The following is a 130,263-nucleotide window of genomic DNA, read 5'->3' on the forward strand; positions in this document are numbered from 1 at the left end:
ACATTCCAGCAAATTTTTCAGCAGTCACATGCAATCTCCTTTGAGATGAGACAAGATGGATAAGACAGGTTTTATTTGTTACATGCACAGTTATACATAGGACAGTGCACAGTGAAATGTATTTTTGTACCTGCAGCCAAGAGCAAAATAGTAGGTTTTTACTGCAAGCCATATTTTGTTTAATGCTTAACTGTCAAAACTATTAATAACTGAAATAACAAGTAAAAAATAAATAAATAAATATATAAATAAATAAATAAATAAATAAATAAATATATATATATATATATATATATATATATATATATATATATATATATATATGTATATACACACACACACAGACACACACACACACATATATATATATATATATATATATATATATATATATATATATATATATATATATATATATATATATATATATATATATATATATATATATGCACCTAACCTTGAGCTGACCTCGACCCTTGGCCCAACCCAACCCATGTTGCTCTGATCATTTACATGGGCTCAAAGACATATTCAATCCTAAAGCCTACACACAAACATTATTTCATGTGAATTTCCGACACTGTATTGTGAGCTAAAAGACACCTGAGGGGTTGTCTGTTTAATTGGAAGGTTAATTTCACACAACCTTACACTATCATGCCACCATTTCGCCGTAGCGGCCAGCAGGTGGCGGTAGAGTTTTATCATAGAATCTGATCAAATAGAACGTGTATTCCCTTTTTCATTCATTTGTTTCGTCGTTGTTCTTTAATGTTGTTATGGAAACCACAGTCGACTGGATGTACGAGACTGTAATAACTGTCCGCTAAGCTAACCAACACCCGCCATGTTTGAACAGGTAATTTCCACCATATTTCCGGTCTATGTACCGCAGATCTGTGGGCTCCGGAGTCGGACTTAAGTGTAATCATCAGCCGAACATCGTCGGTCGTCGGGCAGGCAGCGGCTGCTCGTTTACGGAAGCGCCGTCGTACTGTCCCGGACGTCTTCTTCCATTTGAAGGGCACAGGGGAGGTACAGGACGCCGCTGCTGCCTGTGTCTTTAAACGCAGAGGGAGACTTTCCGTGTTTCTGAGATGTAGCCTGGCAAATCTGTCGGCAGCGTCGCTCCGAGCCCACCTGATCCGGGTCTGTCTGTCATCCACCCGCTGAGGAAGGAGCAGGGATGCCGATGGTCTTATCCGCGAGGCGCCTTCAACAGAAAGTTCTGCCTTTTATCAAAGTGAAAGGCTCTGTGCTGTAAATTTACATCCTCCACCGAGACTCAAAGCTGACCCACCATTCCATCTGTAGACACGGTTTGACTAAAGATTCCACAGCTGTTCAAACACCCACGGCAGAACAACCAACACAGGTAAGTGTGGTGGTTATTCAGCTACACGCATGCGTTGGGAAGAAGAGTAGAAGTTGTTATTTATAAGAGTCCTAAAACACCTAACGTCAAGATAGGACATTAATGTTGTTTACTCCTTTCATTCTGACAACTGGCCGCAGCAGTAAACACATCACTGCAAGCAGATCCTCATGTTGGGTGTGTGTGTGCTCGTGTGTGTGTGTGCCTATATATGCATGTATGTATGTATGTATGTATGTATGTATGTATGTGAATGGCTCCTGCTACAGTGGTCATAATATTATGTATTTGTTTGTAATGTAAAAAAAAAAAAAAAAAAAAGGTGTCACTCTATTGCTGGTGAATCACTCATAGAAAATGTCTATGCACAGGCTGTAGTTCAGATTATTTCTCCTCTCATCTCGGGCAGAAATCCAAGAACACTCAGGCACCCATGTGTCTGAAATAATACCTGACGGCAAAACACTGAATTTAAATGACCTTTATTCTTTTTTCATTCAGGCAAAACGTCCTTGGAGCAAAAGTGTAATTAGGCCATACACTATTTGCTGCTGCTGTCGTCTGTCATCCAAGACAGCAGTCATGTTTTTTTCCCACACAGTATATAAGTGATCATTTAACATGGCCCAAATACTACTACTGTGGATAAAGTACACAGACTATAAGAAAGACACAATTCTGTGGCTCCAGGATTCATTTAATACATTCTGATACAGTCATTGTCTGGAATTATTTGTACACTATTACAAGATCATCCAAATGACTGTACTGCTATGAATGTGTCATCATGCACTACTAACTACCTATGGTGTAACAAGTCATTGCAGTGCCACGAGTCTTCAGATTGTGGTTGTATTTTCTATTTTTATGGAGCAATGAAATGTAACGTGATATACAGCAACTATATATATATATATATATATATATATATATATATATATATATATATATATATATATATACATATGTCACAGTAGAGATTGAAATCCAGTAGGATTCGTAATCCTACTAGGACAGATTGTTATTCTATTTGCAAGTGGGATCTGAAGATTGGAATTTCAGTCTGTCCTAAGGCAAAAAATATAAGAATTCTAAGTTCATTGTCACTATTGAGTAGTATGTAGCACCTTGAAGTATTAGAAAAAAACAACTGACAAAACCTCTATAGTATTACTTGTTTGAAATTTTGAAGTTAGTACTATAGACTAAGGTTATTGTCACTTAACTAGCGAGTAGTATGCAGCACATTTAAGTCTTAGAAAAAGTCTTTGAAGCTTAGCTATAGAATATTAGATTCAAAGTCTGTGTAAATTCTGAATGAAATCATGGTTTGTAAGAATATTGTTGTTGCTTTTACTTTTAACCCTACCATCTAGACCAGGGGGCAGCAAAATGCCAATGCCAACTTTAACATCGTACATTTTCTGAATGGCTTGGCAACAATTAGATAATAATAAAATTGTATGTTGCCATGGCAACGGGTTGTTTACAGGTACGTTTTTCAAATTCTACTGATTTCTGAATACAAATGTGTCTCATTTACATACCAATGACAGTTACAAACGGCCATTGAATAAGGTTGGACCAGATAGGACGGCTGGCATCCTGGTTACAATGTGTATTGACCTAAGGGCCATATACTGTATCTAAGATATGAAAATAATTCAGCTGGAATAGTGATGGCGAAATCGTAGGACAGACTGAAATTCCAATCTTCAGATCCCACTTCCAAATAGAATTACAATCTGTCCTAGTAGGATTGTAAATTCTCCTAGGACAGATTGGAATTCCAATCTTCAGATCCTAATTTCTTGTAGGATTTCAGTTTGTCCTAGGACAAACTCAAATTCCTATCTGTCCTAGTAGGATTACAAATCCTACTGGATTTCAATCTCTACTGTGACATATATATATATATATATATATATATATATATATATATATATATGCAGCACATGTTTTCATATGCTGCAAAGCTTGTGTATAAGATCAATACTGCAGTAGATTCAGATTTCACTTGAGTCCAGATGCACTGAACGTAAGTCACCAAACTGGTTTTCTCAGTCATTGGCTGAAGAGCAACACGTACAGAAGCAGTTGTGCTGCTGTTGCAACTTTGGACAAGTTCATCTGAGGGATTTGTTCACCCTTGAATTGAAGCAACTAGGCAGGAAGGAACATGTGTGCAATTCTCTGATTTGTCATTAAGATTGCGTTTCAGTTCAGTTCAGTGCTCATGTGCAGCCATTAGTTCACATCCTGCATAAATTGCCAGTTTAATCACAATGAATTTATTTTTTTCCTTTATTACAGCCTTCTGTGTTTTTGTCATTCCCAGAATTAGCCTCTAGAGAAAGCATCCCTAATAGAGTGATTATTCTGTGAATAACTCACATGTCCATCATAATTATTTATTTTTCTGATATTTTTAATGCTAAAAGATTTCATCCACAGAAGCCATTTTAAGCACAATGAAGCCTGAGTAAATGTTTCCCTTTGACTGATTTTTTTTACAATTGTTAGCTGACATTTTAATTTTGCAGTGCAGACATTATACAGTGTGTTGTCAGCATCTGTACTCACTGTAAGACCATGAGCAAAATCATTTTGACAGCATGAGCCTAGACTGTGACCTGATCAGAGAGATGACGCCCTCAGATTAAAGGGAACAATACTCAGCGGCACTAGGACCTGGAAGAGGACCTTACAGCTGTGGCAGCAGCTGGCTGTGTCATTTTTGTCTGGGTCATCATTAGTATCCCTGTCACAGGGGCATATGGCCCTAGAGGCACCGAACACCACCGCTTTCTTTGGCTGTAATTTTAACACTAAGTGCTGAAGAGGTGGGCTAAACCTGGTCAACATTATAACAGGGTCAACAGAGTAAAACCAAGCCAACCCAAGGATTAAAAATAGAGTAACAGTATATGCATATAGTTGACCACCTTTACATACTCCTCAAAAAGTCAGACATGGAAGTATAGCTTTTGTCTGTTGGACTGACTCAGTGAAAATGATCTGTGTTGTCAAATAATTTCATCACAAGAGCCAAGAAGGCTGGCTAGAGCGTGCTGTTTGGGTTACACTACATCCTTCCTGGCTCACACAGCTCTCACCCCCTCAGGAGGGTGCATGTAAACACCATGACACATTTGTTATTATCAAATCATTCCTCTCTCGCCTCTGTGAACGTGAGTGGAAAGAAAAGTGGTTGTCTGCTATGACTGTTCACAGAAAAGCAAATATTTGAGTCTTGCTCTGCCATGCACAGAAATTTTTTTTACATTTTTAATACGTTTTCTCACATAGACTGGCCACACTGCATGTCATTCAAATGCAGAATATCAAGCACAATATAGGAAATATAAATGTGTAAACCGTAAATTCTGTAGAATACACCTATATTATAATATATTAGCATATTCTTTCAGTCCTCAGAGCGACACCTCATGATTGTTTGAACATACTCCCAGTTCCTTCTGATGCGTTTCTGCATGTTCCCCAGCAGAAGGATCTATAATACTACTGATTATGATCTATGTCCGGCTATTGTGACTGCAGCCATTGGGACTGTTGCATGTTGACATCATTCATAGTGACTGTGAGGTGGTTGGCTGATGGAAACAATATAGAACCCGTCGTTGGAGGAGCGCAAGTGTCACCACCGAGTACAGAGATGAAAATGAGGAATGAGAGGCAAAGAAGAAAGGGATGACACGATTTCAGGTCAGCAAACCTACAGGCAGGCTGGTCAGTGTGAAAGGAAAATTAGGACGGGGTGCAGAGAATTAGCTGTCTATGCTGGAAAGGAAGGTAGGTACATTGGGGCAACAGATTCTGGGGAAATGTGTAGAGGGAAAGGATTAGAGAAATGGGACGATAAGAGAAAGAGGGAGAGGGGGGGGATTAAGGCTCAGAAAAAGAGATGGTGCCAGAGGGAAGTGTGAAAGGATCAATTTAGAGACGTTCTGCAAAGAGACACACTGTTATCACTGAATTGGCTGCCTTGCGTGGCTCTCCCTCGTCGCTTCCCATGGCTCGTTTTGCACCCACCCACTCCCACGTGTGCCCATCCACCCCGTCACCCTCCTCCACACTCCCACGCCCCCAACCACCACCTACTGCCATACATGGACCATAGGAATGTATTATGCCCAGGCAGGCGTCAGGTTATTGGTGGACTGTAAGACCAGCATGTTTTGGGGCACATGTGGCGTTCAGAGGCAGCTCGTCTCTCTGCATCAAAGTCATGGCACCCATCTCGTCAAGGTCATGTGAATAATTATGAGAGGGCTGTGTTGTTTCTCTGTCCCTGAGCAGAAAAATGCTCTCTCCCTACTGACCAAATTATGTCCGTAATGGAAAGGACAAAATTCTAACCTTGTCAAGATGGAGAAAGTAATGGGCTTGTACCATGGTGTGGTTGTAAATCCCTTGACACAAAGTGAGATCTTGGTTTTTCCCACATTTCATCTCTGTCTATAATTGACTGATGGATCTGGGTGGGACTGTCCCTGTTATTGCCTAAATCAGTTTTCTGTCTTGTTTTGAGGATTTAATGTGTGAAATCATTTCCTTTTTAAATCATGTGGCCATAATTACTATATTGCCAAGTGCAGTATTCAATTCATGACAATACGAAAATATCCACAAATATTTTACAGGCACATAGTAAGATTAATTATTCTTAGGTATGTCTTTATTAAAATCATTTGTAAAATTGCAATTACAAATTCTGTTGAAAATAATCACATTGTAATTTTTTCATATCATTACTCTGGTTAAATCTTTGCACTTTAAAAGTGCTGTTATATTGAGCAACAGACAGAACAAAATCAGGTGTGTTCTTCACACAATAATTGAATTGTTACCTGGATGAATCAGCTCGAAATCCTGCTTTGTTTTCTGTCATTCACCTCTTTTGCCATCTGCGTTTGTCTGATCTTGTTGGAGCTCCAACTGTCTATGTTGTTTATTCATGTGGCTGACTTTTGCTGCTTTGGACTGTGCAGCGGTTTGTGTTAGTGTGTGGCAGGTGCTCTGAGCTGATATGAACTGACTGAGCATCTCCCTGGTTACTGGAGGACTGGCAGACAGTTGAGGCACAAGAACACAGAGCGTGATGAACTACACCCGGGCTTTTTTCCTTCCAAATCCCCAATCCAAAAAGCTCCAGGAGGTTACGGCATTAGAAGAACAAGTCACTCATTGCTTTCTAACTGTTGTTGAGAACAGTGCATTTTGTTCTTTAAAATGTCTTTTTCTGCCATTATGTGCAGCGGTAATAAGCTGCTTTCAGCACCATGAGAAGGTAGGTAATTGAACAGTCACAATGGAGGGAGCCTGAATGACTCACTCAGTTGCCCTGCTGGGTCAGTAGCATCTCATGACAGTCCCACACTTATCAGCTGAATTGATTTGTCATTTGTGAAGAGAGGGGGCTGCATGTTTGCTGTTCAGTGTTTCCAGATATAAACCCAAGCTCTGCCAACATGCCAACCTTTTTCAGTTATTTTCCTTGTACATTATATTAGTCACTTGCATTTTTTTATTATGTAATATTGTTTCCTAAAAGTCTGAAAGTCATTTTCACATCATTCAGTGTGCAGTGCTTCTTAGATGAGTTCTTCAAATGGAAATATCCAATCCACTTTATTTATATAGCACATTTAAACAACAAGGACATTTCCAAAGTGCTGCACATAGAAACGTAAATATGTTGTGTAAATGAAAAGTGAAAGCAATTCTTTTTTTCCCTTTATTACAGAAATTTCAAGAAATGGATCAAGATAATCAGAGCCAAATCCAGAAACAACTGGACGAATCAAGTGGAACAGGCGAAGGTTTAACAACTACAGCAGATGTAGCAGCTCCAACTACAGACCCCAGTGGTGACCAGACTGGCCCTGGTCCTGGCCCTGGCCCTGGCCCTGTTCCTGGTCCTGGTCCAGCACGACCTCGACGGCCCCAGAGGAGTGCTAGAGTGGAGGGCTCTGTCGATATCTCTGAGCCCAAACCTGAACCCACACCAGCATCCAGTGAGGTGGAGTGCACTCCTGACGGTAATGTTACAAGTCATGCTAAACCTCCACGCCCTGCACCAGTCAAACCCACCACAGAGCACACTGGGCCCAGTGTCAAGGCCGGTCCTAAAGGTCCAGGTCACCACCCTGTCCGGGCTGCCTCAGTCCCCCACCCACCTGCAAGCAGGCCCATACCATCACATATGAACCCCCATGCACAGAGGGCTCTCTCTGTCGCAGGTACCGCTGACACACAGGCTCAGATTATAGAAGACTTCAGGTAAGCTCTCGTATTTTCTTCTTTTTTAAAATTTTTTATTGTAGTTGTTGGTATTATTTCCTTGATTTGATACAGACAACAACAGGAAAATGTGTGAAGGAGAGTAGGGGAATGACATGCAGTAAATGGTCTGGCCATCTTGTTTTCTATGAAAATGTATCAAATCCACCTTAAAGTTCAGTTTGTAGTAAATCACTGTATGTTGAACCAGATTTCACATACACTCACACAAGTCAGCAATACCTCTGCAAAGTACTTTCAATTACAGATCACACTGGGGTTAATTTAGAATATGGAAGGTGTTTGAAACAATGTCTGAATTTGTGTTTGGAGGAAAGCTTTTTCTAAATAGGCCACGACAAAGAAAACATAGCTGGTGCTGATAAAACTAACTATCTGATTTAGGTCATTTAAAGAACAAGACCTAAAAATACATGCCTCATTCATTTTATTAGGAGCAGTTGGTTTTTTTTCTACATGCTGTATGCCTTCAGAAGAGTCTATAGGAAGTTTGTGCAATGGCCACTTTAAGAATGACACGGTTTATCTGTCAGCATAACGAGCTCATTGCTGATTATAACCCAATTTAAGGAGGAGCTCTCAGGAGTGGCAGGTTCATTCATACGTGTAATTTTGGAAGTTATTAAGCATTTCCTCTCGAGCTGTATATTCTGTTTTAAATTCAGGTTCTGCATAAATCATGAGAGTATCCATTTTTTATCCTGCTTAGAGATGTCACAGTCAACATTCTTTCGTGTATTTGGTGAAAGGCAGGATATGCCAAATTTTGTATTTAGACAGAAATTGCACATCTTTATGTCTATGGCTGAAAATAAGCCAGTATCTCAGTTGATTCGATAGACAAGATGTGAAAATACATCTCTCTACAGACTGTCTTTTAGTATATTTTTATGCGATAACTGCCCCGTGCTATGGTGTTATCATATATTCAAATATTTGTTGTCTATCTCACAGTGTTTTTTTTAGTGAATAGTAGTATTTCTTCAATAATTAACATGAAAAGCCATTCTGCAAATGCCTCACTACCAAATAAACTACAATACAGTGACTTCCCTTGATGAAATTCGTGATAATTCATAATAAATTTCTGGCTCTAAAAATGGATGAAAATGACAAGTTGAGTGCACAGATGTTAATAAATCTCAAAAATTATACTGAGGAAACATAAAGGAAAGTACATGTAGGCTAATACAAGTACACATGTACTTATTGTTCTGCCATGCTACTGTCAGAGTCTGTAGGGTATAACACTGTAGATGAGTATTTATGAGGGATATTACATAACACTTTATGCCAACAGGGTGCACATCATCACTTGGAATGTTGGTTCAGCCACGCCACCTGATGACATCACTGCCTTGCTGGGGCTGAATGTGGGTGATGGAAATACAGACATGTACATCATTGGGTGAGTGTTGTTTGGCGGCAGCAGTCATCAGCGAGTACAATGTCACTAATGAGCAGTTTTTAATCCCTCTCCCTATGGCTACAGTTGTTATCCATTTATTAATGCTCCATAACATGATCAAAGCTGCCCCTCATAAGCGTCTCTTATATCTCTGTTCACTATGCCACTCTTGACCTTTTTGTGCAACTGTGTGTCATTTTTCTTCAAGGCTCCAGGAAGTGAACTCTATGATTAACAAAAGGCTGAAAGATGTCCTCTTCACAGACCAGTGGAGCGAGGTCTGCATGGAAAGACTCAGCCCCTTTGGTTATGTGCTGGTCAGTAATTGCTTCTTTTAAATAAACACATATGCACACTCTCGTATTAACACCCTACGTAGCTCAGATTTATGCATATTACTCGAGTACTGATGAGATCTCTGCTTCCTGCTGCTGTTTTGGCTCATTTTGTTCCCAGAGCAACGGATGGAGTGATAATTTATAAAAGCCGTGTAATGTCAGCGTATCTGCTGTCTTCCGCTGTCTGCATAGCTCATAATGCAAAGTCAAGCTCTTGCTATCGGCCTCTATGTGCTTTTTCTGTCTGCCTTCCTACCCCTTTTATTTGCAGAATGCAGACTAAGTGTGGAAACGTAGTATTAACATATCCAAAACGTTAGATGCACTTCCTACGTACCAAAAGGAAAATTTTCTTATCAATTGCATGGCCAATTTTATGTGTATTTGTGTAATCAAGTATTTGGAGAAAGACATTCACAAGTAAGTCTTAATTAAAACGATTTTCCTTTTGCGTTATTAGGTGTTGCACATACTGACACATAATGTGGTTGGTGTTCCTCAGGCTGTATTGGAAACAGAGCTTGGCTATGTTGGCATGGTGAGCTGAAGAACGTGAATCAGCTGTTGAGCTGAAAGAGTTCGACAAATGTCTTCCAGGGTACTGTTTTATTTTTGGATCATGTTGTTGTCAGTGTTGATGGGCCTTTGACAGTGAGACTGATGTTGTCCTCAAGCTATGTTGTGGTCTGCTATGCTGGTTTGAACCCTGTTAAAATCAGCCCAGTGTGACTGTTTTGTGATCTTCATGTGGACATTAAAGCTGTGAGCAGGTTGGGGTTTTAGGTGGAGTTTATCTGGATTGTGAGTGGAATGAGATAATCATGGTGGTGGACAGAAACACAGTGGAACAACACCTCATTTGTTCAATGCGCGTGGAAATGGTCTGCTCACCCAGTTTCATTGTCAGGTTCAGACTGTAACTGCAAGTGCATGAAAGGTTGCTCAAATCAGCCTTCCACTACAGAAATTCAACAGCTAACATGGCATTTTGTCCTTCTTTTCCTTTTACTATTGCAGATTGTTTTGTTGGAAGTATTTTTAAACTAAAATTACAGTCCATGTTTTAAAACCCTAATATTTGAACTACTGAATATCACTTTCCATTATAACATGATTTATTGCACTGACCTTTTCCTAGTGTTTTGTTGATGAAGTATTTGAATCATTGCAGTATGAAGCAGCTGGGCTTGCATTTGTAATGTGTGATGAGGTCTAATCTTCCTGAAAAGACCAGCAGATGAAGGTGTGGTTTCCTGTGGGTGATCAGTATTTTGCACTGAATTATAGTTGTATTTCCTTCAAATTCCCTGGCTGCCTTGCTAACATCACACTTGTTACTTACACCTCATTTCTTCAGTCATGTGTATGCAGCACAAGGTCAAACATATTCTTCTGCACACATGCACTCTCTCACTGTCTTGCTCTCTTTCTCTCTCTCTCTCTCTCACTCATACACACACACACACACACACACACACACTCACGTGTCTTTGGGCTTAAATGTCTTTTCTGTAGTAAGCCAAAATGTAGCTTGGCAGCCTTCAGGAGCTCTTCCTATGCCCACTGATGTTAATGCGAAATGCTTTTCAACCATAGTACACACAAGGAAAGGTATATTCCTTCAGACTTTACCCAGGCACAAACACACACATACTCAGACTTGCACACTCATTGCTTGTCTGCATTCATACACACAACACAAATAAAGTCGGCCCACTTTATGGTTCAGTAGAATCCATTACGCAACAAAGTCGTTCAGAGTTAATATACAAGCAAGAGGGTGGGTCTTGTGTCGTGTGGAGATGTGTGTGTCCATTACTGCCCACAGGGCATTTCAGGCAGGGTGTGAGCATGCTTCATAGGCCTTGTTGGGGGTTGGGGCTTATGGACCACTGAAGGAAGGAAGACTGGGTATCACCATTAGTATTTGTTGACAGGCTTGACATATCTTGTGACATATCTTGTTTCACTGAACAAATTTCATATCCCTTTCTTTTTATGTTGACCAGTGAGACACAAACCCAAGACTCTATAATGTTGTAGCAAGTACATATGAAAGAAGAGAAAAGTCCAGGAAAGGAAAATCCAACAATCGCTCACAAATCATGTTTCCTCTGTATATTTTAATTTTTTAAAAGAAAGAGTAAACCACAAACTAAGCCCTCTTTAACATGCAGTTCTGATGGAAAGTGGCAGAGAGCTGGGTCACAGGCTCCTGCAGGGCGACATGTAAATGCTAGTGAGTAGAAAGAGGAGGAATGCAAGAGGAGGGGGAGAGGAAGTGAAGCAGAGCAAGATAAATGGACTTACAGTACAAAGTATGTACTCACTTCACTGAATTATCAAATTTAAATTTCAATGCAAATCGAAGATGTTTGTCCAGATAGTACTTCCTTTTTCAGAATCATGCAAAGTACCTTCTAATAACTCTCAAATGGGCCTGTATCTGCTGTCTTATCTCATGGTTCTTGGGTGTTTCTCTTCACCTGTTGGCTTTTCAGGTTACCTCTCAGAGGATGCAGGGGTTGTTGCTACTAGTCTTTGCCAAGTACTTCCATCTGCCTTTCCTCCGTGGAGTCCAGACTGAGACCACCCGCACTGGCCTAGGGGGATACTGGGTGAGACAGCTGTTGTCACCATTCTGTGATCACCACTATGTTAAGAGAAAGGCAATAGTGCACAGAGCTCCAGCTTATTTTATAGATTTGAGTCAGTTTGCTTTATACAAAACAAATGGGAATATTGAATATATTATATCTGCTCAACATAGCACAATAATCTAGTTCACATGACATAAAAGGGGCAACGGCACAGTAACCATAACGTCAGTTCTAATTTGTTAGTCAAATGTTGACCATTTATTTTCATCAGAGTAAAGAGATACATTTCGGTATCTCACATTGTGCAGTTTTTGATGTTTGCAAACGTAAGCATTACCAAATGGTCAAACCACATTCTGAGCTGATGATCACACTGAATCTTGACAATGAGAAACATCTAAACAGAAAATCAAAATTCAAATTAACCTTTAGATTTTAAAAACTAAAACACAGGCTAAAAATGTTGTTTGCTTCAGTGTATTACAAAACACATAAAGTGAAATCCTGCAGTCCTTATTTTGTGAACTGAGGGGCATCAGGTATTCTGTGGGTTTTACTCTACAACATCCTTTGTGGTTAGTGGGTCAGAAGAGTCGGAAGAACAGGGGAGAAGAAACCCACAGACTCATCCTGCCCCCCCACTGTGCACTTTACTGTTTACAGTATTAAATATTTACTGCGCTCTCCACAGTCTATAATGCCTTCGCTGTGGTTTAGACACTAGTACCACTCAATACATAGTAATCACATTAGACACATTTTTATGCATAGGAGTTTCAATAAAATTTCGTTTATTCATTAAAAACAAGACAGCCTTAAAAGAGAGGCTCTGCAAAAGCCCTCTACTTCTTTTCATGCATTCATTTATTCATTCATCATAAGTAATTCTTTTATTATGTTTTTCTCTTTTGTTCATCTTATAGGGGAATAAAGGTGGAGTGAGTGCCCGCATGTCAGTGTTTGGTCACACCATCTGCTTCCTCAACTGCCACCTGCCGGCTCATATGGAAAACTCTGATCAGCGCATGGAGGACTTTGAAAGCATCTTGCAGCAGCAGCAGTTTGAGGGCCAGGCTGCCACAGGGGTTCTTGATCATGAGTAAATTTGTATATTAATATGTATCTGGAAGAACTCATACTGTTTTATTTATATGTTGTATGAATAATAATAGCCCTGTGGCTAACCTTGTGGTTAATTTTATTAACCCCATGTCATGGCCACAGATATTCTAATTTCAGTTGAGTTTCATCTTGGTTTTCACAAGTAAATACCACAAACTGTGTATTGTTGTGCTTGGATTATGGTGAATGTGTGTAGGTACTGAGGGATTGTGTTAAAAAAGCATTGCAAAGCTTGATTATTTGTTTGTTTTTTCTAGATAAATTCTTCAAATTTATAATATTACTCTATTTTCACAGTGTGGTGTTTTGGTTTGGGGATCTCAACTTCCGCATTGATGACCTTGAAATGCAAGTGGTAAAATCTGCCATCGATAATAACAAGCTTTCCACGTTGTGGGAAAAAGATCAGGTAAAAATAAAGGATAAGCAATAAAACTGTTACTCTCCTCCTACCCCTTCAGAGTCTAGCATAGAGATTTTATGTGGGGACTTTGTAATATGTTGCAAAGACCACTAGAGGGCAATGTAGAAAGTCAATACCTTTTTGATTCAGTGGTGAGCAATAAAGGCAGTTGTTTGGTAAGTGATGGGCACTAATGTTTCCCATTCTTGTTTCTACAGCTTAATATGGCCAAAGACAGTGAAACAGTGTTGGAGGGATTTCAAGAGGGCCCGCTGAAATTCCCTCCTACCTACAAATTTGACGTTGGGACAGATACATATGACACAAGGTTAGTGATGCCAGGGGCAGTGGCATGATTTCTAGGTCAGTGACCGGATCACTTTGCCTATCTCAGTTATACTTTCACAGTCCTCTCTGAAATGTCCTTACTTGCCTGGGGACACATAAAAGTGTCTCTGCTATTTCCCCTTCATACAATAAATGTTAAATAAGGTGGTATTTACTGAAATTCTTTCTCATGCTCCAACTCTGTGTTTCCTTGTCCCCTGGCTAGTGGGAAGAAGCGTAAACCAGCTTGGACTGACCGAATCTTGTGGCGTTTGAGGGCCACTGCACCTGCCAGCACAGGGAAACGTGGCTCCATCTCTGGGCTCACCAGTGGGACCAAAGTTACACAGCATTTCTACCGAAGTCACATGGAATATACTGTCAGTGATCATAAACCAGTCTCCTCCATCTTTACTCTGCAGGTGAGTCAAATCAGCGACCGGTTTAACAGAAACATTGTTTAATTATGACTTCATTTCATTTATTATTCAAACAATTAAGTATTTACTGAAGAGGGCTGACTGCAGTAATTCAAGACAAAATTAGACACCTTATTTTGTTATTAAAAGATCTGGATTGCATATTAATGACAACAGTTAGCCTAAGCCTAAAAATTAATAACTATCATACAATATAGAATATACTAAAAATAATTTAGGTGAAAAAAACAAACAGAAGAAGCACTAAATTGCAATAAACCATTTGTCCAGTGTTGTAGTACAATGACAGATATGATGATGTGACAACGATTGATTGCAAGGCTTAACTTTTCTAGATAATCTAGATTAGGTGCTTCTCTAGGTATTATATTATTACATGATATTAGTTCTAAAACAATACTTGAAAAACTGTGCCACTAACTAACCTATACCCCTTAACTAATATTAGAAAACAAACATATTTCAGAAAACATTTACTGTTTATCTAGTGCCCATCTGGTCTGGTGTATAGCTTAAAACAAAGCTAAATTTATTAACAGTTTACCTGGGCCAGTGAAAAAAAAAACACAAAAGAAGCAGTCTAATAGATGCTTTGGCTCCACTGCTGAGGGGTCTGCAGAGAAAGGTTCCTGCATTTCCTCTCAGCCTCTTTCCTCATGATAAGCAATCCACCAAAGCAGTGGCCATTCAGCTGTCAATCAGGTAGAAATAAGCTGCCGCAATCAGTTGTCCAGTGGAAGATGAGAGGAGGAGAGCGAGAGAAAAATCACATTAGAGTTTGATGTTCTCTATACACAAAAGGATACTGGAACTTTGCTTGAAGAAAGCCCATTTTAAATTTAGAACATGAAATAGTGAATGAAAATGTTATAGTTACATTATTTGACCTGAGCCTAGAAATTTGACTGGCATTTGATGCAAACTTTCAGAATGTTTAACAAAATTATTCACCATAATAATCAATGACAAGCCATCTAAGCCATAGATGTATATCACAAAAGGAATTGTGATTTAATATCCAATTGTTATTATGCTCATTGTTATTTGGGAACTATTCAGCATGTTTGCCTTTGTTGTTATTGTTCTCTGTAGTTTCCTTATAAGGTGGATGTCCCCCTGGTCACCCTAATAGTGGAGGATGAGTGGAATAGCGTTGCTGATGCCATAGCAAAATTCAGGCTGGTACCCAACTATTCTCGCAGCTCTTGGGACTGGATTGGGCTGTACAAGGTAACAAGCCTCATCTGCAGTGGCCAAGCAACTGAAATTTAGCTCAAATCCATAATGAGAAGCATGGCAGTTAGTTAGATGACATTTTTAACTGATTGGTGTTCATGATTTTTGCTGCTTTTCTTGTAGGTTGGTTTCAAACACCACAAGGACTATGTGGGATATGTGTGGGCCAAGCAAGAGGAGGCTGATTATCACAGACAAGAACATCAGGTAATCTTAATGCATGCTGAATTCTCAGTAGAGGTAACTGTCATTTAATTCACATTAAATAAATGTCGTAATAACCGTTTTCCAGGTAACCTTTACTGAGGAGGAATTGCCCAAAGGCTCGGGGGACTTTATCTTGGGTTACTATAGCAACAACATGAGCACCATTGTGGGTGTGACAGAACCATTTCAGGTAATCATAACCACATTTCACTATTTTAACATTAAAATAATCTGAGGCAGGTTGCCAGATTAACTGGTATACTGGTTTCTTTTCCTGTAAGGTGGGAATTTTTCATACACTAAGAACTAATATAACAGCTTTGAGTATGTGTTAATAGAAAAGCACTATATAAATCTAATCCATTATTATTATTAATTATGCTTAAATAGGGGTTAAATTACGTATTATTGTTAGCTGTTGGAAGCCCTATGGAGCACTGTGCAGAGTGTGTGGAGAGGACACCCCCTTCATCTCATACCTTTCTTAATAACTTTAAGACTTGTTAATTACAAAAATTACTCAAGCACTTTATGTATTGTATTACTTTGTTTGGACTAATCAATCTTTTCGTTATGTAGGCCTACCTGAGAAAATAATCATGTATATGAAATATATAAAATGTGTTTTATAAATTCTTTGTACTTCTGACAGTAAAATAAGCCACCAACCTACTTAAAGGCCAAACATGAAAAAAAAAGAAAGAAACAAGTACAAAAGGGATAAATCATGAAACCTTAACAAATATCATGATCTATGGTCATACTGGCCAGCAATGTGTTACGGCTGATGGGAACTTTGCTAGTGTTCCTATTTAACTATTACATTTTACACATTTCCCTTTATCTTCTATCCTCAGATCCAGCTTCCCACAACAGATCTTGGAATGAGTTCCTCAGACAGCTCTGACTTCAGTTCTGAAGATGATAGCACTGTTGTCCACATGAAGATGAGGTCCCGCTCTCCCAGTCCACATAAGGGCAAGCACCGCAGCCACCGCAGCCGCAGCCACAGCCGCAGTCACAGCCGCTCCAGCAGCCCCAAGCAGACCAAAACAAAGGAGCAAGATGTCACCGATGGGTCTCAGTCCAGCACGGTGACAACAGAGGGAGAGTCCACAGGACACCCAGCAGATGGCAGCAGCAGCCAGGCATTTCATTCAGAGGAAGACGACAAAGACACAGCAGGTTCAGGGGTGTGATGGACAACCAGGTCCTGCTGTAGTCACTGGTGACATACCCAACTGTTGTGTCTTTTATTTGATACATTCACTGTACTGTATGTTTTCTTTAATGAAAATGTACAGTTTCTATTGCCATCCTTTTCAGGAGCAGCCATCTGGTTTATCCAGAGGGCTTACTTTGCCTTGAGTTATTTTTATTAAGCTGTGCACATTTTATGTTATTTATTTGTACACCTTTCACTCTGTCCTGCGTTTCCTTTATCTTTCTCCGTTCTCAGGTGTGGACAGTACAGGTAGCTATCACTTTGCATTTGGAAATACTCAAGGATTTATAATCATTTCGAGATCCCTGTTAAACAGTGGTTACTTAATACTTCAGAGTCCATCTTCCCCATATCCACCCCTGTGAAGCTCTGCATTGACTAATAAGCAGTTTGTGTCTGCAGACTGCATACAAAACACAAAATGTTTTTTAAATGAGGTGTATTCTGACACAATCAGTTCTGACAAATAGAATCAAATCATTGTTTGTTTAAAATTTGTGGAATGTGAAACAAACAGTTGCATTTTATTAGAAAACATGCTATGAAAACATCAACTTTATCAAAAATTTACACCTCAGACTCAGCAACATGATACTTAACATGCAGGGAGCATTTCAGATGACACACCAATGGGCCTAAAGTCCCTTTACGGTTTATAAAACAGAGCAGAACCAAAGTAGGTGGGATTTATGGGTCTCGGCCATTAGCCCTGGCAGCAGCAAAGCACATGTCAGCATAGAGTGAATATGAGCGTAAAGGCCTTTAAATAGACCGCCAAATCAGTGCAGTAGGACGTGGGGTGTGTGGGAGGCTAACTGTCAGCTGACACAGCATGGCTGTCTTGCCAGAACTGCTTGATTAATTATTGGTTTCATGGGTCCTAAAGGTGCTGAGCCTGTGACAGTAGTAACCACTACAGTAATGGGACCCAGGAGAAACACTTTTGATTTGATGCTCAGACCCTTATGTGGATCATAACTAAGTTTACCCAGAACAGAAAAAATAGATTTTAGTTGTTGTAATTCTGTTTTCAAATTTTAGAAGTACCAAGTAGATTTATTGCATGTTTTCAACACAAAGGCTGATTATCTGTCTGGATGTAGAGCAACTGCAAAGCTTTGGATTAATCCTTTCATATGATCCAAAGCTGACATACTCCACTCCTGTAAAATATCACAATGCAGATATTTTACTTGATGAATGATTTCATCAATTGATGAGTAATTTCAAACCAATTTTACTTTTTCTTTTTGCAGTTTTTTTTTTTTTTTATTGCATTGTCTCTCACTCAGATCCTCCCTAAGTGATCCTGGTGATTAGCTGACAGTGTGCTTCACTGTAGTTGTGTTGCACTTTGTACATTTGGGCTGTTAGCTTAGGACAGTGTAAACTGTTGTAGCTGTAACCACAGTGTGTGTGTCTGTGAACTGTTTTTGTGTGTATGTGTTTTTATGAACATGTGCGTGTGTTTGGGATGACAGAGCTAGCCCAGGGATGAATGGGGTGTGTCTGTTTGCATGGTTTGAGGCTGGACATACTGTACATTCCGGTACTGTGACTTTTGTGCCGTAAAGTGCTGTTTTTGACTCCTCTTTGTTAAATCTGTGGCTGTGAAAATTGTTAGAAAACATGGTAAGGACAACATAAAAGTCTAACTTTGATGTAAATGTTAGGTGAAGAAAATGCAGGATAGTTATGCTTGCATAAACAGTATCTGAAATTATTTGAATCATTTCATCGTGCATTTATGTATTTTCTTGATTTGAAAAGGAAACTCTACTGGACCTGTTTAGAGTAATAACTTTGTGCTACTGTACTTTAGATAATTTAGGTAAGTGTAATCAGTACTGCAGTCATGATCAGAGACTATCTATTATGAGATGTTAAAAAAATGCTCTGTCTACAGAATATTATTGTTTTGTAATTATGTGGCTAAAGTAGAATATGTATGTAAAGGGCATATATGAAGTATGGTATAAAACACAAAATAAGAGACAATCTATGCCACAAAGATTATTTTACTTAAATTATGTATTTATTTTCTTATTTCATTGTTAAATGAACCTGAATTCTGCTGGCCAGTGAGGGAGATTTATTTCAATAGAAATGTCAAAATGATGATATTGAACATTATTTTTTCTTTTTTGTTTGAGACTATGGAAACAGGCTCTGATTTATCCTGTATGAATTTTAAGTAAAGTCATACCAAATGTTTATTTTATTGTTAAAAGTGCAGATTGTTTAGTCTACAAAACGTGTGTACGGTTGTAACTGAAATTGACTCAAAGGGAAAAAATACAGCAAATCTGTGGGGTGTTTGACTTTATTTCTGCATACGTGTATGATTTATCTATGTGACAGTATCTGAGCAGTATGTTATTGAAGTTTCAGGTATTCCTTATTTTGTTCTACAATCCAAAGCTAGTGCAGCTCCATCCAGAGAAACAATCTACTCCCCTTCAGATCAAACTGTCTATAAAGGTAAATATTTTTTTTTGTTTAGGTGTGCATGTGTGGGAGAGAGCTAATAGAAAATATTTGTGTTGGGTTATGTGAGTTTTGAATGTCATTTTATAATAAGTAAATAAAGGCAGATGGCTTGAAAATTAATGTAATTTCCTGATAGATTATAGTCTTGGCTCCATAAACATTTATACAAATGTAGGAAAAATAATCCATTAGTCACTGTAAAGGTCATTAATGCAACAAACAGTAAAGTTAATTGAATATTTTAATTATGTAAGAGAACTGTTGTTGGCATCAGTAATATTAGAGTGGGCCTATAAATCTGTGGACAGTAGTTATGTCTTTAAAGGAAGAAGCTTTATTTGAGACATCCTGAATAAATGTTAGAATGTAAAAGCATCACATCCTGCAGAAGGCAACAGCAGGTGCATCTTGCATCATGCTTCTGCCCTCTGAAAAGAAAGTGTCCACCCTGCAAATTCATGGTGACAAATGACTGTACTGCTCTGATGCAACACCGGTCAGGGATTGGGCTACTTGTTTTAGTGACACCAAGCTCCCGAAGCTCAAGCAAACAATTAATACTGAAGCAAATTGTACAGGCTGACAGTATAAAGGAGACTATGATGCCAATGATTTGAACATTTTTAGCTGCATTTTTCAGCCATGTTGATGTTTTGACTTTTTGGTATTCCAGGCATTGTGTCTCTGTGCTGAAGGAAACCTTTGCTCTTCAACCTCTGGTCTGATCTCTACGTGCAAAGATAGATTTATTAGCACATGTAATATCACTGCTACTTATTCTTTATCTGAAATGAAGATAGTAAAATTACCTAACAGGAACTGATAGAATAATCTGACCTTGTGGATTGTAATGGTTTTAGTGAATAGTGCACAGTCAACTTGCTCTATATCCACAGTGATGGTCAGATAAATCTATAAATGTTGGCAAAGATCCCAAACATACGAACCCAAACAATGTACTCATCTTCACTTCAGAGCTCTGTAAACACTTTATTTATATGCTGCTTATACAATGGAAATAAAGGTAAATTGGGTGTTGTCCCCACAAATGCATCTGCAGCATATAAAGGTACATGTTCCCAATCATAGGTTTTGACTATATAACACAGCAGGCCCTGAGGAGTTGGGAGCTGCCTCTATAGCTCCACAGGAGGTTTTGCAGTGACATATAACCAAGTTATACTGACAGATACAATCCACAGCCTCTGTTCTTTTCCTCACTGCTCAGTTTTTACTGTTGTTGTAAATATATTTTTAGGTTTATCTGGTTGCTACTCCATGAAGCAAATGTTCTGGTGTGCTTTTTATGGCTAAGATTAATGCAACTGATCAGATTAATTATACTGATATTGGTTTTTGCGCAACCTTAATAATGGTTTCTGGGAAACATTTATTTGCTTTTTGGTGTCTGGTACTCTTTGATACAGTACATCTCATGGCAGGCAGGCTTCAATGATGTGCATGTAGTCACATTTAATTTGAGCGATGAATAAGCAAAATGTTCTGAGCCTAAAGTAAACTTTTACTGTGGATCTTGGTGGGGCTTGGTTGAGAATGAGCATTAAAACTGATCAGAATATCCTCAGAGCATAACTCTTACTGTGTCTCTTGGTAAAATGGTCAACATGTTTGTTTTTGTATGTGCAACAGCCTATTCAACTGACCAGCTGAACATTCCACAGAACATGAGAGGAGATTCATGACTCTATGGACTGTCAGTGAGTCTCAAGCTTTAGGGCCACATCACCCTCATAAGTCACTGGAATCTGCCAGATCCATATCCTTCATTTCACTGATTTACATTTTTTTTTTTTTTTTTGTAGAAATGATCTGCCTCAGAGATTAAATTTGCTAAATTGTACACAGTTTAAGAAGATAAATTATAAAAACAAATGACGAAAGTGCTGATGTTTTCAATGTAGCCTATATGATAGTGTTATTACACACATATATACTGGTTTATGTACATTTAGAAAATAGATTTATAAATCTTCCACTAAATAAAACCTGTGAAGTGAATGTATTGTAATATGCAGACAGTGTTCTGAAGTAGATCTGGTATGAGACAAACATTTTTTTTTAGAGTAAAACTCATTCTTTCATTGTTTCTCATAATTTCACATTTTGAAACTACTGCCAATCAGCATGTTTGATTTAATTTTTCTGTATTAGTGACTCATCTGATAAAGTTTAATTTATTTTATTCTGGAATCATTTTACTCCAGACCAGTGTTATATATAACTCACACATTCCTCACAGTCTTACATCTACTCATGCTTTTTTATTGATTGTTATACTTTTTGACCACCCTGGTCTCATCTTAGAGAAATGAGTTGAGAAGGTTTTGTGCACCTTTAGGTAAGGTATACTCCGAGCCTGCACAATGAAGAAAAACATGAACGGCAGCCTGTAGGATCAGCGTCAGTGTGGCGGACAAGAGAAGTTTGGAACTGTTTATGTAACATAAGTAGCCTTGCAGTCAGATCTAAGTTTACTGTTAAAGACCGGAAAGATTTCTGGGACAAAGGTCCGTCTGATGCAAGATGACAACACAAAACACGAGTGGCGCCTTACACCCGACGTCATTGAACACATCATCTTACCGCACTTTTACACTGAGTCGCTTAGTTTTTTGGTGCAATGAGGTTTAATGCTGAGTTGTGCTGACGGAGCAGAGCTTTCATGTCACTATAACATTTTGACAGGCGGCACATGCACGCAGCCTCTTTGCCATCCTACTCCGCATACCTTCCCGCGTGCTGCGACCCCTCGATAGGCTCGATGGTACGTTCCGCCTCCTCGTGACGTCCGCCTTCATGGAATAAATAGTGAAGCTCTGCGCCATGAGGCTCAGGCTGAGGATCAATACCCGGACAGAGCAGGACCACACTCTCCTCTGGGGCGACCGGAAAAACACCGCGGAACTGCGAAATACAAAGTTAGCTCCTCATTAACATCTTTTACGCTGTAAAGTCAGTGTACGCAGACGACGTTAACGATGATGAACGGACAAATGAATGGTTTTCATAACTCCCTCATTGACGAGGACTGCTTCTTGTTCACCTCAGAGTCGGTTGGAGAAGGACATCCCGGTAAGACCAACACACCAGCTCTATACCAGTTTATATTTCATATGTTACGTTAAAATGGCATTATGGCCCTTCTGGGTAACGGCACATCGTTCCATGTAGTCACAGTATGTACTCTACATCGTTCAGGGGTTAATGCTCCGGCCTGTTCCGTTCCTGAATGTGGCCCGCCGGTATGAGCACGCTGCGGCTAACGTTAGCTAGCTAATCTGTGTGGCACAAGGATCCAGTCGCACGCCTTTTTCAATGACATTTGTTGCCCCGGTTAGATGTACCGACTATACACATTTCGATATAATAGTATAGTGTAATGTTCACGTTAATCCATCACAAAGTGGCGGGACGCCGCATCGACTGTGACCGGTTACGTTATCGGTTAGCTTGATCGACAAACTACAATAGGCAGCGGCGTGGCATAATATCACTGTAATACTTAAGTGTGTTTAAGGTCCGTTTGCCTTTGGACCCGGTGTTACTTAAGCGCCGCACCTTCAACCACATGCGCACATGGTGAAATGGCGACTGTTCAATGGCTGTGAGCCACTCCCACTAAACAGAAGACGGGCCCACGGCAGTAGCGTGTCACCGTTTACTCACACCAGAGGGCTAGTGTTGTTGCTCCTCTTGTTGGCCTCACTAACTTCAGTGCACTGTCATTGTCCTGTATTTCAGACAAGATCTGCGACCAGATCAGTGATGCGGTATTGGACGCTCATCTCAAGCAGGACCCTGATGCCAAAGTTGCATGCGGTAAGTCCACATAGTCATTCTAGTTTTTAGCTAATTTTGTTATGAGGTAAAATCGCTTTACTTCCCTTTTATAATATTGTGTACATGTTATTTCTTGCAGAGACTGTTGCCAAGACTGGGATGATCCTGTTGGCAGGTGAGGTGACCTCACATGCCACGGTGGACTACCAGAAGGTTGTTCGTGACTGCATTCGCCAAATTGGTTATGATGACTCCTCTAAAGGTGGGATAATTTTTTAATTTTTTTAATATTAGTTGTAGTGGCCATCTGACTTAAGCTGTGGCTCTTGAACAGCATCTTGATTAGTCTGTTTCCTTTCATACAGGATTTGATTATAAAACCTGCAATGTTTTGGTGGCCTTGGAGCAGCAGTCTCCTGATATTGCCCAGGGTGTTCACATTGACCGCAATGAGGAGGACATTGGCGCAGGAGACCAGGTCAGAACTGCTACTGATGCAGAGTGATCATTGTCCTTGATTTACACTTTGAAAAAAAAAAAAAAACTTTTTGAACCTGTTCTGATCTGTTGTGATGTTTTTTTTTTTTTGTTTTTTTTTTCTCCACAGGGCTTGATGTTTGGATATGCCACTGATGAGACTGAGGAGTGCATGCCTCTCACAATTGTCCTTGCCCATAAGCTCAATGCCAAGATGGCTGAGTTGCGACGCAATGGCACTCTTCCATGGCTCCGTCCTGACTCAAAGACACAGGTAGAGCAACAATTTTTGATTGTGTGAATGTGTGGGGTTTTTTTGTTTTGTTTTTTTTCCTTTTCTCTCCAGGTCACCACAGTATTTTTGACCTTGATGGTACTACATCATTTATCATCTCTTGCACAGGTTACTGTGCAGTACCGCCAGGACCGCGGGGCCATGCTTCCAGTGCGTGTGCATACAATTGTCATCTCTGTTCAGCATGATGAGGATATCTGCCTGGAGGAGATGAGAGATGCCCTGAAGGAGAAGGTAATCAAGGCTGTCGTCCCCTGCATCTATTTGGATGATGACACAATCTACCATCTGCAGCCCAGTGGCCGGTTTGTAATTGGAGGCCCACAGGTAAATATCAGAGGTTTTATCTGTCAAACACTTGAGCCTGATTTTTTTTTTTTTTTTTTTTTTTTTTTTTTTTAGTTATTTTTATTATAATGATAATATTAAAATCTAACTTTGTTATAGGGAGATGCTGGCCTGACCGGGCGTAAAATCATTGTTGACACTTATGGAGGTTGGGGTGCTCATGGTGGTGGGGCCTTCTCTGGGAAGGATTACACGAAGGTGGACCGCTCGGCTGCTTATGCTGCTCGCTGGGTGGCTAAGTCTCTGGTGAAAGCTGAGCTCTGCAGGAGGGTATTGGTTCAAGTAAGTAGTGACACTAACTCTGAGCAGCACATTGTCTTTTTGAATGATGGGCTAGAGGAAGTTCCTTCCATGTGTTGTGTTTTCTTGATTTTTTTTTTTTTTATTTTTTTTAAACGTGTATGTGTGCTGTATTAGGTGTCCTATGCCATTGGAGTTGCCCACCCCCTCTCCATTTCTATCTTCCACTATGGGACTTCACACAAGAGTGAGAGGGAGCTGCTTGACATTGTGAAGAAGAACTTTGATCTCCGCCCCGGAGTCATTGTCAGGTAACGCATATGTTCTGAAGCCACCTGTAATGCTTCTGCAGCTCCTGGCTTCTTCCCGTTTCCTCCACTTTCAGTATTGCATTTATGTTTTGCTGCCCAGTGATCAAGGTTAATTTATTTGAAGTGATTGCTTATCTAGCAACTTTTTGCTTCAGCTGGCACTTATTTTTGACTGCTGGGATTAAATGCTATGAGATGGCTATATCTTTTTCTGCTTAATCAAATGGCATAGCCTACTGCTAAAGGCTACACACTGGGCGTACTGTTGGATTAATATCGCATGTATGCATTTTTGAAGGCACACATATTGGCATAATAAAGCCTTGTAGCTCATAGTTAGGTGTGTCCTTTTTGTAAAGTGGATGAGTGTGGTTTCCATCTGCAAGCTGCAGTTGCCACTCAACTCAACGAGTTGGTTGGCAGGGTAAGTGTCGAAGCTTCATGCGTTATTTTTGAAAAAAAATTTTCTACTCCTTAGTCGGTTTAACAAGCTTTTTTCCGTTATTTTGTGGTGGCTCTCGACACTCCCCACTGGCCAATGTCAGCGTTATGGCTGTGTGAGTATGGATGCTTGCATCTGAAGTTTATGGGTGTGATTGCTGCTAAATATATTGATTATGTATTCCAGGGAGCTGGATCTGAAGAAGCCCTTGTATCAGAGGACCGCAGCCTATGGCCACTTTGGCCGAGACTCCTTCCCATGGGAGGTGCCCAAAAAGCTCAAATACTAAACCTGTTAAGCTTTTCCCCCCAGGCCTGTTGGTGTATACTACAGAGAAGCCTCCAAGGTTCCGGGGGTGAAATGCCCTTATCTTTTCACATAATGGTATCTTTAAGACATCACTCCCTTCCTCACTCCACCTCCCTCCTTTTTGTCTTGTTACTGGTTGCAGTATCGTATTGGGTCCTAGGCGGCATGCCTCAGAAAGTTGATGTTGAAATAGCTGAATGGGTTCCATGAACTCATGCATCATTGTAGTTAATGTAGTCCCACGTCTTGAGATGCCCCTGCTTCTTGTTCTTGTAGACCCCGTATAGCTACACCTCGGTCGTTTTCTCTTGGCATTCCACACTCCGTCAGTATTGTCAGTTTTCTATTTACTGTCATGGCGGTAGCATATTAGGCTATTTGGGATACCCCTCTTAATGTAATGGTGCTACTGATGTAAGGAGTCTATGCGACAGCTAAAATGTGTCCATTTAGAAGCATAATTTGCCAGTTGGATGGTCCACTGATGCATCCCCTCAGACAGGTTTAGCTTCTCTCAAACATTCCTCCTTTGTCAGTCTCGTACAATATCTCCTGTGACCCACTGTTCCTTATCGTGTTTTGTTAGCTTTATTCCCTCGTTTCTGTGGAGGATGCTAGAATGGCACAATAAAATTTCATGGGTTGTTGCTGTTTTCACTAAAATGCTATGCATTGCAGGCTAAGGGGTGAGCCAAATCCTAATTATTCAAGCTCTCAAATGAGCTTAAAGCCTCTGATGCCCCTACAGACCTTTGCTGTTTTCTGACGTAATACAGAAAAGTCAGAAGCTGCTATGTCCCTGCTCTGGTCTGCAGAGGTATTGGTTATACTTGATAGGGATGGAAAATTTGGATTGTTACACAATGAAATTCAATTTTAAATGAGTCCTTTTTTTAAAAAAAAAAATGTAAATGTAGTTTGACTTGCTTTTTTATGGTTTGAAGTGACTAAAGGCCCTTTTACTCCTTAAGTATAATGATGGCAGGTGTAGCTACAGAGAAACCTGGTTCCTGTCATTATTCTTAAAGGAGGGATTCCTCGTCTCAGTATAACCTCAACACTATTTATTTGTTCTCTGAAACTCTGCGTGGATACAGAGAAGCTGAAGTTTCAGAAGGCAGCTTTAAACATTTGGTTATTCAATCTTGAATTCCTTTTGACTTGATAATTTTCTTAGTGTTTGGCTTGAGGCTCCAAAGTGTTGTACAGAAAAGCTTTGTTGTGCCTCAACAAGAAAGTGTCACTGGCTCATGTTATTGACTATGACAATTCTTTTTTTAAAAATTTAACTACAGGTCATATTTTTAAGGTTGGTTAGATTTTGAGACCCCCTCCCCCATTAAAATGTCCGGTGCAATTCTTTGGCTCTTACTTATCCTCATAAATGGGATGGCAACATTTGGTTGGTGTAGTACAGAGAAACCAGCTTTGTTTACATGGCCATTCCATTGTAGGATAGTTTTCAAGTTTTAGTTTTCTTCCCTTTTTGCCACTCGGAGGTCATCCCGTTGGCTACAGTAAGTGTAAGAGTGCCTTTTCTATTTCCTCTACTCCATTCGTTTTACTCCCCTCGTACAAACATGCGTTCAGCTCCAGAGGAACAAGTAGCTCATACTGTATTCTGCTTCATGTCTAAATTGGGTAGTTTCATTATGCTCTGTAATAAAAAACTACTCCTTTCAAATGTGTGTGTCTCAATGTTTTACTGTCTTGTCATAAGTATATGGAATAATGCATCACAATTATGAAATGAAGTTTTAATGAAAACCCCAGCTATTTAGCTGGTTCAGGGGTGTTCATAGATGCTGTTGTCTTACAAAAGTTGTAATCTCTCCATGTTACATAATCCAAATAGCGCTGTTAGGAATCTAATTGGCAGTTCAGTTAATCAGGGTAGAGATAAGCTCCCATTTTAATTAAATCTAGTGACTAGATTGTACAGTCAGTTATACCCATACTCATGCTGTGGTCATTGTTGAACATAACATTCATCAATCACCCAAATTCATCTTCTCTGCTAAAACTGCTGAATGGGCAGAGGCCGTACAACTTCCATTCTGTGGTATTTCAGGCATAAACAGTTGCATCAACTAATTCTGAAATAATGTAGTTTCACTTAATTTATATAGAGTGACTGTCAAAGTGCATACAGAATGCGTGGTGTAAATCTAGAGCATATGTGTCAAACATGACCCGTGGGCCAAAACCAGCTCATGAAAGGGTCCAATCCAGCCTGTGGGATGAATTTGAAATGCAAAATTACACTTAACAATCAATGATGTCAATCATTTTAGCTCAGGTTCTACATACAGACCAATGTGATCTAAAGTGGTTCATACTAGTAAAATACTATCATAACCTACAAATAATGACAGCACATTTTTCTCTTTGTTTTAGTATGAAAAAGTAAAATTACATGAAGATATTTGCATTTACAAACTATCCTTTCACAAAAAAGGTGGAGAAACTTAATACAAACAACCTGAAATGTCTTCATAAAAATAAGAGCAACTTATGTAATGTCTTTTACTAAGTGTTTTGTGTATTTGTAGATTCATTGTGGTCTGTAAGTTGTGTTAAAATTGCACTTAATTTTCTTCAGACATTTCAGGTTCATGTCAACTTTGTAGATGTAAACATTTTCATAATGTAATTTTACTTTTTCCACTTTTATTATTTTTCTGGTCTGGCTTGCTTGAGATCATGTTGGGCAGAATGTGGCCCCTGAACAAAAATGAGTTTGACACCCCTGGTCTAGAGAGATCTGATCATAGAAAAGAGATTTCTTTATTGTATCCAACGTGTACATTATAAATGGTACAGCTTAAGCAAACCTTCAAAGAATAGGCCTCAAAGTGGAAGTTCTGCTTGTTGAGCAACTGATCACATGTCTTGCTGAAGGGAAAATGGGTGACAGCAGGTAAGGGAAGCATTGTGGTCCTGGACATGTGCAGTCCTGAACTTAAGAATTGGCCCCAAGCCAGTTGTCTTCTGTTTTTGAGCTTTTACTGGCCTTTAACTGCAGAGGATTTTACATGAAAAGGTTAGACCTGTAATACCAGCTCCTTGGGGCTAGTTGCACAACTGGAGGTCTTGTTTTTTTAAACAGGTAAATCCACTTTTGGATCTATGATGAGGGTGTGCATTAATGTACATGTGTTTTTAAATTCCACTGTTTGACAAGGTGTCTTCAGAACTTTTTAATAGACTGATAATTTATGGATTTAAGTAACTGTAATTACATCACTATGTAAGGTATTTTTGGAGATTACCAAACTGACATGTGACACTAAACTATTTCATACCTCCGTTTAATTAACCCTTTCCAGTTTCAGTTATATATTTTTTAATGTAAGAAAAAACATCATGGCCACATAATACCTTTTGCTTAATGTGTTTTCTGGGGAGTTGAGCAGTAAAAAGATGCCTTTTTCACCACTTCATTTTACCATCTTATAGCTGGAAAAGTACACACTTAACCTTAAATAACTAAACAAATTACAGCTCATGGTTTATTGCAAGGCTCTGCATGCTGAAATCTGTCATTTATGCTTACTGAGTAATGTAAACAGTGTGAGTCATCATTAATTACTAACCCAGAAAATGTCTTGTTTGTGTGTCTGTCCTTCCACTGAGAGCAAAACGTGGTCAGAATATACTTAACATGGAATTGGGACAAAGTAGGGATGTGTTTTTCCATATGAGCACTGACCAAAAGCCATAGACCACCTTAGGCTGCAATTGTCCTTATAAGTGTTCCAAGAAAACCTAATTACGACCACCTTTTCATCTCACCACAGCCTTTTTCAATTCAACATTCACTTTGTTAAGATAGGAGAGATTTACCTGGGAGCAGTTTCTTTTCAGTGCTCACGAAAACACATTTTCTTGGTTGAGGCTCTTTTGCCAGAACAGACTGTGTTTGCATTCCTATTTACATTTATTTACTCATTATCAAATTGCTTACTGTGATTTTAATTAGCTGCTAGTGTGAGTATATGTTATTTAAGGCAAATAATTAATGGCTAATCAGCCCTGAAGGTAGAGGTTGTGTTTGGTACAACAGCAGCATTAGTATACAAGACTAAGAACAGAAAGATATTCCCCCAGATCACATTTTAAAACAGGCACTGATCTAATATTAAATATAACATTACATACGGCTCATTTCAGAATTGCGGGTACATTTCACATGGAGACTGAAAACAAAAATTTGGAGTGTATTTATGTCATGAAATTTTTATATTTCATAGAATACACTTTAAATTTAACTTTTCTAGTATTTGCTGAGCTTAAACCTGTAACATTTACAACTTTTAATATGAAAAACAATGTAGTTGCAGAAAAATCTGTCAACTCTGTTGCAGACAAATTGGGTAGAATACATAAAATTAACAAATGTCCAACAATTTAAAAGATGGTTTTTCCTTAGAGATATTGTGTCTCTAAATCCATTAAGTAAATTTTTGGTCTGATTAGGTAAAAAACTTTTTGTTTTGGAGTAAAAAATATCAACACATTTAATTGACATGTTGCTGCGAGGGTGTGCATTTTCTGTAAATATACCTGTAAAAATTAATTGAATACTTTGAAATTTCATTTAGGAAGAATGGTAGTTTGGACACAGCTTGTAATAAGTTTGTTAATAACACTGGTCAACAACAAATTTATTGTTTAAATTTTTTGAGCTGATTTAGGATAATTTTGGTGTGCTGAATCCAAAAATCACATTAATTTTGTTCAATCAGGTCAACTTTCTGAACTATGCTACATATTGGCTTTTTAGCATTTTTGCTTACATTTATGTGCATTTTCACATCATGTGATACAAAATTCTTTCATATTTCTTGCAATAAATGAGTTCTGAAGATTTTACTTTTGCCAATTTATGATTAATGTTTTTTTTAATATTACAGGTGAATAAAATGGCTTCGACTAGAAGATCTTGCAAAAATAAGCCTGACGTATTCTGCCAAATCTGCGGTGAATACACCATTGTACCTAACAGGAATCCTGTTAGAAAATGATTTTTTTTCTCTTAAAACCTATTTTGGGTGAGAACTATATAAAAAATCAACTGATAAAGTCACAAAAATGTAATCAATTTTGTGAGAAGATCAGATTTTTCAAAATCAAATTAGGGAAAAAACCTGACCTGATTGAGAAAAACAGATGTCATTTTTGGATTTAGCGGTGCAAAATGGTCCTAATTCAGTTGAAAAAAACCTAGACAACTTGCAAAAAAAAATTTTTTGTAACCTAGTGTAATAAAACATATTTGATAATCATTTTTTAAAACAAAACCTGAAACAAACAGAGTTGACATTGATGTTAACAGAGTTGACATGAATAACAGAGTTGACCACCCATGGTTAAAAACAACAACAATAACATTTCTGCCTGACTCTCAAACCTTTAAAAACATTTAAAAATGTAGAAATGATTTTTGTATCTTTCCTGACACAGTTCATGATATCATATGACGCATTCACTCTTCTTTAGTTTCTTGGTATTTTTGTAATATTCTCTATCAGCACATCATGAAAAAGAGAGATCTTTGAACCTCTGCAGGAAGTTTATGTCTTCCTATTTGTTTCTGTGTGTTTGATCAAGGGGAATTGGACACACGTGACAGTCTCTGGAGGCGTTTTTGGTATTTTCTGACAGCGGTTGTTTTCTTTGTCAGCAAAATCTTTAATTTTTGAATTTCTCTATTTAATTTGGAGTTCTCCCATTTTTGTTTTCTTTGTCCTGACCTCTTTTGTCTAAAACAAACAAAAAAAAACAAAAACAAATGACATTCTAATTCAATGTAAAGTAACCCATGACTATTTTTCACCTTATGAGAACATGGCCTAAATAGCTTAGTCACACTTCTTCATCAATGAGTAATGTTTTTCAAGAAATGAGTATTTATTATTAAAGGTGCACTATACAACTACTTTGAAATCATATCATCAAACAAAGAAGATAGAGGTTTTGATAGAAAGAATAGCAAAACAGGCTTGTCTTTAGAGTTATGGTGGGCATCACAATTATGGTGAGAACAAAAAGAGAACATTGCCCATCTAGAAGTCCAAAATTCTTACCAATATCTGTTGCTAAAAAGTGCACCTTTATTTAAAGCCATGCATAAATTACAGAATGTGCCTTTAAGACACAACACACTGGACAGTTCAGTTACATACTATCACACTGACAACCCTAATAAAAAACACTTGTCTCCATCTATCTGTGACTTACTGTACAGTTACTTTATAGAATATAATTATAAACTCATAGACCCAGGTGGCCATCTAATCATGTACTAATCTAACCTGGATAGCTGTGGATCTGGACTTGGTGGTGGTTCAGTGTCTGGTTCTGGACTTGGTGGAGGTGTCATCTCTGAAAGTCTCTCCCTTCTTGCTCTGCACCTCTGCTGAACCTCTCTCCAATACCTGTGTTTCTGTCTTTGCTCCCTTTGACTCAGATCAGCCACTCTGCTTGTCTGCCCTGCATTTCTTTTTTTGTTCCATCTATCTCTGTCTTTTTGTGCATTTTCTGCTCTCCTTACAGGGTCAGCATCTCACTTTCCCTGTGTTGCCATTGCCTTTCTGCCCCTGACAGCCTCATCATCATCTACCTACAACATAAGATTCAATTTCCTTAAACTGGAAAGTTATAGCACTGATGTTCCCTTTATAGTATATGAGTCAGCAACCATAATAGATGTGAATATATGTGTGTATATTAAAAAAGTAAAATACTTCAAAATAATCAAATAAGATTAGAAGCATTTGACTCTGTAAGTCACTGTCAAATGTCTGTTATCATTAAACCATTAACAGAGTTGACAGAACAGAGTTGATATTTTCGTCCATTTTTGACCTTAACTCCATGTGCTAGATGAAAATGAGATACCACGTGGCATATCTAAAAATAAATTTTTTATAGATTTTATCATATCATTGGTTTTTAAAGGTTTCATAATTAATTCACTATGATTTAACAATAACAGAGTTGACAAGTAATGAATCTACTATTGGTGTATCCTAAACATTTTGTACAAAATAATGGGAGAAGAAAAATGATATACCTTAGTGCCTTCAACGTGTTTTCTGCCAGAGGAAGTGACATCACACTATGCAGGTCACATGTTTTTATATGAATGCTTTGGAGATTTTTATGGAGTTTTATGACAGAGATAACAGAGTTGACTGGAACGTAGAGACAGACACAAAACATAGTTATTTAATATTAAAATTTCATATAATACAGAAAATAGATATTCTGTGCAATTGATTTTAGTGATGTTATTAGAGTGAGCACAAAAAAAAAAAGAAAATTATATTAAATTATTTCATTTTAATTCAAGTTCAATGTATGAATCCTGAGGCGAAGACAGTCCATTTCGGATGGGGTGGGACTTCTTGGGCTAATATTTTTTATATACATTTTGTCAAAAATATACAAAAATCATTATTATTTGTTAAAGTTCAGTTCAACTAGTAGTATTATTAAAAACTAATTCAATAAAGATTTGTCCGGGGAGAAAAAACAAAGGATGTATCTGGGAGACGTGAAATGTACCCCCAATTCTGAAATGACCCATACATACCTTCGAGCCAATTTCATGAAGGTGTTTTAGTTTATGGTTTTGTGATATTGTCGACCAAGAAAACATTTTGCAATAACTGCTGATGATGCTGTTTAAGGAGGCTCACTATCCTGAGCCTGACTGAATCATAAGTGTGAAGTGCCACAGTTTTTTCTAGATACTTCTTTTGAAAATGTACAGATTTTTGCCTGTAAATTTTTGTTGAGTGGTAAATTTACTCCTGGAAGTGGTATTATGATCTGCTGTGTTTTATAGCCGGAAAAAGTCACAATTTCCCCAGCGGTCAAAGCAAAATTGTTCTAATTTAAGAGAGCTGAGAACTTAATAGCTTTCTGAAATGGGTACATTTAGATACTGATCTAGACTGTTAGTTCATTTCATTCTTATTCAAGTCTGTGTTTGTGAAATCAGGCCAACGGCAATGATTGTTAGATACTTCTGAGGAGGTTTTACTTTTGCTTCCAGATGTTACTTGAGCAACTGTTTTTGATTTTTTTTTTTTTTTGAGTAAATGACTGGTTACAAATGAATGTGCTTTAATATTTACCCTATAGCAAAGTTTAGACATTACATTGCAATGCTGTTGGAACTGGAAGAGGTGCATTCTTTAGTGACCTTTATCCTGATTAAGAGGTTAAACTCCATAGTTGCAAAACAAACCTTGTCTTGATAGTACATTTCAGACACAACAGAACTGAAATCTCATGCTGTAGCATTTTGTGAGCAGGTTATGCCACACTTTTCACTCTTTTTGTCTCATAACCCACAGCAACATGGGGTCTTGGTGTACAGAAATTTAATAAACAGCACATTTTAATACAAAGATAAATAAAACGACAACTTCATGACAGAGAAGTGATGGTCATGACATTTCTAAATCTATACGCTACATCAAAATGAAGGAAGAAGTTGTGGGAAGTTTTGCCTCAACAACCTACTACATTATTTAATACCACTGTAACCATCAAATGACACACAAATCTAATAAGCCTACATATGTGTTTTCTGTATTTATTGCTATTCCTAAATTTAGGACACAGTAAAATGATATAAAGGATGTTGAACAGCCCAAACATTTCTGTCCTCAGATATATGTAAAAATCAATTTCCATGAAATATGCACATCACGTTATGTATCTATTTGTTTGTTTATTTGTACTCTCAGTACTTGTACTTTATATATAATTATTGAAAATGAATGGAACTAAATGATACATGAGCTAAAATTACATTTGCACTGCCTAAGTCAACTTTTTCATGGTGATAAAGTAACTGTCAATTTGTGGAGAAGTTGCTTCCAGTTTAATTGAACAGAAATCCTTACACAGGAACAGTTACACACTTTATCAGCTCTGTTATCATAAGAGATACAGGTCAAATCAATGGTCTGACGTAAACTCTGAGCAGCTAGTTTACTTTCTGTTCTGAAGTCTGGAATGTATTGATGAAGCAGATTCCAGTGGGACTGCTGGGATGCTTTTATACTGGGTTTTTCCTGTACAAACTAAATAACAAGCACCCAGTAAGACTAGATTGAGCAATTCTTGAGTGGTGAGTAAATCACTAAAATGACTGTTACATTATTGAATTTAATATAATTTAATTTGTAGAGCCCAATATCACTGCAAGGTTGTCTCACAGGACTTTACAGAATTTGTTGAATATAAAAATAACAGTCAACAGTATTATCAACACCATATTTTGGTTGATGAACCCAAGGGCCCACAGTGTGTACAAGTTACCCATAATTCGGCGTTCTTAAATGGAAAACACCCTAGCCAGTAACAACTATCCATAAAATACACTTTAGAACATGTTAAAAAATATGCATTTTATAGTAATGCCTGCAGTCTGCTTTGGAACTGCCAAACCTTTTGATTTTATTACTCTGCAATGTCTCTGTGTTCATTTTACACTGTTATGAAAAGGTGAGGCATTGTAGCTTTAAATGGTTCTGGTGAAGCTTTGCGCAAGCCTTTTCTGTATCAAACTCCTGCTTGAATGAGCTGTTTCATCATATTTAGTTTTGCGACAGCACCAGATAAATCCTACCAGTAATATAAGCAGGCTTTGGCTGAGCAGATTTGTTGGTTTGCATCGATATCTAATAATGACTTCCAGTGTGTTCTTTTTTCAATAACTAGCAGTGAGTTAAATTTCATCTGACAGGGCGGCTCTACTGAATGTGGCCCTTGATCACAAAGGTCAGGGGTCAATGAATGGCTCATTTTTAGGACTATATGAGTTTTACTCCATTCAAATGAGCTGAACATTTAGATATCTCTCTATCAGGGAGCAAATAGCTGGCATTTCATGACCCTAATGTCAGGAAGTACTTCTTGACAGTGACACTTACAGTTACACTACTCCTGGCTGTGTGTGGTGTTGATTCTCAAGTTTCAGTCGTCAAACGTCAAATACATACGTCAATGTTCAGACTAACTGCAGCAGCTGTGTAGTAGTACCATCACACAGGCTCTGTCAAAGGTCTATATTTAGCTTTGAATGGTAGGGGGTTAGTTGAGATCACTCTTCCACAGCCTTGAATGGGCAACACCACTTACCACTGCACCAGTGTTGCAGTATTCAGACCACTGCAACCAAAGTAAACTGAGCCTAAATATTCTTGTGGAGCACTGCACCACAAATACAAACTTTGCTGAATTTTTGAGTCAGATAGTGTGAGCAAATAAAGCACTGCCACTTGAACCACCTTTAGATCTTTAGGGCTGTTGTTATCAGATCAAGGTTAATGACTGTTTTACCACATATCAGAAAAGGACACTCAGATTTCTTCTCATAACAAAAAGCTCAGATGGCATCTGATTCCTGCATTCTGGCTCCAAATGAGACCAAACAAAGCACCATGGACACCAACGCAGAACATGACGATCACACATTGTTTTGGGGGAGATAACATGACCTTATGTGCTGGGTATCTTCTCACAGTCTCTGTGGGCAGGGCACTGCAGAGTTGTCACAGTGAGAAGGGCAGACCCAGGTCAGCTGTTTGGCTGACTTCACTGAGATTTTCGAGTAAGGATTGAGTGACAGCTGATGCAATATTAGCAGGATCTTGCTGATGCTCTACTGTACTTTAGAAAGGAAGTGAAATTAAAAGCCTCATGTTGCAGAGTCATCACAGGATAGTTTTCTTTTCCTAACAGCTCATCTCAGTTTGTACCATTTTTCTTTTAATAGGTAACTACTTTAAATAATTATTCCTGAAACTTTGCTCATTTAATGCAATATGTCTAAACAGGTGTGAAAAATGTGTTATAGCATCTTTTTGTTCTGTGTTCTAAACGATTACTAAGGGTACCCATGTTTTAAAAATGACAGTTGTAACAGTGGCCTTATCTATCAAATGTGAACAAATTTTAGCATGAACTTTCCTGCTCATTTTCAACTATCATTCAATTACTGGTTGGTTTTATTTATTTTTTATGTGACTGACTGCCATCTATATTATAAAAGGGATGTGGACTCAGTGTGTCTTGGGTATTGCACAAAATCCAGAAAGAACTGACTGCTGCAGTTTGGCATTGAGACTAGCATTGAGACTAGTGAAAACGGCAAGTTGATAGGACCAGTATTTTGGGAGATATTAATAATTTTGGAATACAGTAGCCTTATAGAGAGCCTTACTTGCCCAGAATCATAGAATTATCAGTAAAGTGGGTTACCTAGCAACAGATAAACAATAGGGCCAAGTTGCCGTGGTGTCAGATTTCATGTGCAGAAATAGGCATTCCAGCTGAGAGGTTATTCAACTGAAAATGCTAGTGGAATTTACGAAGAAAGTAAAAGAATGAACTGGATCAGAGCATCTAGAACCCGTGGTTCCCCACAGATCAACGTGCTAGAGATAAATAATTTCCATGATTAATATAGTCAAATTAGTAACTAAAACAAATATTATGAGGTGATCACAGCTTAATCTTCTAAACAGTGGTGAGAAAAGGAATATAAACCCTTTGGGGTCAGCCTGTTATCTACATGATTTCAAAATAAATTTTGATCTGATCTGCAGCTTTGTCACAAGTGTAGACAAACACAATATTCTTAACCTAATACCACACAAACAATTATAATATTTCATGTCTTTATTGAACACAGCTATTAAACATTCATGGTGCTGCTGGAAAATGATGCTCACACCAGTGACATAGATGTAGATCATCAGAAAACCAATTCATGCAGAAAACAATACATTTTCAGAGGGTTCACAAGCTTTATCTTGTGTCCATGTGCGTTAACTATAACATACTCTCTTATATGGATATCAAATAAGTGTATTTAGTTGGATCCTGTTTGATTCCCTTTAATCAGTAAAACAAACAGAATATACTTATACTGATATATCCGTTTTGAAAGTTTAATGAAATACTTTAATTGCAAATTGATTTAACGACCCAAATAAAATCTCATGCGACCTCTCTGTGGGCCCTGACCCAATCTTTGGGAATGGATGTGTTAGGAGCATGTACAACCAATACCTCTGAGATCATGTATTTTGAAACTGTGTGGTTTATTTGATTTGGGTGTGGTGAGTAACGATAGCTTCATCGTAATAACAGTCTGCACTGATGTGACAGGTAGGTGCATCTGATTACAAATATACCTTGAGTCAACGTGCCTCATTTCCAAACAGCCTGTTATGTAATTGTTTTCCCAGTAGCTCCTCAAAGCTTTATACAGAATGAAACTTGAGCAGGTAATAAATTGGAATCAGACCCAACATTGTGCCCAACATGGTCTGAATTCCATTGTGTGTTATGAAACATGTCTCTGATATTGCTTTATCTGACTATGAAATATGCTGAACAAAGCTGAGTGAAAATCAGATTGACTTACTGGTCCTATTGTGAGCACCAACATGTGTTTTTACATATAAAACTAGTTTTAACAGGGTTTACACAGCCATGAAAAAGTCAAAAACTACACATTTTTCTTTGGTAAAATCACTGAATTCATTTTGATGTAAAGAAATTCACAAATCAAGACTGTTTACATTAAGGGAAGGACAAAGAGGATTTTTTTTCCTTTTTTTTTTCTTTTAATGAGGAGAGCTAGTTTTCCTTGTAGCATATTTTCATAAGTTTGGATCTGTTTAAATATTTTGAAAACCTGCCAGTACTGATGTCAAGACACAATTCTGGTTTTCTGATTTAACAGATAACAGATGTCTTCGTCTCTTAAAAAGCCTATTTCCTAATCTTATTATGGTATCTTTTCTTTACACAAATATTAAGGTCAGCAGAGATTTTGAGTTTTTTCATCTCATATCTTTACATCCATACGTCATAGAGGGAAAGTGTGGATGTGGTATTCATAGCATAATAGTTAAATGCTTGCCTGACTGTAACCTCACACTGTAGCAGAGCTGTGCCTGCCTGCACGATGTTCATAAGAACTTTAAAGGACCATGAAAGTAAACTGACATACACATATGGGTCTCACCAGTTTTACCACATTTTGTGGAGCAAGAATACTTTTGTGTACTGATAACACAAATTAAACCATGCATTACTGGTCAGTTCAGTTTTCCCTGATGCACAAATCCAGTGCCTGATTTGTCCCCAGTGTCGGTAAAATAAAGGCCAACAACAGCCTGCTTTTGGGAATATGTTAAGTGAATGTGATATAATAGAGAATGGAAAAGGTTGCTTTTTAATTTTCAGATGGCAAATAGTTGAGTACAAATCTGTCACTTCATTGAAAAAGTGTGAAGCAGTAGAAATCCTGAAAAATTACAAATATGTACAAAAATGCACATACATGTATGGACATGTGAGCCTCTGCATGTTTGCACAAATGTGAGAGACAAACAGACCATTATGTTTCATATATACTCAAAACTCACCATTTAACTGAAAGGATGCTTTTAGATTAGAGTATGCAGTACCATTGTTTTCATTACTTACGTATTGTGTGCTTTATCAATAAAATGTACTATTGAAATAATATAAAAATTTTAGTGCAAAACACATGACCATAATAATGTCCAACAAGAAACTGAAATGTGTGACACATTTACTGTCACGTAAAGCAATATATCGATAATAGGCATTATCTGTTTACCAATGTACTTCACAGTATGTGATTTCATAGCCTTTCTTTTCTGTGGATACATGGCAAAACATTACAAAAAGAAGAAAAAGCCCACCTATATAATGCATTATGTAATACTGTATAATTAGTGTGAACTAAGAGGGGAAGGTGTGAAGGTGACACATGTGATTGGTTAACTTTCAGCCAATTGACGAATGATGAAATCTGAGATAATCTGGTAAGTGACAGAATAGGTGATACAGGAATGTACTGGTGTTCATTGCATCGCCTGCAGTAAACTTCAGTCACATGCTGAGTGTAGAATGAACTGCTGGAGAAAGGCGTCGACAACTTCAGGAGGAGTGTCTCTGATCCACCAATAGCAGAACAGAGCCTGCTCCTTCCTGACATGGCTTTGCATAACGCTGTACAAACTTGGGGACCATGTGGTTTGAAAATGAATTTGACGTATTATCAGGCATAAATGAAAACAAAGAATGACTCTTTGGTGATGTGGCTCAACAACATGTCTATCCCTTTATCAAGTCAAATTTGGGTTCTTTCCAGTGAAACTTTCTGTGTCATGTGAAAAAGATCAGTTTGATGGGGCACAAGCATGTAAAACTATGTAGGTTAAAATAATATGTGATTTTTTCTTTTGGTGAATTTGGAAGGAAAGATGCTAATTGATGAAACTAGTGAAGATGTATTACTGTAATCTCAAAAGCTGAGCCACAAGAAAAGCAAGAAGCAAAGTTATCCTTTGAAAAACACACTTGCATAATCTCTTGGTACAATGTTTAACTGCCCTTTAAAACTGGAAACTCTTGGAACCTTTTACTGCAGACTAGTTAAGGCAGACAGACTTATGTTGCTGTGATGCTTTATGGATCCTGTGGATTCCATGCTTGCTGGTTGAAACTCATACTGCTTGTTTCTGGTGAAAAAAAAAAAAAAAAGCCAACAAGTCCCTCATGGTTGGAGGTTGGGTAGATCTAAGGGTGACAAATCAAAGAAACCTTTCCTGATTGTTAAATGAAAAAAGTCAAATCAGGCTAATATCAACAGTAGAGGAAAGAAGAAGAAAATGTAAATCATGACGTCTAACTTTTTCTGTATTATTATGTAAAAGTTTGTAATGTAAAGCCTTCAATACCTTTAATTGTTAGGATAATAATGAGTATTGAAACTGTTTTGTCACTTGATACTAAATCTCAATACCCAAGAGTAAATGAGTCAGGGTATCTGGCATGTAACTATGACTTTCATACATTTTTATTTTCAGGCTATGCTAAGACAACTTTGAGTTGTGGTGAACAAGTGTATTTTTTATGATATTGGGATTTTAGTAGTTTATTAAATAGTGTTTACTAGGCCTTGCCTCTAAAAAACTTTATTTGCTTTATGTTTGCTGAAACAATAAACTGTTTAAGGAAAGGGTTTTATATTATTGCTGTTAAATTTCTACCAAATAAAGGAAATGGTAGAAAAACAAGCATTCATCCCTATAAGGAACACATTGTATTCAACACTATTTAAGCTCTGACCTTCAAAGACCTAAACAGCCACCAGCTACCAAAAGCATCTACTGATCTAAAATGTTTAATAACTATTTCAGCACTAATCCTATCAATACATTTTAATGATTCATGTAAAATACAGTTTCTCAGCTTTTCATGGTCATCACATATGACCCATTTGGATGTTCAGAGGTTCCATAGTTACCATGGAAACACAGTCATCTTCTACAACATTGATTCACCCGTAAAAACCCATGGAGTTTAATAAATGACAGTGGATGGACACACTTCTTTTTATGTTCTTATGTATGTTCTTGATATGTTCTGCTGAAAAGTTGTTTTTCAGTTTTCTCTGTTCTGATGGAATAACCTATGAATTTACCTTGACCCTTTAAGAACATCTACATGTTAAGTAAATGAAAGAAAATACCAAATTTTCACTGAAAAATACAAAATGTCTATAATATTGTAATAAATGGTGGTACATCACTAAGATTTGATGCAGAGAAAAATTAATTTAGAAATCACCATAGAATTAGTTCTTGATCTTCAAGGGTTGAACAAAATTAAGAGTTTGCAATTTACCTTAAGAAAAGTTTAAGTTTGAGCAAAATGTCCAAAAAGTAGTACCTCGCATGTAAAACTCTGGAATAATTATGCCATCTCAGTAGGAGAAAGTCTTCTTTTTAAAATGAACCTTGGGAATGAGAATCAGGGACAGGCCCTCACAGAAGAAACATGGATTTATACTGCCATCTGCTGAATGCAAGAAAGGAAAACCTTTCAGGTAAGCCCTTATGCATCTGGCTATATTACACTGATTGCATTAAAGTTCATTGAAAATCTTGTTAAAAGACTCATCTTATCTGTTCTTGTATCATGAGTATCATATTTATACAACATATAACATACAGAGACTAAAAACAATCATTCAGTTTATGGCTGTTTAATTCCATTAGTGCCCATCCAGACACATTTGGACAGTAATAAATGGCTTTATGTATAGGTCATTTCATGTTTACTCAAAAAATATATATTACAGTATCAAATATAAAAATCTTCAATGACCAAAAATAAATAAAAATACTGGAAACAATGAAAAACATTTGCCACAAATACACATTGCCATGGCAACTCTCATTAAAATATGAAACTAAAATTCTCACATTTCTAATCATACATGATGAATGGTTCACAGCACTTTACGAAAAAACAAACAAACAAAAAAAAAAACAGTTAAAAAAAGGTGTAAACAATAAAAAAACAAAACAGGACATGCTGACTGGGAGAAAAAATGTTTACAGTGCTCTCTGAAAGATAACCTCTCCTCTTATGAACAGAAGTACTGAAAAGAATCAAGATGAAATGCCATAAAAGATCATGTCAAGATCTGGTCAAACTTGATATAATGATGTCCTCTGTAACAAAAATGAACGAGGGAATGAGGTAAATGTAAAAGATTGATGAAATATAGTAAACATGAACATGATAGTCTACTCTGAACCGTCACGTCTACTGTAAGATTAGTGCCATCCCTTCACTGACAAGAAATAATGATAAAAAAATAGACTCAGCTAGTTGTTGTGTCCCCACTGACAGTCACTGTACACATGATCCCAGATGCCTTATTCCTCCATCACTGTCATAGACAGCATTAATTCTCATTAAGAACACAGAACTGCGAGTTAGGTCTTGCTCCACAGGTTTTAAAGTCTTGCCACTTTAGAATACATTCTTCATTTTGAGAGGGTCAGCGTTTGTCTCGTCTCTTGTCCATTTCCTTTTGAATACGAGCCTCTAAAACAGCCCTCATGGCTGAATCCAAGATGTTCTTTTCTGCAACACGTTCCACCACCTTCTCAGGTTTGTCCTCCTTCAAAAATCACACAAAATCAGAGATGACATCAGGACATGCCATTCATTTAACCACACCATAAAGACAGCCACAAACATTAGCCAAAGGGATGTGCATTAACCTTGTGCACAAGGAAGGAGGTAATGGTACCAGAATCCGCCTGATAGTCAAGCCAGAAGAGTTCAGTTCCTGGGGTCTCAGTTTCTGTACTGGATCCACTCTCATTCCAGTCCTCGGCTTCTGCACTGGCTCCTGACTTTGAACCATCTGGAAGAGCAGAACAAAAGCACAGATTATCTTCACTGCATAAAATGAACATATAGTCACAACACAACCATATAATCACGTTAGAGTTAAATGTTACATTTTCGTCGCGGATGGTAGACTTGAATGTCAGGTCGACGGGGTCGTCTGGGTACTGTTGTGTGTCTCCGCCGCTGGAGCTCTTTGGCTTGCTTCACTTCTTTATCATAGTCATCCCTTGAATAGAAAGGAAATAAAATACTTCAATCAAGGCATGGATATCCATAGAAAATTCTCAGATTGTCACCCCTGACCTAGCTAGTCTGTTTGGCTTTATTATGATTTGTAAAAGGTTCAATTAGTTTCAGTTTTGTTCACCTTAAAAATGGCAATTTTCCTCTATGAAAGTACAGTAGGAGTCATGTCTTTTTTGACAGCTGCAGCTGCTCAACCTCGTACAGGTTTCCTAATTAACAGCTCTGTGTCCGAAACACTAACTCTGGCCAGCAGGCCTGTGCGAGTCTTCCCGACTGTGTTGACTTCAAGGGTAAAAATAAATACAATTGTCACTTATTCCGACTTGTGCACCGCAGTGGCATTTACGTGCTTAATTTCTACCAACATTAATGTGAAGCTAAGTACTCACTAGCACTAGCTTACAGTTAGCTATGTAGCTGAGGGAATCACCTAGCAATCTGGTTCCTCCGGATATGGTGCAGGAAGCCGTGGCTCATGTCCAAACGACCCCCGGGTTTATATTTTAGCTCATGCACTTCATCGTCCCTTAAAATATCCATATTAACAAGAGGTTCTAACACGGTGACAGTATTTATAAGCTAACGATTACAAAAACTCTCTGCGAACACAGTGCACTGACAAAAGGCTACATAGCTAGTTAATGGTAAATTGCCGTCCAACTGTAACATACGCAGGGTTCACATTTATAGTGGTTAAATGCGTTTTGTTTTTCAAATAATTACGTAAAATGCATGAGAAAATTGCACTGACAGCTCCAGACATGTTGTGAAATCTTAAATATAGATGGTAAAATTAGTGCTAAGTTCTTTTAAACAATGGATAACATGTTTCATGCCCAAATCATTAGTAAAAAGAGTAAATTCCAAACCTAATATAATTGCCACATTTTAATCAGCTGTTGTTGATCTAAATTCACCATTTCTACACCACCCATGATTTTTAGTCGATATCGAAAGAGGCATCGAAACGGCGCTAACGTACACTCCGGGTTAAACTTTGGTCGGCCGTTAGTTTTTTGAGAGCGCAGTGACCACTGAACAGCTCTACAACCACCGCGAGTTTCGACGCACTTGAGGATCGACTCAGTCATCTTTTATCAACACTGTAGAGCCTTTTCTGTTATTCTGACATTAAACGCTGCAAGCCTATAGCCCTGATGGCCTCTCTAAAGCGAGAAAGAGAGGCAGTGGTAGACGACGATGACAACGAAGACGGAGGTAAGTTTGATTACTTTTTACGTATCTCCTACGTCTAGTTAGCAGGTTGCTAGCTAATGATACTGGCAGAGCGTTCGTTTTGTCAGTGTGGCGTGGTGCTGCCGACGGGTGGCTCACGAGTTCTTGCCAAATTTAAGAATGCACCGCCCATCCTTCTATGTCGATGCCCAAATTTATCATCTCTGTTCAACCTAACGCTAGTTTTGCTAGCATGCAAAACATGTCTGCATTTCATTGAGCAGAATCCTGGTTAATTTTATTGCACTGTTACAGTGGCACCCAAAATAGTACGAGGACGTGTAACAGAAGACCGGAGAAGTCGTCATTGTCCCTATCTCGACACCATAAACAGGCAAGATACACTTGAATATACACGACAATTACTGTTGCTAAATGCTACTCATCCCAACGCTCGGCTTCATCCGTGTAATTCAATTCAAGTTTTGTGTGTTCATCCTGCAGGAGTGTGCTAGATTTTGACTTCGAGAAGCTTTGCTCCATCTCACTCTCTCACATCAATGTCTATGCCTGTCTTATATGTGGAAAATACTTTCAAGGTAGGTGAACAACTTGATTAGTACTCCGTTTATTAAACTATTGACTGTCCTTTGACAGTGACGCGTCTTTTGTTTCAGGAAGAGGTCTAAAGTCCCATGCGTACACTCACAGTGTACAATTCACCCATCATGTTTTCCTCAATCTGCACACTCTCAAGTTTTACTGTCTGCCTGACAACTATGAGATCATTGACTCTTCACTAGAAGATATCACAGTGAGTATATGGTCTTACAGACTCAGAACACATCATTATACCAAACACATTAAGTTTAACTTTTCTCACATTAAATACCATCTCGTAAATTAAGCAAATTTAAGTCTTAAACAGATTGTTTTGTGCAGAACTACAAATAAAGACCTAAGATGCATTAATATTAATTGTACTATTTATCTGTGTATTTTGTGGTTGTATTATTTGATTGTCAATTATTTTCTTTGCAGTATGTGCTGAAACCAACTTTCACAAAGCAACACATTGCAGGTCTGGACAAGCAGGGTAAACTGTACAGAGCCTATGATGGTACAACCTACCTGCCAGGTATTGTTGGACTCAACAACATCAAAGCCAATGACTATGCTAATGTTGTCTTACAGGTAAGAATAACTGCCACAAATAATGATCACTTTTTTGATAGCTACAACTTTGAAATGGTTTACAGTTAGTGTTTATCTCCATTTCCAAGGCTTTTTCCAATGTTCCCCCACTTCGAAACTATTTCCTGGAGGAGGAGAACTACAGGGGAATACGCAGGCCACCAGGGGACATCATGTTCCTTTTGGTGCAGAGATTCGGTGAGCTGATGCGCAAACTTTGGAATCCAAGAAACTTCAAAGCCCATGTGTCTCCTCACGAGATGCTGCAGGCTGTGGTTCTGTGCAGTAAGAAGAACTTCCAAATTACCAAGCAGGGTAAGCTTGAGTTGTAATATACAGTTACCGTACTTCCATGCATACCATAGATCACCAAAAGATGTTATTGTTTTTTCTGTTCTGCAGGAGATGCAGTAGACTTCATGACATGGTTCTTAAATGCTCTGCATGGTGCTCTTGGTGGGACAAAGAAAAAAACATGTGAGTCCAAGAAATCTGGTGGAGTTTGTTTCCCTGTTTTGTAGAAAGTCATATGTGAAAATGAAGATATTCTGATCTCAGTGCATCACAATATTGGATATTCACCAGAGTCGAGGAGAAAATTTTTTGGTGTGAATTAGTGTCAGCTCACAAAATGCTGTTTTGTTTTAATTAAAAAATAATAATAATAATGCAATTAATCTGTCCTTTTTTGTTCCTGAAATTGTAGCAATCGTTACCAAAGCCTTTCAAGGCTCCATGCGGATCTTCTCCAAGAAACTTCCACACCCGGATTTAGTAAGTTTTCTGATTGTTTAATAAAATCATTAAAATCATCTGGAATATGAACACATTTAAGAACTGTACACATTGTTATAAGATACTCTTCCTCCTGAGTTCATTGCTGTCCAACTTAAAGTCTAAATGAAAAGTGTTTTTTTTTTTTTTTTGGCACACTATCATATGTTGAAGTCTTCTCTGATGTTGCTGATTTTGAAGTATAGAGGAACTGTAATTTAAAACGGCCAATCCTCACCATTAGGGACCGTATAAGTAAATGAAAGTGAATGAAATGCCTCTGTTGATCAGGTAGGAAGGAAAAGAAAGAGACAGAAAGGAAAAATGACTAAAAGAACAATATGAATGTTTGTGTCCTTATGTCTACCAAGAATCAGTATCATTCTTACATTAAACTAGTTTTAATGTGCTTTAAAAGTATTATTTTGTGTGTGTTTTATTTTTTTTCCAGCTACCAGAAGAAAAGGAGGCCTTGCTCCTGACAGAGGAATACCAGGAACAGATGTCTGAATCCACCTTCCTGTTCCTGACCCTTGACCTCCCAACAGCTCCACTGTACAAGGATGAGAAGGAACAGCTTATAATCCCGCAGGTTCCTCTCTTCAACATTCTGGGCAAGTTCAATGGCAACACAGAAAAGGTACCAACCTTGACACTGCATGAATCATGAACGTAATTTGTAATTAAAATACTCTGTACTGTATCTTTTCATACTGTTCTGTCTGATTTACAACTAGGAATACAAAACCTACAAAGAGAACTTTCTTAAAAGGTTCCAGTTGACCAAACTGCCTCCGTATCTCATCTTCTGCATCAAAAGATTTACCAAGAACAACTTCTTTGTGGAAAAGAACCCCACAATTGTCAACTTCCCTATCACGTAAGAGCTTCGTTTACAGGAAAACTAAATAAGTTGTAATCAGGAGCCTTGGATTTGATCGTACGTTTGATAGGTCTGTGCTATTGATGCTGGTATGTCTAGTATTGTAGAAGTGCAAGTCTTTCAAGGACTGGGTTCTCAGATGTTTTCTTCTGTCTACTGTAAACTATTAGTCATATTGTCACTTCTTATTTGCTTCATTAGAAATGTGGACCTTCGTGAGTACTTGACAGAAGAGGCACAAGCTACAGAGAAGAACACAACTTATGATCTTGTTGCCAACATAGTGCATGATGGGAAGCCTTCTGAGGGAGCATACAGAATACATGTTCTGCATCATGTAGGTTTCAGTCCGATACTTCAATTTTTACAGTGTTTTTGGTTACAGCCTATAAAAATGTCATATGTTTTGATTATGTTAATGCAAGTATGGGGTTAAATGTCACAGACTGAGTATTTGTGTGTCCTCATGTTAAATCAGGGAACTGGGAAGTGGTATGAGATGCAGGATCTGCAGGTGACTGACATTTTGCCCCAGATGATTACGCTGTCAGAGGCCTACATCCAGGCAAGTTCTGCAACTAGGTGTTTGTTTATAAATGCTAAAAATATACATTATCGGCAACTTTTGATTTTATCTTAGGTTGTTGGACTCCTTCTCCTGTTCAGAATTATCTTGCTCTACATCTCTTTTAAGGCTCATTTATGCTCTGTTTTCTCCACTCTGTTTCAAAGTACCCACCTTTATTTGTGCCTGGTGGAAGCATGTTAAGTACTGTCCAAATGACAAAAATATTTCCATAAAGACTGTTCTTGCGATATGATATAAACAAAGACATTCCTCTAAAGACACAAAAATACAGTCATAGTGCACAGTCCTATTCAAGTGTGAGATGTTGACTAAATACATTGTCAAAGTAAGTCCAGCATCATCTGAATCTGATTTAATTGTAATTTAATAACTTATTTAATGCAAGTTGTTGTTGTTGTAAATTATTGTGAATTAAATGTGGTCCTTGAAATTTAGACAGTGTTGTTCCCGGTCATGAAGCTTCTTTGATTTCAAATCATTAACAAGTGCTGTATTTCTGTTCTAGATCTGGAAAAGGCAAGAGAGTGATGATGACACAAACAACCACACAGGGGCGTAGGTGATGCAGGATTGAAAGGCCAGAAGTGACATCACCATACTGGAAATAAACTGGGTATTTAATCATTTGAAATATGAAAACATTGTAAGATAAGTATCACATCAGAAGATTTTGTTAATAGCCACAATTAAATGTAAATGTCATGGTTTTCACTGTTTTGTCTTTTTACAATGTGGACATTTCTTAATAAACAGGCTTCAGAACACTTGTTTATGCTTCACACCAAATCTTTCTGCATTTAGTTTTAGAAGACTGTAAAGTACTCATTTCCTCAAAAACCACAAAAAGAGTTCAACAGTCATAGTCAGTCACTTGTCCAAACAGTCTTTAATCCATATGGGGTGCTCCTCTTATTATGTACTGTATTTCTTTCTTTTAACATACAAGCAGCTATATTCACAATCACAGTATTCACAGAACTTTTAAGCACAGCAGGATTGGATGCTTCAGACTGAATCCCAGCCTCAGTCTTCAAAGATTTCATGCAAATCACAATATTTATGTATGTGTGTAACATTTATGGCTGATTGATAATTAACTGTCCCTCAAAAAGTAAAAATCAGTGCAATACATTTTAAAATTAATTTGGAGTACAGTAGTGTAATAATTTATCATAAAAGAAACAGTTTATGTGCACAGGCCATTGACTCACTCATTCTTCTTCCACATGAATTTCTCACAGAATGCCTGGTTCTGTTGGTAAAAATACAGAAATGAGATGTGAAACAGGAAATACTGTTGCCCTAGTAACATATTAAATATAACAAATATAATATAAAAATAATAATATATACAAAGATATGGGTTCTTTAATGGAAAGGCAGTGGTTTAGGCATCATATATTTATTTTCAACCTAATTATTAGAGTCTTACTGTAAGGATAGTGTTATTTTTCTTTGCCAAATAATTCACATTCTGATTGCCTACAATCTTAAAAAAAGACTAAAGAAAATGGGATCATTTGGTAAGTGCTAGTTTTTACTAAAGCACATATGTACACTTTCAGGTATAGTGTACTTTATAAATGAGTAATGTACTGTTTTGTGCCACAGAATCTATACAAGAATGACCCAATGTAACTTACACCACACTTCTGAGCAGTTTCAATGTCTTTGCACCAGTAGCTTGGTCCCCATGTACAGCGATTTTGTCCCAGAAGCTCCACCTTCTTTGTGGCAGCACACAAATCAGCTCTCTTTTGGACAGATTAGACAAAAACTGTTAAATATGAATCATATGTTTATTCTACACAGTCATGATTGGTGTTATTTGTAAATCAACTTAAATATGGTGCTACAAGTAACAGTGACTTTATTGTTGACTAGCGTCCTGATTTGTGATGATACTGGTTATTTTCCTCATTCCTTAATCCAGTGAGACAATTCAATACACAATGTTCTTAAACAATGCGGCCATTCTTACTTCACAAGCATCTGGACCGTTCATCTGGTTTCCCAAAACCTTCTTCAGTCGAGAGCCATAGATATTGGTGAAGGCCTCACACTACAAAATTGAAGAACATCACATTGCTGTTTTTGGTGCAAAATGCAGAAAATTTTCTTACCTTATTCACTTTAATAGATGCTTAATTCAGTCTACCAAAGCATTTGATGTTAATTTAAAACAGTAAATAATAGGGCCATGCATTCCAAAAATAAAAGCTCATGTAGCTATAATAACTGCATTACCATGTCAAACTTTGAAAAGGGTGGTTCAAGTCCAAAACAATAGGATGATGAGGCTTACAAGTATTTTTACATTAAAATAACGTGAGCTGATTTTGGAGAAGTGGGGTTTTTCAGTGTTAATGGGAGATGAGGGTCAGACCTTGGGGATCGCATTAGGATGTTGGTCACACACAGACAGCAGGAAAGACGAGGTCTGAGGCTCAGTGGAGTTGAGACCCAAGTAGAGTCGGCTCAGCACAGCCAGTGTTCGACATGACTCACAGTCTGATGGGGTAAACACCTCTGGGAAAAGCATCAGAGTATTTGTTTAGTGACACTGAGGACGTGAAGTTCACGTTTAACCTAAGACCGAATAATAACCACATTTATTCACGATAAAAGTAATTTACCAGGAGCCGGCAGGTCTTTAAACAAACAGAGATGCAGCAAGGAGCAGATTGTATGAGGTGCTGCAGATGATAAGAGGAATTCCACAATCTCCGCGCCATATTTGTCAACAAAATCGTCACATTCGTCTTTATAGCTCTGAGGCACAAGGCTGCACACCTCTCCCATGAGCTTCTTTAAAGCATCCTGCAGGGCAAGAGAATAGCATTCAGATGAGATGGTGTGACTGAGGAACTGACAAAATACAAAGGAACATGATAATAAAAAATAGTCAAGAGTCACCTCAGTCATGTTTTGGGGCAACAAAGTCTCCAGTTTCCTGATAACAAGTACACACAAGGAGCAAACTGGTCCGAACAGCTCCTAGAGAGATGAAGATCTGATAAAATGGCTGTATATAAATACAAATAGACAAAAGTTTCACTTCATCTTTCATTTCAACAACAATTTTGGTTCTCACACTACTAACATGTACATTTTCAGCAGTTCCAGGTACAGAACTAGACAGCTCTTTATTGGTGTCATGATGGGGAAGTTGAAGCAGCTGTTCCTCTTTACGTACAGCGCAAAGTCCAAAAGCCTTACAGGACTCAGTGGATTTCTAAAAAAACAAACAAAAAACATAATCTTATATTGAGGGAAAGAACTAAAGCAGGAAGTGGTTGTTGTTTTTTCATATTTTCTTAAAAGAAGCCTGACAGTGTCCTCACCACATGACCAGGAGTCTGCTGAAGGAGTTTGATTAAATACACTTTCACTTCTGAATCACATTCTAATGCCTGATCCTCAGGAAGATGCTGGCAAAGAGCATGTAAGGTTCCATATACGGTCTCCTGCAATAAACAATAGTCTCACATTATATGCTTTGGCACTATTATTTTAAAAATACTACTACATTATGTAGATTATGATCATATACAAAATAACGCATGTTATGTGACTGTTGTGTGTGACTGTAATTTTTGTAATATACACATATATATATATATATATATATGTATATATATACACACACACACACACACACACACACACACATCATCGAATCATCAAATAAAAGTGAAATAAAATTGAGGGAAAATTTCCTCACCTTCGTGTCTCTGCTGGAAATCATGTTGGTGGAGAGCTCAATGATCTGCCTGCATTCTGAGCAGATGTCCAAAGACTAAACAATACAATACAATACAAACCAAATGGAGAACACTGTTATGGCCGTTTAACTTTGCTTCATTTCCTATCCCTCTCACCTTTCTCTTATTTTGTGTTATCTTTATATTGTACATTCTCTAAGGCAGATAAAAAATAAAGCCTTAATTTTTCAAGCATTATGCCTATTAATAGTTATAAAATGCAAGGATATCCTTAAATCTAAATGATTTCAAAAGGTCATGACATCACAATAAATAAGTAAATGCACTAAAAAAGAAAAAGGTTAAAAAATAAAAAATAAGACAATTTCTTTTTACTTTGCTGGGCTGTAGTGTGGATTTGATTAAGCAGAGCTGTGTATGTATTATTTTCACAAGAATGTCCATTTATAACCACACTATAGCTGTTGGACGATCAGATAAAACAGAGATAATACAGTGTCATCCTTACCAAATCTTTGATGGATGACACAGGGTCTATGATGAATCTGGATCCGCCTTAAATCACACATAAAGAAACTAGTTACAGACAGACATTGATATCGACAGTTAAGGTACAAAAACAAATAACAGATACAATAATTTAACCAAAGCCCTTTTAGTTCTAACTGCTTAAAGAAACCATAATAACCTGATGTTTACAACATACTGGCGAATGGTCAGGTGACAGTGATGCAGACATTTTAGGCATATGTCATAATGTCATAATATCTTACCAGGACACAGAAACACCGCGAACACCGACATCATAAAACCAAAAGCTGCCATGGTGTGGAGGAGCACAAGACGATATAATAATGTCGCAAATGAAACGGCTACAATAATATGTACTGTTGTTTGGGCAGAACCGGAAATACAGGGTAACAGTCGCAGCCAACCAAAGCAGCGAATGTGCGCAGGCGCATTGAAACAACTAACTCAGGCGGAGTTCATTAGGATCTGCAAATGGACAAAGTATGACAATCACATGTCAAAATGAGCCGCTAAAAAATTACTGTTGATGCACATTTGCACACAAGCACAGTGAGACACAACACTTTGAGTTAAACTTCTCACTTCTATGTCAAAATGAAAAAGGTGTGTCACATTTTGCAGCAAAATAATCTACACATTTCAATGACAGTTGCAGTAAAACGTTTCTGATGCACTTTATACCAAGCGAGGCTGCCAGAAGTACTTTATCTGCATTTTTACTTTCCTCACACTTTTCACATAAGTCTACTTTCCCCCATCAGCCTAACATTATAACTCTGACAGGAGAAATGGTACTAACTTTGATTATTTCATGACATTGGCACCTTACACTGGGTTGGTTCTATTAGGTAGTAAGTGGACATGCAGTACAAGCTGATATGTAAGAAGCAGCAAAATGAACAATGTGAGGGACTGAGTGACTTTGATCAGGTCCATGTTGTAACAGTGATGACTGGGTCAGAGCATCTCCACAACTGCAGGTCTTATTGGGTGTTCCTGGTCTGTAGTGGTTAGTATCAACCAAAAATTGATTAAAGAAGGACATCCCAATATCAGGACCATTGATCATCTGTGGGAGGTGCTGAACAAATAAATCCGATCCATGAACACCCTACCTCTCTACTTCCAGGACTTCAGGGATCTGCTGCTAATGTCTTGGTCCAGATGACACAGCACATCCTCAGAGGTCTGGTGAAGGCTAGACCTCGGGTCAGAGCTGTTTTTGAAGAAAAAGGGGGACCTACACAATATTAGACAGATAGTAATAATGTTCTGACCCCAAAGATGCTTGATTGGTTGAGATCTGGTTGATGTTCTTCAAACCACTTTTGGTAGGTTCTAACCACTTTATGTTGGGAATGAACAACAAGATTGACTGGTATTCAAATATAAATATTTTCAAAGTGTGTTCTTGCGAATTTGTGAAATATGTATATGTAAAAAGGGTGTAGGGTTGCAGAACTGGAAATGTGGTACTAAGAAGAAAATATACAGCTTTAAACATTTTGCGTTAGGTGTAATTTTTGTGTAGGGAAAGAGCCAAAAACTGTAAAAGAAACAAAAAGAAGAAATATATCAAGGCCTTTACCTTACCAGTTGGTAGATAGGATAGACTCTAACACTCCTGCGTTCATCCGTAGAATTTAGCATTTTATGAAATGTTTAAATGAATGATCATATTGTTTTAATTGAAGACATTACCACTAACAGGCCATTTAAGACCCAGCAGGTGGTAGCAGATCAGAAAAAATCTAAGTGCACAGTCAAGGCCAAATGTTTTGGGAATGACAAATTTTGTTTTGTTGTTTTTTTCTGTTTCACTTTGAGATTCTTTTAAATGACAAGTGCTTTATAAATTCAATGTATGATGATGATTATTATTATTATTTTGTTGTTGTTGCAGTAATTGTTGTTGGTTTTACAAAACTTGCTGGCTAAATTCTTTTATACATAGGTTTCAAAGACATTTGATTACAAACAAATGTAATTCCCAAGACTTTTGGCCTCAACTATATTCTCTTATACTGTCTTTGAGCTTGAAATACATGCACCTGGATCCATGTTGGATTTTTCATCTTTGTTTCACAGAAATCTGTACGAACGATAGATAGATAGATAGATAGATAGATAGATAGATAGATAGATAGATAGATAGATAGATAGATAGATAGATAGATAGATAGATAGATAGATAGATAGATAGATAGATAGATAGATAGATAGATAGATAGATAGATAGATAGATAGATAGATAGATAGATAGATAGATAGATAGATAGATAGATAGATTGGCTGGCTGGCTGGCTGGCTGGCTGGCTGGCTGGCTGGCTGGCTGGCTGTGCCTGGGCGTCTGTAGTATGTGCAACCAAGGCCATGTCATCTGCATACTTAAAAAGTGTCAGTCTTTTCCTGCTACAGGAGATGCTGTTGGTGTTTATAGAGACCAGAATAAAACACAAAACACAGCCCAGGAGGAGCCCTGTTTTGTCATGTATGTAGGAAACATACAAGTATCTAAATAAGTATGGAGGTGTGTAGAAGCCAATAATGTAATAACGACCGATAATGTAATGATGGCCGATAACATAATAAATTTGCCATTTCAAAAATGTAATAGGCCAATAACGTAATAAAAGTCCTGAACCGATAACGTAATAAATTTTGGCCATTAATGTAATAACTTATTATGTTATTGGCTGGCTATTATGTTATCGGCCTGTAAAAAAAATTCTTTGCAAATGTAATTACTGAGCCAATAACGTGATAATATATTAATATCACTGTATTTAAGTTTCATTTATTAGATATAACTGTGATGAAATCTCCCTCTCTCTCCATGTATTTGTGTATTTAACTTGATGGTTAACATGATCTCTAGTCCTGTCTGCAGCTCCTTGGCCTTTCAAGCTATCTCCAAATAAAATGGAAGCACACATTTTTACAAACATACACAATGGTATGATATGAAATATGTATGACATGTATGTCATGTAACTCACTCTTGAAGATAGTAAAAAACCATGTTCAGTTAAGGATTTTTTGATTTCCCATAATTAACCAGTAGAGGGCAATAGTGTGACATTAACTTTCTTCAGTTGTCCAAACTTCCTTGCTTCCTTTCTAGCACACATGTTGAAAGGTAATCTGTGATCACTTTTCTTTAATGAACAGTTCATTTTGTTGAAATTCTTGCATATACCACGTACAATGTTATATATTTAGTGCAAGATGATACAACATTATTGAGAGTGTATTCAGTGTTAACTGGCTATACCTAGTTAACTGTTGTCTAGTTATTAGCATTATTAACTATTACAGGTTGATAATATCAGGGGGTATAAACATTGTTAAGGCTTTGTCCCATATTTGATCTATTCAGTTTATCCATTCTGCTCCACAAAATTTACCAGAGGTCATCAGCAGATAGATGTGCGCACACACACACACACACACACACACACACACACATGCACGCACGCATACACACAACACACTTTTCTTTAAAAATGTTTATACCCCCTGATATTTTCTGAGAGAGAGGGAGATTTTATCACAGTTATATCTAATAAATGAAACTTAAATACAGTGATATTAATATATTATATGTTTTTGGCTCAGTTTTTACATTTGCAAAAAACATTTTTTTACCAGGCCAATAATGTAATAACCAGCCAATAACGTAATAAGTTATTACGTTAGTCCTGAACCGATAACGTAATAACTTTTGGCCAATAACGTAATAAGTTATCACATTACTGGCCAAAAGTTATTACGTTATCAGTTCAGGACTTTTATAATGCATTGACCAGTTATGACGTTATTGGCCTATTACATTTTTAAAATGGCAAATTTATTATGTAATCGGCCATTATTACGTTATCAGTCGTTTTTGCACTATTGGCTTCTACAAGGTGTATTTTCAACATAGCATACTATAAACAGAACTACCCCTCAAACAACACAATTACAATAGACCAAACAAAATCATTTGTACAATATAAAAAAATTGGAAAACTAAGATAAATCTCACGTTCTTTGTTAAACATAAGATGACCCTGATCCTGAGGCAGCAGGTAAAGTATTGCCTGGAGGACCACGATGTCCATTACAGACCAAACCAAACACTTATCTGCAGCTTATTTTGTAGCGTTCAAGCTTTGATTTGTCAGTTATTACCCTTTCCCTATTCTCATTATCCTAAAGTGTTATCACATAAATCCGTGTGCAAAGACAATTGGTAGAATAGTGAAGCAAAGCAGAGATCAGTGTCTACGGTGTTGAAAACATAAACAACTAATATCCCTTGGCCAGAATGGACAGACGAACGGACAGACAGATGGACAGGTGACAAAACAACTACAATACCCCTTCGGCCCTAAGTTGGCTGAGGGTAAAAACTGTGTAAAGCAGATAATGTGTTTTCAGTTTAACACCCTGGTTTTAGTGACTGACCTTCATAAATCACTGTAGTGACATCAGAAAAAAAAAGAAAAGTATCAGCCTTTTGTATTAACTTAATCAGTTTGCAGTTATTGGTAATCCTCAGACATCTCAAGAAATTTAAGAGAGAAACATTTCCTGGTGTCTGTAAGTGGGCGTAAGCATAGATCAGGACATTTCAGTCATACCAAACTATACAGTCACAGAGATGACTTACAGTCAATTTCTTTTTTTCATCACTGCCTCATTTTCTTGACTGCCAAGTTGTCATTCTAGGATTTCAGTTGTATTGAGTTGATGTTTAAATGTGTAAAGTATTTTCTTAGCTTAACAGGACTTTGCATCACAGCCAGTAATTCCAAAAATTCTTAAAATTTATTGTGAAAGATACAAAATGCAGAAGTATATTACCTCTGTTTATTATTTGTTATTAACCTGGTTATACGTTGTCAAGTCACTAAGTTAATGATAGGATAGAAACACTTCATCCCCTGAATGTTTGTGTGCAGCCATTGACCTTGATCTCTGTGTTTCAGGTGCGTTAAGCCCCTCCCTCTAAATGCCTCCCTACACCCCTCCTCACCTGAGCTTTGTCTGATGATCAGTGAAGTCCAAACAGATCCCTCACAGCCAGTTCTTTCTCTCTCAGCTGCCGAGCTGCTTTTCTGCGTGGTGCTAATGGTACTGTATGTTATGCTGTGTGTGACCTTGTGATCTAAATGACATGAGTTAGTGTGTAAGTGAAGGCTCTGTATGGGGTCAGGGTAAGTGTGGGTTTGTGTTTGCTGTTTTGGCCTTATTCTACTGTGCTTCATTTTGTCTTGTTTTCCCCCAGCTGGTGGGTAATACAAGTGCAGCTTCATCCTTTTACTCTAGACAAATTGTAAGGGTGCTAACAGTGTAAAAAAATTCAGTTAACGTTCTTCCTTCTTATAAGAGAACATCATTATGTGACTCAGATGCCAAACTGACGAACAATAATTAATTCAAATCCACTATTGCCATAAAATTGCTTTGTTTCTTCTATCTTGATCTCATATGCAAATTATATGCACGTATGAAAACAATAAATCTTACTTGAAAAGTTAATTTTGATTTTTGTCAATGCCATCAAAAGCTTTAAAATTATTTTAGTGCCATTACATCTTTATTGTAGTTTAGGGGAAACATGAGGAAACATTTATAACGTTCCTATTCCTTCCAGAGTTCCAGAAAGTACAAAGCGTGACAAACAATACATGTCGAAACAATGGCAGGGAGTCTCACACTCACACGCATGTACACACATATGTCTGGTGTATTCCGGTTTGGCGTCTTTTAACCACTTGCGCATTCATGAGTGAAATTCCTTTCAGTCAAATGTGACATTTACCAGAAGCCAAATCAAGACTATTTTCCATTGTTAGTTCCTTGTGCTAGACTTGTCATTTTATTGGGCGATTATTAAGGGTTGAGATGCTGAGATGACAGCAGAGCATAATTTATTTACAGCTTGGTTTAAATTAGCATAGAAATGCACATAAATCACAGCAACGAAGTGGTTTACACAATCTTGTGTCATTTTAATCATTTGTTGTTTTAGTAGGTTTCAATCACTGAATCTGGACTACTCACAGAATGCCTGTGTATTTACTTTAAGACATGCATGAAGGATCCCAGTGTCAAATGACCCACAGATGACAGTGGTCGACATAATTCAGTGTCTTCTGTACTTTTGTCAATGCAACCAAAGGTTTTAAAATTATTATTTTAGTGTGATTACATCTTTTCTGTAGGTTAGGAGAAACATGAGGAAACATTAACAAATGTTCCCATTCCTTCCAGTATGAAGGATGTAACTTATTTATGCTATCCCATTTTAGAAACATCTTTAACAGCAACATTAAACTGAACCTTTTTTTTAACCACTTCATGGCTAACCAGAGCTGCTATTCTGACTGAAGCATTCACTGTTTTAATCCTATGACCTTGCTGGAAGTAGGATTACAAAATGTGCAGATTTCCTTATCTGGGGCTTCAGTTTTGCCTGTTTTAGTTATCATGTGCTAATGACCATTTTTAGTGGGTGAAACTTTGTAAGAAAGATTATTTATTTGTGTAAAATTACAGCTGATCAAAGAAACATTACATGTAGTTTTATTCGGACTTTAAATGATGCAAAAACAAGATCATATTGTTTTTTTTAACAACACAATACTAGTGTTTTAATTTATGAAAATCAGAAATGAGTGTTTGGTGGAATATCCTCAGTTTTCAGTCACTGCTTTAGTCTTTCACTTTGCTGTTGGCTGCTTTGTGTGTCCTGGAGCTGTATTTAAGGTGCTCCTCTAGTGGCTCAGGTCCTTCTTGGCTGTGGGTGAGGTTTAATTACCTCCGCCAAGGAGGTTATGTTTTTGCCAGGGTTTGTTTGTTTGTTTGTTTGTTTGTTTGTTTGTCTGTCCGTTAGTGTGCAACATAACTCAAAAAGTTATGGACAGATTTTGATGAAATTTTCAGGGTTTGTTGGAAATGGGATAAGGAAGAAATGATTAAATTTTGGTGGTGATCGGGGGTGGGGGGGCCCACGTGGGGGGCGCAGACCAGAAAATTTCATCAAAATCTGTCCATAACTTTTTGAGTTATGTTGCACACTAACGGACAGACAAACAAACAAACAGACAAACAAACAAACCCTGGCAAAAACATAACCTCCTTGGTGTGGGGGGGGCCCACGGGGGGGGCCACTGATCAGCCTTGGCGGAGGTCTGCGCTCTCCGAGTGCTTCTAGTTTACCTTGTGGCCATGTATTATTACATAGATCATTCTAAAATATACTTAAAAAACAAGTGTGAACATGCAGAGGACTGACATTTGAGAAGTAGGCAACCATTCCTGTGTCTTAAGTACAATAACTGACAAAGCCACAACATGGTTCAAGTTACATGATCATGTTCACAAACTTGTAAAAGAAAATTGATCTGAGCTCTGAGTCACAAAAGAAATATAACATTACTCAGCCAGTTTATGAGATATGACTGACAATCCGACTGAAGAAAAAAAGCATCGCTCTGATAAAAATGAAGATTACATATGTAAAGTTCTAACCCATTTGGCTAATGATGCATGTTAAGAACCCAAACAGTCCTGTAGATTCCAAGTCACTGACTAACTCTGGAGTTTTTGTTTCCATGCACCTGAACATAAACTTACATATGAGAAAACCTTTGCCATGACAATAATTTTCCACGGTGAATGAAAACATGTATTAAGTTTGATATAGAAAAAAATAAATGGTTATATCTTAGAGTTCCTGTAGATCTATAGTGAGATCTTACACTTGTATGCAGAATTGAAAGTAAGAAAATGACTGTTTATTGTAAAGTGAAAGGAGGAGTAGCCTATTACACATGGAACTGTAAAAAAAAAACACTCCACACAGTGTTCGAAGTCATGCAGTGTTGCAATTATCCGATAATTACTTTCATTTAGGTAATAATGTGACAGGTAAGAGAAGACTGGTTATGATTAATAGAACTATAGATGTTGCACAGTTACTGCAAGTTTCAAATGTCTTATATGTCCTGTAATTTATTAGAAAAAACAGAGATGATTTAAATGTCATTGTTGTTTCCCTGTAACATTCAGCATATCTGTACAGGGTGGGGAAGCAAAATTTACAATGAACATTTAGTTGTTTTTTTCTCAGCAGGCACTACGTCAGTTGTTTTGAAACCAAACGTATATTGATGTCATAATCATACCTAACACTATTATCCATACCTTTTCAGAAACTTTTGCCCATATGAGTAATCAGGAAAGCAAACGTCAAAGAGTGTGTGATTTGCTGAATGCACTCGTCACTCCAAAGGAGATTTCAAAAATAGCTGGAGTGTCCATAAAGACTGTTTATAATGGAAAGAAGAGAATGACTATGAGCAAAACTATTATGAGAAAGTCTGGAAGATAGTATTAAAGAAGAATGGGAGAAGTTGTCACCCGAATATTTGAGGAACACTTGTGCAAGTTTCAGGAAGCGTGTGAAGGCAGTTATTGAGAAAGAAGGAGGACACATAGAATAAAAACATTTTCTATTATGTAAATTTTCTTGTGGCAAATAAATTCTCATGACTTTCAATAAACTAATTGGTCATACACTGTCTTTCAATCCCTGCCTCAAAATATTGTAAATTTTGCTTCCCCACGCTGTACATATACTGCTATATTTGTTAAAGGATTTAGTCTCCTACAGACTGTTAACCATCTCAACCTTGGCCAGATTTTTTAGTCACCAGTGTGCCAATGAAGTGACATGCCGTCAGTCTGGTTACCCATGGTTTCTGATTGCTATTCTTGGCTTTGAGGAAACCTGTGAGCACGCGATGGAAAGCCCATGACCAGACAAAAAAATTAAGTTTTTGTTTAGATGGGGCATGTTTGAGCAAGTCTGAAAGTGGCTGAATACAATGTTTAGTGTTTTAACACAAAATTGGGTCAAGTGGAGTTTTATACTAATTTATGAATATACATCTTCCACTGTCTTCTCTATAAAAATGACACCTCAAATTACAGAGACAAATGTTTTAAATCAGAAATATTATTATTCAGCTTATTTGGTAGTGTGTAACATAACAAGCTGATAACAAAAGCAATAAATCAGATTACAGTAAATTTCTGATATTATGATAGGATATGCTCAGCAGAAATAGAAATGGGTCAAAGGCAAAATAACATGAATCTCACATTTCTAGTCATGAACAATGTAAAGCTTGATACAATAGCTACAGGCATGTCCCTGTTTTGCATGACGTAGAAAAATGAACCAAAAAAACAACAAAACAAAAGAAAACTAGATGCACTCGGAGAGCGCAGACCTCCACCAAGGTCGATCAGTGTCCCCCCACCACCACCACCAAAATGTAATCATATGTTCCTTGTGCCAGTATCAACATTTCCTGAAATTTTCATCCAAATCCGTCCATAACTTTTTGAGTTATCTTGCACACAGACAGAGAAACAGACAGACAGACAAACCAATGCTGGCAAAAACATAACCTCCTTGGCAGAGGTAAAAAAAAAAAAAAGAAATAAAAAGAATACCGTACACACTTAGATTGATGTATTTGGGCCACGCTCTGGCTTATTTGAAAACACAATGTTCAGACGAGGAGACTTGTTACTTTTCATATGAACCTGACAGGACAGCATTATTTCCATTTTTTGTGTGAACATTTTGACATGAGAAAGAAACCCGCCAAAGAAAACAGTCTACACCGGGAACCAGTGAGGACCTTTTTGGCATTCCTGACCTCAATTTTTAATCACTGTCTCGGGAAGCACAATAATAGAACATTGATTATATCATAAATTAAAAAAAACTGGAGTAGCTGTGTATGCTACTGCAAAACCACTTTGAAAAGCAGGACACATTATACATTTAGTTTCATAATATTTTACAAATTGTGCAATAAAGACCAATTACACTACAAAGGTCCCTTGACTTAAACTTCTTTATTAAATGTTCAAACTTGCATACATCTTTGTTGCTCTAATAGTCTGATAAGGCAAATTAATCTATGTATGAATAAACTGACCAAAACCTGCACAATGGAACATATATTCTCCAACAATCACAAATAATTACTGTGATTGTTCCTATATTTTAAATAGTGTTAAAGTACAAATCATCACTTCATTCAAGATGTAGTGTTTTGTGTTTGGCAAGGAAAGAAGTCTGGAAACTGTAATTATTCAGTATTAGGTTCATTCATTCATTATCTGAAGCCGCTTTATCCTCTCTAGGGTCTTGGGGTCACTGGAGCCTATCCCAGCTATTTTATGGGTGAAGGTGGGGTACACCCTGGACATGTCACCAGTTCATCGCAGGGCTGACATATAGAGACAAACAATCACTCTCACATTCACACCTATGGGCAATTTAGATTAACCAATTAACCTATCAGTGCATGTCTTTGGATGGTGGGAGGAAGCCGGAGAACCTGGAGAGAACCCACGCAGACACGGGGAGAACATGCAAACTCAACACAGAAAGGTCCCACCCCTATCAACTGATGTTGGAGTCAAACCCAGGACCTTCTTGCTGTGAGGCATGAGTGCTATCCACTGCACTACCGTATCACCCAAAATTAGGTTCATTAAAGAGATTTTCACTCGAAGGAACATGTTTAATTGTAATTGTGATTAAAAAGTGAAGCCAAGGGTAATGTCGATGAAATGCTCAAATGTGGACTGATGATTAAAAATCGGCACAGCATTGAGTAAACAATAAACACTGAAGACACAGTAACATTGTCCTCAACAGTCTGTCTTATTCTAGAACACAGGTGTCAAACATGCGGCCCGGGGGCCAAATCTGGCCCGTCAAAGGTTCCATTCCGGCCCGCGGGATGAAAGTGCAAAAGTTAACCTGAGCAGTCCAGGTTGTCAAAATCATTTTGGCTCAGGTTCCACATACAGACCAATGTGATCTACAGTAAAAATAACGACACAATAACCCATAAATAATGACAACTACAAATTTTCTTTGTGAAAAATTATTTGGAAAAAAATAAGATTACACTGTGAAAACATTTACATTTACAAAACTATTCTTTCACAATAAAATGCAAATAAATACATAAATAAAAACAAAGATGAACAACCTGAAATGTACAATTTTAACAATATTCTGCCTGTTACTAAATGTTTTGTGCATTTATAGATCCACTGTGATCTGTAGTTGTGTTAATTATGAGATGTAATATTGTAGAAATTGTTCAAATTTTAGTTCCAAACTCCAAAATTTTAACAATATTCTGCCTGTTACCAAATGTTTATGTAACATTGTGTGTAATGTACATGTATAAATAAGTTGAGGCATAATATTGTTAAAATTACACAAATTTTTAAAATGAAATTTAAATTTTTTCAGGTTATTCACATCTTTTTTTGTAAAATGTAAATATTTTCATAATTTAATTAGGTTTTTTTTTGTACTTAAAAAACAAACAAACTTGGATTTGTCATTATTTATAGGTTATTAAGTCATTATTTTACTGGTCTGGCCCACCTGAGATCAAACTGGGCTAAATATGGCCCCTGAACCAAAATGAGTTTGACACCCCTGTTCTAGAACATAGTTAGAGTTCTTTCATTACTTCATTCATTCATTCATTCATTCATTCATTCTGGCAATCCATAAGTTCTCTCTTTGGTAACTCCTGCTCTATCCCCCGCCCCTCGTCATGGTCAAACACCCTCTTCTTTCCGTGCCAATCACACCTCCAGAAACCACATCTTACAATTAACCAATGCTCTGTTAGGTGAAGACTGTGAAGTTTGTAAAGCACTAAAGAGTCTTTATCCTAACACATCTGCAAGCCCTGATAAAGCTCACCATTCAAAATAATCTTATTCCTGATGTTTGGAAAACAGCTATCCCCCCTTGTTCAAAGGTGGTGACCTTGGGGTAAATTACTATCAGTCAGTTTCAAAGCTCTGTGTATTAGGGAAAGTTTTTTTGTTTTTTTAAGTGGTGAATGATCAGCCAAAGGAGTACTTGTCTTCCTGCTGCATTCTTTCTCGTGTTCAGTCAAGCTTCAGGAAATAGCAGAGTACAATAACCTTACCATGGAAGTTTGAAATGATGTTGTGGAAATGCTTAATGCCAAATAATACTGTTCCCAGTTCCCAGTTTCATCAATTTCTCTAAATGTTTTGACACTGTGGATCACCAGGTCTTATGTCACAAACTTATAGACATCTGCCTCTTTTTTGCAGATCGTAGGCTGGTTTGTTAATTATCTGTCAACTCATGAGTAGTGTATGCGGCACAGTGGTTTCTCAACTATGCAGCTGCTTAAACATCTCCAAAGGTATGCATCAAGACTGAGTTTTAAGACCCACTGTTTTTACTATTAGGCAAGGCAAGGCAAATTTATTTGTATAGCACAATGCATACACAGGGCAATTCACAGTGCTTTACAGAAATGGAAAAGAGACAGGTTAAAAATGCATAATTACAATTAAAACATAATCAATGAAACATAAATAATAATCAATTAAAATAAAGTAAAAGAGAAGAGTGCAGATAGAACCCTTTCAGTTGTTCTATGCACAGTTGAACAGAGCCGGTTTCAGCCTGGACTTAAACACTGTCAGAGTAGAGGTCTGTTTCACGTCAACAGGAAGACTGTTCCAGAGTTTAGCTGCATGAAACTGAAACGCAGCTTCACCTTGTTTAGATTTTAATATCAATGATGTGGGTCAGACTGTTGCTGATGCATCTTTACATCTTTATGCTGATGATACATTTGTGTATTCTTGCACAAACAGCATTGCCCTGGTCTTTGAATGTCTCCATTCCTCATTTGACATTACTCAGTAATACTTGTCCCATTTTAGACTAATACTTAATGCAGATAAAACAAGTTGTATGGAGTTCACAAACACAAAGAAGGGGCCAGTTGTTCTCTGTTCTATTACACCTGTTCAGCATACATCTATTGAATTTGTGATGTCTTATAAATACTTGAATATCAATCAATCAAGTCACATATACTTTATTGTCCCCAAGGGAAACAATATGTGGAGACAGTACGATTACCTATTTACATAAAAACAGACAGTGAACCATACTCTGAGAGCAAAGGAAGAATTACACTACATTTTGACTTTGGGTTTATTTTTTTATTAAATGCTTTCTGAGATAAAAGAGAAACTATTTTTCAGATAAAATACATTTTTATTTGATGCAAGCATACAAAAATCCTCTCATAACATGGTGAAAAGGGCACAAAAATTACATGCTACATTTAAAAAAAAAATCTTTGTATTCTCTCACAGGAACATTTTGGGAATTGAAGTAAATATGCAAGGCAGGTGTTTCACAAAAATGACTGCTGTTGCAAAATTACTCGCGATTTATTTGTTTTTAAATGGGCTGGTTCCACATGTAACATGAGTGGACACGATGGGTTACACATGAAATCTGGAATGAGACTGAGATTCATGAAAAACCTGCATGTCTGGATTAGATAAACCACAAGGATTGTCAAATTTAACACAGTGTCTTTATTTATAGCTGTATCGAAGAGCATTTCAAGTAATGTTTTCAAGATCACATGCACTGACACCTAGGTAGCTTTTCCTGACCCAATTTTGGTCCTATTTTTGGCCCCAATATTTTAATAAAAATGCATCACTTTTGGGATGGCTCATAGCAAGCATATAATTTTTTTTTTTGCATTCATCTGAGGTCATCCTTACATCCTGGGGGACTAAATTTCTCTTTTATCATTGGGTCTAAAAAAGCTGGCAAAGTACCAGATACCAAAATAAACCCAGTTTCATGTAAAGACCCAAATGTAAGACAGAAAAATTCAATAAACTATAATTGTCATCTTGACTGATGAAAGTCATTCTTTTAAATTAATTTTAATAATATTGAATATCTTTAAAATCAGAAATACACATGTTGCTGCCACTCTCCTACCTCACCTTCATTATGGTGACACTACAGATGTTGGATGCTGTTTTTCATAACAGACTGTAAACCCCTCACTCACCATCATTATCTATATACAGACTTTTGCACTAGTAATCCAAGCTTTGCTTGCTGCCATTGTTCATGATTGACGATTGATTTTATTACCTTCAGTGTTACTTCAGTACATACGAAGTTTAGCAAAAATGTGTTCTCTTACTCTGCCCCTTCAACCTGAAACAGGCTACAACAGGACCTAAAACTGTCCAACTCAATCCCATTAGGGGAGTTTGGAATTACTCTGAGGGAAATGGATAAAGCAGCTCTGGATTTATCCTGTTTTTAGTATTTTACCTGTTTGGCACTTTTATAGGAACTCTAATTTATAAAACGAGTGTTGTAACTAAATGTTGTTTTATGTCTGGCCAAAACAGGTTTCTCTTGAACATTCGTGTCTAAATGGGGCTACCTGTATAAATGACAGTAAAAATAAAATACAAACTCCTTCCTTTATTCATTCATTCAGTCATTGAATTGTTATTTCAACTTCAAATGATCAAGATTTCCCTTATATGCAATGATGTCGAGACAAATACAGGGTGGGGAAACAAAATTTACAATATTTTGAGGCAGGGATTGAAAGACAGTGTATGACCAATTAGTTTATTGAAAGTCATGAGAATTTATTTGCCACAAGAAAATTGACATAATAGAAAATGTTTTTATTCTATGTGTCCTCTTTCTTTCTCAATAACTGCCTTCACACGCTTCCTGAAACTTGCGCAAGTGTTCCTCAAATATTCGGGTGACAACTTCTCCCATTCTTCTTTAATAGTATCTTCCAGACTTTCTCGTAATAGTTTTGCTCATAGTCATTCTCTTCTGTACATTATAAACAGTCTTTATGGACACTCCAGCTATTTTTGAAATCTCCTTTGGTGTGACGAGTGCATTCAGCAAATCACACACTCTTTGACGTTTGCTTCCCTGATTACTCATATGGGCAAAAGTTTCTGAAAAGGTATGGATAATAGTGTTAGGTATGATTATGACATCAATATATGTTTGGTTTCAAAACAACTGACGTAGTGCCTGCTGAGAAAAAACAACTAAATGTTCATTGTAAAATTTGCTTCCCCACCCTGTATTTCTAGACAAAACATGCAAAACTAAAAATGTTAAAATAAAAATTCTTTGTGAATACAGTTGCACATTGATGTAAAGTGGTTTGAAATGATTCTATTGAAATGTCCAGTTGAAGTGAAAGTGTCAAAACTGGGATTTTGTTGCAGAATTTCCTTTGTATTTGTAACTAAAAATAGATTTTCTTTGCTCAAAATAAACTTAGCAGATTTGATGCAAGACCTATCCAAACACGTGACATACTCTATCACGCTGCAGATTATATAATTGCCAATTTATCAGAAGATGTCAACAAAAAATCCAAAACATTATTGGAACTGGTGGAACTGGTGTAGATTAAAAGTTACGCAAGAACAAAACCAAAGCTTCCCAAGAAGAGTATGTGGCATCTGAACATCTACGTGAGTTTTTGTTGTTTAAAAACGTGCAGTAATCTACAGTACACCTGGCACATGCATTATGCAATAAAACAATAAAAAAGCTGTAACATTGTCCTTAACCTTCTCTGATATCTGAGAGAATATAAGATGCAGTTTATGTGCCATCATAGGGTCATGAATCCGACCTTTTAACATAACTGTGTGGGAGGTTTTTTTTTTTTGTGTGTGCTGCATTTCTATTCTTGTGGATTGAAATGCAGCAAAATCTTTGAGACTGTGTTACAGTTGAAGCAGCCTTTTGGACATACTGTACCCATCATGCAGTGTATGCTGCTAATTATAAGGAACTAAAATGAGTGGGAAGTATGCACAAAGATATGAAATGTTTCTACCAATGCAACAGACTGTGTGAGAACAAACTGAGCTATGCATTAGTCTAAGACTCAGACTTAGACTCAGCTTTATTGTCATTCAAAACATGTTACATGATTGAATGAAACATGGTTCCTCAGGTCTCAGTATAGGCAACATCTTTTCATCATCGGAACCACCTTTATCCTCACTAGGGTCACTGGAGCCAATGCCAGCTACTTATGGTCGAAGGCGGGGTATGCAACATCTATAAAATTAAAATATTCAGTACAAAGAAAAATAGCAGAGTTGAAATAGAATAGAACGGAATAAAGACTACCGTAAATTCATTTAAAGTAGAATAAAAATAACCTCAAGTGAGTACAGTATTGCATAATGAACAGCAGCAGCAACAGCATGATTAATCTGATCAAGGCACGCACGTTGTAGAAACTGGGAGTGCCACAATGGAACACCCATCTAAAAAAACAAAGAATACTTAAAAAAATTATTTTCTCTTGCCAGGATCTGTATTACTTTTGAATCCACCCATACAAATTTTGCGCAGTGACTTACTGATACCAAATAAAAGCTCTCTGGCCAAAGACTCACTGAAAGTGTACGATGAGGAAAGACAAAAAAACACAGTTAATGAGATGGACTTTACATATCGCAACAGTACAGAACACTGACACAAAGCAAATACCCATAACACAGTGATTCACACACGTGTAACAGTGTATGTGTGGGGCTTCTGTTGATTTAGTTGCTACTTTAGAGGATCCATCAGAAGGAAGGGAAGAGAAACAGCTCACCTTAACCCAGTGTTCTTCAACCTCAGGGTTGGGACCCCACGTGGGGTCACCTGGAATTCAAATGGGGTCGCCTGAAATTTCAAGTAACTCATAAAAATAAAAATAAAAACGTCCTTATAAAAAATATATATGGTGAGTTGACATAGACAATCACAATCCATAAAAGACAAACTGTGAGTCTGAAACTGAAGCACTGTGTTTCAGTTTATCTGTCAAATGTTCATTGTGGTCAGTTTCAGATGCTGCAGCTCTTTCATAATTCAGAGTTTGAGTTATTGTTTGTTCAGTATTAATTGTCAGCCTTGTAAATCCAAGCTGGACCGGCTGTACACATCCTGACCAAGGAAAATAAAATTCTTCCTTTGTGCAGTAATTTACGCCTGGCTTTTCTGCCTCCGTCCATAATAATATACATAATATAGACTAAATGTTCTCTAAAATTAAAAATTATTTGTAACATAGTATAGCGAACTATCACATGATCAAAAAAAAATTCATTTTAGCAAAAAAAAAAAAAAAAAAAAAAAAAAGGCTCTGTTTTGAATGTCTTGGGTCACCAGAAATTTATGATGTTAAAATGGGGTCACGAGAAAAAAAAGGTTGGGAACCACTGCCTCAACCCATAAACACCCAAACCCCCACTGTTAACCAAAACAATCTACTGATCTAAAATGTTTAATAACTGTTGATCCCCTATCCTATCAATGTGTGTAAATAATTGGTGTAAAATGCAGTTTGTCATCTTTTCATGGTCATCAGATATGGCCCATTTGGACATTCAGAGGCTCTGTAGTTACCATGGAAACATCGTCATCTTCTACAACATTGATTCACCAGAAAAACACATGGAGTTGAATCAATGACAGTGGATGGAGACACTTCATTTATATTCAATTTGTTATATCTTTGCTGCAAAACTCACTTTTTCTTCAGTTTTTTCTGTTTTGATGTAGTAAGATTTGAATTATCTCTGAATTTTCATGAATATCTAAATCAAATATAGGAAATTAAATAATAATGGATTAGATTTCTATAGTGTTTTTGAAGTCACCCAAAAGTGCTTTACCTTACTGATCCATTGTTCATTTGCTCACACGTTCTCACTCTGGTGGTATAGGAAAATACATGATTTACAGTGAAACACGCATAATATAGAAGTTAATATTAAAATAAATGGTGGTGAATCACTTAAGAAAGGTTAAATAGTGAGAAAAATGAATCTGAGAACTGCCACAAAAGAAACACTGGGTCTTTATTATGGATTAAAACTAACACTTCAGGTGTGGTAATCATGGCCAACATCATCACAAGACACTTTATGACAAGGTTGAGGCCTTCCAGTATTAGACAAAAAACTCAATAAATTCCTCTGTGGCACTGACTTGGTGACAGTGAGGGAAAAAAATGTCTTTTAACAGGAAGATACCTCTAACGTAATGAAGTTGATGGGAGGACTGCAATCTGCCTCAACTGGTTGAAGTGAGTGGAAAACAATGAGAAAAGATCAGCTAGTAACTGCACATCAGCAGAGGGATACCAAAAAAATGGACAAAGTCTAAAAACAACATACATGAGTGTGTGAGGTCAAGTGGATGCAGCAGAGTCTGACTGTGGCAGGAAGGAAGAAAACCTGTGATGCTGCTCCTCCACACACTCAGGGTGAAACAGTCTGTTGCTGAAGTAGCTTCCCACTGATTTCTGAATGTCCTTCATGGGGTGAGAAACATTGTTCAAATGGGAGGAGAGCTTGGTATCTCCTACAAGTGCTGCTGTCCCTGCAGACCACCCTATGGAAGATGTATGATGTAACCACTGGGTCAAAAAGAGCCTCGAGCACTCTCCCTGTTCCCTGAAGCTCCTCAGCAGGTAGAGCCTGTTCCAGCATTTACTGTCAAGTGCAGTTGTGTTGTCAGTCCAGTTTTTTGTTTAGACTGTGATAACTTAACTGTAATAACCTAATCTCTGTTTGTTAGTGGTCCCTCATGCTCTCTGTTTACAATATTTCCTCCAGTTATTGTTCATTATGCCAACTTCTACATATGCTACATTACAAGATGTCCATTTTTTAATAATTACATTTGGATTGTTTTGGTATGAATTAAGGTATAGCTGACATTTTTAATGTAGTATAAGCAAAAACCTATGGTACTGTATTCTGATAAGGCACAGGAAAAAAATAAAATCAATTTTATATACAGGGTGTCCCAAAAAAAATGTATACACACTTCAGCAGCTGATAACTCAATTGTTTGTTTTTTGCAGATTAAACCCATTGGAATTAATGACGGCAGCCAAACTAAACTTTGAAGAAAGGAACTTCACTCTAAAATGCTACTGGAAGTATGAAAACGCAGTTGAAGTGCAAAGACAATTTAGGAGGGAGTTTCAAAAAGAACCACCAACGCAAGTTACCATCACTCGAATTAGAGATAAGTTTGAAACTGATAGAACTGTTTTATAGGGATACCTAAAAGACAAAGTCTACCCTATGAGACCTGCAACAGTCGCTGAATTGAGAGCAGCCACTGAATGTGAATGCATGCAAATACCAAGGGAATTGTTTTGTGATGTGTGTGATTCTATTGCTTTGCGTTGTCAGCAGAGTCTGGACCAGAACGGATGTCAGTTTGAGACCAGGCGGTGAAAAAACAATGAAATGATGTTTGGAAATTCTATTACATTCTGAAAATTAAATGAATTTTAACAAACACCTACTTTACAATTATTTCAAGTTTGTATACATTTTTTTTGGGACACCCTGTGTATATATGATCATATTATATACAGAGACCCTTCATCCTGGTAAAGCTAAATGTCAGAATTAGGCCATTTACTACATCCCTCTTCAATTCAGTTGACTTAATTCAGAAACAAATAAATTCATAGTCTTGATACAAATTGAATGAGATTTGTGAAATGGGATACTCTGACATCTAGAGCCTGAAAGTGGGGGCCCAGACATCAAGTAAGCAATATAGTTACACATCTAAGTTCAAGAAACATTATTTTTGAACCCACAAGGCATCGAAAAATAACTGAAATCTAAAGAATAATGCTAAGGATTTTCCTAAGCTAAACCTAAACCCTACACCTAACCTGAGTAAAACCTCAAATGACAAAATAGTCATGAGTCCTTTTAAATATTGAGTCAAGCATCAGGTAAATAATTTTCAACAGATACTTTAATAAGATGAATTTGAAAAAAACAAATGACTAAATTACTGGTTAGCTGATGTTTTCAATGTATATGTAAAGTGTTACTATATTGGTTTGTGTACATTTATACAATAGATTTATAAATCTTCTGCTGTAGAACAAATGTAAAAAGTGAATCTATTATAATATGCGGACAGTGTTTTGAAGTAGATGTAGTTCTGACACAAACATTAATCTTGAGTAAAACCCATTGTCTCATTAATTCATATTTTGATCCAAGACTGAATGTTGGAACCTACAGCTAACAAGCATTTTTGACTTAATTTTTCTTTTTTTTAGTGAGTCAAACCTTTTATTATTAGTAGTACTTTATTTTACCAGGTAAAATCAATTGAGTACAGCTTCTCATTTACAATGCCTGGTAAAATTTCACTACTTTTATTCTAGAGGCATTTTACTTTTATCATTTATTAATAAAAAAACAAAAAGACAGAAAGAATTTTGTCCACATAAATAACCATAACTGGGTCCTTACAATTTGTAATAATCACGTTGCGATTTTTTAAAACACAAAATGATGTCTCAGTATCAATCTGTTAGAACTTTTATTTTAATTATAGGCTGAGGCACATCTTTGTGGTCTGATTTCTCGACAATGCTTTTACAAATTATGGTCCAGGAAGTTAGGAGTTGCTGTCGGAATTTTTTTTTTCCGTCTTTGAGTGTAGTTTATCAAAAAGTCAAAGGTGTGAAGATGTGGACACCCGACATATCTGACATATCAATCATCTGCATTGTGTTTTTCTTTGTGTTTTAGCATCCTCATAGCTGAGCACAGTTCACAGAATTTACATACTGAACATCTCTGAGCAGTAGCCTAACCACAAACCAGAGATACCTCACATAACACTTTTGTTTATTATGGAGACTTTACTTCCGAATTCTAAATAAAAATACAGGTATTTATTTGCAAACAAAAAAACTGCAGTATTTTCAGAGCTCGAATCCTGCACACAAAATAAACCGCATCGTTGTTTTTTGACAACAATTCTGTTTTGATCAGAAATGTTCGAAGTCTTTCACTTCGTTGTGCTTTGTTTTATGAAACTACTTGAGCAAAAATGCGAGCAGATTCTTTTGTTGACGTTTTGTAATAATACGTCTCAATATGAATACATTTTTTTAATCAATTAAAGAGTTTTTCAGATCTGCTTGCCAGTACAGACAGTGTTTTTATACCATACATTTATATGTGCAAAATATGAAAAGATAAGAAGAAATCCCATGACATCAAAATTTCACCGAATTTGTGTTTTAGACAAACGCTGCATTCATGACCAAAAATGTCTGAGTATTTCCAGAAAACAGATGATTAGATTTAAGATTTGTTCTGCTTCCACTAGAATTTTGGATGGGAACAGCCTTTATCCTATGGTTGTAACACAACAACTTATCTAATAATAACAATAATAATAATAATAATAATAATAATAATAATAATAATAATAATAATAATAATAATAATAATAATAATTTTAAGAAGAAGAAGAAGAAGAAGAAAATAAAAAGGGAAACAAACGAATGATAAACCAAAATGAAATAAAATGAACTTAATTTCTGAGAGGTTCTCAATATTTAATAGTGATTCTTTTGGTTTGTTGCAGGTAACTTGTTTCTTTAACCGTATTTTTGTGTGTTTGTTTGTTTTTTGTTTGTTTTCCCCCCAATGCATATAAATGCTGATTATTGAAAATCAAAGTGGGATAGCAACAACTCTGACTCAGATCGGGGATTTCCTTCACCTGTTTGCGTGACGCTGCTGTAGAGAAGGAAATAGGATTTTAAAATACTCTTACGGCTACCTAATTATTATGTAAACGAAAATTCCAAACAAAAAAAATGTCGCGTTGAATTATGGGACGTAGCAGCCTCCTATAAATAGGGCCTGAAACTGGATAGGAATCAACCTTGGAGTCAGAGACAAGTGAAGAGGAGCTCCACCTTTACCACAGGTTACTACCTGAGCTTTTGATGTTTTGTTTTGTTTTCTTTTATTTTACAAAGGATATTCGTTTTTGTATAAAGAAATGAATGCGTTTCGATTATTTATTCAAAGAACACTTACCTATTTAAGGAACACTTTGTATTTTTTTCCAGATATGAAGCCGTTTCTGCTGATATTTGCGGTGTACTTGTGCTTGCAATGCCAAGTACAGGCCGGTAAGTACTATTTCTATCATTATAAATGTAGCTTTAGATATATCTCATAATGGATTATTTATTTATTTATTTATTTATTTAATCCTTAATGGATGTTTTTTTAAAAAATCATTTATGCTGTATTGGAATGGAATCGAATAATTAGACTATTATGTCAGTGTTGGATTCAACAAAACATTAATATTAAGACTACATTAGTCCTAAAATTGCATTAACCTTTCTGTAATTTTTCAGAATTATCACGGAGTGTCATTGAAAGGGCTGTGGAGGAGGCCAAGGCCACAGTGGACGCAGCTTATAAATACTCCAGAACAGAGTGAGCGCAAAACCTGATTCAGCATAGCGGTAGAAATCCAGACCAGTGACATGTAAAGCTAATAAATCTGTTCTATTCACATGACAGGAGCATTGATCGTATGCAGCGAAGTCCAGGCTCCCTCAAGCACATCTACAGGTTGCATAAGCAGCCTGTAGGAGTCAGCAGGGATGCGGTGCGCTCCGCAGACTACATGGATTTGACGGTTCAGTCCCTCAGAAACTCTTTGACGCGACGCCGGAGACGTTCTATCAACGCGACAGGTATGTCATCGGTTCAGATCGTTTGCTTACAGGATTTTGTGAGATTCTCGTTGAGACACCTGTTTTGTGTTTCTGTTCATTAGATCTTATCTCTGAGGAAGATCTACTAGTCATCGCAAATCTGACAGGCTGCTCTCCGCGTAGTCGTGTACAATCTTGCGACTTTTCATCCGGGTTCCGCGGCCCAAACAGTGACTGCAACAACAGGTGAGTCTGCTGAAGGCTTCAACCCGATAATAAAGTGTAATGTAGGCTCCTTTTGAGGTGTCACATAAGCGCCATAGTTTTCTTTCTTTCTTTCTTTCTTTCTTTCTTTCTTTCTTTCTTTCTTTCTTTCTTTCTTTTTTTTTTCTTCAAAATTCTGACATCTCTAATACCAGCAATATCCTACTCCTGTTTAGGTTTTTGAAACCTTGTTTTTGAAGTGTGTGATGTAGGCATCCTTTTCAATATTTTGACTCCTTGTCTTTTACTTCATCATGTTTTAAAATCCAGGATAAACTTACTAATATTCAAAATTCCGACGGTCTTTGGTTGTTATTAACATTTACTCGTACTTTTACTTTCATTACTTGAGAGTACATTTAATTGATAACTTGATATACTTAAGTACAGTGAATACTAAAGACTTTAACTTGAGTAACATTTCAGTTGGTGACTTGAACTTCTTCCAAAGAAGTTTTTTGGTAGGGTACCTGTACTTCTGCTCAAGTATGACTTTCCAGTACTTTATACAACACAGGTTGTTTTTTTTTTTTTAAGTAAAAATGCATGATATTAATAGTAGCTATCTCTTTTCCCCTTAGGCAAAACCCTCGCTGGGGAAGTTCCAACATACCTTTCGTTCGCTGGCTCCCTGCTGAATACCAAGACAGTATGAATCTGCCAAAAAGTTGGGACCGTGATCATGAAATCAACAATCACATACTTCCTTTGGTATTGTGCCTATCTAATCAAATTACACACCCTAATTACAACATAAATGAAATGAAAAACTTGGCTCTTGTAGTTGTTTATGTGTTTATGTTCTACATCCTCTCCCGTCAGGTGAGACTTGTTTCCAACCAGATTCTGGACACAGCCAACTCTGATGTAGAGGACGACCCCCTTTACACTCACCTGGTGACTATCTTTGGACAGTGGACTGACCATGACCTGACCTTCACCCCTCACTCTCCTGCCATCCGGTCATTCAACGATGGAATTGACTGTGACCACACCTGCGAAAGGAAAGAGCCCTGCTTCCCCATTGAGGTCAGTGTCATTATGAAGCACCTGCACAAAAAACACATGCATTCACATATAAACAAACTTATTCTACATTCTGAAATGCCACTTCCCATCTTAACAGATTCCATCAAAGGACCCTCACTTCACAGATGATTCACACGAGTGCATGCCCTTCTTCCGCTCTGCACCAGCCTGTGGTTCTGGCACAACAGGCTACACGTTCGGTAGCCCAACTGTCCGTGAACAGATGAACACCCTCACTGCTTTCATCGATGTAGGGCAGGTGTATGGTGCTGATAAAACCAAAGCTCGCCTCCTTCGAGACTTTTCCACAGATGCGGGGCTTCTGAGGGTAAACCAAGATTACACTGATAATGGTCGTGAACTCCTGCCCTTTGAAGTGGGGCCCAACATGTGTGAAACCAGACGCCGCATAACAAATGATAATAACACCCAGGAGGTTCCATGCTTTTTGGCCGGTAAGTAGCAACAAGCTGATGTAATTCCTAAAGGGTCAAATGTTCTTACAGCTCAGAGCATCTGACTGTACATGTTCGGGCCATTCCTTTAACCCATAAACACACAATGATAGTTTTGTGGCAGTTCCCACATCACCTTTTCTCTATTTGTAACCTTTCTTAAGTGATTTATTAACATTTTTTAAATAATATTATGCTCTGTATTTTGTATTGTAAAGTGGAAAGCAGGTATTTTCCTACATTTAATTTATTGATCATGCAGATGGCCATAAAAGCTCAGATTAAAGTTGAGGGATTTTATATCAAAAACAGAGAAAACAGAAGAAAAAGTGACTTTTGTAATGCAAGATTTCATTAACTAAACATAAATCAAGTGTGTCCATCCACTGTCCTTTATCAAACTCCACTGGTTTTACTGGTGAGTCAGTGTTGTTGGAGATGATGGTGTGTCTATGTTCACTACAGAGCCTCTGAACGTCCAAATGGATCATATCTGATGACCATGAAAAAATGAAAAACTGCATTTTACACCAATTATATACATGTATTGATAGGATTAGTGGATTAATAATTGTTTAAATTTTTATATCAGTAAATGACTTTGGTTGCCAGTGGATGTTTGGGTCTTCATGGGTTAATGATTCTATGTGTGTGCTTGAATCAAAGCATAAAGCTATTATTAACTACTGTTTTATCTGTCTGTTTTTCCACTTAGGTGATGTTCGTACCAATGAAAACATTGCGCTTGCCTCTTTACACACATTACTCATGCGTGAACACAACCGTCTGGCTCGAAACCTGGCCACTCTGAATCCTCACTGGGGTGGAGAGAGGCTGTACCAAGAGGCCCGTAAAATCATGGGTGGATACTTCCAGGTAAGAGATAAGCTCATCTGCATGAAACATACGGCTTGTTTTTGTTTATTTATCATCTGTTTATTTCAATAATTTGACCATGGCTATCAACTGAAAAACAGAGGGGTAGAGGTATGAGTGTATTTTTTTTTGATAGAAACATCAAGAACAGATCCCTCACATGTTAATGAAAACATTCAAGACTGATGTATTCTCAGACTCTTACTTAATGTAGTTGTGTCTTGTATTGTGTTGTGTCCTTCAGATAATTACATACAGAGACTTCTTACCTCACATTCTTGGTCCAGACATCATGGCCAAGAAGTTGTCCTCCTATCCTGGTTATGATGAGGACGTCAACCCCACCATCTCAAATGTGTTTGCAACAGCTGCCTTTAGGTTTGCTCACTTGATGGTTCAGCCTTTCATTTTCCGTCTTGATAACAACTACAAAGACCACCCAGATTACCCCACCCAACTGTTGCATAAAACCTTCTTTACACCATGGAGGATTCTCTTTCAAGGTATGGACAAAAACATGCAATTCTGTCCCTCAGAAAGGCAAATAAATAATAACACAAATACAGGGTGTCCCATAAGTCTCCATACATAGGAAAAATAAACATTTCTTGACATAAACCATTTTTATTTATATAATATGCTCTATATGACTGCCATTTTATCGGGAACACATTTCAATGCGTGTCCTCCACTGCTGAAGAACTATAAAGAAGAAATATAAAGAAATACATGTTAGAACCATATGTATTATGTCTCCTATGTATGGAGACTTATCGGACACCCTGAACAATATACATACAAAACCTGATTAAAATCAAGTGGTTGAAACCTGAACCTCCAACATATAACATTTGAATTGAGAAAGTGAGGGAAATCTATCAGATGGAGCAAATTACATATGTACTTAGAATTCAGGGAGAGCTATTTACAAAGAGATGAAGTCCCATGATTAAGCTTTTAATGCAATAAGCATTCAGAAGTGGTTGTATATGTTATATATATATATATATATATATATATATATATATAATTAATTAATTTATTTATTTATTTATATTTATAGAGTCATTCATGTTTCATTTGTGATTAATTGTAATCAATATCTACTGCAGATATAGATTTTTTTGATGTTGGGTTTTTTTTATGTGTGCCATATGGGGATGTTTGATTACATATGTCAATGTATGTAAAATATCTTATATATTTTGATGAGCAAAACCAAATAAAAATTAAGTTAAAAAAAAAAAAAAAAAACTGATTAAAATTCCTGTGTGTGATTTCTCAGGTGGTTTGGACCCGATTCTGAGGGGGCTTGTGGGTCGCAAGGCCAAACTAAATACACAGCAGAACATGATGCATGATGAGCTAAGAAACAGGCTGTTTAAATTCACCGCTGAACTGGCCTTGGACCTGGCATCGTTGAACCTACAGAGAGGCAGAGACCATGGACTCCCTGGTATTTATAAAGTCTTTATACACAGGGATTCTTTATCTCCAGATTTGTCTTAAACATTACAACATTATACTTACTTGGTACTCCTTTTTAGGCTACAACCAGTGGCGGAAGTTTTGCGGACTCTCACAACCACAAAATCTGCAGCAACTAGCTGACGTGATGAAGAACCGTCAGCTGGCTAATGCACTACTCAACCTGTATGGTACGCCTGACAATATTGATGTGTGGCTGGGAGGAGTAGCTGAGCCATTTGTCAATGGAGGAAGAGTGGGACCCCTGTTTGCCTGTCTGATTGCAACTCAATTCCAGAGAATTCGCCAAGGAGATCGGTACGAAACATGGAAGCTAACCTGAATATCCCTACTGAGAGATATTTGCTACTGATGTACAAACAAATATTAGTTATACTTTTCTGAATATTAACAAACTGTTCATTTCAGGCTTTGGTGGGAGAATGATGGAGTCTTCACTGCAGCACAGAGGCACTCTCTAAAGGAAACATCACTCGCCCGCATCATCTGTGACAACACTGGCATCACTGAAGTTCCTGCGAAGCCTTTCCTATACCGACCCAGAGGATCCGGTTATACCCAATGTGACAACATCCCTGCCTTTGACCTCAGTCCATGGAAGGAGGGTGGTAAGTCAATGAGCTCAGCCCTTTGTGACACATTTGGCCGCTGAAAATTAGTGCCATTTTTAAATTACTGATTTGTTTCTCTTTAGCTGCTTCAGAGGGCGGCTCTCCTTCGTCTCCAGGGCCAAAAGGTAAATCCAGTGCTTGTGTACTAATTAATAATAATAATAATAATAATAATAATAATAATAATAATAATAATAATAATAGTGCCATTTTTAAATTACTGATTTGTTTCTCTTTAGCTGCTTCAGAGGGCGGCTCTCGTGGGCCTCAAGGGCCAAGAGGTAAATCCAGTGCTTGTGTACTAATTAATAATAATAATAATAATAATAATAATAATAATAATAATAATAATAATAATAATTCAGAATTAAGATTTAAAAATATTGCTAATGGAATACTCTGTTGATATAAATGTTATTATGTATTTTATCATGTAGGACCCCAAGGAGAACAAGGCCCTCCAGGACCACCTGGTCCTGTTCCTAAAGTTGCTTTCTCTGTGGAACTGGGGAGCAGCTATCCCAAAGCTCAACGCCCCATTGTCTTCCAGAAGGTCATCTACAATGAACAGAACACCTATGACCTTAAGAGGGGTTTTTTTGTATGTCCCACCTCAGGTGTGTATGAGTTCCACGTTAGCGGCAATGTTTATCGTACTTCTGCTCAGATCGATGTGATGCGTAATGGTGACAGAATTTACCATGTATACACCACAAGGCAGAATGGTTACTTCCATGTCAGTGGGACTGTACTAACCAGACTGAACAAGGGAGACAAGGTGTACGTGGTGAGCCGTGAAAGTGGCAATGGTTTGACCAAAGACAGCTATTTCTCAGGGGCCTTACTTTTCACTGAAGATTAAATGCCCTGTCACTGCTGCTGCTGAGCCACAGAACAAACTCAAACCATTGTAAACAATAAATGATTAAATACATTCTTTATGCTCTGTTTCAGGAAATACAAAGTTTTACACTAGTCAAACTTTTCTTTGCAATTACATGTGATACACTAATGTTTAGGGCCTTGAACTGCTGTGTGAGTGAACTCCAGCTGAACCTCTTTTGGGGATAAAATGATGCATAGAGTTTACACATAAGAATTATAAAGGGATGTTAAAGGATTAAAACATGTAGTGTTGAAAAAAGAAAGCTTTACATTTTTCTAGTGACTCCTCATTCATAGAAAACCCAAATGTTTACAAACCTGTGGCATTATTTGATTTTGGTTTCTTCAAAAACTTGCAAAAGTTGAAGGGATGCTAGCAATGCACTAATATTGTAAATGGATGAGTCAGTATATCTGTGTTTAAGAAGTAACTGAGGAACAATCTTTTGTCTTTTTAAATTGTCTTGACTTCTTTATGGTATTTATTGTAACTCCTGGTAAATTATTTAACCATATCATCTGTATTTATGCTAAATTAATCTTTTGTGTGTTTTGAAGGTTTCTGCAGGTGCACCAGTTAAACAAATGTAAAATCAAATCCTCTATAGATAAGCTAAAACTACAGGGCCTGCTTTGTCTTACCAGAATGAAGGACCTTTGAATTGTTTTCAGTGACTTTAATAAATGAAGTGTCAGTAAATGAACCTCTGCCTCACTGTCCAATAATTCTGATTATTCATTATAAAACGACCTGATGCTGAACTCAGAGTAATTAACAGTAACTGTATGAAATCTATAAGGATAGAGATTAACATGTGATGTGTGATAATGAACTGAGAGTCTCTGAAATCAGTAGCTGGTGATGAGCTTGAACAAACCAGCAGATGGCACCAACAACTAAAGATAATGTTGAGAACGCTAGTCTGATGGTCACAAACCCAACTATGCTTTAAAAATATGCTCCCTTAAAATGGAGCACAGATTCTATTAAAGCATAGGGACATTTGTTAGTATAAGAACTGAGTTTTCCTCTAAAGTGATTATATTTACAATTGGCTGGACAGAAACCTTTTTTCTTTAGTTGGGGTGCCACCTCTGTTCAAATCCTAATAATGTTTCCAGAAAAGATGAGAGAATTTCGGATTCACAGCTCTCCACAAAAACAGCACAATAAGTTTCTTAGATATGTGGACTGGATTCAAGTGATGTCTTCAAAAAGAAAATAAATATTCCACAGAGGGGTACATGAGATCTCAGTTGCAGTTGTTTAATGCAAAAATAAAAAATAAATTTTTAAAAAAAAAAATAAATGTTGGATTCAGTTATCATCCTCAAATCTTTATCAGCATCATATCACTGGACTGAAAGTAAAGGATAAGTATGAGCCTCAGTGTGTGGAAATTCTCAACTTAAAACCCAGTGATATATTTGCTTATCATTACTTTAATGTGTTAGATTGGACTATGATAGGAAACAACCAAACTTCTTTTTCCAGATAAAACGTAGGTGTAGGCCTATTTGGTAATGTTAATTTATTTAAGATCACTTTTATTATGATCAGAAGATTCCATGATGTGACAACTCTAAATAAGTGGTGGAAATAATAATGCCAGTACATGATATCTTTAACATTATAGGCTAATCATAATGTTTGCAAATATGTGCTGAACAGATGCAACTGAGAGTTTGTAGGGGAAACTGTAACAAAACATACAGTAAAATAATAATAATAATAACAAAGATGAACCATGTGCCTGGCAGTGTTTGACCCTGGAGTTTTTTTTTTTTTTTTTTTTTTCCTCTTGAGTGTAATTCACCCTAAAGCCCAAGACTCAGCAGATGATGGTTTCGGATTTTAATTCCAAATATGGACACTCCCCTGGGCATATCTGCATCTTTGCCTAAATAAGTAAACAAAAAAGGAAAAAACAGCAATATATGACAATCGATAGGAGACGTGGTAGGTCGCATTAGCTCCGTTGTTTTCTGCACAGAGGAGAGGAGGGACGGGAACCAGCTGCTGCGTCTCCAGCATCTCCCCCCCCAACACACACACACACACACACACACACACACACACACACACCTACACACACACACACACACACACACACACACACACACACTCTCCAGCCTCCTCCCCCCTCTGCGCGCACACACACATACACGCACATACACACACACGCCACGCCCCTCCTGACCTCCGTGGACACAGTGCCATCCACAGAGAGTGGCTGTGCGCGTCCCATGGGAGCAGGGGAATGCCGGAGAGGACGAGCGGCACACGATACCCCATTGTTTGGTTTAGCAGTCACTGATTCCCCCCTCACCTCCTCCCCTAAAACACACGGGCTGACCGTCTCAGCGGGTTAAACTGATTAGAAAGACGTTTGTGGTTTGACTAATCCCCCATTTTCGCCCCTTCTCTCCGCTTCACCAAATTAGAAAAGCCACACATTTAGCCGGCAAGTCCTGTGGGTTGTGATGATCAGGATGGAACCTCTCGCACCTGTGGGACTGAAGTTTGCATGGGTGCAACAAATGGACCACAACACAACATCCACAATGTTCTGACCAGCAGCACATGGACAACACTGGTCCTTAGTGCTGTCTCTCCTATGAGAAGCTTTGAAAACACAGTATGCATGTTTGAAAAAGGTAGGTTTTGCACTTATTAAACCACATGTCTGCTAAAGTGACTATAAAAGTACTGAATAAGTGGATATCTGAACCACAAAACATCAAGCATTGCATCAATAAATGTAGATCTGAACTGCACAATATTTTCCATTGAGAGGCCTTTATTCACTTCTGCTGATACTTAAAATGCCTCCAAAATTAAAAAAAAAAAAAAAAAAAAAAAAAGTAGCAAAACGTAGCCTGTTTAAGTCATCAATAAAGAAAAATTCAGTCAAAAATGCTGGTAGTCATTTAGTAATTTATGAGAACATGGGTTTTACTCCAAATGTTTATCCCAGAGCTACAAGATCTACTTCAAAACACTGTCTGCACATTACAATACACTTTAAAGGTTCCTTCTAGTAGATTTATTAATCTATTGTATACATATAGACAAACCAATATAGTAACACTTTATCTATACACTGAAAACATCAGCTAAGCAGAATTGTTGTCATTTGTTTTCCAAGTCATCCTATTAAAGTATGTCAGATTTAGCACATTTACATCTGAGGCTGGCAATAAAAAAAACAAAAAACAAAAATAAAAAAACCAAAAACAAAACAAAACAAAAACTGTAGACCACTGTCAATAAGCCCGAACAGGTGACACAGACAGTAATCTATTACACAGAGCTATAAACTATAGGTTCTTTATGGTAGGGAAAATAAACTAGCACTTCTGTTTTATCTGCATGACTCAGCCTAAATACATACATAAGATAATAAGAAATATCAAGATAATGGAGAATGACACATTGACTGTTTTACTCTTTAATGAAACCAAATCTTCAGTGAGTGTGGATGTGACTGTGGGGATATCAGGCTCTGTTTAACTACTGTATGCGTTTAATGACTCATTATGTCAACTGAAAGTGTGTTTGATGTCTCAGATGACTGATGTGCCTAGAGAATGATACTCAGCTTTTAATGATGTGTATAAAAGCTGCTCAACTATTGCTTGAGTAAAAGCTTGGTGAGATGATGAGTCTCCTCTCCTGTGCTAAATGTAGTCAGCATACACAGATATTAAGATTTTTTTTAAAAAAAAAAACTGTTGTCAAATGCACCAGTGTGATATCAGAAATGACTGAATTTGTCATGTGGCTTTTCTCTTATATTTAAGAAAGAGCCAATAAATCCATAGAGAAGCAGCACTGTTAATCAGGAGGGTGCAACGTCAGGAAGTTTTACCACGAGTGATGGAATTTTATTTCAATGTTTGTGTCGTCGTGTATAGATGTTTCATTTTGGGTTGAGCTGTCAATCATGTAAGGGGAAGTGTGTAAGGGAAACGCGACAGGGCGGAGACTCGGCAGCAGGATTCCCCAAGACTGCGCTCATAATTGGGGGAACATCTGACTTTGTCCCGCGCTGGCAGATGGTGGATTGAGGCGGGATCCAAGGGGGGAGATTTACATTCATTGTCCAGGCGCACAAACTCCACATGCAGACAATAGTCTTGGTAAGGGGTAAGAAACCAGGACTGAATAAAACTTTCCTTTTCAGCGCCGCGCGTACAGGAGCGGAAATTAATTTGTCTGCAAAAAATATTCCAAGTAAACACAAAACTTAACTTTTTTTAATCAAAACTTGCATCGCAAAAATATAATAAAAATAGGCTCTATAGAGTCTATGTTAGACAGTGGACGGTTTTGCCACATTTTTAGTTTAGGAAAAAAAAAAGGCATACATGGTCTCTTATTAGGGCCTGGAAAACCATGAGACCCCCCCCACCCACAAAAAAAAAAACAACAACAAAAAAACCAACAACAAAAAAAAAAAAAACAGCAGCCAAACAAACTTTGTAATTGTATATAGTTTATTTTAGCACATGTTTGTTAATGTTTAGAAACACATGAAATAACTCTGATCTTTTTCCAAATATTAGTCAGTTTGGATTTGATCAGACTGTCTGCTGTATTGATTAAAAGCTCATTTTGGCTCCTGTCAGGCTGCGGTCCAAACGCCAATCAGAGCGCAGCACCGTCCGCTGCTGGCGGAGATTGATGGACCAACCAGACGGCCATTGTTGAGGCTGACACTGATGCGATGCCTCCTCAGCGGAATCACTGCGTTCAAAGGAGCAGACGGTCGAGCTGCTGAATACACGCCTGTCGAGAGCGCACTTGTGTTACATTTTGACTTGAATGAATAGACAAACAGGATTTGCAGTAGAAACTATTCAGGCCAGTGTAGCCACGAACAGATAGAGGAAAATTTACAGCCAGATATTAACAAGTGGCTCTAAGAAAAATGAATACATCTCATATTAAATATTTAGGGATAAATTGCCAACGGATGTGCCTGTGGAGTTTTTGCACCACATTAACCACTAAAAACTACGCACTAAATTTGCTGTCGCACTTATGTCTGAATAATATTTATGATAAGCCCACTCCTCCTTAGCCCCCCACACAAAGGGGACCGTTCAGTTCACTTTCATAAAAAATAGCTTTGAGAATAAAAGGATTTCGATTCCTCACAAAGAGCTTTAATATTGTGAAACTTTGATATCATTACCCATTTCGAACTTCATGTGTAAAAACTTTGCTGGGAGTCACTGACTGGATGCTGAATCTGGCAATTGTCCAAACAACGGATGCACTTTACACCAATGAGAGCATCCATTTCAACAATCGGTCCCCCATATGGCACTAAGGCCCCTCCTCCACGCTCTATCCCGGCAGAGGGTCTCATTCATGCTGCAAGACAGCGGTTCACTGCAAGCCTCCCGGCCCTCGGATCAACTGTTCTGATCTGATCTGGCCTTTTGACAAAGGAAGAGTTTCTGCGAAGACACATTTTGAAGAATATTCTGAAAAACACCAGCCGAGGAGTTGAGCCGGTGAGCAGGTGATCTTTTGCGCTCTCACCGACGCTGGAGATTTGCGCTTGGACAATGTTTGCAATAAGCGGGGAGATATACTTATTACTATCATCTCAGCCTTGAAAGAGAGTCTGGGTGGATTTTTCCAAAGACGTCTTCCACAAAAACACACAGCACTGGTCATTTTAAAAAACATCTATCTTTGTAAAAGCTGTGGTTTGTTGTGGCGCTCTGGAGGAGCGCAGCGCCTTGGGTTGGACCCGCTGTTGTTTGGCAAAGTGCTTTAGTTCTCCAAGTAATTTCTTTCTTTACTGAAAACAAAAACTTCTGAAAAAAGATCATAACGAGGCTTAAATGTTTGGGATCCAGGAGCATCTGATACGAGAAGCGAGCGGATTAAAGGAGAGAAGTCTCGGAGAGGAGATGGATCCAGTCCGGTCCTGGGTGCGTAATGTCGGCGTTGTGGATGCGAACGTTGCTGCGCAAAGGTACAGTACGGAACGCTTCTAATCTCACATTTCTGTCTCACCAGTTGTTGCCTTTACATGTCTATATGTAGTGTTTTTCATCAGGTGCGTGCAGTTAAGAACCTGTCAAATTGTTTAAATAGGCGGAACAATTGGCACAGCATTCGGTCCAGAGTTAGAACAGTCTATTCAGTCCCGAACTACTTGTTGCGAATGATGACATTATTCCACTGGAAAGAAATGTTGCTTCCAAACATATCCATATCCAACTAAGTAAGAATTTATAAAGAAATTAAGTTTATTCTTTTTTTAGTAAGTAATAATGGAAAAAATGTTGGTGTGGTTGGGAGTTAATGGCAAGACTGTCAAAAATGAAAACAAATAGAAAGAACTTTTATTTATTAATAAATACTCAATTATAGTCTGCATGAGGATATTCTGATGAAGAAAAAAATAAATAATAATAAAAGTCCCACTGTCATTGTACATCCAAATAAAGCCTATTTATCTAAGCTTTCACCAAGATGAGTTGTCACAAAATATAGGATTTTAGAAGCATCATGTTTTTTCTTTGGCTAGAGATTTTATCTGATGTAACTTTGATCGGAAAAATAATCCTAAGCTATTTCATCTTTATTTGTCAACTAGTTCATGTTGGCTCTTAGCGCTGACCTAATGCAAATTCATGTCTTTCAGAGTTTTATTTCTTCTCGCCTCTGACTGAGTGCGTACAAACTTTCCAAAAATATTTCATCGGTATTTTTTAGTTAAATTAAACACCACCTACAAGTTAATTAACAGGCCGTGTATCACAGAAATACAATGAAATTATTAAATAATACAAATTCAAAACAACCACGTCATTTGTATTTCATATTAATTTAGAACAAAAGAAGACGCATAAGTCGAGTTACGAGACTTATTTACTTTTTCAAAAATAAATAAATGAATAATTTCAGTTGCACAAACGCTGACACGCAAAAGAAAATAATCTGTTCAGTTTTGAGTTTTTTGATTTATAGTATTTACATTTTGGAACGCAGTCATTTTTACTGTAATAAACTGTTCACGCTGTGCAGACTTGGAGATTTGTGTCCTCTGTGTTTGAGCTGATTTCTAACGAATGATCCATGGTTTCTTTGTCTTCCATTAAATTCAACTACATGTTTATAAAAAGACATTTTTTTCTGCGGTGTTTCCAGCAGAAGAAATGTCCAAAGTAGAGAATGCATTAACCTTTCAGGTAGAAAACTACTTTGGAATTTTTTATTTTTTTTTTCTAATTTTCTTTTCTTCCTCACTTTAAATAATAGCTGAAGATCCCACAATATATTGGCCTATCCACAAAAAATATACAAAACATTAAATATGAATTTTCTTAATTTTTTTTAATATGGGAAAGATTGTCTATATATAAATAAACTGAAAGGATGATACTTGAGATAATAGTTTAAGTGCAAATTATATTAAATTATTTTCCTGTTTAAATCTTCAATGTGTCACTGAAGAATTAGGCTAGTGGAAAAAAAAATGGAAAAAAATTATTTTAGACTTGCATTCAGTTTGATTTCATGATTTATCTGTACAAGCAGGAGACAAGACAACCTACCCTCAACAACAGAAGTTTAATGTTTTTAGTGACTGAACCATGAAGAAGATTTGATTTGATAATAAACCATACATGTAGTAGGAGAAATTGCTTAAAACATAATATTAATGTCTCTTCCTGTTGTGTCCTCAGTGGAGTTGCTCTCTCAAGAGCTCACTTTGAGAAGCAGCCGCCCTCCAATCTCCGCAAGTCCAACTTTTTCCACTTTGTCCTGGCACTCTATGACAGACACGGCCAACCTGTGGAGGTGGAGAGGACTGCCTTTGTGGACTTTGTTGAGCATGAAAAGGTGTGTGTGTGTGTGTGTTTGTTCATCTTAATGAATACTTAGGGATGCTACCAAGTCACCCTGAAGTTTCACCAGTTGATTTTTTTTTTTTTTACTTAAAATTCTCAGACTGCAGCACTGTCTGTTGGAAAATATGTGAACACACAACATGATACATTTGTAATATACAGTATTAAAGCTAAACCAGGTGCTCACTTGATCTCCCCCATCCGCAGAAAAGCCAAGCATATCGAACAGCTGACGGGTACATGTTTACACAAGCTTTACCCTCAATGAGCTGATGATGTGGGATTGAAAAAGAATATCTAATGACTAATTAGCAGCTTGCCTCATTAGGAGGACATCACTACTTTTTTAAAATGCAAATTATGCTCGCTTCTGTTAAGTTATACAGTGAACTAATCATCAAAGTCTCTTTTCCTTCGTGCCCCCACTCCCATACTCTAAATAGTGCTGTGGGGGGAGTTGAATTCCTCAGGTTGGACAAGACCAAAATAAGAAAGGGCTGCAGTGATGAGTTGAGGCTGTGCGACAGAGTTACAAAGAGACTGAGAGGGTAGACTGCCTGAAGTTGGAGCCTTATGCCTGGTGTTGATGGATGTTTTTGCCTGGTGGTGAGGAGAGCTTGAAACTCCTAAACTGGTAACAGCTCTCCCCTGTGAGAACAGCAAGAGGACACAGTCCTGTCAACTGAAGTTCAAAGATAGTTTTACTATGAATGTCAGGGAGGGGGCAGGCAGCGGTGCTAATGCCGGGGCTGAAAGCTGTCAGTGTGTTCCCCTCTGTGCCACACAGGCCAGTGTGGAGTAATATGACGGCTGTGGAGGAGTTCATTTTCTGCATGGTTACCCTGGCATCTGTTTTTGCTTTGTAATTATGCAGAGGTAGAGCGATGGCATGGCAAAATAAATGTTCCTCTGTGTATATTTACAAAACTTATGAAGCCAGGCATCTATCTCCTGATATAAAGTCTCAATCTCTCTTCTGATATTAAGTTTTGTGCGCTGTTACTCTCCAACTTATCTTCATGCATCTTAATTTCTTGGCTTCTTTTCTTCTCTTTACAACTGCCTGCTTTTTCCAGTTTCTCTACTCCTTCAACCTCCTCGTTCTCTCTCCCTCTTTTTCTTGCTCTCATCTCTGTGATGCCAGCCTCCTGGGTTATTGGACCAGAGAGCATTCCTTTGAGACCACTTAGAAAGACCAGTAGAGGTAGAGAAAGAGAAAGAAAGGGGGAACAAGAGACAGGGGAGAGAGAAGGAAGAAGAGAGAGGATAGTGGAGGGCCTGGGGGAAAGAGGGATAGCGGAAAGGAAGTTTTTCTGTCAAGGTCGACTGCTGCTCAGTCTCACATACAGTACTTTCCACTCCCTGAAACACACTTTGAACACACACGTGCGTGCACATACACTATGTCCATGCCTATATAGTACCTTGTTGCAAAGTGGACCGCTGAATTTGATCTCGAGGTTTTAGGAGTTTGTGTCAGACATGTTAGTTCAACCTCTACAAAGAACATCCGCCACAAGGTTAAGCACTGAGCTTATGGGCACAACACAGGGTCCCACAAGGGCTTTGAGCCTACAACCCTCTGATCTCACTACTGCTCCTAGGGAAGGGCAAGCTGCAGGATTAGGGAAGACTCACTGTGCTTAACGCTGCATGGTGATGCTCAGCTGTACTAATCTGTGCCTATTATACTCAACTGTATGTCCTGCATTTGTCTCTCTGTCTGTCTACTGTCTTTTTACAAGGAGCAGACAGGAGAAAAGACCAACAATGGAACTCACTACAAGCTACAGCTGCTGTACAGCAACGGTGCGTATTAAGCTACTTCTACTGTCTGTTTTCATTCCTGATAATTTAGACAAGAGTGTGAAGTCAAAGTTAAATAAGTCTTTCTGTGCTTTCCACTTTGAATACTGTTAACACAGAAACATAAGGCACAAAATAATATACAAGATGAGTTTGAAAGGTTACCTGTGACCCCAGTGTGTCCTAACATGACACAAACCTTTCCACTAATTGCCCCTTCTCATTGCACCTCAAACTTCAATATCCTCCTGTCATACCTCACACGTCCTCCTTGGAGTTAAATTACCCTTCTCTCATCATCTAAACACCGACTTTTTACTGTTCGACGTTCAGCTCAGCGAGAAACCACTTCTGCACCCATGTATAGGGAAATGAGGTACATGTTGCCATCCCGCTCCTCCTCATCTCTTCCCCTCCGCTCCTCTAACCCCCCATGGTGTTTCCACATCAGATCCAGGATACACAGAGAAATTTGGTTCCCATGAGCCACTGCTGCCCCTGCTCTGCCATCGCAGTGGCACCCATGGGAGAAAAGATAAAAGACATGTTCCAGAGCATCCCCCTCACACACACACATATGTACATACAAGCACACCAAAAGCACTTCCTCTACATCCCCTCCTCTCATCCCCTTCCCCCAGGCGATATCAAAGGGTTCTCAATCGAGACTTTGATGAGAGGAACACATTTTATAAAGCAATACTCTCCGAAGTATCCAAAGTAGTGAAAATCCTCGGGTAATACGCTGTTTTCTGAAGAATCAGTTCATTACAAGTCGCTTCCCCCTCTTCCCTTCCTGCAGATGATGTGAGGGATCCAGAGGTTCAGGTGTTTCTAAAAATCTTACTAAGAGACACAACTGATCAGCAAGAGATAACTTCGCACATCATCCAAACCCTTCAAATTTTGTGTGTATGCAACTGTTAAGCAAACAAGGGAATAAATCAGAAGTCAACACTGAAATAACCACACCAAAAAAAAAACTTGACAAACCGTGAGAATGTGGTTGTAAATTCTGGCCTTGGAGCAGGACATGACTAATAATCATCAAACATCAAATAACTCTCAATCCCCTCAGAAACCATCAGAGAGAAAATACGAACTGCATGCCAATCTTATTTCTCCATGTTGTCTGGACCCAGTTCAATGCATTTTCTGAGGCCTTGTCCAGAGATAGAAATAATGATTAGTGGCATGAATCTTTCCATTTCATCTTATTTTATTTTTTCATTTCTTTCATCCACAGCACCACACACTTTCTTATTAAATAGTTAGAGGTGGTTGAGAAGTTTAAGTGCAGTTTCAAAAGATCAGAGCTGGAATGAATTTAATTGTCAAGTTATTTTATTTCAGGGTAAGTTGAATCAGTCTGAAATGACAGTACTGTGGATCAGCATAAAATCAATACAATAAAAAGATGTATTCTCTCTAACTCTAACTCAATTTAAATGAACCATAAAACATATTTTTTAGATTCTATATTAACAGTTTTTTCAGTTTACTAAAATGCCTTCCTTTCTTTCTGCAGGTGTCCGCACAGAGCAGGATCTTTATGCACGACTTATTGACTCTGTCACAAAACAGGTTGGTAAATATGACCTCTATCTATGTAAATGTGAGATTGAAATTACTCTTCCTAATAATAATAATAATAATAATAATAATAATAATAATAATAATAATAATAATAATAATTGTTCCTACTTCTCCTTATTTCCCCCTCAGCCCATATCATATGAAGGACAAAACAAGAATCCAGAAATGTGCAGAGTGCTACTCACACACGAAGTTATGTGCAGGTCAGTCACGTACATACAAATCCACACACACACATGCTGATTCAAGCCTTCACCCACAGGGATGAAATCCAAATATCCATTACTCTCCATCACTCTGCTTTGTCTCAGTCAGTTTGAAATGTGGTTTTGGGATGACGCTTGGGGCTCTACGTTATGAAAAAGTAGACTGTGGTTGCACTGTAAGTCTAGCCTGTCTGTCATCATCCTTGTTACAGTGGTAGTCCCCTGCTGCTTTCTGCTGTAACGCAGCATGTCCCTGGCCGGCTCCTGTTTCTTCCTGGAGCTCCACTTTGGCCTCAAGTTTTGCCGCCAGACTTCAGCTGACAGCATCAGACACAGTTCAAATTCTGCTTGTCAAAATCCAACTTCAGCACTTATGTTTAGCAAAGACACAAACTTGGTCTGTGTCTGAGTGTGATGTTATTGAAACAGCCCGAAACAGGAAATGTCATTTTATCCCATAGCTTCATAGTGTGAGTGGCCAGTGGTTTTGAGTATTGAAGTTTATTTGGTGAATGTAGAAATAGGTGTACACAGGAGTTTAGATGCAGAAGAAGATAGAGAGAGTGGTCTGGAAGTGGGGCAGTGACCCAGGATTAGAGGGCAGCAGGGGGAAGGATAGGGGGCTGGGACATGGGGAGAGAGTCTAAGACGAAGTGGGCTTCACCATTGTGTAGCCAGCAGATGCCCGAATGTGACTCACAGCTGGCTAATAACAGAGCCGAAGAGGCAGAGGGCAAGCGTCACAGCTGGGGAGTGAAGCCGTCTGACAGGGGGGTGGAGGGGGGCAGGGCAGGGCCAAGCTGGGACACGAGAGGGGTAAGGCGAGGTGTAGGGGTGGCAGATGGTTAGGGGTGGGGGCACTTTTGTTATGCAGTGAAGGGGACTTGGAGGGGAGGGGGTGCTGGGTGGCCAGCAGGCTCCTCGGACAGGACTGCTGACGAATGGTAGGATGTTGTGGGATATTGTGTGTGTGTGTGTGTGTGTGTGTGTGTGTGTGTGTGCGTGCGTGTGTGTATGTGCAATGAGGCTGCATGGGGGTTGAGTTTGATTTCGAAATCAATGTGACAGATTGCCTGGCTGGCTTTTCACTTTTGAATGGTCTCTCACTGTTTGTAGGGTGTGTTGTTGTACCTTTTCTTCCTCTTTTATTCTTTTGTCTATTCTTCCCCTCCCCTCTCATGCCTCCTTTGTGTGTTCCTGGATCTTGGCCGACTGTGGGGCAGAATTGTCGGGGCCTGTGGATGTGGATGGCCCCTTCTGTTTGATTAGGTTTTTTTTTCTTCTTCTACTGACTTTTTCCTCTTGTTGTGTTTTCTGTCTTTCCAACTGTCCACTCAGCCGCTGTTGTGAGAAGAAGAGTTGTGGCAACAGAAACGAGACGCCGTCTGACCCAGTGATCATTGACAGGTAATGAGATCAAATCACATTCTAAACTGTTTCATTAGATCAAACACCTGTAAGGTTTGTCATTTATTGTGTGAATATGCACATATGTATACACACACACAAACACACACACAGAAAGATAATGCTCTGGAGCAAAGGCAAAGTCCTGGAAATTTTTGATCCTGTGCCGGGATGTCATGTGTTGTGTTTATGGCCAATAAAAACAAAGATTGTTATGAGAGAAGAAGTTACACACAGCACAGAGGACACATGATGTGTGAAGGGGCTGAGTGTATTCAGCAATAGATGTGAGTGTGTGTAGACTTCACATAAATATTGATGTGTGCAGGCATGCACACTTCATAGATAAACATTAATATGTACAATGCACATGTTTATAGTTGCCAGTGTTTCTGCCTTGTCAGTTTACTGTATCAGGCAGCTACAGTATATACAGTACAAACTATCAGTGTTCATGTCTGCCTCCCATGTGTTTCTGCCTCCTCAGCAATCTGTTTATCTGTTAATCTATCTGCAGCACTCTAGGATCTGTTTCAGTTTGGTCACTCATTACGTTTACCAGCCGACGATGCACCTGAAACTGCCAAAAGCGAAGATATCCTTTTATTAGAAGCAGGTGCATGTGTGTCTTCCATACTATCCGACAGGTTCACATATGTAGTAAATGTTCACCCTGACAGCCACTTATCAGCCTTAAAGGTGGATGACCACTGCTGAAATCAGCGTGTGTGAGGGCCTTCACGTTCCAGGGATTTCGAAGGTCTCTCACTGTCTGCCTGGCATTAAGCAGTGTGATAAATGCTTATAAGCAGAACGCATGTGAAATACTTCGACTGTGATGTCATCTATGCAACCTTCATCACCTCTCCCTCCTGCTCTTCCTCTTTTCCTCTCTTCTTCCTTCTACACATCTATCCTATCCTCTCTACTTTTGTCTCTCTAGAAAACACTCACTTCATATACGTCAAGTACCCTTTTCATTCCCCTCCTCAGTTCAAGCTGGCTGGCTGTTGACAGTGTGTCTCAAAGGATCTCAGCTGAAGATAGTTTTCATATAACGGAAAAACTGGGCTGTTGTTTTTTGAATTTTCCCAGAATACCTTGGAGCAGCTGCATTTCTCATTTGCTGTAGCACATTACTCTCCAAATAACCCCCTCTGCATCCGTTTATACTCCATCCTAACATGGCTAAACCTCCTCTAAATTTGTTTGTAAGTAAGTCTGTGGCGTGTAGGTGAAGACAGTGATCTATATCTCCTAGTGACTGTTTGTGTGTGTGCAGGCTAGTGTGAGCATCTGAGGATTGATTTAAATGAATCATTGACCTACTGTACTTTCTAATCACACTGGGCATATCCCGTCCTGATGGGGTTTCTCCCTCTTGACTGGTTGGCGAAATCCTCTCCTCAGGGAGCAGCCTATTAGCAGCCAGTTAATTTCTGATAAGCCAGTAGAAGTTTGTGCAGCCCTATGCCCTTTTATCTCGCCTTATGTGCACTGTATGTATACACCAAACACTAGAAAACACTCCAGTGTAAAGATTGACAGGGCAAGATGTGTATGTATGCTCTGAGAGTGTTTGAACACACACAAACGGATGTATATTGTCATATGTGTGTGAAGATCCTGTGCATTTTTATTTATGTATGTATATGGATGTATGTGCAATTGTCTATGTGTCTCTGTGACCCTCTCTCTGACCTTTTTCCCAGTCACTGCTTGGGTCTTAAATTATTCATGTGTGTACGTATATCTAGCCTATGTGCACATGTGTATGCCTGTGTGTGTGTGCATTTGCAGTTGTGTGTATGTGTGTGTGTGTGTGTGTGTGTGTGTATGTGGAGGAGACGGTCTGTTTCTGTGGCTCCAGTAATCAGCCTCCTGCTCCCAGCCCCAACACCTGTTCTCCAATTAACATGCAGCATGCTGAGGCCCACTCGCTCCTATTGCTCAGCTACTGCTTTCTGTCCTCTCCCCTCTGTTTCCCCTCCTTCTTCTCTCATTTTCAGCTCACTGCTTCCTTCCTTCGCACCTCGGTTCCTATCTGTCCTTTTACGTGGAGCTGGTCTCTTGCTGCCTACAATCTAACACACTCCAACTGTGCACTTATTTCTGGACTTGGTAGTGCTTAATTCCCCTGCTCCTCTGCTTCTTCTTTTTCCTTCACGTTATCCTGTCCTCCACCACCCCCTCCTTCCCTTTAGCCTGTCTAATTTTGCCATAATTAGGCGGTGTCATTAGGACACCTACCCAAGCACAAGGGAGTTTGCAATTCCCCAAACAGCCCAAACCCCCACTTTTCTAATCTCCTTTCCATATTGTTTCAGTTTTCTCTCCCCCTTCTCCTGCTGCTGCTGCTGCAACACCCCCCTTTTCTCCCTAATCCTGATTTGAGTGAAAGGAGAGAGAGGAGATCACAGCTGATCCATAGGGAGGGATGAAGGGATAGAGGGTGGAGGGACCGAGGGATGAAAAGGGCAAGGGCAGTCGTTGACAAAGAGATGACTCTTAAGTTGCCTATGGGAAGGCATTATCTAATACCCCACTGCCTGCTGTGTCTAATAGTTTTACAATTGTCTAATCTTAACATCGGTGAACTCGTATACTCACAGCCCTGATGTGACTTCTCTGCTCGGAGGATGTCACTTATCTTTGATTGATGAACTGGCTTGTTCACTGATTGGTGAGATGATTGATCAATAGACACATTGATCAATTTCTCTGGGTTCATCACCATAAATCTTTGCTAACTCTTCTAAATGTTGACTTTTTGTAAGATAATTTGTTGTTTTATTACATTAAATTTTTAGATGAATAAAAGTTAATAAAAGCTCCAGCTCCTTAAAATAAGAAATTGCTGAGTTTTGTCATTTGCAAGTTAATTCGGATTTAAATTGATTAATCAGGAAAAATAATCAACAGGTACACTTTGAAGAAAATTGGTTTGTCTTATCACTTGTATAGTTCTTTCTATTTCAAGCTCCTCCATTCTGAAAGGTTCTCAGTATTACCAACACAGGCAGATCTGTTAATGGTAGCATTATTGCCGTGCTGACCTCCGACCTCTGAGAAACTATATTGGTTCTGGGCCAAAGCTGGCCTCTGTATTTATGAGTGAACCATGGGTTTACAATGGAGACAAGCAGATGTCAGTATTAGTATTTGTAGGAATGGACTGCGTGGATTGGATGGGAGGGGTCGGCTCTCAGTGTGAGTGTGTGCTTTCATATTTGTCTAAGAAGCCGAGATCAATAGTTGGTCATAAGGAGTACGTGGAGGGATCCATCCTAAAGAAAGAGCCTTGTAGAGTGGGGGTATGGGAGGGTGATCAATGGCAAGCACTATCTCACTAATTGATCGTGTTTCCAAGAGGGGTCTTTTTTAACAAGCCGACGCGCAGAGAAAAGAAGAATAATCAATAGGAATTTTCCAATCTTGTCAATATGGCTTTTCCCTCCCTAAAGTCCGTTCATGAAGCCGCTTCAATTTCAAGCCCTGTAATAAAACCAAAATACCTATAAGATGCTTAAGTTTTTATGCTTTACATGTCTTTTAAATGCTTAATCTTGTTTTCTAAGTTTATTATTTTACAGTTTCAACAATGATTAGTTATCCTGGGCAGTGGTTTGACTTCAGATGCTCAGCTCCTAGAGGAATCCATTACTCTTAATCTTAGGTTGTGGGTTGTATTGATCTGTTTGTAGTCTAGGTCTAGTTATGTGCATGTACCACAGGTTTGTTTTCAACTAGTCAGAGCAAGAGGTTTTTCTCTCTTGTTCTGATCGATGTGTTGAAAATTTAGTTTTAGCTAAATTAGAAACAAATTAAATGTTAAAGTACATCCTATTACAGTTCTTATGTTAATTTTCATTGTGATATTATTTCACAAACCTATTCTTCCTACAGTCGGATACACACTGACGTGCAGTTCAGCAGTGTAGTAAAACTGCATCCTTCTTTATAGTTCTTGACGGATTAACACTGTCTGGACAGTTTGACAATAAACTATTCAGATATCATTTGCTGCTGTATGCAAATGTCTGGTCCAGAGAAACAGTAAGACCATCTGTTTCAATGTTGTTCTGTCCACCTGCTTGTGTCTGCCTGTCTTAAACAAATTTAAAAGACTAACATTATGTTGTGGGCTACTTGTTTTGGTGCTTGCCAGTTTATTTTGGCATGTACCTGCTCTCTATAGCGACTGGACAGCTTTTTTCTTTGTACTTTTAATAGTGGGGATTACCGGCCACTCTATTCTTCAGGACTAACTAAAAGAAAATACAAGCTGCAAGACTTTGGGAACAGAACATTAAACTATCAGCCAAAGAATAAATGCAGCTACATTTTTTGGACTGTGTCAGGGGTCGAATTCCTCCCCTTTCCCAGATGCATACTCAAAAACTGCCGCCAAGTCGCCCTGTTAGGTCATCATATATGCACTTGAGAGTTTTATGTGTGAGACAACAATGTAACTTCAGGAGATTGTTTCTCATATTCCCAGTATATGTTCATCCTTTAGCCTTTAAGTTAGACCTGTAGCTTTTTGTTGATACTGGCATGCTGTATGTATTCTGCCATTACTTTACTGATTGTGATTGTACTTTTTCAACATTGGCTCATTTGGATTTAGAGCAGTAGTAAAGCTGCATAATGATCTGTTCTAACATAAAATAACTGAATAAACATATGATGTGACCCAATACCAGAGTGGTTATTGTGCATGATACTTGGTGCAAAAGTCCTGAGACGAGTGTCCAGGTCAGATCATTTGCTACATGTCATTCTGTTCCTCTGTCTTTCTCCACTTCCCATCTCTTTTCAGTGTCAAATAAAGACTAAAAATGCCAAAAATGAGAATAAAATAAAAAAACGAAAGTGACAGTGACAAAATACCCATTGCTTTTGCATGCAACAGGGGGTATTATCATACTTGCTCAGAGGCATCTTATCACCCCTAATAAAAGAGATGTGTAAAGAAGTAATGTTGCCATGGTTACCTGCAGATTAAAGTACCCAGAGACTGTATTTGAGTTGTACTGATGAAACACAAACCTGTCAACCAGTCGTAAACTTGTCGTTACTTTACTGTATATTGAGTGTTATATATATTTGCCATACTGTGAGCATAGTCACCTTTGTAGCCGCTTTTGGATTTCACTCTGACAAGTGTTAGGGTCGTGGTGTGACTGGACTGCTCACACAATCATACACATTACAGATATTCATATGTATGCATAAATTACCTGTCTGTCACTCATACACACATACACAGGGGCAAAGTCAGACACAGTGGTCTCTCCAGTCCGCTGTCACAGGTCTCTCCCTGGTGGGATAGTACTGGACAGTCCCTCCAGACCCCCTGTCAGAGAGCCCCTCAGGCAGGGGGCCAGGCAGCGTGGCGACAGGGCCCTGAGGCTCCAGTGCACACCGCCTCACACAGTGGAGCGGCACACAGGCTGGACCACTGAGCAGCTGGCATAGCACCATGGGGATGGCTCCTCCCTAGGGGCAATGCAAGGGGGAGAATGACACAAAGACAGACAGGGAGAGACGATGCAATGTCTAGAATATCAAATTCACTGACAGGTACTGCTTGAAACAGTGAGAGCTTCACTCAGTGTTAGACTGGTGAAAATGAGTTCAGGGACCTTTTTTGAGGCTCCAGCTTCCTGTGACACACTGGCAAGATACTGGACCCCAATGTGCACAGGAAGTGTATAATGAGTGGTGAGGTTAGGAGCTGAGTTTGTGTTTTGTCCCCTTTGCTCTGCTTTGGCCAGTGGTGGATGTTGTGGCTTGAACCCTGACACAAGGAGTAGGCCTGGTTTGTTTTCTTTGAGAGCGCCTATAGAGGGGGCAGTTGGATATAGAGAGCAGCAGAGAAATGTTTTGACAGGAAATGGGAATGGACTACTAATGGGCTAATGTGAGGAAACAGCAGGGGGACCTGGTGTGGGTGGGATGCACAAGGGAAGTGGGGAAATTAGAAGTTTTGAGGTGCAGCTCAGCGGTACCCTGAAAAGCCTCCCACTCCTAGAGTAGCTGGGGCAAAACCTCCCATTTGTCTGAAGACTAACAGGGTTCACCTTTGGTGGAGCAGTGTGGATTAAGTAGTGGCACTCAGAGGATCAGAAAGGGGCAGATTAGTGTGATCTAGAGGGTCCTTCAGATTGAATGAACCAGTGCGTGGCTGTGTATGTTTGGGTTTATTTTTCATGTGAAATTCCTGCATGTGCCATTTATTTTGTAATATGATCTTGAGTCAGTATAATCAGGATGTCATGTATGTGTGTGGGTTGTAGAGTCAAAGGCCAGTTAGCAGAGGTATTTAGGAACAAGGGCTGTTTTCTTTGGCTGGATGATGTTGCTGTGGGTGGGGCTGTGAGTGTGTATATAGTGTGTGTGTTTGGTCATCTGCCTCTGCAGAAGTCTTAAATTTCACTAATGACTTAACAATGCCCCCTGGTGCTGAACTGGCCCCACCAGCCACCTTATTTGTTTGTTTGTCTGTTTATCAGGAATGTGGACAGACTTTATTTGTCCCGAGAGTTCCATTTAGTTAGGCTTGGGTTGCAAAAGAACATATTTCCCAACATTAATATTTTATACGTGCAGTATATTATAAACAATACTAAATTAATATAAATAATCACATTTCCCAGGATAGAACAACCGGGCAAGAGCGTAGACCCAGTTTTGACATAATAGATATGCCTATAAAACTTTCAGAGACAGCACATACAATACATGGTGGAAGTTTACTTTATATTATAGACTATTAATTAACCTGTTATAATGTAAAAGGTTTTTATTAGTTCACTGATGCAATCTAACCGAACAATAAAGCTGAAAAGTTACAAACACATAAATTTACTCAAGTGTAAACCTCACAGCAGAACTCAACACTGATTACCATCAACCTTTTATTAAGGTGTTACACATTTATTTGCATAGAAAGAAAGAGAATGAATGTTGTAGAATGCTTTTAGGTTCAACGTTTTGATTAGTAACTTAATTTCTTAATTTCATGTTTTCCAGTAACTCTAGCAGATTACATTAATAATAATTACATTTATTTTGTAACTTCTTACTCCATGACACTGACTTTACACTAGTTTCATGTAGCCATAAGAGAGGTGATTTGACATGGAAAAAACAAATTTATTTATGTGAAGGATGTAAAGTTAGGTACAGCAGAAATCGTTGCTGGCTGTCCTGTCCTTGTGTGTACTTTGTGTTTTAATGGCAGAATCATTTACGCAGCAGATGTTTTGGTTTCCTCATCATCATGTTAAACTTATAGGAAAACTCTAACAGCAATTTAACAATCTCAGTGTCACTCTAATCTTCTGGATGCATGTGTGTGTGCATTGGAGTGTGTGTGTGTGTGTGTGTGTGTGTGTGTGTGTGTGTGTGTGTGTGTGTGTGTGTAATGGTCCTGATGAATCTGTCGGGGCTGAGGGCAGGGGGTGATGTGACTGCTGACAGGCTCCCAGCAGGCATGCTGAGAGCCCCAACAGTCTGCATGCCCTCACTTCAGCACCCCCACCACCCAGCTCCCCTTCTCCTCTCCCAGTCCTCGGCTGCACACATTTGCTGTGTATTAGCCACGGACAGTAAATTACAGCACCCTAGACCTCTGAGCGATTCCATTCCTGTCTCTTCACACGTTCCTCCTCTCCTCTCCCTCCCTCCAACACCATTATCCAGCTCACCTTCTCAACGTCTGTCTATCTTCCTCCTTTCTCTCATTTTGATCTGTTTTTCCTCCCTCTGTCTGTCATATTCGTCCTGACTCTTGGACTCCCTCAACCCTGTCAGATTTCTTTCCCCTGTCTGTCTTTCTCTCACTTCTGTTATACTTCTCATCCTCCGTTCTTCTATTGTGTCACGCTACACAGCATTCCCTCCCTTACACATCCCCCTTTACTTTCTTACAAGCAGGTCCCTGTTGTCTAGGCTTCACAGGTTTCTCTGCCGCCTCTCTCCCTATCTCTCGTCCTCTTCCTATCCCTCTCTCCCGCCTTCTCCTTTCCTCTCTCTCTTTGCTCCCCCCTTCTCTCTCTTTCTGGAAACAGATGTTGTTTGTCAGATCTTATCATTACTGGCTAATTAAGAAGACATCTCTTCTCCTTCTGTTGTTGCTTCTCTTTCCTCTCCTCTTCCTCTCGGTGGCATCCATCCCAGATTCATTGTTCTTCTCAGAGGAAAGTGTGGGTTGAGCTGAAATACGCATGTTATTGGTAATTGCGATGAGTGGCTGATTGATTGGAAGGGTTTTTAAAAAGCAAGATTAACCCTTCTGGTATTTTTGAAATCTATTCAGTGGGTGCTTTGTGTCTCCATTTGAGAGTTATGAGAGTATATTTTGAATCCTCGTCCCTCAGGACACAAAAGGCATGCTGGGAGAGGTCAGTCCACTGATGGGACTTCTATTCCCTGTCCTGGTTGTGAATTCATGTTCTCCAGACTCTGAATATCTATCCATATCCATCTATTTGGCAGGCTGACTGCAGTCCCATGTGGCTAAGCTTTGTATGCAATATCTGCTTTTGGCTAAGCTTGGGAGACTGATACGTTAATTTTTTTTTCACATCGCTAAAATGCACATTTAACAGTTAGCAAGAGGTTATGCAGTAAAAAAAAAAAGCTTTTGCACCCAGGAGAAACCTTGTTGAAACACTCGAGAGCCTCTTGTGTACCCTTCCCATCATTCCGCTTTCCTCCTCTCCAGCCCTATTTTCCTCTCGGCTGTGCTGTGCTTCAGTCACTTTTGTGGTGGCAAGCCTGAAGTTTTTACAGCACTACCAAGCTCTATAAATCAGCACTAGTGGTTTAAATGTTTGGCTTTGTCACAGTTCTCAAGTTTAGAGCCAGCCTGGGAGGCAACAGAGGCCAGAGGGCACAGCCAGTCCACCCGGCAAATTTACAAAGAAACAAGTTTCCCCAATGTGGTGTCTTTGTGTCTGTCGGAAGATGGTTTGTTTACTGGTTCTCTTACTGCAGATCAACTAAACTGGTTAATGTTTAGTTCATTTGTAATGCTGTTATGTTACTGTTAAGTTTCAGTACAGATAACAACACACTGTATTTTTGTATCTTACTCTGTTAAATCAAGTCAAATTGATTTTGTTCATAACTACAAAATATGACAAATTACAATCTGTATAGTATGGAACATACTCAATCTGAAAACCCAAAAACAGGAAAAACCTTAAGGAGAGTAACGCACAGATGATCACTTCTTCACGATCATCAAACATGTAATAAATTTGTGTGGAAAATCAGGATATAAATGAGGAATTTAAACATCCAGTAAACTTTTTGAATCAAATGAAAGACCTAAAACCACCCCTCTTTTGTTTGAAGAAAAATAAGTTATTTGTTAAAATGAAGCATATTTCACATTTATATACTATATTTTTATATTGTAACATTAAGAACGTAAGTTTGAATTGAGATTTGCCCAGACATCCAGTGCCAAGTCTGTGTAATTAACACTTTTCATATTTTTATGCAAGACACATTTTATTCTGCTCCAAAACATTACTGAGAAGAAATACTCAAATGTACTGGAATGTAACTAGACTACTTTGATGAACATAAGTAATCCTGTTGAGCTTTTCATCATCATCGTGGTCACATGTCATGAAAAGCTTGAAATAATCTTGTGACACATAAGGGGTCTTGACATGCTTTAACTGTTTAACGGATGACTGGATGTGGCTTAGAAAAGCTCAGACTTAAACGAGTAAATGATGAACGTGGAGTCGGTTTGGCTGTGTGATATTTGCTGGTGAAAGGGAAGTGAAGCTGATGCCAGAGATATCCCTGTATGTTTTAGGAGGAGGGGGGGTTGGACTGAGAGGCTGGTGTGAAAGGTCCTGTAGTGGTATGCGACAGAGGGTGTATCAGTTCGTGGAGGGTTTTCTGTGCCCCATTAGCAGTGTCAAAGGTCATGTGCCCCGGGTGTTAACCCTGGTGACCAGTCTAGCTTCTAGTCTGCCAGGGGACCCTGGTCCACGGGTATTTATTACTACCCCACCACCTCCACTTCACTCCCTCCCCCAAACTTAGCTCTCCCCATGGAGGAAAACAAAACACCTCATCCCTCCCCCTCAGCCTTTCCTCAGCCTGGGTACATGTACTAATTGGATGCATATTCATACACTAATGCCTGACGACCCATCTGTAGATTTCTGCTTTAGTGTGAACATTGTTAGGTCAACACTGGTTTATCTTAATTCTTCCCTACATCCAAGAGCGACAGCGTGTTTTTGTCCTCTACATATTTTATTAGGAATCAGCTACATTCATATAACTTTTAGACATTTGTTTTTGAGGCATCATATTTATTAATGTACTTAATTATTGTATGATGGATGTGCACACACAGTTACTGGCAACTCAGTATTTGTCTTTGTGTATTTCCCTGCGAACTCGTGCATGTGCGTGTGGTTTGGGCAGGCCATACATACATGTGACATATGCATGCATACGTGCATGTATCTGGGCCTGCTGTATGAGTTAGTGCTCTCAGTGTGTGAGTGTGGCAGAGGAAGGCCCTCAGCATGTCAGTATGTTTTAATGCTTCACATCTGGTTTCCTAATTTTCCTCCCTCCCTGTCTGCCCTCCCCTTAGCTCCCCTCCACCGCTGTATCAGGACACTGTTTTGTTTTTTCAGGGTGGGAGAGGGTGATGGAGGGGATGTCTGATGAGTGATGGCCCTGAATACAGGACGTCAACATTCTCTCTCTTTCTCCCTTTGCCTTTCTGTTCTCCGCTCCATGTTTCTATTCCTCTGTTACATATTTGTATACATACATCCTATGGAATATTATATTATTGTAGGTTTACATTATAAGAAGCTGAAGACAGGCAGCTTTTTTCTGTACCTTCACCTTTGACGCGGCTACTGCTTTCTTTGACTGTTTTGAAGCAGGAGGGCATCCAGTTCGATGTCAAACAAAAGTTATCACAATCTCCCCACTCTTTTCCTATTTTCCTCCCTGTACTTTTATATCACAGCATAAATTTGTGATCTCTGTTGTGCTAATCCACAATTAAAAGCTAAAACCTGAGCCAGAAAAGAAGAGAAAAAGTTTTTTACTCTATCTTAGCCCGTTTTGCATCACATGTTTCAAGAGCCACTGCTACTTGTAAACCTTCATTTACAATGAGCTCAGAGGGTGATGTGTTTTATGTCTATGTGAAAAGGCAGTTTATGTCAACATTGATTAGTGCTGATGAATGCCTATGAAAATTTTTCTAAGAGGTCCTGTGCTGCCTAGGTGCTAGCTGCATGATTAAGGCCATATGTAAAGCATCGCCTGTAACACTTATGTGTAACAGATGCCTCAATGGACAGAAATGTGAGAGTGAGGATTCATACAGAGTAAAATGTTCCGTTAAATTGAGTCTCCTCTTTTGTTTTTGTCTTGCGTGATGACTTACTGGTTGGTCAGTGAACTAGTTTTAGTTGAGCCTGTTGTCACCATCGACGTAGCTGTCTCCTGCTGCGTGGCCTGTGTTTAGTCTTGGGAACTGAAGCAGATGTAGACAAAAAGGATTGGAGGGCCTGACAGAGATGCAGAAGTAAAGACAGAAAAGAAAAAAAACAGACTCCCTGTAGTGCCAGTGTGGAAAATGATCCCAAGGTTTAAGACTCGGGTCTATGTTTTGTTTGTGTTTCCTGTTTGAAGTGTGTCTGTGGAGGGGTGATTTTTGTAGAAGACAAAACTGGGTTTTTACTGACCACAGAAAATGTTCAGAGCATTACATATATTCTTATACGTAACTTAAAAGTAGGGCATCAGAAATCATGAAAAATATTTGTTGTCGCATTTAGTGATAACTTCATACCTCTGAATAGACTTTTCTTTTGTTGTCTATTGTCTTGCTCATAATTTACCTGCCACGTTATGCGCCTCTGTTTGCATCACTGAGACCTTTTCAAAAGTTAAAACATGACTCCCTTTAGCTTTATTTGCTCTGTTACTATACAGTGATCTAATCAAACAGAATCCTGCTATTGCACATGAAATGAAATATTCTGTAAATATACAGAACAAAGCACTAATGAAATATAAACAGGCTAAAAGCAACTGAAGTTCCTTTAAAAGAGCCATTCTCTGCAATTTCCTTGTGACATGAAGCTCACCTCCTATTCTTTGCATGTTCTCCTCATCTCTTCCCTGTGGATGGGGAGGTGTGTGGGTGTATTACATTACCAAAACAAAAACAAACAACAGCAATATTAAACTTTTGCAACCACAATAGAGGAGGGGATAAAAAACAGAGGGTCCTCGACTTCTTATTAATTATGCAAGATTAGTCTAATTATAATTCAGCAAATGAATGTGTGGCAGAAGGTGCGAGGCGACGGGGCTGGGAGATTTGCATGTTAAGTGGGCAGGGGGAAGCGGCTAATGCATGCTAATATATGCGTCAATGTCTCGCTTTAATTTCAGCATTTGCAGCTGTGTGCGTCCGAACTGAGGGGGGTGAAAAGTTGACTCAATGGGTTTTTGGGAGGAGGGGGGGGGCAAAGGTGGGGGTGTCAGTGTATTAGAGTGTGCATGCATGCATGTGAATGTGTGTTTGTGTGTGCGCGTCAGGCATCTGGTGTCATACAAACAGGGAATCATGAGAAGAAGTCAACAAACAAGGTCAAGAACCCTCAGAAATGCCACAAAGCCTGAGATGGATGTAGACAACCTCTCAATTAGGGCTGTGATTCTGCTCTTAGGCATCACTGGCACACAGTTTTATCATGTCACTCAGTCAAATGAGTGGTGACTGTTAGTGAGATGAACTTTGAAGTGGTCAAAAAGCAAGTGCAAGGCAATGTGACAAAACCACAGATGTAATTATTAAAACCAAAAATGTGATCTCTCTGCTGTTGTGAATTACCCACTAATAAATGACTGCAACTTTTCAAAACTGGCCATTATATCATAATCATTACCCAGAATGAAATGTATATGTTAAGAGTCCTACAGGAGGCAGTAAAATGAAACTTCATATTCAGGAAACAAAGCTCTGATCTGTGTCTCTTTTCTTTAACTCTGTGATCTACATCTACATCTACATCTACATGTTATTATCTATGTTATCTATGTTATTAGATTGACATTGTCACAGTGTCAAACATCAGAGGTTAAATGTAGTTCTGAGGTTGGAGGTCCGAGAGCTCACTGATAAATTATAATCACCCTCTGCCAACAACAATATTGATTGTCCTCAAACGAAATAACTCAGATCAAGACATATTGGACACACTGTTGGAACTGAGAGGTAGTTGCAAGCCAGGTCTGGTTCACAAGGGAGGAAACTGGAGAGAGTGATGGAAGAATAGTGAGAAAAATCTCACAGAACGACAGAAAGATTAGTATTCGATGGGAGGGTTCAGGACTATGGGGCCAATATGAAGTTCCTCTCCAAACAACCACTCTCCATTAACATGACTTATATTTGCAGAGAGTTCAGTGTGGGTGGGATTGGAGTTACCCATGAAGCCCCAAACCACAGCTCGTCTCTGCAGCATTTTTCTTCTGCGCTGTTGTTGTTTGTTTAATTGAAACAGTAATGCATGTATTCTTCATGGACAAGACGGAGCGGTGTGGACATCTGTTTGGAGGGCTATGTGTTTATCAGCTATCTCATAGCCTCACATCAGCTCCAGTGCTATATTTCCTCTGTTTTGGTTTCGCACACATCCTCTGCCTAAATTTCTCTTCACCATGAGATTTGAGTGGATCTTGTCAGCCTCGTCTGCACCTGCCCCTGTTTATAGACTTTCCTGCCTCTCACCTTGCCAAGTCTCTCTCCTCCCTCCTCTCTGTATTTCAGTGATGGAATGTGTTCTTGTTGTTGCCTTCTCTTTCCCATCGCTGTCTTTGCCTCTCAGCATAGGGACTTTGGGATTGCGGCAGAGCTGCGTTGCCATGGCAGCGGGCTATGTTGCCGAACTGTGTACACCTGGGATTTGGAGTCTCTCTCCGAAGTCTCCCTCTCTTCTATTTATTCCACCTTTCTCTCAGGTTTTCTTTGGTGTAGCAGAGGCTATCAGCTCCCCTCTCGCTCTCTGTCTTCACAGTCTATCACCCTCAAAAGTAAACTTACATACATAATGAGACACATATACTTGAAAACAAAATTCATGTCCATACTAGCAGTCTGCCTCTATCACTACCTTCCTCTTTCCACCTCCTCCTTTCACTTTCTCTGTAGTTGTCTCTACTTCGTTTCCCTCTTCATTCCCATGTGGGGGTTCAAATACGGCATTGCGGGATACCACAGTCCCCTGAGTCCACTGGCATACATCACTGTCTCCAGTTTACTTTGAAACACGGCAGTGCTTTTCACCGGACTGTGCTTCATATTCTCATCACTTGATTTAAAGTGTAATAACATTGACTTTAATACTAAGCTAAACAGCTGGGATTGATGTCAAAGCTCTAGAAGTGTATACACACACACACTAACATGAAGGATCTACAAGACCTGTCTCAGAAAAATAATTAATGTTTCCTTTGACTGCTCGGCAGCAAATAATCATATACATGGTTCTTTCATGTAATTTCTTAGTTGCTGATGTACAAACATGTGTCCTCTTATTTACCTTTGCAGGTTCTTCTTGAAGTTTTTCCTGAAATGCAACCAGAACTGTCTGAAGACAGCAGGAAACCCCAGGGATATGAGGAGATTTCAGGTATGAATAGATGGAGGAACCGCATGTGTGTCAAAGTCTGCTTGTACTTTAGTGCAGAAGAGAATGTGGTAGAGAGTGAGACTGAATATGTGGAGCAAGTTGTTCAAAACAAGGAGTGCGTTCAGAGAGCAAACACCTCCACCAAAGCCAGTAGTCCACTCTCCTTCACATTCCACAATAACCTTAAACCACAAACAAACCACAGATTATGAGCTATATTTTCTTCTGTTTGGTCATCTGGTTTATCTGACTGTTACCATGGTGATAAAGGTTTTAATTTTCATTTGTTAGTAAGTGTTAGTTGGTGGTTTTTGTCTTTTTTTTTTTTAATTGGCTGTTAGCCTGTTGCTTCCTGGTGTTAACGAAAGTGAAAACTACTTCTTACCTCCACCCCTTTTTATGGATCTGTTCCAAGATTTAGGGTTGTCCAAGACCCATACCCTGGTCTTCCGCCAAGTTTCAAGAAAATCAGTGCAATAATTTTTGAGGAAGTGATCATATGACCTCCTTGGTAAACGTAAAAATATCCCAATCAAGTAAAAAATAACACTGCCCTGCTCTACCATCTTAATATAATGATTTCACATTCATCATTGAATCCAGCCTGTCTCAAGTAGAGTCTTTAATACCACAAACTCACCCTTCAGTAGAATTCTATGTATTTCTAATGGAAGGAGTTAAAGGTGAAAGTAAAAATCAATAAGGACTCACAGTGATGGAAAGACAAACGAAAGGAGTTGAATATGTGGGAGACTTGGTGGTGGGGTACAGGAAATAGGTTGAGGTGTTTCAGGAAGTTGTCAAGAATTGAGTGATTGGCTCCAGATGGAGGAGGTCATGCTCCGTGACCCAGGAAGTGGTCACAGGGGACACTCCCGCCTCACTTCCTCTGCCGTCTTTCAGCACCAGCGGTGCTCCCTGTCTGGCATTCTCCTTCTCTCTTTCTCCCAGCTAACCCCGTTCCTTTCCCCTTCTTCTCCTTCTTGCTCCCTGTCTTCCAACATGTTTGCTTTAACTCCTGCAATGTGACACATGCTGAGAAGTTATGAGCACACAGGCGCTCCAAGACTCTCATCTGTGGGTTAAAAGGTGATCAGAGCTGGACAGGAGTGTGCTGATCGATAATTTACAGTTATTTTCCTTTAGGTTCCTCTTCCTTTCCACCACCTATAGCACATATGCTTTTTCATCCATTTCTTTCTTATGCTTCTTCACCTGCAAAATTACTGCCATGTGTTTATTGCAGAAGATTTGGATTTGCTATTCTGTTACAAAAAATACATATTGCAAAAATGTTTTTGGTTGACCACACAATTAAAAAATAACTTTCTCCAACTGACAGTTTTCTTTAATCATAAAAAAATGTTCATAATTTATACTCAATTCATTATCACTCTCAAAAACACTATACTATCAACACTTTAGGAGGAAAACCCAGTGTGCACTCATTAATTATATGTGTGTCATGCAAGGCAGATGTGGGAAGGGACACACACATGTTGTGGCCAGAAAATCAAATTAGGGCCACCATATATCATGTAGTGCTTTAACGGCCGGCTAAAATGGGAGGCTCGGTCCATATGTTTGGTGTCATTGAACGATCAGGAGGAGACACCGATGAGCCAGCTGCATGTTGCATGAATCAAAAAGTTAAGCGAGACAGTGGAGAGGCCATATGGAGACCTGATGGAGGAGCCCTGGATGTGCAGTGTCATCACCAGAATGCAGACATATTATGAAGATCCCTGGGATGTCACATTACCTATTGAGAATTATTACTATCACCTGTAGGCTGAAACAAATTATGGTTTAGGGATTTTTCTGCTGTAACCGGAGATAGTGACTCACAGCATGATGTCCAACTGGTGCACATATACCGATGTATCTTTCCTTTGGCTCCCGTCCATTCTCTCAGGTGGTCTTGTCCAGCACTGTGAGCGTAGACGGCCACATCCTGGCAGTGTCAGACAACATGTTCGTCCACAACAACTCAAAACATGGCCGGAGAGCTCGCAGATTGGAGCCAGGAGAGTCTGTTGAGAATTCAATGGAATATGGTAAGACACTGACATTACAACACCAAGTTACACATCATTCATCTTTTTTATTCTACTACATGTCTACTTTATCATTCACACTTAAAAATATACTGATGCAAGGCACTCTGATGGGAACAAATTGCAACAGCAGGTAGATTAATGTCTAATCATAATCACCATGATATATCAAACACAAGCAGTGACGTTACTGAGGTCATTAACTAAGCTAATTAATGCATTAATTAAATAGAATCAACATAGATGGTAATAATATTAACACTGTATCATGGCAATAATAGTTGATACATGGGATAGTTTATTTCAAAGAATGACATTTAACTAAAATGCAACAAATAAAGTAAAAAAAACATGCAAATGAAATTAGAGCTGCAGCAATTAATTGATTAGTTGCCAACTATTAAATCAATTTTCATTTATTTTGATAGTTGTTTCATCAGTTCGATTGAAAAAAACAAAATTTAATCAGTTTCCTAAATTTGTATATTTTCTGGTTTCTTTCTTGCTTTATATGACACCAAACTAAATATGTTTAGGATTTGGGACATCATCTTTGGTTTGAGAAAATACTTTACTAATACCTACCAACATTTTTCACCTATTTCTGACATAGACCAAGTCATTTCTAAATCATAAAAATAAACAATGTATTAATGAACCAGGAAAGCAATCATTACTTGCAGACATAAAATAAAATATTAGATAAGTTATGAGGCTGCAGCATGAATTGTAGTGAATTGTAATAGTTGTAGTAATTCATATTTTATCAGTGTATTTGAAAGAACAGCTTTAAGGTCATTTAATTTCTTATCCTATATTGTGCATGCTGTGATTTTTTTTGCCCATCCAGCCTCTTTTTCTTCACACAGTTTCATGAATTTAATCTCCCCTTTTAAAATGTTATACATCCTCTATATAAACTCTACTAACTCCTGCTTGAACCTCCTGCCTTCAGCTACTCCTTGTATTAAAGCCATCAGCCCCAGTGAGGGCTGGACCACCGGTGGCGCGATGGTCATTGTAATTGGTGAGAACTTCTTTGACGGGTTGCAGGTGGTGTTTGGCAGCATGCTGGTGTGGAGTGAGGTAGGAGTTGTCTCTAAAACATCTGCCTAATGATGGTACATTTTAAAGCATATATTTTGAAATGATACATAGAGCATATGGTTTGTCTCATTATTTAGATGATTTATGAGCAGTGTACCTATTAATCTTTCCACGGTGTAGTGTTAACCTAAATATTTACAAGGAGGGGTGGAAATCATTTGTTGCTTTTTTTTTTTTACACACTTTCTGTCCTGCTCCCTCAGCTGATTACACCACATGCCATCCGTGTTCAGACACCTCCTCGACACATCCCTGGGGTCGTGGAGGTCACACTGTCGTATAAGTCTAAACAGTTCTGTAAGGGAGCACCTGGACGCTTTATTTACACAGGTACACATCATGAAAATATATTCTATATTTCTGTAAAGCTTCACAGAGACAACCACAGATATATGTATGTGAACTATATATTTGTTTTTATTTCAGCTTTGAATGAACCTACTATAGACTACGGTTTCCAACGTCTTCAGAAGGTAATTCCTCGACATCCTGGGGATCCAGAGAAATTAGCCAAGGTGAGAGACTAGTAAAGTAAACATTACAGTTTGTAGAAGTATGGACTGAGCTTCATTTTTATGCTGATTATAATGTAATGCAACAACTGTTCTCTACAGGAAATTCTTTTAAAGAGAGCGGCAGATCTGGTCGAGGCTTTATATGGAAATCCACACAGCAATCAGGTAAGGACTAAATCATAAGAAAACATAAGCTATGTGGAGGACATTATCCTAAAAGACACACCACCTGTTTTAGCTCTTTAGCCATTAGTTTTGTCTATTTTGCTATTGGTATTTCGTCCAAAATATGAAAGCCTCAACTGCAAAAACTGGAAGATTTATTTAAAAAGTAACTAAGTCATTTCATCATGTGACAATTTGTGAAGATTTAATTTTAAATTATCATCAAAATTACATATTTGACTCAATCCCCCCATAATTACACCCTATCAAATCACATATGGAGTATCTTTTGGTGGACTCTAATGTCTCATGTTTACTTACTTTCCATTATTTACATCCTATAGGACATGCTGCTGAAACGTGCGGCGGACATTGCTGAGGCGCTCTATAGCGTTCCCCGTCCTCACAGTCAGCTGCAGGCACTGCCCAGCTCACCAGCTCATGGCAGCGTAATGGGTTTGGGGTCCTACCCTTCTCAGTTAGGTGTTAGCATCGGAGAGCCAGGACAAAGCAGCCAAGGTGAGTGGGAGAATCCATAAACCACTGATTGGTTTGGGTCTGGTCAGTAATGAAGCTCAGGTCTGACCTAACTTTTTTATTTTCTCTCCAGGTTACATTCGTAACTCCAGCAGTTTGTCTCCACGAGGTTACCCATCAGCCTCTACTCCTCAGCAGTCAAGTTATGGCGGCAGTGGAGGGATGACTGGAGGATACGGGACAGTTCCCATGACCAGCCTTGGAGTTCCTGGGTCTCCTGGGTTTAACAGTGCCTCCCCCACAGGCTCTCCCTACAGTAAGGACTTATTTATTTGTCTGTTGTTCAGTTCAGTCTATTGTCCACCTTGTTGTACTGGTCAAACATGAGACTGATTGTTTGATTGTTGCTCTCTGGTCTACAGTTATGCCCTCCAGCCCAACTATACCAGGAAGCTCCAGCTCTTCATCGTCTCTCTTGCCTTTCTCCTCCTTCCCATCTGCTGCTAAACAGAAGAGCGCTTTTGCCCCTGTCCTCAGGCCCCAGGGCTCCCCCTCCCCTGCCTGCCCAGCCTCAGGGGGGAACAGCTTCAGAGGTAGCCATCCAACTCACTATCTGACCCCCCTGTCTGAACTTACGAATGCAGTCTAACCCCTCATACTAACCCACTCGAAAGCTTTGACTGAAGACACAACAAAAAGTTGCTGGATGTACAATAAGACCTGATTGAGTAGAATCATAGATTTTGTATATTTTTTTCTCTCCAGCAATGACGGGCCTGGTTGTTCCCCCGATGTAGCAAAGCACCCACCCCAATCTACCCCAGACCACTGCTTCACTTAGCCCCTCTTTTGGCACTAAGAGGGCAGGGAGAGCTGAAAGTATATCATTAGCAACCACATGTAACTTTGCTCCTTGTGCCCCCACCACTTCTTAGTCCCTTTTTCATCCAGGTGGATGAATAGGGCGGGCGGGGTATGAAATGTCCAAAGACCAGCCACCTAACTCCAGAGGCAGAGGAGATTACTTCATTCACAACTGCAAACAGACAGTGCTCCTTAGCTAACAGCACCAGACTGGACCAAACTGCTGTGAGAGTCATGAAGCATCTGCATTATGAAAGAAATGGAGGTAAACTGGTCACAATTTCACCTCAAGCTTCCAAAGCGTCAACACTCACCTCTGGACTACTTTCAAATGCAGTATTTGATCCTTCCTACACCTGCCCAAACCTCGAATGGGCTGTGATGCGAGAGCTCGGGACGTTGTTGGAAGACGGACAACTCTGAATTAAGTTGTAGCTCTAATAAGCAGGGTGCTATTTGTCTGGACACCTTAAATGGCATGTGTGTACACTGTCTGTGAGTTAGCAAGAGGTTTTTTTGTAGTAGACTTTCTGAAGCCAATTTACATTCCAGAAAAATAGACCTTTTATTTTTTGTTCTGATCTTTAAGGTTTTACAAGGGAAAACTCTTTGTCTCAAGGGTTATTACTAAAGGAATTCATATATTGATTTATTTAAGAACAAGCAATTTAACTTATTATAGTTAGTTTAGCGAATAATATAAACATGTTTTTATAAAATGGTCCTTTTTCCAGCTGTTACTGAAATGAAGTTATCTCAACAATGTCATTATAATTGATAATTAATAATGATGAAAATTAATACTTTGTGGAGACAATAAATCAGACACAATGAATTGTAATAAAAACATCCCCATTTTTCAAGTTTTGGCACAACAAAACACACCTTATATCGGAGTGAAAGAAGGTTATTGTCCTTGTGTAAAGGAAAAATGTTAGTTAGCCTTATCCTTTATGATTTCACTTGTAATGCATGCTTTGTCACACCAATGCCCTGATATTATTTCATTCCACACTGCAAATTTCAATTTATATAATTTAAAAATATAGATTTTACCACTTTATTTTCAATGTTCGACCCAGAATAGGTTTCTAGTCTCTATGCAGTACAGTAAATGAAAGCACAAACTGCTCAATAGAAATGAACGGAGCGTATTAGGTGATCATTTAACCGTATCACGCTGGTTTTACTCATTGATTTTTGTCATCACAACACAAACTTCATTCTCAGGATGTGAAAACAAAGAACACAAAGAGTAGAAGACATTTGAAAGAAATTGTTTTTAGAGTTTGGTTAATTTTATTTATTTAAAAATTATTAGCAATTTTAATATTATGTTTCTGAAGCCATCTTTCTTTGAAACGGTACAAAAAATGGTGCAAATGTGATTTGTATATCTCAAGGTGTATTATATTTTGTGCTCCAAATAAAACAAAATTCACTAATCCTGGTTTTAGTTGTTCTTACTGTACACACAGATATCACAGTAACATTTTTTACTTGCACGTTATCAGTTGAACGCAGTTTTAATTTCCACATACTGTTTTATCTTTCAATTTTCCTGGATATTAAGGTTCCCAATCTCAAGGTTGCTCTGCATCTATTTTTGACTGTGCCTATCACCTGTGTGCTTGTGCAGCTTGCTACACTGTTTTGTATACATAGCTGATGAGCCGCAGCATCTTAATTGTGATGCGAGCGTTAAAGACTGAGTAGAGCATGTCAAGATAAACAACAACACTCCCCCATCTCTCTCCTCTCCAATAAGCCTGCTTTTCTCTGAGGACCAAGCCTCTGGGGGCCCGAGTGAGAACCACATGAGTCTCCCTCCAACGTGGCCTCCTCCTCTCTGTCTCATTCTCTCTCTCTAAAAACACATACACGAGTAGGCATGTGCCTCAACACTCCCTTGTTTTTCAGCCTTTGTTTGGTGCCGCTTCTTCCTTTCAATCCTTCTCCTCTCTCTTTTGCTCCCCTGAAATGGCCCTTCTCTGCTAATGTAATTAGCACTGGTAAAGAAGGGCAGTTAATTACCCACTCTATTTTGATCGGGTAATTAATGTTATGCCAGGAAACAGCAACTGTTTCATTAACATAGTGCTCAAAGCAGTGAGGGGGCAGGGTAGCACCCAATGGATGCATATCTGTGTGTATTTGTATGATACATGTATGGACAAACTGTGTATCAACAGCTCTGCTTAGAGACAGTGAGAAAAACTGACACTGCCAATGAGCTGACCTCAACAGCAAGTCACCGTTTCTCTCTCTGCTTCTCTTTTGTCACCATCAAGTGGCACTTGTCAAAAAAGCCTGTGCTGCCGCTTCCTCCTCGTCATCTCTCCCTCTCTCTCTTTTGATATCCTGTTAATTTGACAAGTTAAAGTCAGCTTTGTTGCCTGCACCTCAGCATTCATCTTGCTGAGTGCTCCTTCTGCCCAGTGGTGCAGGAGCCATATGCTCCTCTTCCACATGATTGTTTTGTTGTTGCTGTTGTTGAGGCTGCAGTGACGGCATTTACTGTCGTGTGATCACAGTTTGAATAAAGACAGGATGAGATGCCACCTGCCACCGAGTCGTTTCACATCACACTGAGCGCACAGCTTCAAAAGAGCAGCTAACTTCTGGCCATATGAGAGCAAAAACCATGTCATCTTTCATTAGTGGTAATGCCTAAGTACTGATGAGCATCCATGTTTATACTACAGCATTGTCTTCCTTACAATAGAGGGAGCATATAGCACAAAATACACCCTTCCCCTCTTTCCTCTCAAGGGATGTGTTTGTGTTTATATACCCAATTAGCCCTCCGGCCACAGCATGGCCATGCATTAGGCTGACATTAGCCCCGGGTGTATGTAATGTGTGTGTGTGTGCGAAATACAGTGCACCCCTTTCTCATTTCAGGCATAATTTCAGGGGTGTGTGTGACTTATTAGGCAAACCGCGGCAGAGCTTGACAGGGGTAGCTCACTGTTTTGTCAAATGGATTGGTAGATTGGCTTCCACACACCCAGCCGGTGTCCTTTGCCTTTGGCCCGTCAGTAAAACCCGCATTGTTGCCCATTAGTCCACTGGACCCGATTCCTTTTTTCCAAAATGAATCCCCCTCCCCTTCTGCCATTCCCCTGGGTATGAGTAGAGTAGGGTGGCAGATGGGACAGACACAGAGCTGCCCCATGAGACCGCCCCCCAACAAAACACACACACACACACATATATACACATATGTAAACACACACAAACACATTCACGTGTAGGTGCACACAGACTCAGACATGCATGCATAAGCACATCGTACCATGCACACACTCAAACACACACACACACACACACACACACACACACACACACACGCACACACACACACACACACACACACACACACACACACACACACACATACATTACACATTGAGCACAGCAGCAGCAACACATAGCTCCCCTGCCCCCAGACACAAACCTCATCTGTCAGCCTGCTGCTTTTGTCCAGACCACAGGAGTATGTTCTGTGAACACAGAGTGACGTCTCTGTCCCAGCCTCTCAATCTGTGCAAAATGTACCTGCGACACAGAGGCAGACAGTGGCACTGGAATCATGGGTTTATGCATAGGCAAAATGAAACCCAAAACACCGTAAAAGTTGTGAAATACACTCTTCTTATCAAGTGCATATCTATAACTGTACTAAACTAGATAAGTAAAATATTAAACAGTATATAAATTACTTACAAATTTAGCAAGACTTCACTAGTACATAATTTTTGCAGATAAGAGCCGTGTTACATAACTAAACTGAACCTATTTATTCCTCTGAGTAAACATGTAAACAAACTACAACATATTAGAAGAGACTGTACACTTTACATGTAAAAACAAAAATTAAATCAACATGGTGTGCACTCTTAAAATATTCAGAATTTCATGCTGGAATATTGTAAAGGACTATTGGGAAATTTAAGTCAATTTTAAAGGACTGAGAAAACAATGGGTATAACTGTGCTTAAATTTTCACTGAAATGACCTTTTGGTCTCTGATAACACATATATTCACATGCCTGCAGTATGTGAAAGTTTTTTGTATAATGACAGTTTTACCAAGTTAAATTAAAGGATGTATAAAATAATTTAGTTTCCTCTTGGAATTCGCATTAAGAAATCTGTTAAACATGTGCTTGTGTTTCCAAAGCTGTAGCCTATTTTGCCTTTTGGTAACTCTGTGTGTGTTCAGATTTGGGAGATCTCAGATTGATTCTTGGTTAATGAGCTCAGTTTCATTAGTTAACTGTGGTCTGCTGAGCAAAAATACTACAACCCCCCACTCAAAATAAATCAATGCTTGTTGAGTTAGTTTTTTGTTCTATGTAGTAAATCCAGTCAATAGGATTGATAATTTTCAGTTTACTTGTATATTTGTACTTGTTTCTTTTTTGGTTTTAGGCCTACAGTTAATGTGTCAACATCACATTTTGGATGATGTCCACGATGGATCCTTTTGTCAGTGGGTAAGACTGTTACCTCTCCACTTCTGGGTTGAATATTGACAATTAGCCAGATTAGATGAGTGGGGATGTAATTTGGGCCAAACGCGCGTATTGGCTGTTTGTGCGCGCGGCGGTGTGAGGTGAGAAGGCCCCACGCTGGTGATTAATTACAGCCAGGCCGCGTGACAGAGGTGGGAGCTCTCCCAGTGCTGTCTGCAGCCGACATGGAGGGAAATCCAGCCTGGCTAATTGACCCGGCTTCTGTAAGGCCATCCATCAACCGTGGCCCGAGTGGCCCCGTAAGAAACACATTATTCAGAGGTAAGTTAGTTAACCAACTAGCGCAGTGCCATTCATTAATGGGTTTAACTCAGCTCTGTCTGTCTGTGCCTGGAGATGTACGAGTCACCAAATGGGAGCACAAGTCACAATATGTCTAATCAAGCTTGATATTTGAAATGGAACGTGGAAAATTGTATTTCTGTGGTTTATTTTTAATCTTGGCCTCAGAATTCCCATCAGTGCACCCAGGCCCAAATCAACAACAAACAACTCAAAGACATTTGTTTGCATTTTTGCACCATGAAACCATCATCACATCAGCCATTACAGGCTTTAGCGGCTTTATATTTAACGCCTACTTCCCTAAACTAAACTGAATAGGAAATACAGTAGAGTTCAGACCTATAGCCACAGCAGCATGTGGGTGGTTTGGTTTTTGGCCCACGCAGAGAAAGATGGAGGGGCCTCAGGTCTCCACTGTTCACACCAGGTCAGGGCCCACATGTGCTTTCACTAGACTTCCCAGGAAACATCCCTCTAGTCCAGATATCTCAAAAGAGGAGGGGAGAAGACATATGGAGCGATATATTAGAGTCAGCAAGCAGTTACTTTAGTGCAAGCAGGAGAAATGATTTCTCATCCCCAGAAGGTGACTTGTCACACTGGAGTCTTTCCCCAAATATCTGCCCTTCGAGTTTTTGCAGAGGCAGAGAGTAATTGCAGATGGGTCACATCTAGTTGTCACAGTTGACCCTTCACCGGTGATAAAGTTGTAGCTGAGTGAGTGTGTGTCTGTTAGAACAAGGCGAATATGAGTGAGCTTTGTGGGTATCTGGAGTTTCTATTGCTCCTCCAAGTATGACTTGTCAGATTTTTTTTTCATTTATAAGAGCTTTAAGACAAACTCTTCTATTTGCAAATGAATGCACAAGCGCTTCACATGCTTGTTCATGCAAACTGTGCATCCTGTATGTGTGAAGCAGCCCCAGAGCACCACCTACCTGTGAAAAAAAATGTGTCTTTTTCCTCAGTTTTAGCAATCCTTTCACTAGAATAAAAAGCAGTGAGGCACATTATTTTTGTAGCTGCAGTATTTTGGAGTTTACGGCTTTTTGCAAGCAGTTTCTTTTGTATTTTTTATGGCTAAAACTGAGTGTTGAATTCAGTCACATTCAGCAGTGTAGTTGTTGCAGGAACATTGTGACAGCACTCATGAACAACTGTTTTATATGTGTTTCTGTCCTCTGTTTACCAGCATGCATAAATATGCAGGAGGATATCTAATCAAATAAATCCATTCATTAGGAGAGCTGCTGGTATTTCTGCTTTTGCATTAATTACATAGTCATTACCATATCAATTAGAGAAATCAGAGATCATGTAATTAAGGTTTAACCAAAAGCACCTGCTGCCTCAGTGCTGCGTATGTGTCGGTGTGTGTTGTGTGTGAGAGCTTCAGTGCTAATCTAATCTCTGGCCTTTGACAGGACTCCCCTTCATCAATCCTGAGCTGTCGGAATTCAGCTTCATCTTTTTTTTTTTTTTTTTAATGTTTTTTGTTTATGGGGGCGGTGGTGACGTTTGGTGGGAGTGTAACCTGAAATGTTGTCATGGTGATCGAATTGATTGGCAGGGATGCCTTATTAGGATTGAAGAATAGGAGACAGGTGGAGGGAGGCGGGCTCTACATCTAAAGGAACAGATTGGGACACAAAGTGAAGACTCGCTGGGTGTCACTAGGGGAGTCACTGTCTGTTTTGGCTCCGGTTATACCTTGTAAAAGATAACCAGTAATTACTGTAACGGCACACTGTGGCTATTCAGTATTTTGTGTTTTCTGGCATTGAAATAATATCACCAGATGTTCTTGTATTCAGCTGTAATATAGTTAAATAGAATCAGGCATGAAGGATATTTCAGAAATTCGGCACAGTGAGTGAGTATATGTGATGAGTGTTCTTTGGTGTGGGTTGGACACCTGTGGGAAAAGGGTGGATGAAGTTGAGTGGAGGATGTAATATTTCTGCTAATGATGGGGTCAGAGGAAGCTCCAAGTAAGAAATATGTGCAAGAAAAACAGAGGGAAAAAAGGAAAGGCAGGAGAGGAGATGAAGAATGAGAGGAGGGAGAAGAAAGGGGACGGGAACAGGACTCAAGGGGACGGGTCTAAACTGCTCAGGTGACACCACCCTCCGGGCTCTTTCCCTGCATTTCCTGTTCCTTTTCCTTCCTTTTCTCAATTAACTCGTTTTTTCAAATTCTCAGTTACTTTCTCAGTATTTGCCCCCATCGTCACTCAGACCAGCTCTACATGAATGTGCGGGTTTTCATTCAGTAGTTTTTCTCACCATTTCAGGACATTTCCTCTGATATTAAACAAGACAAGCCAGCAAGTACAATCTAGTGTCTTGAACTAGATTATTTTACAAGTTGTTGTTCTATCACCATATATGTTGTTTCATTGTGTCATGACCACATGTGCATGCTGTTGGTCACAATGTGAAGGAAGGCAAAATTGTGTCTGACATGTCATGATACGACTTTTCCTGTTTGATGTTAAAGGAAAACTCTCTTGATTCTCACATTACTTGACTATCCAACAGGAATGAACACTGTCTGATAGAACTTGACTGAATTAACTGATTTAAAGCTGCAGTGCTTAATACATTTTTTTAGTGTCACTTGGCAAAAATCTTATTTCCTTTCAGCATATTGTGATTCCAGTGTGCATCTTCTCCTTGCCTGTGTTTTGTGGCTGTAGAAAATCTAATTTTGGTGAATCATAGGTGACAGGTAGGGGTTAAATGCATGATAGACAGTTATCATTACCAGTCACTGATTAGGTTCTGTCAGATGAGACCTGGATGTGACTCTACTGCTCCACTCTGTGTCTCAACATGGAAACCTGGAAAAAGTGGCTTCACTTTTAAGTTATTTATATTTTTATATCGTCTTCAGAAGGACTGAGTAAAATTTTATGTTCTGGCATTTTATTTCTCCCTGCTGCTGGGTCCGGTCAAGCAAAAGTGAACATCAACATGAAAAGTAAATTTGCACACATCATTTATCAACTCGGCTTTTTTAGCTAGAGATCCCTATCTTATGGAACTGTTATCCTTTGTAAAATACCACTTGTAGAAAAAAGGTATCAATTTTATTGATCGTACTTTTTACACCATAGCCATGCCTCAGACATAAAAATATAGCTTGAATTTGACGCTAAAAATTATATCTAAAAAAAATTTTAAAATTTGTTCAGCCTGTCACATTTAAAAAGACTATCTGTGAACTGTTAACAAGAAATTACTCTGAATTTGTGATTTACCTATACCAGTATGGACCACCACAAGTTGTAAATAACACTGTTAGTATTAAATACATTAAATAAAGCATTGTGATTATATCTGGCTTGTTGTGTTAAAAAATAAGTCAACATTTTGGGTGATGCATAAAATGGTAAAGAGTTGTCCATGTGTTACCACATTCTCATGTCAATAAAACAGAGACTTTTCCATATTTTACTCCAAAATGTATTTTCAGCATAGTTAAACATAATATCTAGAAGATTTGTCCTACTTGCTATAATTTCTGTTGAACCGTTTCAAGTCCATGTGTTGCCGAGCAGTAATTTGACATTTTTCACCTAAAAATTTGATCTCTCCAAATTTAGTTACACATAATGTTGAATTGCTTATAAATACCTACTCAAATATGTATAATACATGCATATAAGTTACTCTGCTTACATGACAGAGACTGTTGTACACGAAATGTGTCTACATGTTATCACTTCATCAGACCATGTTGTGATCACACTTCATGTACAGAATTTTGTTGTAGCACAAATCAAACAGTAAAGAATCATTTTTCAGCCTTTTCCATTGTACTGTTACAGTGTATGTAAAAAATGTTTTTTCCCTTGTATTGCTCTCAAAAAAGCAATAATATGACTTGCCTTTTTTTTTTTTTTTTTTGACAAAAACTGTAAAATAAGTGACTCCATAAATTTTCACCTTCTCAGTTCAGTATTTAGTAAATGCACCTTTGGCTGCAGTCACTGCAAATTTACTTTATTCATTGCCAAACTGCTCAGGCTCTGTCTGGTTGCACAGGGATTGGACATGAACAGCCTTTTTTGGGTCCAGCCATAAATGTTTTATTGGATGGAGGTCTGGCTCTTCTCCAGAACATTCACCCTGTCATCTTTAAATCATTTCGGAGGAGCTTTCACTGTACACTTTGGGTCATTATCGTAATAAGTCATCATTGTTTTACAGACTGATTCAGATTGTTCTGCAGGATTTCCCTATATTTAAATGCTTTCTTTTTGTTCTCTACCTTTACAGGCCTTTCAGGGCCTGTTGCTGAGTGGCATACCCCCCCCAGCATGACATTGCCAGGAATATGCTTCAAGGTGGGTATGGTGTGTTTGGTGCCATCAAAGAAACTTCTTCCAGTTGACCTTGAAGTCTCAGTCATGCATTTAGCTGAAGTCTAATTTCCTTCAACAGTGTCTTCTTTCCCACTCTGTGACAGACACTGCTTCAGGTAGATTTGCAGATGTGTCATATTCCTTCAAGGCTTAATGGTGGATTTACCTGAACTTCAGGGAATGTTCATGAACTAGTTTTTGGTATCCATCGTGTGACTTATACTTTTCAATAACTTATTGTTTGAGCTGCTTGGAGTGTTCTTCAGTCTTGAATGTAATTTTGTAAAGAATATAATTTTAGCCAGGATTACTGTTTATCCAGCCACTAGATCTTCCACTACAGTGCAGCTCAAGACACTCACTGTACTCATGTCACCTCCATTCCACTAGTTGTGAGACTGATAGCACTAACTGGCTGGATCTCTTAAGTTACATTAGTGACTTTCAAGGGGGTGAATATTTATGCAATCACTTATTTTACTTTATGAATATTTTCAATTATTTGATATAAATTCATATAAACTTGTATTTACTTTGAAGTTCATTTCTTGTAAAAACGCAAATTATACTGACCATGATTCCATTTATATAAAAATAAAAAGGGAAAAATCCAATGGAGTGATTACTTTTTATAGGCACTGCTTCTGCAGTGAGCTGGTGTAACCTCCAGAGGATTAAGCGGTTTGGTAAATGAACAGATGAGTCCTCCCAATCAGTCCAGTCATTGTAGAATAGAATAAAATACACATTATGTGTGAGTCAGGATCTTTGTTTTTACACCCATATTTTATTTATTTATTTTTTTAATCTTTTTTCAAAATAAAACTAAATACAACATTCCTCTACAACAACAAACAGATAAATACTCTTAAGAAAAGATAAATGATTGCAGTAAAAATAAATGCCACAGAGGTGTTTAAACATTATTACCTAGTTCTTCAGTTTGATCTGTGTCATGTTTACGATGACGCCACTAGATGGCAGAAGAAAACTGAGTAAACGTCCATCAGTTTATGATGCCTCACGTGTTGTGTACCACACTCAGCCTCCTCTTCGTTACCCAGCTGGCAATATGTGGAAAAACGCATCAGTTACCAAATTAAGTATTTTGGATATTACCAGTACCCACCAATTCATATACATGTTTTTCTTCAGAACTGTTCAATCCTTAACTGCATTTTTTTTTTCTGTCAATCAGAGACACACTGAAATAGTTCACAAAGAGATTTCAGTGTGAGCTGTTGCTGAGGTAAATGTATGCAGATTTGATCACTTTTATGAAACATAGTAAAAGAGAGTGGCTGTTGTGTAATTGTTATAATCTCAAGCAAACGGCAGAGAATACGGTATTGTTTTGTCCATGTGCTGCCGAGCTGTGCTTTGACAGAATCTTTGTACACAACAGTAGAGACTGTCAAACTGTCTGAGCCTGTTGTCAATCCCAGCTGGTGTGATGGAGATATTCTCTGCTGACTCTGCAGCTGTGAGACCTCACTGAACAACAGCTCGTACCATAGATAAACTGATAGTGAAGTGTGTAATGCTGATGGAATATTTACACTAAGCTTGAGTCTACATACTTCCCTAGAATGCAGGGCCAAATCAGATGAGACCTTAAGATGAGGTGGCAGGGTGCCTGAGCCACGGCACAGTGTGGACATGAAGCCTGCCCTTGGTTTGTTACCTGCCATATGGCTTTCTCAATCAGTGCTCTCTGTGCTGGCATTGTACCAGCAGAGAGAGTGAGAGAGGAAGACAGAAACAGAAGGGGGGGTTGTAAAGGAGTATTTCAGGTCTGAGCTAACCTGCTCTGTCCTCTCTTCATGCTTCACTAGCAAATGTCAGGAGGGAGATGATGACAGCACAATGTCCACCAGACCTTTGCCGTGAGTTTATAAAATAATAAAACACTTGGAAGTTAGTTTGACATTTAATTTAACTTTTAATTTTTTGAAGATCTGTCATTGAGTTGTGTTTTTATATTTATTTATATATATATATATATATATATACACACACACACATACAGGGTGGGGATGCAAAATCTACAATGAACATTTAGTTGTTTTTTCTCAGCAGGCACTACGGCAATTGTTTTGAAACCAAACATATATTGATGTCATAATCATACCTAACACTATTATCCATACCTTTTCAGAAACTTTTGCACATATGAGTAATCAGGAAAGCAAACGTCAAAGAGTGTGTGATTTGCTGAATGCACTCGTCACACCAAAGGAGATTTCAAAAATAGTTGGAGTGTCCATAAAGACTCTTTATAATGTAAAGAAGAGAATGACTATGAGCAAAACTATTTCGAGAAAGTCTGGAAGATACTATTAAAGAAGAATGGGAGAAGTTGTCACCCGAATATTTGAGGAACACTTGCGCAAGTTTCAGGAAGCGTGTGAAGGCAGTTATTGAGAAAGAAGGAGGACATATAGAATAAAAACATTTTCTATTATGTAAATTTTCTTGTGGCAAATAAATTCTCATGACTTTCAATAAACTAATTGGTCATACACTGTCTTTCAATCCCTGCCTCAAAATATTGTAAATTTTGCTTCCCCACCCTGTATATATATAATATTCATTCCTGTCATGGTGCTTGAATCCTGTAAAGAACAGATCTCAGTTATAGGTGAAACCGCTCCTTTTGTGGTTTCATAATACATTAAATCATTAAGTTAAAGCACTGCAACCCAGGGTTATTCTCATAACTGTTTTGATTTGTCAGCCCATGACAGATTTTCAGTGCTTTATTTTGTGTATAGAAGAGGGTACCTTCCATATGTTTAGACATGTGACTGTATCTCAGCAGTGTGTTGTCTTATCAGAGCAGCTCCGAGCTGTGCAGTCTTGTGTTGTTGCTCTGAGTTGGCTGTGTGCTGCAGTGCAGTGTTAAGTTCAGCTGTGAGTGTACACGTGCCCACATAACTATACAAGGTACCTATAGGTGGCGCTATGAGCCAACAGCATAATGTGGGCTCTTCAGTTGTCTATACTCCATCACACTTGTTACCCATACTCTGTGAATCCTAATATTCTCCAATGGTTTTACTGTTAACTGTAAAATAAATAATATATGACGCTGACATGAAGTTGTAGCATAAATGTTTCATGTTTTACTGCATGGGGTCATCCAACATTTGATTCTGCCTTTCTTTGTTGCAGTACCTTCTTTTCATCAATAGAGAGTGTTGTCTGACCTTTATTTTTCACTGCTTGATGTTTCTTTCCTTTTGATTTGTTCAAAATGTTCTGTGATGACCAGCTATGATCTATTACATATGGTTTAAAGGGCAGCATTATGATCCTTTTGATCCATCACAAATCACAAGATGAAATGGTCTGCAGCGTTCATGTACTGTATACTGTAGCAGCACAAGTACAACATGGTTTTATGTTCGTCTTATCTTTTCATTTTGGCTGATAGTGACTAACACTGCTGCTAAAAAAACTCTGCTGTGAGCCTCAGTTGATGGTGCAGAGGAAGGTCCAGGCCTGCACCACAGAATACTGTATCTCACTGTAGGCTGTGGCCTTCTGCCAGCTAAAACACAAGAGACTTTCTGTATTAGAAATGTTGAGGTGGATTCAACATGAGCAGAGTAATAAAGCAGTGGCAGAGTCGGCTGTAGGCACATGAGAAGCTGCTGCTGCTGGGGTGTGAGTATAACTGATATAAAGCAATAAGCGGCAATATTCACCCTCCTGTCATGTGTTTATTGGAGAAACATTCTCTAGACCTGTATGCTCATGTGAGCTGTCCCCAGTGAGGAGCATGAATAAATTAGAACAGGAAATGAGAATACTGTCCTGTGAGTTTGACCTCTGGTGTGGGCATTAATGAGGGTAAAACTGACATTTAGTTTATGAAATGACTGCTAAGGAAGTCCATGTGTTTCTTACTTGTAAACACATACTTGACCTACAGTTGTACCTTAAGAGAAAGGAAAATAGCCACCAGTTTCCAGCAAACCATGGTTGAATAGGCTAAAAAGTTTGGTTGTGTGTAGGCCTGTTGAAATCACAGAATAATGCATGATATGCCGTCACAATACGTTACCCGGGACACGATACAATGATTCTACATTAGGGGCATCTAATCCTGGTCTTTGAGGGCCGGTACCCTGCATGTTTTAGATAGTTCCCTCTTCCAGCACACCTGATGGTCATTATTGGGCTTCTGCAGAGCTTGATGATAGGCTTATCATTTGAATCCAGTGTGTTGGAAGAGGGACACATCTAAAACTTGCAGGATACCAGCCCTCGAGGACCAGGATTGGACACCCCTGTTCTGCATGCATTGCAAAATAAAGATTTACTATAAATCACAATATCTAAAATATCTCTAAAGTGCTGCATTATGGTGTTTGTTTCACAGAATTTGACCATTTGAAGCAGTGTACGAAAAAGTGCACAGTCTTAGCTTAGTACCTCTTCAACACACACACACACACACACACACACACAGACACACACACACACAGACTGCAACTTCCACATCCACGTGTTTTTCCAAGAAGCAGTAACTCTAGGGAGTCAAACTGGCAAGGGAATCTGTTCAGAGCACCTGCATGTTTTAATGAAAAAATCAATATTTGGCTCCTCTACCATACAGTATATTGCAAGATATGACATATTCGCTTCTCAGTGTTTTGTCTCACTTATACCACTTTTCCTTGACCGGCACGGAAACTGTCCTGAAGTCTTGGAAAGATATTAGGGAGGATCCATAATGACTTAACAAAAGACAACCATGGTGTTACAGAACCCAACTCCACTGTTACTTCACTATGAAATCAGTGATTACATGACAGCAGATGTTTTTAGATCGAGATGGACAGATAGCTGGTGCTGATAGGATGTTTTATAAATGATCTTTATCAGTAACAGTTGGCTCAGATAAAGAGTGATGACCAATATTTGACTTTGTGGGAAAATAATGGCTCACAAGATAAAAGTAAACTCCTTCTTGTTTTTGTTCCACATTTATTAATTGGTTACTTACAGTTTGATGTTCAGCAATTCAGATTTATTTATCTACCTATTTAAATTTGATATTTTATTCAACAGTAATTGGGTTCCTAATAAAGTGAGATATCATTCATTTCACATAAACCATACATAACTGCAGTTTGAGTTTCCAAATGTTTGGGGGTGAGGATGAGGACAATATTGACCAATGAATGATTTATAAAGCTGAGTAATATGGCCAAAAAGTTAGATCTTGAAGTTACGGATGATTTACGACTCTAATGAATCAAAACATCAGTCAAAAATATTCTTTACTAAAACTATGTTCCATATCTGACTGGAGGAAAACATTCACAATGTATTATAAATGATGCAAACATGTTGCAATTTCAATTTTTGTTGAGAAAGAAAGGTTTGCAGAGGAATAATACTGACTAAGGCATTTTTTGTCAATTTTCAGAAAGTAAAACCTCAATTAATGGAATGAATCCAGGGTTTAGTCCACTTTGGGTGTACTGTGGTGAAGCTAAAATGTTGTGATTGACTTCAGCCATTTGCTGGTCATGTTCATCATTTGTTTTTGTTTGGTTTCCTTGATGTAATTTTTGGGAAACTATTTATTCATTGCAATTTCAGATCATGATATGTATTATCCATACCCATGATCTGGATATGAAGAGAATTGAGATTTTGATCATGTGGCATAGAGGTACCTACTATGTCCAGTATATCCTAGGAGATGGGAAGCATTGAGGGATCTTTCCATAGTGTTTAGAGAATTTGACAGGCTCTTATTACGGTTGCCAGTTAAATACTTCTGGGTCATTTCACTCAGTTAGGAACCTTCTTAAGCAAAAAAGACTATTCTGCTGGAACCCTTTTTTTTTTTATTTTAAGCATTGCTGTATCTCTGAATCGGGCTACACTTGAACATTTATCTAACTGTGGTCTCATCCTGGAGCATCTGGACCTGGTCTTGAGGTTACATTCAGTACAGTATAAATCCATATGTTAAATGTGCTGCCTGTGTGTTGAGTTTGTATGTGGGTGTGCGACAGTGTGTGTGGCTCTGTCGTGTCCTGTCCACTGTTTTTAGAGAAGCACTGGAGCGGCTAATGTGCTGGCGGGTGCAGGCCGTCGCACTGAAGGAAGCTCGGGCAGTAGCTGTGTTTCTTTCTCCCCCCAGGTCTACACAACCTGTCTCTTTTGTGTCCCAAGCAGGACCACCCCAGGGACTGTCACTAACACTGGGTGCACAGTGAAACACTTTCAGTTAATTTTTAATTGCATATCCAGGGGCTTTGTATCTTTATACCCATTGTGTTCTTAAAAAAAAACCCATAATCTTAAAAATCCATATTAATATACATGCATGAGGTAAAGCCTCAATGTACATTAACATTACTCCATATTGCAATGACAACATAACTTGTGATAAATAAATATTGAAACATGTATATTAACTATAAAGGGTCTGTCCTTTAATAGGTATCCTGTTGACGTCAACCCTAAACAGTGAATGTACCCTCTGGAAGTAAAATAATTTCTAACATGCTTTTTTTGAACAAGTTGCACATACCCATCCAGTTAGAGGGAACATGTATTTACAGAAGACATTCTAGTTTCACTAAATACAAATGAGGTCTGTACAATAACTGAAATCATAACCACAATATCAGCCTGTTCAGTTATGTAATCAGCAAAGACTGAAAAGTAACACTCCAGGATTAAGAGAATTTAGAGGGATCTTTGGCTGAAATGGAAAAAATTTTGATTATTTGGATTTGTTGACAATGGGCAGAGATAATGCATTAAATCAAATTTTTAAAGATAAATTTAAGTCATTATAGTATTTAGTATTATAGTATGGTGGCCAGAGCCTTCAGCTATCAAGCTCCATGATTGTGGAACCACCTCCCCGCCTCGGTCCGGGAGGCAGACACACTCTATGTTTAAGAGTAGGTTAAAAACATTCCTTTTTGATGAATCCTATAGTTAGGGTGGCTCAGACTGCTCTTAGTTATGCTGCTATAGGCTTAGACTGCTGGGAGACTCATCTGGATACACTGAGCTCTTCTCTGCTCCTCCTCCTCTTTGGCCTCCTCTCTGCTCCTCTTTCTCCCTGACCTTTTCTCTCCTAATTTTGTCTTCTATTTATGCCCCAGTGAATTCATGTTACTGACTTGACTTCTTCCCTGGAGTCTCTGTGCTTTATCGCCTCACAGGTTTTCCCTGGATCATCACAGGTTTTCCCTGGATCATCTCTGGACCTGCTGCTGTGGTCCTGCCTCTCTCCTGCCTTCATCGTCTTCACTCACTTATCCATATAGTTATGATAGTGTTTATTATATAGTTCCATAGATGGTAGAGGTTTCTATTATTTGTACTAGCTGTTGTAATAGTAGTATATCCACTGTTAGTACTTGTATTTGTAGTAGTAGTATTAACAGTCATGGACCTTTGTTCTGGTTTCTAGTAATTATACTAACACCAGCTGATCTACTTTTGACAGTTCTAGTTCAGTTATCTGTGCATCAACTGCATCCATGTGTCTCCCCCTACTTCCCCCCTTCTCCCCCTCTCCCCCAGTCTCTCTCTATCTCTATCACTCTCTTTTTCTCCTCCTTTACCCTCCATCTCTAAACCCATCTGGTCAAGGCAGACCTCCATCCTCCAGGAGTCAGGGTCTGCTCGAGGTTTCTGCCTGTTAAAAGGAAGTTTTTCCTCGCCACTGTCACCAGTCACAAGTGTTTGCTCCAGGAGGATTCTGTTTGGTTTCTGTAAATTGGCTTAGTCTGGTTTCGACCAGCTCAATATGTAAAGCGTCATGAGATAACTTTTATGATTTGGCACTATATAAATAAAATTTGATTATTTTGAATTTGAGATGACTCAAATAGTGCAATATTGCCTACAGTAATTGCAATATCACCTTTTCACCAAATTCTGCAGTTGTGAGATAACTTGGCTCCATCGTGTCACCAGGGAAATTACATATTTTGCCTTTGAGAAACAAAACTGACAACTGGCCAAGAGGTGGACCAAATACTGGGTTTAGCCA

The 130,263-nt window shown here is 38.5% G+C and overlaps 7 protein-coding genes across 17 annotated transcripts; 5 read left to right on the forward strand and 2 right to left on the reverse strand.

Moving 5' to 3' along the window:
• Nucleotides 1-772: 772 nt before the first annotated feature.
• Nucleotides 773-21,080, forward strand: inpp5jb (inositol polyphosphate-5-phosphatase Jb). 3 transcript variants are annotated; one of them, XM_030142859.1, is made up of 13 exons: nt 773-1,372; nt 7,139-7,678; nt 9,000-9,107; nt 9,316-9,424; nt 11,947-12,063; nt 12,969-13,144; nt 13,465-13,576; nt 13,789-13,898; nt 14,124-14,319; nt 15,430-15,567; nt 15,697-15,780; nt 15,866-15,970; nt 16,638-21,080. In XM_030142859.1, the coding sequence occupies exons 2-13, from the start codon at nt 7,155-7,157 to the stop codon at nt 16,977-16,979; spliced, it is 2,121 nt and encodes a 706-aa protein (XP_029998719.1). In that variant the 5' UTR covers nt 773-1,372; nt 7,139-7,154; the 3' UTR covers nt 16,980-21,080. The 3 variants fall into 3 exon arrangements, with proteins under 3 accessions (XP_029998719.1, XP_029998718.1, XP_029998717.1); XM_030142858.1 differs by having other exon boundaries at nt 774-1,375; nt 7,143-7,678; XM_030142857.1 differs by lacking the exon at nt 773-1,372 and adding an exon at nt 4,983-5,101 and having other exon boundaries at nt 7,143-7,678.
• Nucleotides 21,081-22,326: 1,246 nt separating this feature from the next.
• On the forward strand, nt 22,327-27,402 carry mat2ab (methionine adenosyltransferase 2Ab). 4 transcript variants are annotated; one of them, XM_030142879.1, is made up of 10 exons: nt 22,327-22,588; nt 23,258-23,335; nt 23,436-23,558; nt 23,662-23,774; nt 23,904-24,047; nt 24,177-24,395; nt 24,516-24,698; nt 24,834-24,967; nt 25,513-25,524; nt 25,596-27,402. In XM_030142879.1, the coding sequence occupies exons 1-10, from the start codon at nt 22,495-22,497 to the stop codon at nt 25,696-25,698; spliced, it is 1,203 nt and encodes a 400-aa protein (XP_029998739.1). In that variant the 5' UTR covers nt 22,327-22,494; the 3' UTR covers nt 25,699-27,402. The 4 variants fall into 4 exon arrangements, 3 of the variants coding, with proteins under 3 accessions (XP_029998739.1, XP_029998740.1, XP_029998742.1); XR_003936226.1 differs by having other exon boundaries at nt 24,834-25,391; nt 25,513-27,402; XM_030142880.1 differs by lacking the exon at nt 25,513-25,524.
• Nucleotides 27,403-41,822: 14,420 nt separating this feature from the next.
• Nucleotides 41,823-44,057, reverse strand: c9h2orf68 (chromosome 9 C2orf68 homolog). Its single transcript, XM_030142898.1, has 4 exons — nt 43,678-44,057; nt 43,112-43,227; nt 42,869-43,014; nt 41,823-42,765 (listed from the first exon to the last, which is right to left on the reverse strand). The coding sequence occupies exons 1-4, from the start codon at nt 43,785-43,787 to the stop codon at nt 42,643-42,645; spliced, it is 495 nt and encodes a 164-aa protein (XP_029998758.1). The 5' UTR covers nt 43,788-44,057; the 3' UTR covers nt 41,823-42,642.
• A 206-nt stretch (nt 44,058-44,263) lies between these two features.
• usp39 (ubiquitin specific peptidase 39) lies at nt 44,264-48,627 on the forward strand. Its single transcript, XM_030142873.1, has 13 exons — nt 44,264-44,465; nt 44,739-44,817; nt 44,928-45,022; nt 45,101-45,237; nt 45,465-45,617; nt 45,707-45,932; nt 46,020-46,094; nt 46,324-46,391; nt 46,843-47,031; nt 47,129-47,271; nt 47,476-47,611; nt 47,753-47,839; nt 48,369-48,627. Exons 1-13 carry the CDS (start codon nt 44,405-44,407, stop codon nt 48,420-48,422), a joined length of 1,503 nt encoding a protein of 500 aa, XP_029998733.1. The 5' UTR covers nt 44,264-44,404; the 3' UTR covers nt 48,423-48,627.
• A 103-nt stretch (nt 48,628-48,730) lies between these two features.
• On the reverse strand, nt 48,731-52,513 carry sftpbb (surfactant protein Bb). 3 transcript variants are annotated; one of them, XM_030142889.1, is made up of 11 exons: nt 52,362-52,513; nt 52,097-52,143; nt 51,588-51,662; nt 51,208-51,330; nt 50,973-51,098; nt 50,780-50,860; nt 50,500-50,683; nt 50,250-50,392; nt 49,845-49,925; nt 49,507-49,617; nt 48,731-49,115 (listed from the first exon to the last, which is right to left on the reverse strand). In XM_030142889.1, the coding sequence occupies exons 1-11, from the start codon at nt 52,411-52,413 to the stop codon at nt 49,071-49,073; spliced, it is 1,068 nt and encodes a 355-aa protein (XP_029998749.1). In that variant the 5' UTR covers nt 52,414-52,513; the 3' UTR covers nt 48,731-49,070. The 3 variants fall into 3 exon arrangements, with proteins under 3 accessions (XP_029998749.1, XP_029998748.1, XP_029998747.1); XM_030142888.1 differs by having other exon boundaries at nt 50,967-51,098; XM_030142887.1 differs by having other exon boundaries at nt 50,961-51,098.
• Nucleotides 52,514-73,837: 21,324 nt separating this feature from the next.
• On the forward strand, nt 73,838-80,933 carry LOC115425353 (eosinophil peroxidase-like). Its single transcript, XM_030142847.1, has 16 exons — nt 73,838-73,876; nt 74,022-74,084; nt 74,319-74,400; nt 74,488-74,663; nt 74,747-74,870; nt 75,470-75,599; nt 75,711-75,917; nt 76,015-76,372; nt 77,088-77,248; nt 77,493-77,751; nt 78,534-78,704; nt 78,796-79,033; nt 79,145-79,344; nt 79,431-79,472; nt 79,587-79,628; nt 79,785-80,933. Exons 2-16 carry the CDS (start codon nt 74,024-74,026, stop codon nt 80,207-80,209), a joined length of 2,676 nt encoding a protein of 891 aa, XP_029998707.1. The 5' UTR covers nt 73,838-73,876; nt 74,022-74,023; the 3' UTR covers nt 80,210-80,933.
• Nucleotides 80,934-85,609: 4,676 nt separating this feature from the next.
• Nucleotides 85,610-114,290, forward strand: ebf2 (EBF transcription factor 2). 4 transcript variants are annotated; one of them, XM_030142870.1, is made up of 16 exons: nt 86,095-86,228; nt 87,949-88,105; nt 89,859-89,922; nt 91,448-91,503; nt 91,645-91,718; nt 93,060-93,128; nt 107,761-107,842; nt 109,758-109,899; nt 110,855-110,985; nt 111,210-111,336; nt 111,433-111,521; nt 111,621-111,686; nt 112,031-112,205; nt 112,297-112,479; nt 112,586-112,756; nt 112,929-114,290. In XM_030142870.1, exons 1-16 carry the CDS (start codon nt 86,095-86,097, stop codon nt 112,958-112,960), a joined length of 1,752 nt encoding a protein of 583 aa, XP_029998730.1. In that variant the 3' UTR covers nt 112,961-114,290. The 4 variants fall into 4 exon arrangements, with proteins under 4 accessions (XP_029998728.1, XP_029998730.1, XP_029998731.1 ...); XM_030142871.1 differs by having other exon boundaries at nt 89,865-89,922; nt 112,929-112,960; XM_030142868.1 differs by having other exon boundaries at nt 85,610-86,228; nt 112,586-114,290.
• The last annotated feature ends 15,973 nt before the right edge of the window (nt 114,291-130,263 follow it).

This window comes from Sphaeramia orbicularis, chromosome 9 (assembly GCF_902148855.1).
Source record: "Sphaeramia orbicularis chromosome 9, fSphaOr1.1, whole genome shotgun sequence".
NCBI lineage: Eukaryota > Metazoa > Chordata > Actinopteri > Kurtiformes > Apogonidae > Sphaeramia > Sphaeramia orbicularis.

Excerpts from the sequence above, each read along its gene's own strand:
- inpp5jb (XM_030142857.1), top strand. Across the intron at positions 9,108-9,315 it reads ACAGACATGTACATCATTGG|GCTCCAGGAAGTGAACTCTA; the intron begins GTGAGTGTTGTT and ends TTTTTCTTCAAG. Across the intron at positions 13,899-14,123 it reads ACAGATACATATGACACAAG|TGGGAAGAAGCGTAAACCAG; the intron begins GTTAGTGATGCC and ends TCCCCTGGCTAG.
- mat2ab (XM_030142879.1), top strand. The coding sequence starts at position 22,495 with ATGATGAACGGACAAATGAATGGTTTTCATAACTCCCTCATTGACGAG. Across the intron at positions 23,775-23,903 it reads ACATTGGCGCAGGAGACCAG|GGCTTGATGTTTGGATATGC; the intron begins GTCAGAACTGCT and ends TTTTCTCCACAG. Across the intron at positions 24,699-24,833 it reads GCAGGAGGGTATTGGTTCAA|GTGTCCTATGCCATTGGAGT; the intron begins GTAAGTAGTGAC and ends GTGCTGTATTAG.
- c9h2orf68 (XM_030142898.1), bottom strand. The coding sequence starts at position 43,787 with ATGGATATTTTAAGGGACGATGAAGTGCATGAGCTAAAATATAAACCC. Across the intron at positions 43,228-43,677 it reads CGGAGGAACCAGATTGCTAG|GGATGACTATGATAAAGAAG; the intron begins GTGATTCCCTCA and ends TTTCTATTCAAG. Across the intron at positions 42,766-42,868 it reads CCTCCTTCCTTGTGCACAAG|GAGGACAAACCTGAGAAGGT; the intron begins GTTAATGCACAT and ends TGATTTTTGAAG.
- usp39 (XM_030142873.1), top strand. The coding sequence starts at position 44,405 with ATGGCCTCTCTAAAGCGAGAAAGAGAGGCAGTGGTAGACGACGATGAC. Across the intron at positions 45,238-45,464 it reads CTTCACTAGAAGATATCACA|TATGTGCTGAAACCAACTTT; the intron begins GTGAGTATATGG and ends TTTTCTTTGCAG. Across the intron at positions 47,272-47,475 it reads ATTGTCAACTTCCCTATCAC|AAATGTGGACCTTCGTGAGT; the intron begins GTAAGAGCTTCG and ends TTGCTTCATTAG.
- sftpbb (XM_030142887.1), bottom strand. The coding sequence starts at position 52,413 with ATGGCAGCTTTTGGTTTTATGATGTCGGTGTTCGCGGTGTTTCTGTGT. Across the intron at positions 49,926-50,249 it reads ATCCTAATGCGATCCCCAAG|TGTGAGGCCTTCACCAATAT; the intron begins GTCTGACCCTCA and ends TCAATTTTGTAG. Across the intron at positions 49,116-49,506 it reads AAACTGCTCAGAAGTGTGGT|AACCAGGCATTCTGTGAGAA; the intron begins GTAAGTTACATT and ends TTTTACCAACAG.
- LOC115425353 (XM_030142847.1), top strand. The coding sequence starts at position 74,024 with ATGAAGCCGTTTCTGCTGATATTTGCGGTGTACTTGTGCTTGCAATGC. Across the intron at positions 74,871-75,469 it reads AACAGTGACTGCAACAACAG|GCAAAACCCTCGCTGGGGAA; the intron begins GTGAGTCTGCTG and ends TTTTCCCCTTAG. Across the intron at positions 78,705-78,795 it reads CAGAGACCATGGACTCCCTG|GCTACAACCAGTGGCGGAAG; the intron begins GTATTTATAAAG and ends ACTCCTTTTTAG.
- ebf2 (XM_030142868.1), top strand. The coding sequence starts at position 86,095 with ATGTTTGGGATCCAGGAGCATCTGATACGAGAAGCGAGCGGATTAAAG. Across the intron at positions 107,843-109,757 it reads GGGATATGAGGAGATTTCAG|GTGGTCTTGTCCAGCACTGT; the intron begins GTATGAATAGAT and ends CCATTCTCTCAG. Across the intron at positions 112,206-112,296 it reads GCCAGGACAAAGCAGCCAAG|GTTACATTCGTAACTCCAGC; the intron begins GTGAGTGGGAGA and ends TTTTCTCTCCAG.